Consider the following 144,179-nt stretch of genomic DNA (forward strand, 5'->3'; position numbering starts at 1 on the left):
GGAAAGCGGCCAATAACAACTTGTCATCCATTTCATCTACTGTCAAGGCTTCTCTATTAAAGCGGGTAATGAAGGACCGCAAACTATCATTCTCCCCTTGTTCAATAGTTAGTAAACTGGAAGAGGAACACTTGTGGCATTGTTCTCCAATGAAATTATTGACAAACAACTTACTCAACTCCTCAAATGATCCCACTGAGTTTGGGGGTATTTTGCTGAACCACACTCGCGCTGTTCCTTTAAGTGTGGTAGGGAATGCTCTACACATAATCTCATCCGGGACCCCCTAAAGATGCATGGTGGTCTTAAAGGTAGCAATGTGATCGCGCGGATCTCGGTTTCCATCATACGAATCCAAGGAAGGCATTTTGAATTTCGGGGGTAGGGGGTGACTATTGATGGAAGCCATGAAAGGGCAGTCCGTTTGGTGAACTAAATCATCCACGGGGTTCGCCCGCCTCATATTCTCCTTCATTTCATCCATGGCTTTTCTCATCTGGTCCATCTCCCTCTCCAAATGTGGCACTCTTCTTGAAGCAGTACCCCTTGTCTGATTTTCGGACTCAACATTTTCTCCCCCACCTTCCTGACTCTGGGCTTGTCCTTCCATGTGTCCATCATGGCGCTGCCTCCTTAGATTGATCTCCCTGTTCAACTCTTGATTCTGACGGGTCAATTTCGCCATAGCGGTAGCCATGGACTATATGTGTTGAACAGAAGGCGGTTGCATGACAGGCGCTGATTGACGATCGCGGAGGGGATTACTAGAAGCATCTCTACTCTCCTAGTGGCCTAGGCTGGTAGCCCTTGATCTTGTTCGAACCATTCAGCCTTTTTTCTAGGAAAGGCTAATTGTTGAAAACAATCAATCGAATGAAAAGAAACACCTTTTCCCATAGACGACGCCAACTGATGATGCGAAGAAAATCAGTAGGCTGGATGCTTCGGACTTGAAAGGACTACTTACTGCCTTGGTGGTCTGAAAAAAGAAAGAAAAGTGATCAAAGGTGACCGAGGTTGCCAGCTAAGAACCCTCCGATGGCAAAGTTAGTTTTTCTCTCTATAATTTTAGAGTTCCAACTTTTTAGGAGATGTTAAACGTACCTTTGTTTAGTCTGAATGGGCGTTTATATAGTGTCCTAAAGACAGTTATCAAACTTGTAACCTCCCTTGGATTCGAGGAGGTGTGAGCGTTCAAAGGTAACTTCCACAACTGCTTAGGAGTTACATACTTCTCACATAATGGTCACTGGAAGTTATGTGTGTAATAAGGAATTGTAACACATACTCAGGAATTTTTCTAAGTGTGAGGGCCTCGTCCGAGGATCCTCCTGTTGAGCGTACCTCGCTTAGAAACAAAGGTCGTTCCCCCTATGGACAGCCTTTGTTCAGGACAAGGTTTGTGGCTCCCCAGGACGAGACAACGTGGTTTTGTCCCTTGATCATACTAATCTCGTCCAAGCTTCTTCCGCCATGGACGAGATAGTCATTGACAAGGTTTCTACAATCCTTGCTTCGCTAGCCTTGTCCTAGACGACCTCTATGGACGATGTCGGAGTTGGTGTCCCTTGATCATACAAATCTCGTCCAAGCTTCTTCCGCCATGGACGAGATAGTCATTGACAAGGTTTCTACAATCCTTGCTTCGCTAGCCTTGTCCTGGACGACCTCTATGGACGATGTCGGAGTTGGTACTTTTTTCATACCCTATCATATACTACCTTTGTTGTCATATATCGATCAAAAATAATTATTGCAATGAATATACTAGTTTATATTTGCACTAAATAATTTCTCTTACATTAATACACACTGAAAGTTTTTTTTTTGATAACTAAATTGTCGTATTTTAGTTATTAAATATCTGTCATGAAACTTGTTTGTTTTATAAATAAACAATAAATATATATGTCTGTACCTAAAAAAACAATAAATTTTCTTTTATGTCTTAGGCTTATAGATAAATCTGTAAGCCTAAGACAAATTGTTGTTGGACTTCTTTGACAAATTGATTGACATATAACTTTTAATTATTGTTTTAATCTATTGTTTATTTATTATTTACAAAATGTTAATTATAACTTTATAATTTATAAGTGTTGATGAGCACATCGTCCTTACACATTAACTACCCGGACGTTATCAATGGAAAGGAACAAATAGACAACCGTTGATAATGTCTTGTATGACAATAAAATCAGCCGGGGCATTACAAAGGCCATAAAAGACATTTACAAACCACTTCTGAAAACCAGAAATGTATAGACACAAACACAAAACTTTTACTGAAAAAACACACCCATACTCCCTACATCATAATTCTAATTTACTCAACGGAGGTTCCCTGACAAGCACCACTCCGATGTTATCATCAAAGTAGTTTATCCTATTCCAAGGTCGCATTTGGTCTTTCAATTCATTTGGATGAAGGATTTAATTGATGTTTTCAGCATTATCAAGTATGAGATACCATATAAAAAAACTAAGGTTTTAAAAACGGGTTTCTCAACAAAAAAAAAAAAAAAGGTTTTAAAAACGGTTTATAAACAAACATATTAAATTAAAAGAAAAAATTGATAACAAACAGAAATCTTGGAACCACCAAATCATAATTACTTATAAGTGTGTTAGATTAAGTGAAAGTGTGCGTGAGGGTATAAAAGAAGTTTGAGAGGAAATAGAAGATGGGTTGATAATTGATACTTGATATATTTCTCATTGGCTAAAGTAAAAAGTGAAAAAAAGAAAGGAAAAAAAAAAAAAAAGATGAAGAGAGAGATGACATTCTTTATGAACCCCTCATTTTTTTTTTTTTTGAGAAACATGAACCCCTCAATTTTAATCGAGAAAGTTTAGAGACACAAAAATTTTAAATTAAAAAAAAAAAATTCATACCTGATTGATGTGTTAGATTATTAATGGTCAATAAAAAAAAGTAATATTAGAGATGAGTCCAGATAATAAGTTAAGAACTAATAAAAATTTGCCAACTTTAATTATTTTTTAAAAACTTTGTGTTTGTAGCATTGCTCTTCTTAATCTTCACATGAATTTATTTTATTATATAAGTGATTTCACAATCTTATTATTTGATATAATAAAGATAATTCAATCCAAGAATATAATAAAAAATTAATACAAGATATTTTGTTTTCTCAAGACTTTTTTATAGCGCGTACAAAGATTTATAACAAAAATTATTTATCTTTTTTTTTACTCAACCTCTTTATATTTTTCGTTCCTTTTACTTTTCTATCAACTTTACCAAACAAAATTGCATCTGGTCAAACAAGTTTTATTAGGGGCTAGAGAGTCCATGAAAGCTTGCGACTATTAGCTTTTACGCACGCTCTCTCTTAAAATCCTGATTAAGTGTTACATTATGAAGGATTAATGCCAACTTGCAATCCCATTGACAGCTTTGGTGGGCGGCTGAGGAGACTGGAGAGTTGCAAATCAATTTAAAAAGATGAATGGAGTGTATATAATTGAGGAAAAAAAATGCGATCGTAACTCATTTTAGATTTTCTTCATTTGTTGATTGACTATGGATAAATAGGTCATGATTTTCGATTCCTAGTGTTATCTGATTGAAAGGGTTTTCCGATTATATATCATCATGTGAGAGAATAGAGAAATGCAAAATAAAATTCCTTACCAATTGAAAGTACATTAGGTTGGATTTTATTTGAAATTTTCTCTATTTTATAGGCAGCTTATTTAATCATATAGTGCATTTTGATTATCATTGTTCATTTATTAAATTATTTGTTTATGTACCGTTTTTTGAAACATTATTTCTTTTTAGGTAAAACTTACTTTTGTCCATTTTTAGCCCCAAAATAAAATCTAAATGCACTGCGGCACGCCTCATTCCATATTTCTTTTCCCAACAAAAGAAGAATTTTTTACTTCAACTTAATCAATACACTTATCACCATCGAGTAAGCTTAATAAGATGTAAGGAGGTCCTAGTGTTGGACATAAGATGATTCATGTTGGCAAAAATATGATAGATACAACAATATCAAGTGCAATTTATGTGACCTCTACATACATGGAATAACATGAAAAGATCGAAAGGACTGTAATAGATCAAAGTGGATCACAATAAACTAAAGTGGATCAACTAGACCCAAGTAGAGGGACATGGACTGAAGTGGATGGAAATGGACTACAATAGACCAAAGTGGATCGGATGGACTGCAATTGACCGAAGTGAACTGAAATGGACCCAATGGACCAAAATAGACCACAATTAACCAAAGTGGATTGAAATGGATCCAATGGATCAAAATGGACTAAAATGAACCAAAGTGTATCACAATGGACCGAAGTGAATTGTAATACTACAATAATGTAACTCAACAGGAGCGTAACAACAATAAATGTAATGAATTTTTAGTTTCTTTTTTATACTTCTTCTATCAAAGAGTATGATAAACAATTAATTTTCTAAGTGTTTATTCATCAAAACACGGCTATTTACCAAATAGATATTCACACAAACTTATCAGAGAACATGTTTTTATTTGTAAGATTTAAAATAACCAAAGAGAAGAGAGAATTTTCCCATAAAAATAACCACAACTGCTCAAAGATAACTTTCACAAATTGAAGTCTTATTACTTATCCAATAAAAAAGTCATCTGCCACACGCATTCATCTATTTCTCTTTATCTACAAGGATTGAAAGCATGGGTGCGCCAATTAGGTTGATGCACCCGAGTCCAATACGCACAGACGCACTCTACGGTCGTCAGCACGGCTACATGCATGTCTGTGATGATTTTTTTTTTTTTTTTTTCGATTCGGGCCAATACAGTCCAAAATGGGCTAAAATAGGCCTGAATCGAACTGATATGGGCTGAAATAAGTGTTTAAAAAAATAAAAATAAAAACTTAAAATTTTTTATCAAAACACAACATTTTAACATCCTAATTTAAGGAAAAAACCATAAGCTCATCTCAAACTCTACTTTGTCATTCTCTCTGTCTCCTCTCTCTCTCACTGTAACCCACAACTCACCCTCAGACTCACTCCATCTACTATTGCTCTTAAATTGGTATATGTTTTCCATTATATAAAAAAATATATATGTTTAGCAATATAAATAAAAATATATTTAATAATTTATTAATAAACGTATCCTACCGCACCAGCACTCTATTTTTTCAAAAATTTCCGAGTCGCCACACTGCACCCGAACCTAAATCCGCACATGTACGCCACCTTACATTTCCAATTCAAGTTGGTATTTCACTTTTCTTTTCTTTTTTTTTTACATATATATAATTATTTTCAATTTTGTTTTAGACATCAGGTTTATTAGGTTCCTATTCAAGGGAGAAAGTGAAGCATTTGTATTTAAAGACAATGCGGTTTTAATGTCAACAATCCCTCTGATATGAAGTGGATGTTTATTTGATTTCTCTTACTGTGGCTTACTACAGTTCGCAACCCTCATCACATCTCTTTCTTTCTCTCTCTCACATTCTCTTTTGCTTTTCCATTCTTGTACAAGAGAAAATTCTCACTCTCAATATTTTTTGGGATAATATCTGTATTTTGTAGTTACAACTTAAAAAGAAGTAAAACCTTCTGCGTTTAATCATTGCTTTTGTTCATTGATGGCATTAAGAAAGGTAGGAAAAATTGACTAAACATTAATGAAAAAAAACTAACTTCAGTTGCTCTTGCCTCCTATTGGTCCATTGGGGCATTACATTTTCACTTGATTTTTGTAGTAAACTCTGAGTGTTCGAGAGATAAGGAGATTAGCCCAATTTTTTACATTTATTTTTTTAAATGTGCATTATGGCAGGATATTGGTAATATCATTCCAAAATTGATGTTTACAGTTAACAAGATTAACTTAGATTATTATTTCTAATTGATGCTTAAGTCCACTGCATTGGTTGGTGATGGTCGCATTTTAGGTGAAATGCAAGATGAGTTTTCATTTTACATCATTCTTGTGAAAAAATTTATGTGAAATTAATTTTGTATCAACTGTTGGTTAGTTTTGTCTACCCATTATTCTGTTTTAAATCTTGGGTGATTACAGTCTATCAACCTAAACAAAACTCTTGTTTACACTTACCATTATGAACTTTTAGAATGCACGATTACCACCCTAAATTATAACTCGTGCTTCACTTACATTGTACCATTAATTGGGCTATTAATTTGGACAGAAAAACATGCCACATATGCATATGTGAAAAAGACTGAATGAACTGAAATAGACCGAAGTGGACTGAATTAGAATGCAATGGATTGAACTGGACTACAATGGACCAAAATAAATCGAAATTGATCAAAATAGACCAAAATAGCCTGAAATGGACCGAATAGGACTGAATGGACTAAGACCTCGTTTGGGGGGAGGGAATAGAATGGAATGGAATGGAATGGAAAGAAATAAAAAGAATAAATTTAAAATATTCTTCTCTTCCCTTGTTTGAGAGTTTTAATAGAAGGAATGGAAAGTCCATTCCCTTGTTTGGAAGTTTAAGTGGGAGAGAATAGAATGAGTAGGAGGGAATACTCATTCCTCTCTATTCCTTTAAAACCCCAAAATTTCCCCTGAAATTGGGAGGAATGTGAGAGAATAAAATTAGATTTAATGAAATTTTTACTAAAACTCCTAAAATACCCTATATACCCAACCTTTTATTTTAAAATAAGGGTCTAATAGTAATATTGTCATAAAATAATTTCATTTCATTCCCTCTATGTTACTCCTAAACAAGATTATTTATACTTCATTCTTTTCCATTCATTTATTTTAAAACATCCAATTAAGGATACTTAATTTCATTCCATTCAATTCTTTTCCATTCATTTCCCTTGCTTAAATACATTATATTCATTTCCATTCCCTTATAATCATTTCATTCTATTCCCTTATGAACTCCCAAACAAAGCTTAAAAGGGATTAAAATGGACCTAATGGACTGAAGTGAACTTTTAGAATGCATGATTACCACCCTAAACTATAATTTGTGTTTCACTTTGCACTCTACCATTAATTGGGCTATTAACTTGAACAAAAAAAAAAAAAGTCAAGTGCTATTTATGAGACCTCTGCATACATGGCACAACATGAAAAGATCGAAAGGACTGAAATAGATCGAAGTGGACCACAATGGACTGAAGTGGATCAGCTAGACCCAAGTGGAGGGACATGGACTGAAATGGACTAAAATGGGCCAATGTGGACCAGATGGACTGCATTTGACCGAAGTAAACCAAAATTGACCTAATGGACCAAAATAGACCACAATTAACCTAAGTGGACTGAAATGGATCCAATGGATCAAAATGATCCACAATGGACCGTACTAGATTGAAATGGACCGAAGTGTATTGCAATTGACCAAAGTGGATAGTAATACTACAATAATGTGGCTCAACAAAAGCATAGCAATAATAAATGCAATGAATCTTTGGTTTTCTATGTATACTCCTTCCATCAAGGAATATGACGAACAATTAATTTTCAAGTGTTTATTCGTCAAAACACGTCTATCTACCAAATAAATATTCAGACAGACTTATGAGAGAACATGTCTTTATTTGTCGCTTTTCTTATTAAATAAATAATACAAATTTATATAAGTAAAAATTAAATAATTGAAATAAAAAGGTATGTACCCCTCCCTTGTGCCCTTTTGCCACTGTGATGGATAGGGTATAATATTCAGCCTTGGGCCTCTACATACATTGGGCCGGACCTGTTTAAATCCCCCAGAAAAATTGTAATCGAAAGAGGAAACCAAAAAAAATAAAGCATATACAGGAGGGAAGTAAATGTTTGTGGGGTGTGGGGGAAAGGATTGGGGTTCAAGTCTTCAGGAGGGAAGTTCATACACATATACACTTAAATTAGGGAAGAGTAGAATTTCTATCTTGTATTAAAAAAAAAACATCAAAGATTTTGTTGCATTTTGCTGTTGGAAAATCTAGTTTTGCATCTCATACAACGGAAACAACAAACACATATCTACTTCATTCATGAGAGATAACATGTAACCTTGAATTCTAGAACAAATAATAGAAAGCGTACCTTGATGCAGTGAATTTTAAAACCCAGAAGCAAGACTTGAGAATACCTTCAATCTTTATCCCAATTCCACATGGTGCCTAAGAAGAGTGATCTCTCAATCACTTCTTTTATACGTTAATTCTCAAAGAAAAGTTCTACTTCTTATTGTAGAGAAAAACTATTTCTTTTCATCATACATATGTCTAAGTACCCTTGGTAGTTACTTTAGATTTAGTAACTCTTATTAAATAAAAACTGATTATCTAATTAGGTTAGCCTTTTAGGCCTACCCAATTGAGCTTTAGTTTGTGGCTTGGGATGAAACCAAAGGGAACAAATAAGGCTCTAGCTCTAATGGGTCTTGGGCTTATCTGTCAACTCTTAACAAGTCCAAAGTTACCATTAATTATATTTAATACCACTATATAAATATAATTGCACTCTAGGCCTTATTAATAAATTATACCCCAAGGCTCTATTATACATGTAACCCCTTCATTAAAATATTCGCAGTAATACAAAGTCATAAATGTTGACTACCACTTTGAAGATTACTACATCTTAATCCTTGAGTACCCGGTTTAATCCTTTAAGTTATTTTCATCATATATTTAATCCTAAAGTGGTTGGGCCCAACACTCTAAATAACCAAACCCATTAAACTTATCTCAAGGGAATATTTTATATCTCCGTTAAGAGATTATGAATTCCATCTTGAGAATATATGTTCCATCAACATTAAATGCGGCTACTCAACATACTATGGCTTTGATCATGACTTTAGATCTCAATCCTGATATATCAAAGCAACCTGCACCTCATGATCATGTTCATTATTCTCTCAGGATTTAGAGTTGATGTAAATAGAAGTCGTGAAATTTATTATTCATTTGATAATCGTTAGGAGAATAATAAATTTCACAGCAGTCCAGTTCAATATATCTTAATTCTTAAAACATATCAACATATCAACTAGAAGTCTCCACTTCCATGATCAAGACAAATCATCTTAGTTGATATGTTATGATCTTCGCAGATGAAATGTCCAATTTCATTACTGACTACAAACTAAAATTCTGAGTTTACAAAGAACTTGTGATTTATATTTTTTGTGACTAAATCACATACTATGCATCTCATGGACTAAGATAATGTCCCATTAGTTTATTTATAAATAGTCTCATATAATTAAATAATTTAATTATTTATGACATGCCAATCAATTGGATTTTAGGGCATAAACTCCAACATTTGCTTCTTTATTTTTTTATTTATTCATTTTGGCTTGTAATACGCACATGCAAACAGAGGGAAAGAAAGTAGTTAGTAAGACTAGAGCTATAAACGAGCCGAACTTTGTCGAGTAGTGCATGTTCAAGCTTGACCGTCAGCAAAAGTCAAAAGCTCTGGCTTGGCTTAAGCTTGTGATAAGCCTAAAAATAATGTTTGAGCTTAAACTCTTGGAAAAGCCCAAAGGCTTGGACTTGGCTTGGCTTAGCTTGATTAGTTAATCAAGCCAAGCTTGAGCCTAATATCAAGCTCAAATTAAGCTTTCAAGTTTGAGATCTAAAAAAATTACATTATTAAAATGCTTAAATCTCCAAATCAAGTATAAAAAAAATATTTACTCATTTTATAGTGCTTCTAATCCACTTATGATTAGCCATTATCCAAATTCAAATTCACATAATTAAATCCGTTCATTCATCCTTCATTATCTACAATTTCAACAATTGTTCAAAATAGAATTTTTACATTCACGTTAGATGGTGAAAAACTAGAAAAATACTTATTTGTAATTATTATGAATAGGAAAAGACTAACATGTTTCTAAATTTTACATTAGACAATTGATGGGGAAGAATCATACTTGGCTCAATTAAATTTTTTTTTTTTTTTTAATGTAACTAAAGTCTAATGTAGTGTTTGGTTAGTTTAAAGGAAAGGGGAAAAAAATTAAGGTAACGGGTAATGATCTTATGTAGGTCATATCATTATTAAAATGTGTAATAAGTTTTGATGATGCAAAGAAAATCAGTTGGTTGGATGCTTCGGACTTGAAAGGACTACTTGCTGTCTTGATGGCCTGAAAAAGAAAGAAAAGCGATCAAAGGTGACTAGGGTCACCGGCCAAGAACCCTCCGATGGCGAAGTTAGTTTTCTCTTTATAATTTTGGAGTTCCAACTTTTTAGGAAATGTAAAACGTACCTTAGTCTGCTCTGAATGGGTGTTTATATAGTGTCCTAAGAGCAGTTATTAGACTTGTAACCTCCCCTGGATTTGAGGAGGTGTGAGGGTTCAGGGACAACTTCTACAACTGCTTAGGAGTTACATTTTTCTCACATAATGGTCACTGGAAGTTATACGTGTGATACGGAGTTGCTATACATACCCAGGATTTTTCCCAAGTGTCATGGGTTCGTCCGGAGGTCCTCGTGCAGAGGTCCTCCAGTCAAGCGTATCTCGCTTCCAAGGGAGGTCATTCCTTTATGGACGACCTTCTCATGGACGAGGTTGGTGGTTCCTTTGGACGACACGGTGCTGTGTAAAACTTGACCATGCAAAGCCTCGTCCAAGCACCTTCCTGCGTGGACGAGCTTTTTATGGACGAGGTTCCTACAACCCTTGCTTTCCTGGTCTTGTCCTGGACGACCTCCATGGATGATATTGAAGTTTGTACCCTATCAGTTGCCTCCTTGTCTATGGGTCATCTAGGAAGTACACAAAATGACATCATCTCTCTGGCGTGTGTCTTTATGTTTAGTTGTTATGTGTGCCACGCGTCGTGATTTCATTGGCAATGTGTCATGTTGATTTAATTTTTCGAGGGAAATGCCTCGTGGCGTGTTTTGGTTGGTCACGTAATTCGAGACACCATTTTTCAACGCCTATAAATAGTGGAATTCCTCTAGTACCCTCTGCATTTTCTCAAATTTTCTTCTTTGACATTCTCGTCTTATCGCCTCGTCTAGAAGTTTCCTGTGTCCATAGTCCCCCCTCGTCTAGACTCAGGTATTTTCTCCATCCTCGTCCTCAGGTTTTAAGCTTTCTTAAAGAATGTCTGACGTAGTCCTTTCTTCATCTAGCAATAGTGTTGACAAAGCCATAGACGAGTATCATGACCCTAGTAGTTTTAGTGGGTCTAGTGATAGCAATAGTGATTGTAATAGTAGTAGTGAGGGAAATACTATAGATGAGTATACGTCTGGTGTCCCTAGGGTTCCCATAGAAGTACTTCAGGAAAGCCTTAGGACGAGGGCCGAGTCTGGGTCTAAGGCCGGTACAAGTGCTCCCTCATCTTCTGCTCAAGACGAGGAAGAGGTGGTTTGTAGTTATGCCGTTGGGGTTGCCTCTAAGACAAACAAGAAAAAGTTAGGCATCCTTAAGACTTGGTACCAAATTCCTGAGGACTTGAATTCCAAGGTACCTGTGTGTGACGAGTGGTGTTGTCAACCCCGTTTTGGCATTGGCATTTATGAGGCTTACCTTTTGGAGGGTTTGAGGTTGCCCCTTAATGCCTTTGTCAGGGAGTTGATTTCTAGGTTAGGTTTAGGTATATGTCAGTTCAACCCCAATGCATGGAGGCTAATTGTCGCTATGCAAGTTTTATGGGGGGAGGTGTTTGAGGGGGATCGTCCTCTTACTGTGAACAAGTTCCTCTTCCACTATAAGCCCTCCGAGATTAACCAATCCCTTGGCTTTTATCAGTTCACAGCGAGAGGGAGAGATTATAGGCTAATTAAGTCCTTAGTCACCTCAGACAGGAAATGGAAGATGGAGTTCTTCTTCATCTCTGGCTTTTGGGCTGAACGCCCTATTGAGTTGACAGGGATCCATTCCCTCCCTACACATGAGAGTTAGGGAACCTTCATCCTGAAGGTATGTTGGTTGCTACGCACCGTTCCTTGTTGCATGTTGTTTTTTAATCGTTTAACTCTAACTTTTTCTTATAGGCGTTAGACGACCGTCCTTGAATAGGTTTTACCTTGGACGCATGCAAAAGGCTCGTCTTCACCCTGAGAGGGATTTCCACTCCTTGGTCACTCTTCAACGCCTCGCTACTTGGGGACTTGGTCCTGAGCCTTCTCCTGAAGCCACAACCCACGAGTGTACAGTCCGTAGACGTAAGTTTTTACTTCGAGTGATCCCTTTTGCCATTTCTAGAAGTGATTCTAACAAATTTCTCTGCAGGAATGGCTACCATGAAGGAGAATAAAGGGAAGGAGATAATGGACGAGGTTGTGGGGCCAGAGGTTCAGTCTCAACCTTGTCTTGCCCTCGGGGAGTCTCAGCCTCGTCCTGTCCTTGAGGAATCTCAGATTCATCCTTCCACTGGGGATAAAAGGAAGAGCTTGTCCCTTGGAGTTGATTTAGGGAATCTTCCAAGCAGACGTAAGGAAAAGAGGGTTAAGCATAGGTCGTCTAAGGCTAAGGACGCTCAAACCCAGGATGATCAACCCAATCCTTTCCTCGTCCCCTAGGGTCATTCCATCCAAATTCTGGATGTCGATTTTGAACCTAAGGATCCCCCGTCCGTACAAATCTCGTCCAAAGTTGCCCTTCCTTCCTCGTCTTAGCCTTCTCAGCAAGTACCTCAAAACCTTCTTTCCAATAAGGACTTGGCTTGGGAAAGGTTTGAGAAGGTCGCGACGGACGAGGACATAACGTCATGCTATGACATGTCTTTAAAGGATTTTGAACGTTCCGGCGTTCATGACCTTTTTAAGGTATGCCTTTTTCACATTATGTATGCCTCGTCTTGTCAGCTACATATATATGCGTATTATAATGAAATTTTAACTGGTGCAGGCAATGTTTAAGTTTATTGCCGCGTCCAGGCAGGCAATTGAATTAGACAAGATAAGGATTCCGCTGGAAAGGATGGTACAAAAGGGGAAGGACAAGTCTAAGAGGTGGGCTGAAGTGGCTGCCAAGGCTAAGGAGGATGCAAAGAAGCTGAAAAGCAACGTCGAGGAGTTAAAGATAGACGCCAAAGAGAAGGACGCTCGTCTTGAGCTCCTCCAAAAGAAGAAAGACGAGTTAAGTGCCCTTGTTGCAAAGGCTAAGGAAGACGCAGTGGCAGAGTTTAAGGCGTCCAAATAGTTCACTGATCTACTGGACACCAACTATGCAGTTGGGTTTGAAGATTTCAAGATGGAACCAGTGGAGAAGTTCCCTGAAATTAACTTCAGCCTTATTAAACTTAACCTTGGTGGAGCTGCTTCAAGTTCCCTCCTCCAGACGAGCTCAGAGGACGTTAATGTTGAGGACGATGCCTCTACAAAGCTAGCTCAAGACGACCCCAATACTGATGCCCCTCCTGTTTGAAGACGAGATTTTTAATTCATTCCCATGTTATTGTTTTTCTTTGGTTTGGTCCATTTTTTGGACCCTTATTAAGATGTATTTTAGTACAATTCTCTCATCCAAAGTGTTCTAAATGAATTTATTAACAATTTCTTTTTAAGGCTTACTTTGTAAGGGTTTTTGGACAATGGTCGTCTACCCTTGTTTTAAACTTTGATAAATGTATACTTTTATCCAGTATTGAATTTTATTATATGGACGAGTTTATCCTTTGTCTTCATCATTAGATGTTATTGGCTTTTAAACAATCTAAGCATTCTAAGTGTTGAATGGTCGTCCATGCATTTTTCTTATGGACGGCCCACCTATGCATGGACGTCTTTGTTAGCCATTTAAATTTTTCCAAGTGTGACTCATCTTAGAAGCGACAATGATGGTTTTGTCAGTCCTTTACCTCGTCCTTTGAGCCATTGGCACTCATCTTTTGTCAGACGTTTCTAGCATCTAACTCATCCTAGAACATTGGAACGTCTTAGCTTGATTCTCGTCCTTGGATCTTTATGCTTTAATTTCTGCCTCTTTTCTCGTCCGTCTACTTTTTAGACGAGTATGCCTTAGCTTATTTTTCTTTGTTTTATTCTCATTTCAAGGAAAGCTTATGAATGTTACATCCCTGCGTCCAAAGATTTTCATTCGTCTTAGGCTTTTGCCCCCCTTGTGGTTACTATTATGGAAATTAGATTTATGCATTAAATACATTAGAAATCCAAACCACACTATTATATAAACATTGTCCACAAATATGGCACATGCTTAGAAGCTAGTGCCTTAGGAAAATACTTACATACATAACCTCGTATCTCACAAACTTGTCTGTAGACGGTGCAAAAGTTTAAGAACTAGTGCACTTTTATTCTTAAAACACATCATAGTAGTAATAAGAACACAATAGTAAATATAAGTAAACACGTAGACCATAGCTGTAACTTCGTCCATAGCTGTAACCTCGTCCAAGCTCATTATTGATAGTACCTCCTCAAGTGCTCCACGTTCCAGGGATGCTCTAACTTTCGTCCATTCAAAGCTTCCAAGTAGTACAACCCTTGCCTTTTACAGTTGATTACCCTATAGGGTCCTTCCCAATTGGGTCCCAATTTTTTATGAGCTGGATTCCTGGTTGCCAAGGAAACTATTTTGAGAACGAGGTCCCCAATGTTGAAGTGCCTAGGTTTTACCATGGCATCATGCTGCCTAGCCATCAGATTCTTGTATCTTGCTATCCTTTGCTCTGCATCCATCCGTACTTCATCAATAAGATCGAGGTCAAGACGAAGTTGTTCCTCATTTTCTCTCTCTTGATACTTCATCACTCGATGGTTAGCCATATGAACTTCTGCAGGTATGACCGCTTCACTTCCATAAGCTAGCTTGAAGGGCGTTTCTCCTGTCGGGGTCCTCACAATCGTCCTGTAAGCCCAAAGAATGCCTGGCAGCTCATCTGGCCATATCCCCTTTGCCCCCTTCGAGCCAAGTCTTGATGATTTTCAGCAGGGATCGGTTTGTTACTTCTGCCTGTCCGTTCACTTGTGGGTGGGAGGGCGAGGAATAGTGATTCTTAATTCCAAATCGTTTACAAAAATCCCTGAAAGGTGTGTTGTCAAACTGTCGTCCGTTATCAGATACTAGTATCCTAGGTACTCCAAACCTACATAGGATATTTTTCCAGACAAAATTCTTAACATTTTGCTGAGTGATTTTTGCAAGAGGTTTGGCCTCTACCCACTTGGTAAAGTAGTCAATCCCTACTACCAAAAACTTTATCTGTCTGGTTCCTAGGCGGAAATGACTCAGGATATCCAGTCCCCACTGTGCAAAGGGCCATGGGGCCATCATTGGGGTCTAGTACTCCAATGGCTGTCTAGGGACGTTGCTATAGCACTGACACTGGTCACACACCTTGACATAAGCCTTTGCATCTACTTGAATTGTGGGTCAGTAATAGCCTGTACGGACGACTTTATGAACTAGCGATCCTACTCCCGAGTGATTCCCACATGCTTTTTCATGTACCTCCCTCAGCACATAGTTTGATTCGTCCGGAGCCAAGCACCTTAGGTAGGGCTGAGAAAAGCCTCGCTTATATAGCACTTCGTTTATAAGGACGTATTTGGCAGCCCTGACCCTCAGCTTCCTTGCCTCATCCTTGTCTTCTGGGAGCTTGCCATCCTTAAGATAGATTATTATTGGATTCATCCAATTTTCTCCTCCTCCTATTTGCTATATATCTGAGACGTCTATGCTCGACATGTATTGGATTCTGTTGTACCCGTCCATAACTCCTCCTCCTGAAGCTGTTTTTGCCAAGGCATCTACTTCCATATTTTCCTCCCGTAGGAGTTGAACAAAACTCACTTCTGTAAACTTTTGGACAAGCTACTTCACTTTGCTAAGGTATTTCTTCATCCAATTTTCCTTAGCATCACACATTCCATTCACTAGCTGAGAATCTCCTTTGACTATTATTGATTCTGCCCCTAGGGACTTGGCCAATTCCAGCCCTTTGAGTAGAGCTTCATACTTAGCTTCGTTGTTGGAGGTTTGATACTGTAAACGGGCTGCGTACTCTAGCTTGTCACCTTCTGCGGACTTGAGTATGACTCTGATCCCCCCTGCGTATAGTGTGGATGATTCGTCGACATTGATAACCCACCTTTCAACTCCTTCGTCTTTGTTCAGCTCGTCCTAGCTGGGAGTGAACTCCACAATGAAATCCGCCAACGCCTATGCCTTGATCGCACTCCCTGGAAGGTATCTGACATCAAACTCGCTAAGTTCCACCACCCACTGGATTAGTCGTCCTGCAGCTTCCAACTTGTTCATTGCCTTCTTTACGGGATGATTCGTTAGGACGTTGATAACATGAGCTTGAAAATAATGTCTTAACTTTCTAGAAGCCGTGATCAAAGCAAAGGCTAGCTTCTCCATCATTGGATATCGTCCTTCCGCTCCCCTTAGTGCTCGGCTTGTATAATAAACCGGTTTCTGAACCCGTCCTTCTTCTCTAACCAACGCCGAACTCACAGCATGCGGGGACACTACCAAATATAAATATAGTTCTTCACTAGGTATTGATGGGCTCAACAAAGGTGCTATCGTGAGGTAAGTTTTCAAGTCTTGAAAGGCCCTTTGACACTCGTCCGTCCACTTAAATGCCTTCTTGAGGACTTTAAAGAATAGCAAACACTTGTCAGTAGCTTTTGAAACAAACCTGTTAAGGGCGGTAACTCGTCCGGTAAGAGACTGGACTCCTTCGATGTTCTTCGGTAGTTCCATATTTAGTATCGCCTAGATTTTGTCCGGATTCGCTTCAATTTCTCTGTGCAAAACCATGAACCCCAAAAACTTTCCCGACGAAACTCCAAAAGCACACTTGCTTGGATTTAATTTTATGTTATACCGCCAAAGTGTATCAAAGGTCTCTTGAAGGTCGTCTAGATGCTTTCCCTCGTCCAGGCTCTTTACCAACATATCATCAACATAAACCTCCACATTTCGTCCGATTTAAGGACGGAACATATGGTTAACCAGTCTTTGGTAAGTCACCCCTGCGTTCTTCAAACCAAAGGGCATCACCTTGTAGCAAAATAACCCTTGGTTAGTAATGAATGAGGTCTTTCTTGATCTGCCTCGTCCATCTTTATTTGGTTGTAGCCTGAGAAGGCGTCCATAAAGCTCAGCAACCTTTGACCTGCCGTTGAGTCCACCAGCTGGTCAATGCATGACAATGGATAACTATCCTTGGGGTAAGCCTTGTTTAAGTCAGTAAAGTCCACGCACATTCGCCACTTGCCATTGGCCTTCTTTACCATGACTACATTTGCTAACTAGTCCGGATAATAGACTTCTCGGATGAACTCCGCGGTAATCAACTTCTGGACTTCTTCTTTGATGGCATTGTCTCGCTTAGGAGCAAAAACCCTCTTCTTCTAACGCACTGATTTGGAGTAGAGGCATACATTCAGACGATGAGTAATGACACTTGGATCAATACCCAACATGTCCTCATGAATCCATGCAAAGACATCAAGGCTTTTCTTCAAAAACTGGACCAGAGTATGCTTTGCCTTTTTTTCCATGCTCATCCCAATTCTAGTGAACTTCTCGGGTCGGCTCTCGTCCAAAGGGACATCTTCTAACACCTCAGTGGGTTTCACTGTAATCCTTCTCTCGTCTATGCTCATTGTCTGCACGTGTTCGTTCGTCGCCAAAATAGCTAAGTAGCATTCCCTAGCAACTAACTGATCTCCTTGTACTTGACCCACGCCATACTCGGTTGGGAATTTGATGGACAAATGGTAGGTAGAGGTTACCACCTTCCAACTATTTAGAGTTGGCCTTCCAATAATAGCATTATATGATGATGAATAATCAACAACAAAGAAATTTACCTCTTTGGCTATCTGTTGCGGATACACTCCAACCACCACTGGTAATGTGATGGTGCCCACAGGCTACACCTTCATTCCTCCAACTCCCACCAATGGTGAATTCACTGGTCAAAGTTGATCTCGTCCTAGTCTCATTTGTTGGAAGGCGGGATAATAAAAAATGCCTGCCGAACTGCTATTGTCTACCAACACCCTTCTGGTCATATAATCAGCAATGAGTAGGGTAATAACTATCGCATCGTCGTGCGGGTGGTGAACTCATCTAGCATCCTCATCTATGCACATGATAGCTTGCTCGTCTGCTCCCCTTGTCCTAGGAGATCATCCAGACAGCTGGACGTTTTGCACCACCTCCAGGTATGTCTTCCTCGACTTGGATGACTAAGCTGCCGAGATTCCTCCCATAATAACTCTTATTTCTCCAAGTGGGGGTCGTGATGACTCTTCCACCTTGGTCTTCAGTTTCTCATCTCTCTGGTCTCGTCCAAGGAAATTCATCAACTTCCCTTGTCTGATAAGATTCTCCATCTGCTGTTTCAAATCAAAACACTTGTCCGTGTCATGCCTTTGGTTTTTGTGAAAGTGGCAATACTTGTTCCTATTACGCTTATTAGGATCTCCTTTCATTTTCTCTAGCCACTTCAAGGACGGATCATCCTTGATTTGCATAAGCACTTGCTCTAGTGGCATATTCAGGGGTGTGTATTGCTGATTTCTCGCTTTGGAACTCACCTTCTTTCCATCTTTTTCTATTTTCTCTTCTGCCGGAGACTTCTTTGGACGAGGACCCTGATCTAGATAACTCTGGTGACCTGCTTCTGAGCGTTCTGACCTCTTTCTCTTCTTGGCTATATTAGCATCTTCAGCATTCATGAAGTTTTGGGCCGAATGGACGAGTTCGGCCATAGTCTATGGTTCTTGCTCATAGAGCTTATGAATGAACAAGTCAGAGTTGACACCATTATAGAAGGCGGCCAATAACAACTTGTTGTCCATCTCATCCATCATCAAGGCTTCTCTATTGAACCGGGTAATGAAGGATCGTAAACTCTTATTCTCCCCTTGCTCAATAGTTAGTAAACTGGAAGAGGAACACTTGTGGCGTTGTCCCCCAATGAAATTATTGACAAACAACTTACTCAACTCGTCGAACGATCCCAGAGAGTTTGGGGGTATTTTGCTGAACCACGCCCGCGCTGGTCCCTTAAGTATGGTAAGGAATGCTTTACACATAATCTCATCCGGAACCCCCTGAAGGTGCATGGTAGTCTTGAAAGTAGCGATGTGATCACAAGGATCTTGGTTCCATCATATGAATCCAAGGAAGGCATTTTGAATTTCGGGGGTAAGGGGTGACTGTTGATGGAAGCCGTGAAAGGGCAGCCCGTTCGGTGAACTTTATCATCCATGGGGTTCACCCGCCTCATATTCTCCTTCATTTTATCCATGGCTTTTCTCATCTAGTCCATCTCCCTCTCCAAGTGTGGCACTCTTCTTGAAGCAGTACCCCTCAACTAATTTTCGGACTCAACATTTTCTCCTCCACCTTCCTGACTCTAGGCTCGTCCTTCCACGAGCCTATCATGGCACTACCTCCTTAGATTAATCTCTCTGTTTAACTCTTGATTCTGACGGGTCAATTCCGCCATAGTGGCAGCCATAGAGTGTATATGTTAAACAGAAGGCGGTTGCATGGCAGGCGCTAACTGACGATCGCAGAGGGGATCACTAGAATCATCCCCACTCTCCTGGTGGCTTGGGCTGGTAGCCCTTGATCTTGTTCGAACCATTCAGCCTTTTGTCTAGGAAAGACTAATCGTTGAAAACAAGCAATCGAATGAAAAGAAAACTAATTCCCACAGACGGCGCCAACTGATGATGTGAAGAAAATCAGTAGGCTGGATGCTTCGGACTTGAAAGGACTACTTGATGTCTTGATGGCCTGAAAAAGAATGAAAAGCGATCGAAGGTGACGGGGGTCGCCGGCCAAGAACCCTCCGATGGCGAAGTTAGTTTTCTCTCTATCATTTTGGAGTTCCAACTTTTTAGGAAATGTAAAACGTACCTTAGTCTGGTTTGAATGAGCGTTTATACAGTGTCCTAAGAGCAGTTATTAGACTTGTAACCTCCCCTGGATTTAGGGAGGTGTGAGGGTTTAGGGACAACTTCTACAACTGCTTAGAAGTTACATTTTTCTCACATAGCGGTCACTGGAAGTTATGTGTGTGATACAGAGTTGCTGTACATACCCAAGATTTTTCCCAAGTGTCACAAGTTCGTCCGGAGGTCCTCGTCCAGAGGTCCTCTAGTCAAGCGTATCTCGCTTCCAAGGGAGATCGTTCCTTTATGGACAACCTTCTCATGGACAAGGTTGGTGGTTCCCTTGGACGACACAGTGTGGTGTAAAACTTGACCATGCAAAGCTTCATCCAAGCACCTTCCTGCGTGGACGAGGCTTTTATGGATGAGGTTCCTACAACCTTTGCTTTCCTGGTCTTGTCCTGGACGACTTCCATGGACGATATTGAAGTTTGTACCCCATCAAGTTTATTTAACAAACACATATAAACTTATAAATGAGTCTATATGCTTGAATTGTTTTGCATCAAGCCTTATGGCTTACAAGCTTGTTCATTAACAAATTTTTTTTGCTTGGACTCGGCTTGTTTATTAAACAAGCCTAAAATTAAGGCTTAAACTTGGCTTATTTATAAACAAACAAACACAAACGAGATTTTTATCGAGCCTAGCTTGAGTTGTTCATGAACAGCTTAGTTTATTTTAAGCTAGTATCTATATTTTGTTGGTAAAAAATGGCGTTTTGTGGCCTTTGATTGTTCTGGCATTCGCATACGCCATTCGTAGATTCCTTTTCATGCTCATTCCTCCCAATGTTCCGTCCATCAACTTTGACGCCTCTGACAATCTCTCTCTCTCTCTCTCTCTCTCTCTCTCTCTCTCTCTCTCTTTGTCTGCAATTTTTTCTTTATAAATATAACTTGGTGAAAAATTTGGTGTGATTTTGAAAATGGCAGTGTTGGAAGATGGGAATCAGACTCAGGAGAACAACTTCATATATGTGAGTCAGTTTCTTTTTTGTAATTTGGTTAATTTTTATTAAATTTGTGATTTCTTTGAGTATTTCTTTTTATGCTTCTTAGATTTGTGTGTGTGTGTGTGTAAATTTGTCATGTATTTGAATTGATAATGATAGATCTGTTCAATTTTACTGTCATATCGGTCTCTCACTTTCTGATTAGTTTCAAGTTGAGATCACAAATACTACAATGTGCATAAATTAATTTCGAAATATTAATCTAATCTGTGGTAAGAGTTATGTGCAAATTTTGTTACTAATTTGAAGTAGTTTATATTGTTTATGTGAAATTGGACAATGATGTGCAAATTTTTTTTACTTTAGTGTTGGTCCATTGTTTAAATGGAAATATTGAAGTAGCTTATATGGCTTGTAAGAGTTAAAATTGATGTGCAATTGAAGTACGAATTCACTGTAATGTACTTGTGTAAATGGAACGAGCTCACAAATTTGTACTCGAAACGTTAATGTAAAATTTGGACAACCACGCAAGAATGGTTTTACTGTAGTGTTGATCCATTGTTTAAATAGACATTTTGAAGTGTTTTAGTGTCCGTTTGGTTTGCGTTTTGGATTCACGCATCTGCGTCTGGCTTCTTTTTTTCTTTTTTGACCAGCGCCTCTTATACTGTTCATGGGACATGAACAGTGCATTAAGGCAAAGCTACAGTAACCCAGTAGTGAATAGTAACCCAAAAATTATTTTTTTATTGTTTTTAGTTTTCAGCAAAATATGTGGTATCCAAATGCACACTTATATTCCTTTGTTAGAGCTAAAATTAATGTGCAATTTTTGTTTTGTAAAGCAAAGATTGTAGAATGTAATTACTAATTTGTTGGACTGTACATTCTGATATTCAAGAGAGGAAATGAGCTTGCAAGAGAGTACATAAGTTGCTGCTTAACTTCTGTTGGTGATTCAGATGCAGATTCCTCCTAGGGGAAGGACACAACATGCTTATAGGAAAGTTCAGTGTTATGAGCCCGCAACGAGGAAATGCTTGGGGTATTACCCGGCATTGACACCTATAGAGGTTAGTGATGTTATGATTGTTGGGAATGTGATTTATTGGGCCTAGTTAGCTTTATGCTACATTTCCGAAAGTAGTAGTAAGGAAATGGGTCATTGCTAACGGGTGCCCTTAAGATATTGATTAACAATTCATTTTAGGAAAGTTTTGACATCACTTTTATGGGAAATGAAAAAACTGTCAAAATATTAATTGCATTGTTTTCTTTTTCTATAAAAACTTTCTTTAAATAGATTGTTAACTAATGCCCTAAGGGCATCCGTTAGCATTTCTCATAGGAAATATAAAGAGAAAAAGACAAGGACTATGGATCAAACTTAGAGAAGAGTGAGAAAGGAGGGAGATAGGAAGAATCTTTCTCCTTTTCCCCCTACTTTTAAGATCAATGGTATTTTGAAGAAGTGGAATAAATAATGATTGGCTATTCTCTCAAAATTTCTTATCGTCACATCTACGTGTGTGAGATGCACTAAGAGCATATGTTTGTGGTGTTTTCATAATTAATTTTGAAGTTAGGGAGTCAATTTTTTGTCTAATTTTTTTAAATAGATTGTTAACTAATACTCTAAAAGCATCCGTTAGCATTTCTCGTAAGAAATATAGAGAGAAAAAGACAAGAAGTATGGATCAAACTTAGAGAAGAGTGAGAGAGGAGGGAGATAGGGAGAATCTTTCTCCTTTTCTCCCTACTTTTATGATCAATGGTATTTTTGAAGAAGTGGAATAAATAATGATTGGCTATTCTCTCAAAATTTCTTATTGTTATATCTACGTGTGTGAGAGGCACAGAGAGCATATGTTTGTGGTGTTTTCATAATTAATTTTGAAGTTAGGGAGTCAATTTTTTGTCTAACATATGTACCAATGGACGCAATTAACTTTCAACTATTAGAGCATTCATAATGGAAAATATCATCCTATCCTATATTACCATTCCAAAAAGCTACTTTATTAATTATACCATACCATTTTATAACATACCCAAAATCCCAACTTTTATTTTCCCATACAATTTATAAAAATAATATATCTACAAATAAAATAATATATCCCAAATCCATCTCTATTTTCTCCCGTCTCTCTTCCCTTGCCACTGCAACCACCTACTCCCGCCACCCCCACCACGAACAAACCCAAAAAAAAAAGCTACCAAACTAAAACAAATCACCACTACATCATTGCCTAAAAACTAAACTTTCAAGCAGCTAAATTAAACATTTAAACAACCACAATAAATTAGCAAGCAATCAACAACCATGAAAACCACCACCACCACCATCAATCACAAACCCAACCACACCCACACTCATCAAACCCACCATCACCCGAAAAAGAAAAAGGAAAAAGAAGCAAACCAAACACCACCCACAACAAGCAAACCCAACCCATTAGCAAGCAAACCCAACACCACCCATACCCACGGCCAAAACCCATCACCCACGGCCAACACCACCATGCTGATCCACGCCAATCTCGCAACCACCAACGCATCAAACCCACGCCGATCCCCGTCAATCTTGCAACCACAAACGCATCAGACCCACGCCGATCCACGCCTATCTTGCAACCACCAACGCACCAAACACATGCCGATTTTGCAACCAAAACCATCAACCCATTAGACCCAATCTTGAAACCCATTAGACCCGAAACCCATCAAACCCAAAACCTAGCCAAACTCACGAACAACCCATAACCACCAATGAGTCGGCGAAGATGGGTAGGCGACGAGAGGAGAGAGTAGGATGGTGATGTTGGATTTGGGAGGAGGAGGGTGGTGTTTGGGTCTGAAGAGAGGAGAGAGCAGAAGAGAAAGAGAGAAGGAAGAGAGAGAAGAGAAGAGAAATAATAAGAGAGAGGAGAGAGAAATCTCGGAGAAATAAAAAGTACGAGAGAGTGTATTAAAAAAATTATTACCCGTACATATCATTCAGCTGCAATGCCATCATATATTTACGATGGTACTATAGCACTATAGCAAAAAAACTTACAAGTTTACATGTTTAGCATGTCGGCTATTGAGCTATTTAGGCCTCACGTGCTAAATTTTCCTTACATTTGGCGTATACCATACCTATTGTGAATGCTCTTAGTGAGCTATCTAGTTGTGAACTCTTATTTTATGGATGCTTAACAACTTATAGTTGTTTTGGTGAAAGCGTCGTTTACCTGTAGTTTTTTATAGCATTTTCTAGAGATAAATGTGATGTTAAATGATGTTTGTAAATTGGGGTGTCTATAAAAAGAAAAGTTTTTTTTTTTTAATAAAAAAAGCAAGCAAATATTGATGTAAAAAAAACTACAGTTAGGTCACAAAATCCATGAAAATTTCCCCTTATAAAATCATCAATTTTATTTAATTTGATAAGTAAACAACAATTTCATTTATTTTGATAAATAAACGTTTCACCATCTTAATTTTTTTTGCTCCAATCATACAACTTCACATTTTGACCAGAATCCTCATTATATAAGTAGAATCCATCATCTTGTGCCGTCCAAATGCAATGCTCCCCACCACATTTGTCTGTAAAAGAATCGTCTATATACACATCAAAAGCAGCTTGTAAGTTTCCATTAAAAAAATAGCAATAAAATTCTGTGGTCTTAAAAATAGGAACAGGGTCAAAAGAGAATTCCCACTCTCCATTGGGTTGAAGAGTTCTAAGGCCTAAATCATCATCCGCAGATTTACAATGATAGGTAAGGGGTTTGTTGTTGAGATGGTTGACAATTCGTACATAGAACGTAAAGATGCCGTTTGTTGACTTAGAAGTACTTTGGCCAAAGGCTAAGAAAAGGATAAACACAAAACAATAAAGTTGGGCTATGATCATTTGATTCATTTTTCTAACGCTCAAAAAATATATTTGTTTACACTTGAAATGCATTTGCCTTCTTTTTTATACTAGAAATTGTCAATTGTACATTTGCAAAGCATATTCAACTATTAAATGATTGGTAGACATAATTAATGCACCTCATTTGAAAAATTACACTGGCCTCTCCTAATATTTATTAAATGTCTTAACACATTAAATGTATGTATGTACAAATTTCTTAACACATTAAATGTATTTCTAAATTAAATTTTCAATATTTATATACTAAATTTATTGTCATATATCAATTAAAAAATTATTGCAATAAATATCCCACATTAAATACACTTGCTTATAAATGTCATAACACATTAAATGTATTTCTAAATTAAATCTTCAATATTTATAAACTAAATTTGTTGCCATATATGAATCAAAAATATTTATTGCAATAAATATCTTATACTTATTTGACAGGATATATTATTGAATTTTGCAATATTGATAGATTTTCATATTTTGGTTTTTTATTGAATATTGATTAAAAAAAATTCTTTTTGTTTTACAAAAATTGGATTCTCATTTGTAAAGGATGATTAATGCATAAATACAAAAAATTTCTAAACTATATTTAAAATTCCTTTGATTGATTTAACGGTTTTAAGTTGCAAGAAATGTGATCGTAGTTTATTTTAAAAATAGAGATCTTTTTACAATTAGAAATATAGGGGAGGTCAATGTAATTTTAGTAAACATCAATGGTAGATAGTGCAATTTTTTTTTTTTTTAGCATTCATTAAAAAATGTCTTAACAAATGTGTTTTGTAATATCCAATGTTAAATACACTTGCATATTAAATGTCTTAACACATTAAATGTATTTCTAAATTAAATTTTCAATATTTCTATACTAACTTTGTTGTCATATACCGATCAAAAATAATTATTGCAATAAATATACTAGTTTAATATTTGCACTAAATAATTTCTCTTACATTAATAAATACAGAAAGATTTTTTTTTTTGATAACTAAATTGTCGTATTTTAGTTATTAAATACCTGTCATGAAACTTGTTTGTTTTATAAATAAACAATAAATATATATGTCTGTACCTAAAAAAACAATAATTTTTTTTTATGTCTTAGGCTTATAGAAAAATCTGTAAGCCTAAGACAAATTGTTGTTGGACTTCTTTGACAAATTGATTGACATATAACTTTTATTTATTGTTTTAATCTATTGTTTATTTATTATTTACAAAATGTTAATTATAACTTTTTAATTTATAAGTGTTGATGAGCACATCGTCCTTACACATTAACTACCCGGACGTTTGGCATAAACCAGATGAGGGATGGTTTAAATTAAATTCAAATGGAGCCTCCTTAGGGAATTCGGGCAAATCTGGAGGAGGCAGTGTTATCCGCGACTGTAATGGCACCTAGATCAAAGGCTATAAAAGAATAATAGGGACTGCTACCAGCATTCTAGCTGAATTTTGGGCACTCCGTGATGGGCTAACATTGGCTGACCAACTGGGAATTACCCACCTAGCTGTGGAGCTTGATGCAAAAGATATTGTGTAGCTTGTGCTAGCTAAAAATAGTTCTAACAAAGCCTATTCTCCCCTTCTAAATGACTGCAGGTTTCTTCTTAGTCGTTTTCAACACTTCAAGATCAGTCACGTCTTCAGGGAAGCTAACAAAGCAGCAGACAAGCTTGCAAAGGAAGGATGCTCCTCCACTTTTGATTTTGTTATATTAGATTACCCGAACTCTGATGTCTTATGTCATATTTTGGATTCTGATGCTAAGGGACTGTACACTCTAAGGCAGCCTGCCAATACTCCTGTATTTTTATCTTGATAATATTATGCTGCCTCTTAACAAAAAAAAAAAAAAACAAAAACAAAAACAAAAAACAAAACTACCCGGACGTTATCAATGGAAAGGAACGAATAGACAACCGTTGATAATGTCTTGTATGACAATAAAATCAGCTGAGGCGTTACAAAGGCCATAAAAGACATTTACAAACCACTTCTGAAAACCAGAAAGGTATAGAGATTGGCTATCCTCTAATAATCCCGTGCTGTTGAATGATCATTGCAGGATTATGGTATATAACACTTGGATTGTTCCATATAATCCTTGGTTACTGTTGAAATATAATCGTCATATTAATGTTGAAATATGTTACAGTATCAAGAGTGTAAAATACTTATATAAATATGTGTATAAAGGTCCAGATCGTGTATTTATAGAAGTTAGACCAGACCCAAATTATGATGAGGTCCAGCAGTAAATATGTTCAAAGAACTAAGAGAGAGAATAGCAAAGTAAGTCACCGGACGGAAGGAAAAAACCACTTCGAAAGTAGGGAGAGAGGTCCTCATCAAATCCGTTGCGCAAGCCATACCGACATATGCGATGAGCCTATTCAAATTGCCAAAGAATCTTTGCAATGATATTAATTCTATTATTACGAAATATTGGTAGGGACAGATGAGCGATGAGGAGAAAGTACATTGGATAAACTGGAAAAGGTTATGCAATCTGAAGAAAAAAGGAGGGATGGGTTTTCGGGATATAAACGCTTTCAACTTAGCCATGCTGTCCAAGCAAGCGTGGAGGCTAATAAACCAACCAAACCCTGTTTTGTAGAGTATATAAAGCTAGATACTTCCCTGCATGCTCATTCTTGGAGGCAGAACTAGGATGCAACCCGTCGTACCTGTGGCGGAGCCTATTGCAGGCACGTGATGTAATACTGGAAGGGTCAAGATGGAAAGTGGGGAGTGGAACCTAGATAGACATTGTAAACCATCAGTGGTTGCCTCGAACACCAAGCTTTCGTCAAGATGGACCTCGACCAGTGAAGGTTAGAGAACTGATGGATGAAGCCACAAAGCAATAGGACAAGAATAATCTAGCCTACTGGTTTGAGGACCACACGATTGCGGATATTTTACGCATCCCAGTGACAAACTTGCATGCAAATGATGTACTAGAATGGAAGGAAAATAAATCTCGAACGTTCTCTGTAAAGGGTGCGTTGTTTGGGTGTAAAATATTTTCCGGTTGTAAAATAATTTCAAGTGAAAATATTTTCAGGAAAGGAAAATATTTTTAGGTGTTTGGTAGCATTTTAAAAAATATTTTGTAAAATATTTTCAAGTGTTTAGCTGTGTTCTTGAAAATATTATAGAAAACACGTTTTCTACTTGTTGCTCACATTTTCTTACATTTTCTCAGCTTCCAAATAAATATATAACATCATATTTCTCAGATAAACAAAAAAGAAACAAAACCCAAAAGAAAAATCATCGAATCCGGGAGAGAAGAAGGAAGAGAGAGAGGCTTCAATCGCGTGATTGGCGCGGCGGAGGCTTCGATCGTGCGATTAACGGCGAAGGCGAGACACACGGTGGAGGCCAGATCGTGCGATCGACGGCGAAGGCCAGATCGCGTGGCAGAGGCGAGATCGCGCGATCGAGCGGCGTTGGATCGATCTTTGCTTGATCGGCGGTGAGAGGCACGGCCCGGACGGCGAGATTGCACGGTGTTGGAGTTGATCTTGGTTCGGTTCTTTTTTCTGTTTTTTTTTTTTTTTTTTTGGAAATGGTTTGAAGGTAATGGTTTGGAGATGAGTTTTGGACCGTGGGAAATGGTTTGGAGATGAGTTTTTCTGGAAATGGTTTGGAGATGGGTTTTGGACCGGGGGGTGGCACGATCTGGGCTGGCCGGAGCTTGGCTGAGGTGAGCTTGGAGATGGGTTTTGGATTGTGTGAGGAGTGTGCTCGAGCTCTCTCTTCGGGTGTAATTTTCGGAAATGGTTTGAAGGTAAAATAAAACTGTAAATGATTTTCCGTTTGGAGGAGCTTATTTTTCGGTCAAACTGTAAATAATTTTCTGTTGACCGAATTTTTCGTGGTTATCAAACATACGTAAACACGCAAAATGATTTTTTGAAAATGTTTTCAGTCTAAACAAACGCAGCCAAAGTCGGCATATGGAGTAGCACTGAGGTTGCTTAACCCGTCAAAAGGAGAGTACTCTTTGGCTACTGCAGATGAACGCTTGTGGAAATCAGTGTGGTACCTAAATACCCCACCAAAGGTGAGAAATTTTCTGTGGAGAGCATGCTCAAATATCTTGCCAACCCGAGACAACCTGCGAAAGAAGAAAGTGCAGATAGACTCCCTTTGCGCGGTGTGCCAACAGCAGAGTGAAACAGTGAAGCATATATTATGGGAATGCCCTCTGGTAGGAACGTATGGGCACTGGTCAAGGGACGGATCCAAAAGAGCAATGCTCAGACTCCAGACTTCTTCACGCTGACGCGAAGTATGCTCGTGAGACTCACGCGTACGGAGATGGAACAATGGGCCACGATTTCATGGAACGTATGGAATTCACGTAACAAAATTTGTTTTGAAAACACCCACACTCGCCCAGATATTATTCTTCAAGGCGCCACATCTCTTCTGCATGAGTACCCGGCTCTAATAGCTACCCAACAAACACATTAGGCCACGGATGGATTGGCTTGCTGGGATAGTTTGACTGTCATATTTTTTTATTGTTTTTTTTTTCATCTTTTTCGGCTGTTTTGCTGTAAGGTAGTTCAGAGGTAGTATTGTTTAGTGTTTTTTATTATTTTTTGTCAGCTATGTCTGCTTGTCCTGCTGCAAGGCTAGTGTGTAGCCTTCTGTGGCTACGGGATCTATTATTATACCTCTAGTACCTTTTCTTTATTTAATAGACCGACCCTATCTTCTTAGTCAAAAAAAAAAAAAAAAGGATAAATAGGTCATGATTTTTAATTTCTAGTGTCATCTGATTGAAAGGGTTTTCCGATTATATATCATCATGTGAGAGAACAGGGAAATGCTAAATAAAATTCCTTACCAATTGAAAGTACATTAGGTTGGATTTTATTTGAAATCTTCTCTACTTTATAGGCAGCCTTATTTAATTATATAGTGCATTTTGATTATCATTTTTCATTTATTAAGCTATTAGTTTATGTACCATTTTTTAAAACCTTATTTCTTTTTAGGTAAATTTTACTTTTGTCCATTTTTAGCCCAAAAAAAAAAATCTAAATGCACGGCAGCACGCCTCATTCCATATTTCTTTTCCCAACAAAAGAAGAATTTTTTACTTCAACTTGATTGAGTACACTTATCACTATCAAGTAAGCTTAATAAGATATAAGGAGGTCCCAGTGTTGGAGATAATAAAGGGGTGATGATTCATGTTGGCAAAAATATGATAGATACAACAATGTCACATGCAATTTATGTGACCTCTACATACATGGAATAACACGAAAAGATCGAAAGGACGGTAATAGATCGAAGTGGATCACAATGAACTAAAGTGGATCAACTAGACCCAAGTAGAGGGACATGGACTGAAGTAGATGGAAATGGACTACAATAGACCAAAGTGGATCGGATGGATTGCAATTGACCGAAGTGGACTGAAATGGACCCAATGGACCAAAATAGACCACAATTAACCAAAGTGGATTGAAGTGGATCCAATAGATTAAAATGGACTGAAATGAACCGAAGTATATCACAATGGACCAAAGTGAATTGTAATACAATAATGTAACTTAACAGGAGCATAACAACAATAAATATAATAAATTTTTAGTTTCTTTTTTATACTTCTTCTATCAAGGAGTATGATAAACAATTAATTATCTAAGTTTTTATTCATCAAAACACATCTATTTATCAAATAGATATTCATACAAACGTATCAGAGAACATGTCTTTATTTTTCACTCTTCTTATTAAATAAATAATACAAATTTAAATAAGTAATAATAAATAATTGAAATAAAAAGGTATCTATCCCTCCCTCGTGCCTTTTCGCTTCTTAGATGGATAGGGTTTAATATTGGACCTTGGGCCTCTAAAAATATTGGGCCGGCCCTGTTTAAGTCCCCCCAGAAAAATTGTAATAAAAAAAATAAAAAGCATAGACGACACATTTAATTTAAAGTAGTAAAGTAAAGCGAGCTTTAAAAAGATCAAAGATTCCATTGCATTTAGGGTCCGTTTGGATACAGCTGAAAACTGAAAACTGAAAACACTGTAGCAAAATAATTTTTAAATGTGTGAATAGTACTGCGAGTCCCATTTAAAATTAAAAAAAAAACTGAAAAGTGTGTGTACTGTTCATGACTAGTGCATGAACAATGCCAGCACAGTGATGAATAGTGCTTCTTGTCGCTGGTTGAAACCTGTGCACAGAAGGAAAAAAAAAAAAAAAAGAAGCGGTGGAAACGCTGAACGCTAGACGCGTTCAGCTATCCAAACCAAGCCTTAGCTTCTTTTTTTTTTTTTTTTTGCTTTATTCATTTTGGCTTGTAATACGCACACGCATAGAGATACAGAGAGGGAAATTAGTATCTGTATCTTGTTGGTAAAAAAAAAAATGGCGTTTTTGTGGCCTTTGATTGTTCTGGCATTCGCATACGCCATTTGTAGATTCCTTTTCATGCTCATTCCTCCCAATGTTCCTTCCATCGACGTTGACGCCTCTGACGGTCTCTCTCTCTCTCTCTCTCTCTCTCTCTCTGCATTTATTTTCTTTTATTTTTATAAATATAACCTGGTGAAAATTTTGCTGTGATTTTGAAAATGGCATGTTGGATGATGGGAATCAGACTCAGGAGAACAGCTTCATATATGTGAGTTTTTTTTTCTTCTATGATTTGGTTAATTTTGATCAGATTTGTGATTTATTTAAGTTTTTCTTTCTGTACTTCTTAGATTTTTGTATTTGTAATTTGTCTTGTATTTGAATTGATAATTATATATTTGTTCGATTTTGTTGTCATATCGGTCTCTCACTTTTTGATTACTTTCAAGTTGAGACCACAGATACGACAATGCGTATAAATTAATTTTGAAATATTAATCTGATCTGTTGTAAGATTTATGCGCAATTTTTGTTTCAAAAAGCAAAGATTGTAGAATGAAAGTACTAATTTCAGATTTGAAGTAGTTTACATTGTTGATGTGAAATTGGATAATGATGTGCAAATTTTTTTTACTATTGTGGTGGTCCATTGTTTAAAATGAAAATTTTGAAGTAGTTTATATTGCTTTGTTAGAGCTAAAATTAATGTCCAACTGCTTTGCTTTGTAAAGCAAAGATTGTAGAATGTAAGCACTAATTTTTTGGAATGTACATTTCCGATATTCAAGAGAGGAAATAAGCTTGCAGGAGAGTAATTGAACTGTTGCTTACCTTTTGTTGGTGATTCGGATGCAGATTCCTCCAAGGGGAAGGACACAGCAGGCAGATAGGAAAGTTTAGTGTTACAAGCCCGCGACAATGAAATACTTGGGGTATTACCCGGCATTGACACCTGTAGAGGTTAGTGATGTTATGATTGTTGGGAATGTGATGTGTTGGGCCTAGGTAGCTTTATGCTTGTTTACTCTGCCTTTGTACACACACTTCGGAAAGTGGTAGTATAGGAAATATCGAGAGAAAAAGACAGGGACTATGGATCAAATTTAGAGAAGAGTGAGAAAGGAGGGAGATGGTGAGAATCTTTCTCCTTTTCCCCCTACTTTTAAGATCAATGGTATTTTTGAAGAAGTGTAATGAATAATGATTGGCTATCCTCTCAAAATTTATTATCGTTATATCTATGTGTGTGAAAGCATATGTTTATGGTGTTTTTATAATTAATTTTGCAAGTTAGGGAGTCAATTTTTTTTCTAATGTATGTACCCGTGGACGCAATTAACTTTCAACCATTAGTGAGCTAACTAGTTGTGAACTCTTATTTTATGGATGCTTATAGCTGTTCTGATGAAAGTGCCATTTACCTGTAGTTTTTAATAGCATTTTGTAGAGATAAATGTGATGTCTATCTGTCTGGCAATGTATTTGTCATTATATACTCGTCCGTCATTTCGTACATACATAAATATGAATGTATTTGTGTTTGTATGATCAATTTATCCATATTCTCTTGTGTATGTATACATAATTATTATTTTAATGCGCCACTTCCTTGAAGTTGTTAATACCCATTATGTCTATCTTTTCATCCATCCATGATCCATATATATATATATATATATATATATATATATATATATATATATATATATATATATATATATATATATATATCCCTAAATAAGCTAAATAGATAAACAAATCTACATACATACTATTCTATATGTGTGTTTCACAACTACCAGTTTCTTTCCTGATGAAAAATGCATTTATTGAATAAAGTCAACTATCAGCTAAAAAGAAAAAGAAGAGAGAGAAGAGAAGAGAAGAGAAATAATAAGAGAGAGGAGAGAGAAATCTCGGGGAAATAAAAAGTATGAGAGAGAGTGTATTAAAAAAATTATTACCCGTACATACCATTCAACTATAATACCATCATATATTTACGATGATACTGTAGCACCATGGCAAAAAAGCTTACAAGTTTACATGTTTAGCATTTCGGCTGCTAAGCTATTTAGGCCTCACGTGCTAAATTTTCGTTACATTTGGCGTATACCATACCTATTGTGAATGCTCTTAGTGAGCTATCTAGTTGTGAACTCTTATTTTATGGATGCTTAACAGCTTATAGCTGTTTTGGTGAAAGCGTCTGATGGGATTAACGAAGTAAAACACGGACGAGATCGTTTCCACAGACGAACCTGATCTATTATCCACGTCACTGACGAGAATGTTAAGATCATTCAATGCTGCCGATAATGTCTCGGACGGTTACAAGACCAGTTGGACGAACCGTTGAAAACATATTAAATCTCATTACTCATCTAGAAACGTTATCAAGGAAGATATTAACACCACAACGGCTAGAATCCATAGGGATATATATAAAGCCCTCACAACACCAATGCAAGGTACATACATAATCACAAGATATACTGAACTATTTTTTGGTATTTTTGATTGTTTTCATCTTCCACACTAACTTTGGCATCAGAGGCGTTGTGGCAGGCACCACACCGGTGACCACTTGAGTGAGTTCTCGCTTCCGTCGCGACGCCGGAGTGTGACCGGCCATATCTGGACGAACTCATAACAACTGACAAACTTTTGCTTCATCAGTTTGGCGCCGTCTGTGGGGACGAGATTCTCGTACTAAGATTCAAAAACGCAATTCCTACCAACTTCGATATCCAGATGGAATCCAACCAGGATTCAGCGGCCTTGGCTCAGCAAGTTCAAACTCTCGCGGCCACCGTTGAAGAACTCACCAGACAGAATCAGGAGATAAGACAAAGGCTACAACAGGAGGAGAACTGATCAAAAGCTATCCAAGAGAACGAAGGGGACAGCCACGGGAGAAGTAACTGACGAAGGACCATTACTCCAGAGGAACAGCATTCTGATCTCCTCCAGGAAATGAGAAAGGAGATGGACGAATTGAGAAATGCCATCAAGGAGAAGATGGATCGGAGCCTAGATAGAATAGTCAGGGCAACGGGTTCTCCCTTTACCATGGCAGTTTTAGAACGACTAGTACCAACAAAGTTTCGATTGCCTCAACTTGAGCCTTTTGATGGGCTCAACGATCCCCAAGATCACCTTAATACTTTCAAGACGACACTAGGCCTTCAACAGCCCCCTGATGAAATAATGTGTCGTTCCTTCCCTACTACGCTAAGGGGAGCAGGAAGAGAGTGGTTCACAAGACTACCCACTTCATCCATTGACAACTTCGAGCAGTTAAGTAGCACATTTCTGCACCATTTCGTCGGAGGGCAACGTCCCAAGAGACCAGCGGATCACCTACTCACTATTAAGCAAGGGGAGAGGGAGACCTTGCGGTCGTACATGAAGCGCTTCACTCGAGAGACCCTAGAAGTGGACGACGCGGATGACAAGGTACAACTGACAACATTTAAAGTAGGGTTTAAGTCTAGAGAATTCATCGTCTCACTGGCAAAGAATCCGTCTCGGACAATGGCAGAGATGCTCCTGAAAGTCCAAAAGCACATGAATGTCGAGGACGCACTGGCAGCCATCGTGGACGAGGAAAGGCCGAAAAAGGAAGGAAGGAAGGAAGACAAACGTAGTGGACAAAAGAGGGAGCGCCCAGGCCATCGAGGAAGTGACGTAGATAAACGAAGGGACGAGAAAGCTCCACGAACGGTAAAATTCACCCCTCTAATTATGCCTGTTAACAAAATTTTGACACAGATCCAGGATCAACATTACCTTCAGTGGCCGAGACCTTTGCATTCGTCCCCTAACATGCGTGATAAGAACAAATACTGCCAATTCCACAAGGATCATGGCCATTACACGGAGGATTGCCGAGACATGAAAGGACAAATAGAGGAGTTGATACAGAAAGGAAAACTACAGAAGTATGTGAAGAAGAGGGAGTCCAACAGGTTCAGAGACGGCAACAAGAGCCAGCGCGAATCCTCGTCCAAGAATGAGATCCGTCCATCCCAACCACCACAGGATGTGATCGGGGAGATAAGTACAATCGCAGGAGGGCCATTCACGGGGGGATCATACAAGTCCCTCAAGAAAACATGCCAGAGACAAGTAAATAGTGTCCACATGGAACCCCTATTGAAGCAGAGACGGACAAACCAAGATATGTTTTTCAACAAAGAGGATGCTCGGGGAGTAAGGCAGCCACATAATGACCCCCTGGTTATAACGCTTACGATCGAAAGGTTCAACACTAAGAGGATCCTTGTAGACAACGGCAGCTCCGCAGACATAATGTACTTACCAGCCTTCCAACAGTTAAAACTAGATCTTGTGAGATTGCGCCCGTTCGATTCCCCCCTCATCAGCTTCAGTGGGGACAGGGTATACCCCAAGGGCATAGTGATGCTGAAAGTCACAATAGGGACCTACCCAAAGCAGCTGACCTGTCAGTTGGACTTCCTGGTGGTAGATTACCCCTCCTCATATAATGTAATCACTAGGAGACCCACGCTTAACAGGTGGAAGGCGGCTACGTCCACCTACTGCCTAAAGGTGAAATTCCTAAGTGAGGACAGTGTTGGCGAGGTGAAAGGGGATCAAGTCTTGGCCAGGGACTGCTACCAAGCTGTACTGGCTGCGAAGGAGAACCACACATGGACAATTAAGGAGGAAAGAGACGAAAAAGTAGAAGCTTTGGAAGCAGTGGAACTCGTCGAGGGGGAGACTGCCAAGGTGACGAGGATAGGAGCTAACTTAAGCCCCGAGATGAGGACAAAACTCGTCCAATTTCTCAAAGAAAACTTGGATGTCTTTGCGTGGAGTCACGAGGATATGCTCGGTATATCACGCTAGATAATCCAGCACAAGTTGAACGTGGATCCCAGGAAAAAGCCCATCCAACAAAGACGACGAGTCTTTGCCTTTGAACAAAGCCAAGCGATCACCGACGAAGTTAACAAGTTGTTGCAGGCAGACTTCATTCGAGAGGTTTATTATCCCGAGTGGCTGGCCAATGTCGTACTGGTGAAAAAAGCGAATGGGAAATGGAGAATGTGCGTGGACTTTATGGACCTAAACAAGGCTTGCCCAAAGGACAGTTTCCCCCTGCCTAGGATAGACTAGCTGGTAGATTCTATGGCCGGGCATAAGCTACTAACGTTCATGGATGCATTTTCAGGATACAACCAGATAAAGATGGATGAGGAAGATTAGGAAAAAACTGCTTTCATCACAAGCCAATGACTCTACTGCTATAAGGTGATGGCCTTTGGGCTGAAGAACGCAGGAACAACATACCAAAGATTGGTAAACAAGATGTTCAGCAAGCAAATTGGCAGAAACATGGAGGTGTATGTGGACGATATGCTCGTCAAGAGCAAGAAGGAATTGACGCACCTGGACGATCTGAAAGAGACGTTTGATACCCTCAGAAAATATCAGATGAAGCTGAATCCTAATAAGTGTGTTTTCGGGGTAGCCTCAGGAAAATTCTTGGGGTTCATGGTGTCCTAAAGAGGGATAGAAGCAAATCCAAAAAAGGTACAAGCAATACTTGACATGACATCGCCGAAGACCGTCAAAGAAGTCCAAAAGCTCACAAGAAGGATTGCTGCACTCAATAGGTTCGTCTCTAAAACAACGGACAAATGCTTACCCTTTTTCAAGACATTGAAGCAAGCTTTTGCTTGGACTAACGAATGCGAAGCAACGTTTTAGGAGCTCAAACGTTACCTGAGCAATCCGCCCCTCCTGAGTCGGTCGAAGGAAGGGGAAAACCTATATCTATACCTAGCGGCATCAGCCACGGCTGTCAGCGTGGCCCTAATTCGAGAGGAAGATAAGAAGCAGCTTCCAGTTTACTACGTCAGTTAAGCCTTCCAGGGAGTTGAAGCCAAGTATCCCAGGATTGAGAAGATCGCATTCGCTTTGATAGTGGCTTCACGGAAGTTGCGACCATACTTTGAAGCACATCCCATCCTGGTAATGACGGATCAACCAATCAGGAAATCCATGAACAAACCTGAGGCAACAGGAAGAATAGTCCAGTGGGCAATCGAACTCAGCCAGTTCGACATTGAGTACCATCCTAAAACAGCCATCAAGGTGCAAGCCCTAGCATGGCGCAAGCCCTAGCAGATTTCATTGTCGAGTTCACCCTTCTAAAAGACGACGACCTCAGTGACCAGTCGGAACAATGGACAATCCAGACTGATGGCTCGTCAGCCCAAAAGAGGGGGGGAGTAGGGGTCATCATAAATACCCCCGATGGAGAAAAACTCAGATATGGAGTCTAACTAAAATTCCCGGCAACCAACAACGAGGCCGAGTACGAAGGGATACTAACGAGATTGAGACTCGGGAAAGCACTTAGCACTAGGAACCTGCTCATCCAGAGCGACTCAAAATTGGCAATAGGGCAAATCAAGGAAGAGTATAAGGCAAAAGAGGAGAGAATGCAGGAATACCTCAAGCTGACGAAACATCTAGCCCAGGAGTTCGATAAGTTGGACTCGTACGAATCCCAAAAAGCCAGAATATGGCGGTAGATGAGATAGCGAAGATGGCCTCGTAAGAAGAAAAACGACGAGCGGGGAATTACTCATGGAGATTCAGAAATGCCCCAGCATCGAAGAAGTCCCAATATTTTCCATCTAGAGCGTAAATAGCTGGATGGCACTGATCGTGACGTTTCTCCAAGATGGGCACCTCCCTCACGACGCCCTAGAGGCCAAGAGGATCAAAACGAGAGCGACTAGATTTATGATTTTGAATGACACCTTATACAAAAGGAGCTTCTCCATGCCCTACTTGAAGTGTGTCAACGAAGAATAAGCCAAGTACATCCTTCGAGAAGTCCACAAAGGAATTTGTGGAGACCATGCTGGGCTTAGATCTCTGGTAAGCAAAGTTATTCGAATAGGATATTTCTGGCCAACCATGCAGGTAGACGCAGCAGAGCTCGTCAAGAGGTGCGATAAGTGCTAAAGGTTCGGAAACATCCAGAGGCTACCGGCAGAGAAAATGAAGACAATAACCTCCCCGTGGCCATTTGCACAATGGCGGATTGATATCGTCGACCTATTGCCCCTGGGAAAAGGACAGGTAAGGTTCCTGCTCGTTACTATTGATTACTTCACAAAATGGGTCGAAGCAGAGGCAATAGGAACTATCACAGAGGCACGGATCCGTATCTTCGTATGGAAGAATATAATTTGCAGGTTCGGGATTCCAAGAACGATTATATCAGATAATGGGTGTCAGTTCGACAGCCAAGGATTCAAAGACTTTTGCTCGGGACTAGGCATCAGGAACCAATTCTCATCCCTAGGACACCCACAGGCGAACGGACAGATAGAAGTGACTAACCGGACACTGCTCAGAATTATCAAAGCCCGACTGGACGAGGCGAAGAGCGCCTGGCCCGAAGAATTGCCCAATGTCTTGTGGGCCTACAGAACAACGGCAAGAACCCCAACGGGGGAGATGCCTTTCAGGCTCACTTATGGCACTGAGGCGGTACTCCCAGTCGAGGTGGGAGTGGCCAGCATCAGGCGAGAAGTATTCCGCGAGAAAGACAACGACGACCATCTTCGAATCAATCTGGACTGCGTGGACGAAATAAGAAACAATGCCTCCAGCAAGTCGGTGAAGTACCAGCGGAAGATGACCGAGTACTACAACAAGAGGGTCAAACTTAGACGGCTTGAAATTGGCAACCTCGTCCTGCGCAAGGTCACCACGGCAACCAAAAATTCCACCCAAGGAAAGCTTGGTCTTACATGGGAAGGACCTTACAGAGTCGTCCACTACTCCTGGCAAGGCAGCTATCATTTGGAAACCCTAGACGGGCAGAGGCTCCCACGACCCTGGAACATTGAGAACTTGAAGAAATACCATCAACAGATGTAACACAGAAATGTACTCATTCCTGAAAATTAATGAAATAAAGATTCAAATAATGTCTTCATACAGGTCTCGTCAGTAGTAAATCCCGGAAACCCAATAAGGCAAAGCAATAAGATTCTGCCTAGGTGGATGTACATTGCCCACGAAGCTCAGAGATTGTCTCGGAAACCTCTAAGAAAAAGCCTAAGTAATAAGATTCCGCCTAGACAGATGTACATTACTGACGAAGGCGAAAAGACAAAATAAAAAAAATCTAAGTAATAAGATTCCACCTAGACAGATGTACATTACTGACGAAGGCGGAAAAAAAAGGCCTGAGTAATAAGATTCCGCCTAGGCGGATGTACATTACTAATGAAGGCGAAAAAGAAAAGAAAAAAGCCTAAGTAATAAGATTCCGCCTAGACAGATGTATATTACTGATGAAGGCGAAAAGATAAAAAAAAGCCTAAGTAATAAGATCCCGCCTATACGGATGTACGTTACTGACGAAGGCGAAAAAAAAAAAAAAAAAGGAGATCGCTAAATAATGAGACTTTGCCGAGATGAATGTGCATTGCTGATCGAGCCAAAAGATAAGATCCAACCCTGACGGATACAAAGAGGTTGACGGGTCTTGAAGCACACACACAGGTACAACATATGTAAGTAAATATGATATTATAAAAGCCCAAAAACCAAGGGCAATTACCATTGTTTTTACATCTAAAAGCCCATAAACGTTGGGCTAAAGATATTCTTATCAAAAAGCGAATTAAAAATGTTCTGGAATTTAAGCCTAAAACATGTCAGGCATCTAAAAAAAAAAAAAAGGAGGAAATTTTGAACAAGTAATAGGTTCAAACATCCGGGATGGCATCGTCGTCGGCAGGGGCACCAAGGGCAGGAGCTTCGACGACTGGGATATCAACAACAGGAATGTCTCCGGGAGCTTCAGCAGTCATTGCTTGGGCAGCCTCGTCACCAGAGATCTCCTTGTCCACTTCCTCCATGTCCAGTGTCTTCAAATCTATTTCAGAAGGGTGCTTAATGCAGTATCTCCTCAAAAGCTCAAACCCTTTGAAATACCAGCTGAAGAGCACGGAGTTGTACTCCTCAATCTGCTGAAAACCCTCAATCGCCCTGAAGGTGACGACCTTGATCTTCTCATTTGCGGCTGCAAGCTGCTCGTCCTTTTCCAAAACCAGCTGCTGCTCGACCTTAAGCTCGTCGCTCAATTTCTTGACCTCCTCCCTGGTATGATGGACATCCTCCATCGAAGCTATCAAATCCTTCCTCAGCTTCGAGTTCTCCATCCCTAGGACCTTGATCCGAGAGAGCGAGGACTCAACCTTAGCCCCTTGAGCAAGATACTCAGAAGAAAGATGAATGGTCTCCCCCAACACCTAAAAAAAAAAAGGGGGAAACACGCGAAGGAATTTAACTTTAGTACACCTATGTATATAAAAAAATATAACTCAACACGAGCAGGTTACCTGGACGAGTTTATGAAGATGACGACCCATCAACTCATTTGGAGGCAAACCCGAGAACACCTTCAAGTCCTCCGCGGTCACGAACCCATAAGCCTTGTCCGTCGCCAACCTCTCGTCATCCCAGATGGTGGATGAGCAAGCAGCCTCCTTCCCCCTATCAGACGTATGAGGCCTTTTTGAAGCAGGGGTCAGGATCTCTTCAATCAAGGTGGCAGAAGAAGCCGTCCTCATCGTCTCGGCACTGAAAATCACTGGAGTGGCCGAAGCAGTCGGAGTGACGGAGGAAATCTTCCCTTTGACACGGACCACCTTCTTCCCAATGTTAGACAGCGGTTTGTCCTTCTTAGACCGCATCTTTTCATACAGGCCCTTGTTAAATTTCGTCGTCATTTCTGCAAAGAAGGAAACACTTATAAAGGAGCAAAGGAACTAAATATAGATATGGGGACCAAGTTTGATGAACTCAATGCTTACTCTTCTTTCCTTCAATGTCGAGGCTCCGCAGGACGTAGGGGGACAGATCGGGGCCAAGGTTGTAAAAAGCAAGCGTCCGCGGATCTACTAAATCGTCCCAATTTTCGATGGTCTGGGAATACTCAATGGCCGTCTCAACACGTTCCTTAGACCTGCTTTTGAGCTTAGGCTTCCTTTTAACTGTACAGGAATCAAAGAGGTTAATAACGATAACAACGAATTCAATAAAGGTAAAAAAGACAAGAAAGGATACTGATGCACCTAAAGTCGGGGTTCCCCACTGACGAAGCAATCTAGGGATATCACCCCAATCCTAGCTAGAAGGGTTCTCAAAATCGTCCCCGGACACAAAGACAAATCTGGACTTCCAGTACCTGAAGGACGAAGGTAAGCCCTTGATGATCTTGGTTCTTCTCTCCCAAGGTACTAACTCATAATACCCATACTCTTTGGACTCTTTCAAACGATACAAATAGACAAGCTCACTCACCTTGATCATATCCCCGTTAGCGGCCAACCATATTTCCATACAATTGACTACTATTCTCCATGAATTAGGCATAAGTTGCCCAGGAGCAATACCCAAATAAGCTAAAAGCTCCATCACAAACAAATGGACGAAAAGCCTAAGTCCACAAGTGAAAGCAGCCTCATAGAAGCACACTTCACCTGGAAAAAACTGACAAGCCCTCTCCTCGTCAGTAGGCCGACGAACATGAACCCGTTCCGGAAATTGAAACCTATCCCCAAACCTACCCACAGCATCAATGTCCAACCCACACACCTCCACGAGGGCATGAAAAGCCCTAACCTCTCTAAGGGTCGACGCGGCTTTGTCCCCCTCCATAAGGTCACCGCTAGACGACAACCCAGTCTCGAGATCACTAGACCTAACCTCAGACATTGACCTTTGCTCTCTCACCAAATCCTCGAACCAGTCAACTAATTGGCGAAGCAACGGAAACAAGTCACCCAAGACTACGCCTAGGCTATTACCCTCGAAAATGAAATTCTCCAAGTTTGGAAAAACACCTAAGGACCCCCCTAAGCGAGCAAAAAGAAAGGAAATCGAAGGGCAAGCTACTCGAACCTCAAAATTACTGACCATGGACACACAAGAAAAATACAGAAAAATAGGAAAGTGCTAAAGTTCCCCAAAAAACCAAGAAACAAAGGCCAAAAAGAAAAGGAAAAGAAATCAGATGTTTGCGAAAGGAAAAGGAAAGAATAGGAAGAAGGAAAAAGGAGAAAAACATACCTCAGAGAAGAAAAGCAAGAAGCCCAACACCAAGCACGCACCGGCTCAAAGGAAAGTGACAGAGAAGAACTACGTGAAAAAAGACGCTCAGAGAAATAAACTGAAAACTTAGAGAAAGTGAAAAGTAAAGTAGGAGAAGAAAGGTTTAAAAATCCAAAAAAAAAAACCGAAAATCGGTGGGAAACCCAAGGGTCATACAATGAGGACATAAGCCCTCTCCAACCGTATCATGCCACGTGGCCACGACCAGCATAACGCCGCCACTACGCATTCAATGCAGCGCAAAATCCCAAAGGTCGCCTATAAAAATAAAAAAATTAAAAAAAAAAAACTTTTCATCTTCCATGGTCGTCAAGACACGTCTTAACAACCATGGAACCCGGGGGGCATCTGATGGGACTGACGAAGTAAAATACAAACGAGATCGTTTCCACAGACGAACTTGATCGATTATCCGCGTCACTGACGAGAATGTTAAGACCATTCAATGCTGCCAATAATGCCCCGGACGGTTACAAGACCAGTTGGACGAACCATTGGAAACGTATTAAATCCCATTACTCAGCTGGAGACGTTATCAAGGAAGACATTAACACCACAACGGCTAGAATCCAGAGGGATATATATAAAGCCTTCACAACACCAATGCAAGGTACATACATAATCACAGGATATACTGAACTATTTTTTGGTATTTCTGATTGTTTTCATCTTCCACACTAACTTTGGCATCGGAGGCGTTGTGGCAGGCACCACACCGGTGGCCACTTAAGTGAGTTCTTGCTTCCATCGCGACGCTGGAGTGTGACCGGCCATATCTGGATGAACTCATAACGACTGACGAACTTTTGCTTCATCAGCGCCATTTACCTATAACTACAGTTAGGTCACAAAATCCATGTAAATTTCCCCTTATAAAATCATCAATTTCATTTATTTTGATAAATAAAAGTTTCACCATCTTATTATTTTTTGCTCCAATCATGCAACTTCACATTTTGACCAAAACCCTTATTAAATAAGAAGAATCCATCATCTTGTGCTGTCCAAATGCAATGGTTCCCACCACATTTGTCTTCAAACCTAGTATCTTCTTTATACACATCAAAAGCAGCTTGTAATTTTTCATTAAAAAAATAGCAGTAAAAATCTGTGGTCTTAAAAATAGGCACAAGGTCAAAAGAGAATTCCCACTCTCCATTGGGTAGAAGAGTTCTAAGGCCTAAATCATCATCCGCAGATTTACAATGATAGGTAAGGGGTTTGTTATTGAGATGATTGACAATTCGTACATAGCGTGTAAATAAGTCGTTTGTTGACTTAAAAGTACTTTGGCCAAAGGCTAAAAGAAGGATAAACACAAAACAATAAAGTTGGGCTATGATCATTTGATTCATTTTTCTAATGCTCAAAAAATATATTGGTTACACTTGAAATGCATTTGCCTTCTTTTTTATAACTTGAAATTGTCAACTGTACATTTACAAAGCATATTCAAATATTAAATAATTGGTAGACATAATTAATGCACCTCATTTGAAAAAATACACTGACCTCTCCTAATATTTATTAAAATTATACTGACCTTCCCATTATTGATACATTGAATTTTGCAATATTGATACATTTTCATATTTTGGTTTGTTGTTGAATTTTGACTAAAAAAAATTCCTTATATTTTTAAGCCCATATGGATAAGATTATGGGATTTTCATTTGTAAATGAGGATAAATGCATAAATGCAAAAAATTTCTAAATTATATTTAAAATTCCTTTAAATTTCTTAACACATTAAATGTATTTTTCAATTAAGTTTTCAATATTTATATAATAAATTTATTGCCATATATCAATAAAAAAAAATCATTGCAATAAATATCTTAAATTTATTTGATGGGATATATTGAATCTTGCAATCTTGATACATTTTCATATTTTAGTTTCTTATTGAATTTAGATTTTTTTTTTTAATCTTTTATTTTTAAACCCATATGAATATGAAAATGGGATTTTCATTTGTTAAGGAGGATAAATGCAAAAACACAAAAAAATTCTAAATTATATTTTAAATTCCTTTAATTGATTAAATGGTTATAAATTTCAAGAAATGTGATTGTAGTTTATTTATTTATATATATATATATATATATATATATATATATATATATATAAAACATTGGTCTTTTTATTGTTAGAGATACAGGAGAGGTCAATGTAACTTTAGTAAACATTAATGGCAGACAAGAAAATTTTTTCATTTTTCATTTTCGACATTCATTAACAAATGTGCTTGGTAATATCCAATATTAAATACACTTGCATATTAAATGTATTAACACATTAAATGTATTTCTAAATTAAATTTTCAATATTTATATACTAAATTTATTGTCATATATCAATTTAAAAAATTATTGCAATAAATATCCCACATTAAATACACTTGCTTATAAATGTCATAACACATTAAATGTATTTCTAAATTAAATCTTCAATATTTATAAACTAAATTTGTTGCCATTTATGAATCAAAAATATTTATTGTAATAAATATCTTATTCTTATTTGACAGGATATATTATTGAATTTGGCAATATTGATAGATTTTCATGTTTTGGTTTTTTATTGAATATTGATTAAAAAAAATTTCTTTTTGTTTTACAAAAATTGCATTCTCATTTGTAAAGGATGATTAATGCATAAATACAAAAAATTTCTAAACTATATTTAAAATTCCTTTGATTGATTTAACGGTTTTAAGTTGCAAGAAATGTAATCGTAGTTTATTTTAAAAATAGAGATGTTTTTACAACTAGAAATAGAGGGGAGATCAATGTAATTTTAGTAAACATCAATGGCAGATAGTGCAATTTTTTTCTTTTTTTGGCATTCATTAAAAAATGTCTTAACAAATGTGTTTTTTAATATCCAACGTCAAATACACTTGCATATTAAATGTCTTAACACATTAAATGTATTTCTAAATTAAATTTTCAATATTTATATACTAACTTTGTTGTCATATATCGATCAAAAATAATTATTGCAATAAATATACTAGTTTAATATTTGCACTAAATAATTTCTCTTACATTAATAAATACAGAAAGTTTTTTTTTTCTTTTGATAACTAAATTTTCGTATTTTAGTTATTAAATATCTATCATGAAACTTGTTTGTTTTATAAATAATATATATATATATATATATATATATATATATATATATGTCTGTACCTAAAAAAACAATAAATTTTTTTTTTATGTCTTAGGCTTATAGAAAAATCTGTAAGCCTAGGACAAATTGTTGTTGGCCTTCTTTGACAAATTGATTGACATATAACTTTTATTTATTGTTTTAATCTATTGTTTATTTATTACTTACAAAATGTTAATTATAACTTTATAATTTATAAGTGTTGATGAGCACATCGTCCTTACACATTAACTACCCCGACGTTATCAATGGAAAGGAACGAATAGACAACCATTGATAATGTCTTGTATGACAATAAAATCAGCCGAGGCGTTACAAAGGCCATAAAAGACATTTACAAACCACTTCTGAAAACCAGAAAGGTATAGACACAAACACAAAACTTTTACTGAAAAAACACACCCATACTCCATGCATCATAATTCTAATTTGTTCATCGGAAGGTCCCTGACAAGCACCACTCCAATGTTATCATCAAAGTAGTTTATCCTATTCCAAGTGTCGCATTTGGTCTTTCAATTCATTTGGATGAAGGATTTAATTGACGATTTTAGCATCATCAAGTATGAGATACCATATAAAAAAACTAAGGTTTTAAAAATGTGTTTCTCAAAAAAAAAAGTTTTAAAAACGGTTTATAAACAAATATATTAAATTAAAAGAAAAAATTAATAACAAACAGAAATCTTGGGACCACCAAATCATAATTACTTACAAGTGTGTTAGATTAAGTGAAAGCGTGTGCGTGAGGGTATAAAAGAAGTTTGAGAGGAAATAGAAGATGGGTTGATAATTGATACTTGATATATTTCTCATTGGCTAAAGTAAGAAAGTGAAAAAAAGAAAGAAAAAAAAAAAAGATGAAGAGAGAGATGACATTCTTTATGAACCCCTCATTTTTAATCGAGAAAGTTTAGAGACACAAAAATTGTTTTTCTTTTTTTAAAAAAAAAAACTTTCATACCTGATTGATGTGTCAGATTATTAACGGTCAGTAAAAAAAGTAATATTAGGGATGAGTCCAGATAATAAGTTCAAAACTAATAAAAATTTGCCAACTTTAATTATTTTTTAAAAACTGTGTTTGTAGCATTGTTCTTCTTAATCTTCACATGAATTTTTTTTATTATATAAGTGATTTCACAATCTTATTTTTTGATATAATAGAGATAATTCAATTCAAGAATATAATAAAAAATTAATACAAGATATTTTGTTTTCTCAAGACTTTTTTATAGCTCATACAAAGATTTATAACAAAAAATATTTATCTTTTTTTTTCCTCAACCTCTTTATATTTTTCGTTCCTTTTACTTTTCTATCATCTTTACCAAACAAAATTGCATCTGGTCAAACAAGTTTTATTAGGGGCTAGAGAGTCCATGAAAGCATGCAACTATTAGCTTTTATGTACGCTCTCTCTTAAAATCCTGATTAAGTGTTACATTATGAAGGATTAATGCGAACTTGCAATCCCATTGACAACTTTGGTGGGTGGCTGAGGAGACTGGAGAGTTGCAAATCAATTTAAAAAGATGAATGGAGTGTATATAATTGAGAAAAAAAAATGCGATCGTAACTCATTTTAGATTTTCTCATTTGTTGATTGACTATGGATAAATAGGTCATGATTTTCAATTCCTAGTGTCATCTGATTGAAAGGGTTTTCCGATTATATATCATCATGTGAGAGAATAGAGAAATGCAAAATAAAATTCCTTACCAATTGAAAGTACATTAGGTTGGATTTTATTTGAAATCTTCTCTATTTTATAGGCAGCCTTATTTAATCATATAGTGCATTTTGATTATCATTGTTCATTTATTAAATTATTTGTTTATGTACCGTTTTTTGAAACCTTATTTCTTTTTAGGTAAAACTTACTTTTGTCCATTTTCAGCCCAAAAAAAAAAATCTAAATGCACTGCGGCACGCCTCATTCCATATTTCTTTTCCCAACAAAAGAAGAATTTTTTACTTCAACTTAATCAGTACACTTATCACCATCGAGTAAGCTTAATAAGATGTAAGGAGGTCCTAGTGTTGGACATAAGATGATTCATGTTGGCAAAAATATGATAGATACAACAATATCAAGTGCAATTTATTTGACCTCTACATACATGGAATAACATGAAAAGATCAAAAGGACTGTAATAGATCAAAGTGGATCACAATGAACTAAAGTGGATCAACTAGACCCAAGTAGAGGGACATGGACTGAAGTGGATGGAAATGGACTACAATAGACCAAAGTGGATCGGATGGACTACAAGTGACCGAAGTGGACTGAAATGGACCCAATGGACCAAAATAGACCACAATTAACCAAAGTGGATTGAAATGGATCCAATGGATCAAAATGGACTAAAATGAAACGAAGTGTATCACAGTGGACCGAAGTGAATTGTAATACTACAATAATGTAACTCAACAGGAGCGTAACAACAATAAATGTAATGAATTTTTAGTTTCTTTTTTATACTTCTTCTATCAAAGAGTATGATAAACAATTAACTTTCTAAGTGTTTATTCATCAAAACACGGCTATTTACCAAATAGATATTCACACAAACTTATCAGAGAACATGTTTTTATTTGTAAGATTTAAAATAACCAAAGAGAAGAGAGAATTTTCCCATAAAAATAACCACAACTGCTCAAAGATAACTTTCACAAATTGAAGTCTTATTACTTATCCCATAAAAAAGTCATCTGCCACACGCATTCATCTATTTCTCTTTATCTACAAGGATTGAAAGCATGGGTGCGCCAATTAGGTTGATGCACCCGAGTTCAATACGCACAGACGCGCTCTGCGGCCGTCAGCACGGCTGCATGCATGTCTGTGATGATTTTTTTTTTAGTTTTTCGATTCGGGCCGATACGGTCCAAAATGGGCTAAAATAGGCCTGAATCGAACTGATATGGGCTAAAATAAGTGTTTAAAAAAAATAAAAATAAAAACTTAAAAATTTTTATCAAAACACAACATTTTGACATCCTAATTTAAGGAAAAAACCATAAACTCATCTCAAACTCTACTTTGTCGTTCTCTCTGTCTCCTCTCTCTCTCACTGTAACCCACAGCTCACCCTCAGACTCACTCCATCTACTATTGCTCTTAAATTGGTATATGCTTTCCATTATATAAAAATATATATATGTTTAGCAATATAAATAAATATATATTTATTAATTTATTAATAAACATATCCTACCGCACCAGCACTCTATTTTTTCAAAAATTTTCGAGTCGCCACACTGCACCCGAACCCAAACCCGAACCTAAATCCGCACATGTACTCCACCTTACATTTCCAATTCAAGTTGGTATTTCACTTTTATTTTTTTTTTACATATATATAATTATTTTCAATTTTGTTTTAGACATCAGGTTTATTAGGTTCCTATTCAAGGGAGAAAGTGAAGCATTTGTATTTAAAGACAATGCGGTTTTAATGTCAACAATCCCTCTGATATAAAGTGGATGTTTATTTGATTCTCTTACTGTGGCTTACTACAGTTCGCAACCCTCATCACATCTCTTTCTTTCTCTCTCTCACATTCTCTTTTGCTTTTCCATTCTTGTACAAGAGAAAATTCTCACTCTCAATATTTTTTGGGATAATATCTGTATTTTGTGGTTAGAACTTAAAAAGAAGTAAAACCTTCTGCGTTTAATCATTGCTTTTGTTCATTGATGGCATTAAGAAAGGTAGGAAAAATTGACTAAACATTCATGAAAAAAAACTAACTTCAGTTGCTCTTGCCTCCTATTGGTCCATTGGGGCATTACATTTTCACTTGATTTTTGTAGTAAACTTTGAGTGTTCGAGAGATAAGGAGATTAGGCCAATTTCTTACATTTATTTTTTTAAATGTGCATTATGGCAGGATATTGGTAATATCATTCCAAAATTGATGTTTACAGTTAACAAGATTAACTTAGATTATTATTTCTAATTGATGCTTAAGTCCACTGCATTGGTTGGTGATGGTCGCATTTTAGGTGAAATGCAAGATGAGTTTTCATTTTACATCATTCTTGTGAAAAAATTTATGTGAAATTCATTTTGTATCAACTGTTGGTTAGTTTTGTCTACCCATTATTCTGTTTTAAATCTTGGGTGATTATAGTCTATCAACCTAAACTAAACTCCTGTTTACATTTACCATTTTGAACTTTTAGAATGCACGATTACCACCCTAAATTATAACTCGTGCTTCACTTACATTGTACCATTAATTGGGCTATTAATTTGGACAGAAAAGCATGCCACATATGCATATGTGAAAAAGACTGAATGAACTAAAATAGACCGAAGTGGACCAAATTAGAATGCAATGGATTGAACTGGACTACAATGGACCAAAATAAATCGAAATTGATCAAAATAGACCAAAATAGACTGAAATGGACCGAATAGGACTGAATGGACTAAGACCTCGTTTGGGGGGAGGGAATAGAATGGAATGGAATGGAATGGAAAGAAATAAAAAGAATAAATTTAAAATATTCTTCTCTTCCCTTGTTTCAGAGTTTTAATAGAAGGAATGGAAAGTCCATTCCCTTGTTTGAAAGTTTAAGTGAGAGAGAATAGAATGAGTAGGAGGGAATACTCATTCCTCTCTATTCCTTTAAAACCCCAAAATTTCCCCTGAAATTGGGAGGAATGTGAGAGAATGAAATTAGATTTAATGAAATTTTTACTAAAACTCCTAAAATACCCCTATATACCCAACTCTTTATTTTAAAATAGGGGTCTAATAGTAATATTGTCATAAAATAATTTCATTTCATTCCCTCTATGTTACTCCTAAACAAGATTATTTATATTTCATTCATTTTCATTCTTTTCCATTCATTTATTTTAAAACATCCAATTAAGGATACTTAATTTCATTCTATTCAATTCTTTTCCATTCATTTCCCTTGCTTAAATACATTATATTCCTTTCCATTCCCTTATAATCATTTCATTCTATTCCCTTATGAACTCCCAAACGAAGCCTAAAAGGGATTAAAATGGACCTAATGGACTGAAGTGAACTTTTAGAATGCATGATTACCACCCTAAACTATAATTTGTGTTTCACTTTGCACTCTACCATTAATTGGGCTATTAACTTGAACAAAACAAAAAAGAAAAAAGTCAAGTGCTATTTATGAGACCTCTGCATACATGGCACAACATGAAAAGATCGAAAGGACTGAAATAGATCGAAGTAGACCACAATGGACTGAAGTGGATCAACTAGACCCAAATGGAGGGACATGGACTGAAATGGACTAAAATGGGCCAATGTGGACCAGATGGACCGCATTTGACCGAAGTAAACTAAAATTGACCTAATGGACCAAAATAGACCACAATTAACCTAAGTGGACTGAAATGGATCCAATGGATCAAAATGATCCACAATGGACCGTACTAGATTGAAATGGACCGAAGTGTATTGCAATTGACCAAAGTGGATAGTAATACTACAATAATGTGGCTCAACAAAAGCATAGCAATAATAAATGCAATGAATCTTTGGTTTTCTATGTATACTCCTTCCATCAAGGAATATGACGAACAATTAATTTTCAAGTGTTTATTCGTCAAAACACGGCTATTTACCAAATAAATATTCACACGGACTTATGAGAGAACATGTCTTTATTTGTCGCTTTTCTTATTAAATAAATAATACAAATTTATATAAGTAAAAATTAAATAATTGAAATAAAAAGGTATGTACCCCTCCCTTGTGCCCTTTCGCCACTGAGATGGATAGGGTATAATATTCGGCCTTGGGCCTCTACATACATTGGGCCGAGCCTGTTTAAATCCCCCAGAAAATTTGTAATCGAAAGAGGAAACCAAAAAAAAATAAAGCATATACAACACATTTAATATTTTAATTTATAGAAGTAAATGTTTGTGAGGTTTGAGGGAAAGGATTGGGGTTCAAGTCTTCAGGAGGGAAGTTCATACACATATACACTTAAATTAGGGAAGAGTAGAATTTCTATCTTGTATTAAAAAAAAAATCAAAGATTTTGTTGCATTTTGCTGTTGGAAAATCTGGTTTTGCATCTCATACAACGGAAGCAACAAACACATATCTACTTCATTCATGAGAGATAACATGTAACCTTGAATGCTAGAACAAATAATAGAAAGCGTACCTTGAAGCAGTGAGTTTCAAAACCCAGAAGCAAGACTTGAGAATACCTTCAATCTTCATCCCAATTCCACATGGTGCCTAAGAAGAGTGATCTCTCAATCACTTCTTTTATACGTTAATTCTCAAAGAAAAGTTATACTTCTTATTGTAGAGAAAAACTATTTCTTTTCATCATACGAACGTCTAACTACCCTTGGTAGTTACTTTAGATTTAATAATTCTTATTAAATAAAAACTGATTATCTAATTAGGTTAGCCTTTTAGGCCTACCCAATTGAGCTTTAGTTTATGGCTTGGGATGGAACCAAAGGGAACAAATAAGGCTCTAGCTCTAATGGGTCTTGGGCTTATCTATCAACTCTTGACAAGTCCAAAGTTACCATTAATTATATTTAATACCACTATATAAATATAATTGCACTCTAGGCCTTTTTAATAAATTATACCTGAAGACTTTATTATACATGTCACCCCTTCATTAAAATATTCATAGTAATACAAAGTCATAAATGTTGACTACCACTTTGAAGATTACTACATCTTAATCCTTGAGTACCCGGTTTAATCCTTTAAGTTATTTTCATCATATATTTAATCCTAAAGTGGTTGGGCCCAACACTCTAAATAACCAAACCCATTAACCTTATCTCAAGGGAATATTTTATATCTCCGTTAAGAGATTATGAATTCCATCTTGAGAATATATGTTCCATCAATATTAAATGCGGCTACTCAACATACTATGGCTTTGATCGTGACTTTAGATCTCACTCCTGATATATCAAAGCAACCTACATCTCATGATCATGTTCATTATTCTCTCAGGATTTAGAGTTGATGTAAATAGAAGTCGTGAAATTTATTATTCATTTGATAATCGTTAGGAGAATAATAAATTTCACAGCGGTCCAGTTCAATATGTCTTAATTCTTAAAACATATCAACATATCAACTAGGAGTCTCCACTTCCATGATCAAGACAAATCATCTTAGTTGATATGTTATAGTCTTCGCAGATGAAATGTCCAATTTCATTTCTGACTACAAACTAAAATTCTGAGTTTACAAAGAACTTGTGATTTATATTTTTTGTGACTAAATCACATACTATGCATCTCATGGACTAAGATAATGTCCCATTAGTTTATTTATAAATAGTCTCATATAATCAAATAATTTAATTATTTATAACATGCCAATCAATTGGATTTTAGGGCATAAACTCCAACATTTGCTTCTTTATTTTTTTATTTATTCATTTTGGCTTGTAATACGCACATGCAAACAGAGGGAAAGAAAGTAGTTAGTAAGACTAGGGCTATAAACGAGCCGAACTTTGTCGAGTAGTGCATATTCAAGCTTGACCGTCAGCAAAAGTCAAAAGCTCTGGCTTGGCTTAAGCTTGTGATAAGCCTAAAAATAATGTTTGAGCTTGAACTCTTGGAAAAGCCCAAAGGCTTGGACTTGGCTTGGCTTAGCTTGATTAGTTAATCAAGCCAAGCTTTAGCCTAATATCAAGCTCAAATTAAGCTTTCAAGTTTGAGATCTAAAAAAATTATATTATTAAAATGCTTAAATCTCCAAATCAAGTATAAAAAAAATATTTACTCATTTTATAGTGCTTCTAATCCACTTATGATTAGCCATTATTCAAATTTAAATTCACATAATTAAATCCGTTCATTCATCCTTCATTATCTACAATTTCAACAATTGTTCAAATAGAATTTTTACATTCACGTTAGATGGTGAAAAACTAGAAAAATACTTATTTGTAATTATTATGAATAGGAAAAGACTAACATGTTTCAAAATTTTACATTAGACAATTGATGGGGAAGAATCATACTTGGCTCAATTAAATTTTTTTTTTTTTTTAATGTAACTAAAGTCTAATGTAGTGTTTGGTTAGTTTAAAGGAAAGGGAAAAAAAATTAAGGTAACGGGTAATGATCTTATGTAGGTCATATCATTATTAAAATGTGTAATAAGTTTTGATGATGCAAAGAAAATCAGTAGGTTGGATGCTTCGGACTTGAAATGACTACTTGCTGTCTTCATGGCCTGAAAAAGAAAGAAAAGCGATCAAAGGTGACTGGGGTCGCCGGCCCAAAACCCTCCGATGGCGAAATTAGTTTTCTCTCTATAATTTTAGAGTTCCAACTTTTTAGGAAATGCAAAACGTACCTTAGTCTGGTCTGAATGGGTGTTTATATAGTGTCCTAAGAGCAGTTATTAGACTTGTAACCTCCCCTGGATTTGAGGAGGTGTGAGGGTTCAGGGACAACTTCTACAACTGCTTAGGAGTTACATTTTTCTCACATAATGGTCACTGGAAGTTATGCGTGTGATACGGAGTTGCTATACATACCCAGGATTTTTCCCAAGTGTCACGGGTTCGTCCGGAGGTCCTCGTGCAGAGGTCCTCCAGTCAAGCGTATCTCGCTTCCAAGGGAGGTCGTTCCTTTGTGGACAACCTTCTCATGGACGAGGTTAGTGGTTCCTTTGGACGACACGGTGTGGTGTAAAACTTGACCATGCAAAGCCTCGTCCAAGCACCTTCCTGCGTGGACGAGCTTTTTATAGACGAGGTTCCTATAACCCTTGCTTTCCTGGTCTCGTCCTGGACGACCTCCATGGATGATATTGAAGTTTGTACTCCATCAGTTGCCTCATTGTCTATGGGTCGTCTAGGAAGTACACAAAATGACATCATCTCTCTGGCGTGTGTCTTTATGTTTAGTTGTTATGTGTGCCACGCGTCGTGATTTCATTGACAATTTGTCATGTTGATTTAATTTTTCGAGGGAAATGCCACGTGGCGTGTTCTGGTTGGTCACATAATTCAAGACACCATTTTTCAACGCCTATAAATAGTGGAATTCCTCTCGTACCCTCTGCATTTTCTCAAATTTTCTTCTTTGACATTCTCGTCTTATCGCCTCGTCTAGAAGTTTCTTGTGTCCATAGTCCCCCCTATGCTAGACTCAGGTATTTTCTCCATCCTCGTCCTCAGGTTTTAAGCTTTCTTAAAGAATGTCTGACGTAGTCCTTTCTTCGTCTAGCAATAGTGTTGACAAAGCCATAGACGAGTATCATGACCCTAGTAGTTTTAGTGGGTCTAGTGATAGCAGTAGTGATTGTAATAGTAGTAGTGAGGGAAATACTATAGACGAGTATACGTCTGGTGTCCTTGGGGTTCCCATAGAAGTACTTCAGGAAAGCCTTATGACGAGGGCCGAGTCTGGGTCTAGGGCTGGTACAAGTGCTCCCTCATCTTCTGCTCAAGATGAGGAAGAGGTGGTTTGTAGTGGTGCCGTTGGGGTTGCCTCTAAGACGGACAAGAAAAAGTTAGGCATCCTTAAGACTTGGTACCAAATTCCTGAGGACTTGAATTCCAGGGTACCTGTGTGTGACGAGTGATATTGTCAACCCCGTTTTGGCATTGGCATTTATGAGGCTTACCTTTTGGGGGGTTTGAGGTTGCCCCTTAATGCCTTTGCCAGGGAGTTGATTTCTAGGTTAGGCTTAGGTATATGTCAGTTCAACCCCAATGCATGGAGGCTAATTGTCACTATGCAAGTTTTATGGGGGGAGGTGTTTGAGGGGGATCGTCCTCTTACTGTGGACAAGTTCCTCTTCCGCTATAAGCCCTCCGAGATTAACCAATCCCTTGGCTTTTATCAGTTCACGGCGAGAGGGAGAGATTATAGGCTAATTAAGTCCTTAGTCACCTCAGACAGGAAATGGAAGATGGAGTTCTTCTTCGTCTCTGGCTTTTAGGCTAAACACCCTATTGAGTTGACAGGGATCCATTCCCTCCCTACACATGAGAGTTAGGGAACCTTCATCCTATAGGTATGTTGGTTGCTACGCACCATTCCTTGTTGCATGTTGTTTTTTAATCGTTTAACTCTAACTTTTTCTTGTAGGCATTAGACGACCGTCCTTAAACAGGTTTTACCTTGGACGCATGCAAAAGGCTCGTCTTCACCCTGAGAGGGATTTCCACTCCTTGGTCACTCTTCAACGCCTCGCTACTTGGGGACTTGGTCCTGAGCCTTCTCCTGAAGCCATAGCCAACGAGCGTACAGTCCGTAGTTGTAAGTTTTTACTTCGAGTGATCCCTTTTGCCATTTCTAGAAGTGATTCTAACAAATTTCTCTGCAGGAATGGCTACCATGAAGGAGAATAAAGGGAAGGAGATAATGGACGAGGTTGTGGGGCCAGAGGTTCAGTCTCAACCTCGTCTTGCCCTCGGGGAGTCTCAGCCTCGTCCTGTCCTTGAGGAATCTCAAACTCATCCTTCCACTGGGGATAAAACGAAAAGCTTGTCCCTTGGAGTTGATTTAGGGAATCTTCCAAGCAAACGTAAGGAAAATAGGGTTAAGCATAGGTCGTCCAAGGCTAAGGACGCTCAAACCCAGGATGATCAACCCAATCCTTTTCTCGTCCCCCAGGGTCATTCCATCCAAATTCTAGATGTTGATTTTAAACCTAAGGATCCCCCGTCCGTACAAATCTCGTCCAAAGTTTCCCCTCCTTCCTCGTCTTAGCCTTCTCAGCAAGTACCTCAAAACCTTCTTTCCAATGAGGACTTGGCTTGGGAAAGGTTTGAGAAGGTCGTGACAGACGAGGACGTAACGGCATGCTATGACATGTCTTTAAAGGATTTTGAACGTTCTGGCGTTCATGACCTTTTTAAGGTATGCCTTTTTCACATTATGTATGCCTCGTCTTGTCAACTACATATATATGCGTATTATAATGAAATTTTAACTAGTGCAGGCAATGTTTAAGTTTATTGCCGCGTCCAGGCAGGCAATTGAATTAGACAAGATAAGGATTCCGCTGGAAAGGATGGTACAAAAGGGGAAGGACAAGTCTAAGAGGTGGGCTGAAGTGGCTGCCAAGGCTAAGGAGGATGCAAAGAAGCTGAAAAGCAACGTCGAGGAGTTAAAGATAGACGCCAAAGAGAAGGACGCTCGTCTTGAGCTCCTCCAAAAGAAGAAAGACGAGTTAAGTGCCCTTGTTGCAAAGGCTAAGGAAGACGCAGTGGCAGAGTTTAAGGCGTCCAAATAGTTCACTGATCTACTGGACACCAACTATGCAGTTGGGTTTGAAGATTTCAAGATGGAACCAGTGGAGAAGTTCCCTGAAATTAACTTCAGCCTTATTAAACTTAACCTTGGTGGAGCTGCTTCAAGTTCCCTCCTCCAGACGAGCTCAGAGGACGTTAATGTTGAGGACGATGCCTCTACAAAACTAGCTCAAGACGACCCCAATACTGATTCCCCTCCTGTTTGAAGACGAGATTTTTAATTCATTCCCGTGTTATTGTTTTTCTTTGGTTTGGTCCATTTTTTGGACCCTTATTAAGATGCATTTGAGTACAATTCTCTCATCCAGAGTGTTCTGGAGGAGTTTATTAACAATTGCCTTTTAAGGCTTACTTTGTAAAGGTTTTTGGATGACGGTCGTCTACCCTTATTTTAAACTTTGATGAATGTATACTTTTATCCAGTATTAAATTTTATTATATGGACGAGTTTATCCTCTGTTTTCATCATTAGATGTTATTGGCTTTTAAACAATCTGAGCATTCTAAGTGTTGAATAGTCGTCCATGCATTTTTCTTATGGACGGCCCACCTATGCATGGACGTCTTTGTTAGCCATTTAAATTTTTCCAAGTGTGACTCGTCTTAGAAGCGACAATGATGGTTTTATCAGTCCTTTACCTCGTCCTTTGAGTCATTGGCACTCGTCTTTTGTCAGACGTTTCTAGCGTCTAACTCATCCTAGAACATTGGAACGTCTTAGCCTGATTCTCGTCCTTAGATCTTTATGCTTTAATTTCTGCCTCTTTTCTCGTCCGTCTACCTTGTAGATGAGTATGCCTTAGCTTATATTTCTTTGCTTTATCCTCATTTCAAGGAAAGCTTATGAATGTTACATCCCTGCGTCCAGAGATTTTCATTCGTCTTAGGCTTTTGCCCCCCTTCTGGATACTATTATGGAAATTAGATTGATGCATTAAATACATTAGAAATCCAAACCACACTATTATATAAACATTGTCCACAAATATGGCACATGCTTAGAAGCTAGTGCCTTAGGAAAATACTTACATACATAACCTCGTCTCTCACAAACTTGTCTGTAGACGGTGCAAAAGTTTAAGAACTAGTGCACTTTTATTCTTAAAACACACCATAGTAGTAATAAGAACACAACAGTAAATATAAGTAAACACGTAGACCATAGCTGTAACTTCGTCCATAGCTGTAACCTCGTCCAAGCTCATTATTGATAGTACCTCCTTAGGTGCTCCACGTTCCAGGGATGCTCTAACTTTCGTCCATTCAAAGCTTCCAAGTAGTACGACCCCTGCCTTTTACAGATGATTACCCTATAGGGTCCGTCCCAATTGGGTCCCAATTTTTCATGAGCTGGATTCCTGGTTGCCAAGGAAACTCTTTTGAGAACGAGGTCCCCAATGTTGAAGCGCCTAGGTTTTACCATGGCATCATGCTGCCTGGCCATCAGATTCTTGTATCTTGCTGTCCTTTGCTCTGCATCCATCCGTACTTCATCAATAAGATCGAGGTCAAGATGAAGTTGTTCCTCATTTTCTCTCTCTTGATACTTCATCACTCGATGGTTAGCCATATGAACTTCTGCAGGTATGACCGCTTCACTTCCATAAGCTAGCTTGAAGAGCGTTTCTCCTGTCAGGGTCCTCACAGTCGTCCTGTAAGCCCAAAGAATGCCTGGTAGCTCATCTGGCCATATCCCCTTTGCCCCCTTTGAGCCGAGTCTTGATGATTTTCAGCAGGGATCGGTTTGTTACTTCTGCCTGTCCGTTCGCTTGTGGGTGGGAGGGTGAGGAATAGTGATTCTTAATTCCAAATCGTTTACAAAAATCCCTGAAAGGTGTGTTGTCAAACTATCGTCCGTTATCAAATTCTAGTATCCTAGGTACTCCGAACCTACATAGGATATTTTTCTAGACGAAATTCTTAACATTTTGCTGAGTGATTTTTGCAAGAGGTTTGGCCTCTACCCACTTGGTAAAGTAGTCAATCCCTACTACCAAAAACTTTATCTGTCTGGTTCCTAGGGGGAAAGGACTCAGGATATCCAGTCCCCACTGTGCAAAGGGCCATGGGGCCATCATTGGGGTCTAGTACTCCAATGGCTGTCTAGGGACGTTGCTATAGTGCTGACACTGGTCACACACTTTGACATAAGCCTTTGCATCTACTTGAATTGTGGGTCAGTAATAGCATGCACGGATGACTTTATGAACTAGCGATCTTGCTCCCGAGTGATTCTCACATGCTTTTTCATGTACCTCCCTCAGCACATAGTTTGATTCGTCCGGAGCCAGGCACCTTAGGTAGGGCTAAGAAAAGCCTCGCTTATATAGCACTTCGTTTATAAGGACGTATTTGGCAGCCCTGACCCTCAGCTTCCTTGCCTCGTCCTTATCTTCTAGGAGCCTGCCATCCTTAAGATAGATTATTATTGGATTCATCCAATTTTCTCCTCCTCATATCTGCTGTATATCCGGGACATCTATGCTCGACATGTATTGGATTTTGTTGTACTCGTCCATAACTCCTCCTCCCGAAGCTATTTTCGCCAAGGCATCTACTTCCATATTTTCCTCCCGTAGGAGTTGAACAAAACTCACTTCTGTAAACTTTTGGACGAGCTGCTTCACTTTGCTGAGGTATTTCTTCATCCAATTTTCCTTAGCATCACACATTCCATTCACTAGCTGAGAATCTCCTTTGACTATTATTGATTCCGCCCCTAGGGACTTGGCCAATTCCAGCCCTTTGAGTAGAGCTTCATACTTAGCTTCGTTGTTGGAGGTTTGATACTGTAAACGGGCTGTGTACTCCAGCTTGTCACCTTTTGGGGACTTGAGTATGATTCTGATCCCCCCTGCGTATAGTGTGGATGATCCGTCGACATTGATAACCCACCTTTCAACTCCTTCATCTTTGTTCAGCTCGTCCTAGCTGGGAGTGAACTCCACAATGAAATCCGCCAACGCCTGTGCCTTGATCGCACTCCCTGGAAGGTATCTGACATCAAACTCGCTAAGTTCCACCGCCCACTGGATTAGTCGTCCTGCAGCTTCCAACTTGTTCATTGCCTTCTTTACGGGATGATTCGTTACGACGTTGATAACATAAGCTTGAAAATAATGTCTTAGCTTTCTAGAAGCCGTGATCAAAGCAAAGGCTAGCTTCTCCATCATTGGATATCGTCCTTCCGCTCCCCTTAGTGCTCAGCTTGTATAGTAAACCGATTTTTGAACCCGTCCTTCTTCTCTAACCAACGCCGAACTCACAGCGTGCGGGGACACTATTAAATATAAATATAGTTCTTCACCAGGTACTGATGGGCTCAGCAAAGGTGCTATCGTGAGGTAAGTCTTCAGGTCTTGAAAGGCCCTTTGACACTCGTCCGTCCACTTAAATGCCTTCTTGAGGACTTTAAAGAATGGCAAACACTTGTCAGTAGCTTTCGAAACAAACCTGTTAAGGGCGGTAACTCGTCCGGTAAGAGACTGGACTCCTTCGATGTTCTTCGGTAGTTCCATATTTAGTATCGCCTAGATTTTGTCCGAATTCGCTTCAATTCCTCTATGCGAAACCATGAACCCCAAAAACTTTCCCAACGAAACTCCAAAAGCACACTTGCTTGGATTTAATTTTATGTTATACCGCGAAGTGTATCAAAGGTCTCTTAAAGGTCGTCTAGATGCTTTCCCTCGTCCAGGCTCTTTACCAACATATCATCAACATAAACCTCCACATTTCGTCCAATTTAAGGACGGAACATATGGTTAACCAGTCTTTGGTAAGTCGCCCTTGTGTTCTTCAAACCAAAGGGCATTACCTTGTAGCAAAATAACCCTTGGTTAGTAATGAATGAGGTCTTTTCTTGATCTACCTCGTCCATCTTTATTTGGTTGTAGCCTGAAAAGGTGTCCATGAAGCTCAGCAACCTTTGACCTGCTGTTGAGTCCATCAGCTGGTCAATGCGTGATAATGGATAACTGTCCTTTGGGCAAGCCTTGTTTAAGTCAGTAAAGTCCATGCACATTCGCCACTTGCCATTGGCCTTCTTTACCATGACTACATTTGCTAACCAGTCTAGATAATAGACTTCTCGGATGAACTCCACGATAATCAACTTCTGGACTTCTTCTTTGATGGCATTGTCTCGCTTAGGAGCAAAAACCCTCTTCTTCTGACACACTGATTTGGAGTAGGAGCATACATTCAGACGATGAGTAATGACACCTGGATCAATACCCAACATGTCCTCATGACTCCATGTAAAGACATCAAGGCATTTCTTCAAAAACTGGACCAGAGTATGCTTTGCCTTTTTTTCCATGCTCGTCCCAATTCTAGTGAACTTCTCGGGTCGGCTCTCATCCAAAGGGACATCTTCTAACACCTCAGTGGGTTTCACTGTAATCCTTCTCTCGTCTATGCTCATTGTCTGCACGTGTTCGTTCGTCGCCAAAATAGCTAAGTAGCATTCCCTAGCAGCTAACTGATCTCCTTGTACTTGACCCACGCCATGCTCGGTTGGGAATTTGATGGACAAATGGTAGGTAGAGGTTACCGCCTTCCAACTATTTAGAGTTGGCCTTCCAATAATAGCATTATATAACGATGAATAATCAACAACAAAGAAATTTACCTCTTTGGCTATCTGTTACGGATACACTCCAACCACCACTAGTAATGTGATGGTGCCCACAGGCTACACCTTCATTCCTCCAAATCCCACCAATGGTGAATTCACTAGTCAAAGTTGATCTCGTCCTAGTCTCATTTGTTAGAAGGTGGGATAATACAAAATGTCTGCCGAACTACTATTGTCTACCAACACCCTCCTGGTCATATAATCAGCAATGAGTAGGGTAATAACTATCGCGTCGTCATGCGGGTGGTGAACTCGTCTAGCATCCTCGTCTGTGCACATGATAGCTTGCTCGTCTGCTCCCCTCGTCCTAGGAGATTGTCCAGACAGCTAAACGTTTTGCACCACCTCCAAGTATGTCTTCCTCGACTTGGACGACTGAGCTGCCGAGGTTCCTCCCATAATAACTCTTATTTCTCCAAGTGGGGGTCGTGATGACTCTTCCACCTTGGCCTTCAGTTTCTCATCTCTCTGGTCTCGTCCAAGGAAATTCATCAACTTCCCTTGTCTGATAAAATTCTCCATTTGCTGCTTCAAATCAAAACACTTGTCCGTGTCATGCCTATGGTTTTTGTGAAAGCGGCAATACTTGTTCCTATTATGCTTATTAGGATCTCCTTTCATTTTCTCTAGCCACTTCAAGGACGGATCATCCTTGATTTGCATAAGCACTTGCTCTAATGGCATATTCAGAGGTGTGTATTGCTGATTTCTCACTATGGAACTCACCTCCTTTCCATCTTTTTTCTTTTTTCTCTTCTGCTGGAGACTTCTTTGGATGAGGACCCTGATCTAGATAACTCTGGTGACCTGCTTCTGAGCGTTCTAACCTCTTTCTCTTCTTGGCTATAATAGCATCTTCAGCATTCATGAAGTTTTGGGCCGAATGGACAAGTTCGGCCATAGTCTATGGTTCTTGCTCATAGAGCTTATGAATGAACAAGTCAGAGTTGACACCATTATAGAAGACGGCCAATAACAACTTGTCGTCCATCTCATCCATCGTCAAGGCTTCTCTATTGAACCGGGTAATGAAGGACTATAAACTCTTATTCTCCCCTTGCTCAATAGTTAGTAAACTGGAAGAGGAACACTTATGGCGTTGTCCCCCAATGAAATTATTGACAAACAACTTACTCAACTCCTCGAATGATCCCACAGAGTTTGGGGGTATTTTGCTGAACCACACCCGCGCTGGTCCCTTAAGTATGGTAGGGAATGCTCTACACATAATCTCATCTGGAACCCCCTGAAGGTGCATGGTAGTCTTGAAAGTAGCTATGTGATCACAAGGATCTCGGTTTCCATCATATGAATCCAAGGAAGGCATTTTGAATTTCGGGGGTAGGGGGTGACTGTTGATGGAAGCCGTGAAAGGGGAGCCCGTTCGGTGAACTTTATCATCCACAGGGTTCGCCCGCCTCATATTCTCCTTCATTTTATCCATGGCTTTTCTCATCTAGTCCATCTCCCTCTCCAAGTGTGGCACTCTTCTTGAAGCAGTACCCCTTAACTGATTTTCGGACTCAACATTTTCTCCTCCACCTTCCTGACTCTAGGTTCGTCCTTCCACGTGCCTATCATGGCGCTACCTCCTTAGATTAATCTCTCTGTTCAACTCTTGATTCTGACGGGTCAATTCTGCCATAGCGGCAACCATAGACTGTATTGAAGGAAAAATTCTGGTTTTGCATCTCATGCAAAACCCACAGCGGAAGCGACGAACAATGATCTATTTCATTCATGATTGATAACGTGTACAATATAAATTTCAGAATTTAAGAACAAAATAGCGTACCTTGGTGTGGAGAAATTCAAAACAAAGATTAGAAGCACTTGGGAACACTTTTAATCTTCACTCCAATTCCACTTTACGCCCAAGATGTGTAGTCTCTCAATCAATTTTTCAAAGGGAGAATGAAAGTGTGTCTCACACACCATTTCTTTTTCTTTTCTAGTCTCTTCTAATAAAAATTCTGTATGTTTCTCCCTTTATAACTAACTAATTATCTAATTAGGCTGGCCTATTGGGCCTTTCCAATTGGGCTTTAATGTGTGGCTTGGAGTGGGACCAAAAGGGACCAATAAGACACTAGCTCCAATGGGCCTTGGGCCTTTCCGTCAACTCTTGACAAGTCCAAAGTTACCATTAATTATATTTAATACCACTATATAAATATAATTGCACTCTAGGCCTTATTAATAAATTATATCCCAAGACTTTATTATACACGTAACCCCTTCATAAAATATTCGTAGTAACACAAAGTCATAAATGTAGACTGCCACTTTGTAAATTACTACATCTTATCCTTGAGTACTCGGTTTAATTCTTTAAAGTTATTCATTATATATTTATGAAATCCAATTTCATAAATATATACTTTAGTAATTTCTTACTAAAGTGGTTAGGCCTAACTCTCTGAATAACTGAGACCATTAAACTTATCTCAAGTGAATATTTTATATCTCTATCAAGAGACTATGAATTCCATCTTGAGAATATATGTTCCATCAACACTAAAAGTGGCTGCCCAACATACTGAGGTTTTGACCGTCACTTCAGATCTCACTCCTGATATATCAAAGCAACCTACACTTCATGATCAGGTCCATTATTCTCTCAGGATTAAGAGTTCATGCAAATAAAAGTCGTGAGATTTATTATTCATTTGACAGTCGTTAGAAGAATAATAAATCTCACAGCGGTCCTGTTCAATATGTTTTAACTCTTAAAACATATCAACATATCAACTAGAAGTTTCCACTTCCATGATCAAGACAAATCATCGTAGTTGACACGTTATAGTCTTCGCAGATGAAATGCCCAATTTTATCACCGACTATGAACTATAAATTCTGAGTTTACAAAGAACTTGTGATTTACATCTTCTGTGACTTTTCACATAAATCACATACAATCCATCTCATGGACTATATGACAATGTCCTATATTCATGTTACCATTATTTTAGATAATAATAAAATAACTTTATCAATCACAATATTAAGTCATACATCATGTTTTACATAATGTCATACATAATATCATACATAGCATCATACAATAGGATTTAAGGGCACTAATCCTAACATATATATGTTACATAGAAGGCGGTTGCATGGCAGGCGCTAACTGACGATCGCAAAGGGGATTACTAGAAGCATCCCTACTCTCCTGGTGGCTTGGGCTGGTAGCCCTTGATCTTGTTCGAACCATTCAGCCTTTTGTCTAGGAATGACTAATCGTTGAAAACAAGCAATCGAATGAAAAGAAAACTAATTCCCACAGACGGCGCCAACTAATGATGCGAAGAAACTCAGTAGGCTGGATGCTTCGGACTTGAAAGGACTACTTGCTGTCTTGATGGCCTGAAAAAGAATGAAAAACGATCAAAGATGACGGGGGTCGCCAGCCAAGAACCCTCCGATGGCGAAGTTAGTTTTCTCTCTATAATTTTGGAGTTCCAACTTTTTAGGAAATGTAAAACGTACCTTAGTCTGGTTTGAATGAGCGTTTATATAGTGTCCTAAGAGCAGTTATTAGACTTGTAACCTCCCCTGGATTTGGGGAGGTGTGAGGGTTTAGGGACAACTTCTACAACGGCTTAGAAGTTACATTTTTCTCATATAACGGGCACTGGAAGTTATGCGTGTGATACAGAGTTGCTGTACATACCCAAGATTTTTCCCAAGTGTCACGGGTTCGCCCAGAGGTCCTCTAGTCAAGCGTATCTCACTTCCAAGGGAGGTCGTTCCTTTATGGACAACCTTCTCATGGACGAGGTTGGTAGTTCCCTTGGACGACACAGTGTGGTGTAAAACTTGACCATGCAAAGCTTCGTCCAAGCACCTTCCTGCGTGGACAAGGCTTTTATGGATGAGGTTCCTACAACCTTTGCTTTCCTGGGCTTGTCCGGGACGACCTCCATGGACGATATTGTAGTTTGTACCCCATCAAGTTTATTTAACAAACACATATAAACTTATAAATGAGTCTATATGCTTGAATTGTTTTGCATCAAGCCTTGTGGCTTACAAGCTTGTTCATTAACAAATTTTTTTTGCTTGGACTCGGCTTGTTTATTAACCAAGCCTAAAATTAAGGCTTAAACTTGGCTTATTTATAAACAAACAAACACAAACGAGATTTTTATCGAGCCTAGCTTGAGTTGTTCATGAATAACTTAGTTTATTTTAAGCTAGTATCTGTATTTTGTTGGTAAAAAATGGCGTTTTGTGGCCTTTGATTGTTCTGCCATTCACATACGCCATTCGTAGATTCCTTTTCATGCTCATTCTTCCCAATGTTCCGTCCATCAACTTTGACGCCTCTGACAATCTCTCTCTCTCTCTCTCTCTCTGCAATTTTTTCTTTATAAATATAACTTGGTGAAAATTTTGGTGTGATTTTGAAAATGGCAGTGTTGGACGATGGGAATCAGACTCAGGAGAACAACTTCATATATGTGAGTCAGTTTCTTTTTTCTAATTTGGTTAATTTTTATTAAATTTGTGATTTCTTTGAGTATTTCTTTTTATACTTCTTAGATTTGTGTGTGTGTGTGTAAATTTGTCTTGTATTTGAATTGATAATGATAGATCTGTTCAATTTTACTGTCATATCGGTCTCTCACTTTCTGATTAGTTTCAAGTTGAGATCACAAATACTACAATGCGCATAAATTAATTTTGAAATATTAATCTGATCTGTGGTAAGAGTTATGTGCAAGTTTTGTTACTAATTTGAAGTAGTTTATATTGTTTATGTGAAATTGGACAATGATGTGCAAATTTTTTTTACTTTAGTGTTGGTCCATTGTTTAAATGGAAATATTGAAGTAGTTTATATTGCTTGTAAGAGTTAAAATTGATGTGCAATTGAAGTACGAATTCACTGTAATGTACTTGTGTAAATGGAACGAGCTCACAAATTTGTACTCGAAACGTTAATGTAAAATTTGGACAACCACGCAAGAATTGTTTTACTGTAGTGTTGATCCATTGTTTAAATAGACATTTTGAAGTGTTTTAGTGTCCGTTTGGTTTGCGTTTTGGATTCACGCATCTGCGTCTGGCTTCTTTTTTTCTTTTTTGACCAGCGCCTCTTATACTGTTCATGGGACATGAACAGTGCATTAAGGCAAAGATACAGTAACCCAGTAGTGAACAGTAACCCAGAAATTATTTTTTTTATTGTTTTTAGTTTTCAGCAAAATATGTGGTATCCAAATGCACACTTATATTCCTTTGTTAGAGTTAAAATTAATGTGCAATTTTTGTTTTGTAAAGCAAAGATTGTAGAATGTAATTACTAATTTGTTGGACTGTACATTCTGATATTCAAGAGAGGAAATGAGCTTGCAAGAGAGTACATAAGTTGCTGCTTAACTTCTATTGGTGATTCAAATGCAGATTCCTCCTAGGGGAAGGACACAGCAGGCTTATAGGAAAGTTCAGTGTTATGAGCCCGCAACGAGGAAAAGCTTGGGGTATTACCCAACATTGACACCTGTAGAGGTTAGTGATGTTATGATTGTTGGGAATGTGATTTGTTGGGCCTAGTTAGCTTTATGCTACATTTCCGAAAGTAGTAGTAAGGAAATGGGTCATTGCTAACGGGTGCCCTTAAGATATTGATGAACAATTCATTTTAGGAAAGTTTTGACATCACTTTTATGGGAAATGAAAAAGCTGTCAAAATATTAATTGCATTGTTTTCTTTTTCTATAAAAACTTTCTTTAAATAGATTGTTAACTAATGCCCTAAGGGCATCCGTTAGCATTTCTCATAGGAAATATAAAGAGAAAAAGACAAGGACTATGGATCAAACTTAGAGAAGAGTGAGAAAGGAGGGAGATAGGAAGAATCTTTCTCCTTTTCCCCCTACTTTTAAGATCAATGGTATTTTTGAAGAAGTGGAATAAATAATGATTGGCTATTCTCTCAAAATTTCTTATCGTCACATTTACGTGTGGGAGATGCACAAAGAGCATATGTTTGTGGTTTTTTCATAATTAATTTTGAAGTTAGGGAGTCAATTTTTTGTCTAATTTTTTTAAATAGATTGTTAACTAATACTCTAAAAGCATCCGTTAGCATTTCTCGTAAGAAATATAGAGAGAAAAAGACAAGGACTATGGATCAAACTTAGAGAAGAGTGAGAGAGGAGGGAGATAGGGAGAATCTTTCTCCTTTTCCCCCTACTATTATGATCAATGGTATTTTTGAAGAAGTGGAATAAATAATGATTGGCTATTCTCTCAAAATTTCTTATTGTTACATCTACGTGTGTGAGAGGCACTGAGAGCATATGTTTGTGGTGTTTTCATAATTAATTTTGAAGTTAGGGAGTCAATTTGTTGTCTAACATATGTACCAATGGACGCAATTAACTTTCACCCATTAGAGCATTCATAATGGAAAATGTCATCCTATCCTATTTTACCATTCCAAAAAGCTACTTTATCAATTATACCATACCATTTTATAACATACCCAAAATCCCAACTTTTATTTTCCCATACAATATATAAAAATAATATATCTACAAATAAAATAATATATCCCAAATCCATCTCTATTTTCTCCCATCTCTCTTCCCTTGCCACTGCAACCACCTACTCCCGCCACCCCCACCACAAACAAACCCAAAAAAAAAAGCTACCAAACTGGAACAAATCACCACTACATCATTGCCTAAAAACTAAACTTTCAAGCAGCTAAATTAAACATTTAAACAACCACAATAAATTAGCATGCAATCAACAACCATGAAAACCACCACCACCATCAATCACAAACCCAACCACACCCACACTCATCAAACCCACCATCACCCGAAAAAGAAAAAAGAAAAAGAAGCAAACCCAACACCACCCACAACAAGCAAACCCAACCCATTAGCAAGCAAACCCAACACCACCCATACCCACGGCCAAAACCCATCACCCACGGCCAACACCACCATGCCGATCCATGCCAATCTCGCAACCACCAACGCACCTGACCCACGCCGATCCACACCTATCTTGCAACCACCAACGCACCAAACACACGCCGATTTTGCAACCAAAACCATCAACCCATTAGACCCAATCTTGAAACCCATTAGACCCGAAACCCATCAAACCCAAAACCTAGCCAAACTCACGAACAACCCATAACCACCAACGAGTCGGCGAAGATGGGTAGGCGATGAGAGGAGAGAGTGAAGGAAAAATTCTGGTTTTGCATCTCATGCAAAACCCATAGCGGAAGCAACGAACTAGGGTCTATTTCATTCATGATTGATAACGTGCACAATGTAAATTTCAGAATTTAAGAACAAGATGGCGTACCTTGGTGTGGAGAAATTCAAAACAAAGATTAGAAGCACTTGGGAACACTTTTAATCTTCACTCCAATTCTACTTTACGCCCAAGATGTGTGGTCTCTCAATCAGTTTTCAAGGGAGAATGAAAGTGTGTCTCACACTCTCTCACACACCGTTTCTTTTTTCTTTTCTAATCTCATCTTATAAAAATTCTGTATGTTTCTCCCTTTATAACTAACTGATTATCTAATTGGGTTGGCCTATTGGGTCTTTCCAATTGGGCTTTAGTGTGTGGCTTGGAGTGGGACCAAAAGGGACCAATAAGACACTAGCTCCAATGGGCCTTGGGCTTTTCCGTCAACTCTTGACAAGTCCAAAGTTACCATTAATTATATTTAATACCACTATATAAATATAATTGCACTCTAGGCCTTATTAATAAATTATATCCCAAAACTTTATTATACACGTAACCCCTTCATAAAATATTCGTAGTAACACAAAGGCATAAACGTAGACTGCCACTTTGTAAATTACTACATCTTATCCTTGAGTACCCGGTTTAATTCTTTAAAGTTATTCATTATATATTTATGAAATCCAATTTCATAAATATATACTTTAGTAATTTCTTACTAAAGTGGTTAGGCCTAACTCTCTGAATAACTAAAACCATTAAACTTATCTCAAGGAAATATTTTATATCTCCATCAAGAGACTATGAATTCCATATTGAGAATATATGTTCCATCAACACTAAATGTGGTTGCCCAACATACTGAAGTTTTGACCATCACTTCAGATCTCACTCTTGATATATCAAAGCAACCTACACTTCATGATCAGGTCCATTATTCTCTCAGGATTAAGAGTTCATGCAAATAGAAGTCGTGAGATTTATTATTCATTTGACAGTCGTTAGTAGAATAATAAATCTCACAGCGGTCCTGTTCAATATGTTTTAACTCTTAAAACATATCAACATATTAACTAGAAGTTTCCACTTCCATGATCAAGACAAATCATCTTAGTTGACACGTTATAGTCTTCGCAGATGAAATGCCCAATTTCATCACCGACTACGAACTATAAATTCTGAGTTTACAAAGAACTTGTAATTTACATCTTCTGTGACTTTTCACATAAATCACATACAATGCATCTCATGGACTATATGATAATGTCCCATATTCATGTTATCATTATTTTAGATAATAATAAAATAACTTTATCAATCACAATATTAAGTCATACATTATGTCTTACATAATGTCATACATAATATCATACATAGCATCATACAATAGGATTTAAGGGCACTAATCCTAACAGAGAGTAGGATGGTGATGTTGGATTTGGGAGGAGGGTGGTGTTTGGGTCTGAAGAGAGGAGAAAGCAGAAGAGAAAGAGAGAAGGAAGAGAGAGAAGAGAAGATAAATAATAAGAGAGAGGAGAGAGAAATCTCAGAGAAATAAAAAGTATGAGAGAGTGTATTAAAAAAATTATTACCCGTACATATCATTCAGCTGCAATGCCATCATATATTTACGATGGTACCGTAGCACTATAGCAAAAAAACTTACAAGTTTACATGTTTAGCATGTCGGCTGTTGAGCTATTTAGGCCTCACGTGCTAAATTTTCCTTACATTTGACGTATACCATACCTATTGTGAATGCTCTTAGTAAGCTATCTAGTTGTGAACTCTTATTTTATGGATGCTTAACAACTTATAGCTGTTTTGGTGAAAGCGCCATTTACCTGTAGTTTTTTATAGCATTTTTCTAGAGATAAATGTGATGTTAAATGATGTTTGTAAATTGGGGTGTCTATAAAAAGAAAAGTTTTTATTTTTTTATTTAATAAAAAAAGCAAGCAAATATTGATGTAAAAAAAACTACAGTTAGGTCACAAAATCCATGAAAATTTCCCCTTATAAAATCATCAATTTCATTTAATTTGATAAGTAAACAACAATTTCATTTATTTTGATAAATAAACATTTCACCATCTTAATATTTTTTGCTCCACTCATGCATCTTCACATTTTGACCAGAATCCTCATTATATAAGTAGAATCCATCATCTTGTGCCGTCCAAATGCAATGCTTCGCACCACATTTGCGTAAAAAAATAGAATATTCTATATACACATCAAAAGCAGCTTGTAAGTTTCCATTAAAAAAATAGCAGTAAAATTCTGTGGTCTTAAAAATAGGAACAGGGTCAAAAGAGAATTCCCACTCTCCATTGGGTTGAAGAGTTCTAAGGCCTAAATCATCATCCGCAGATTTACAATGATAGGTAAGGGGTTTGTTGTTGAGATGGTTGACAATTCGTACATGGAACGTAAAGAAGCCGTTTGTTGACTTAGAAGTACTTTGGCCAAAGGCTAAGAAAAGGATAAACACAAAACAATAAAGTTGGGCTATGATCATTTGATTCATTTTTCTAACGCTCAAAAAATATATTTGGTTACACTTGAAATGCATTTGCCTTCTTTTTTATACTAGAAATTGTCAATTGTACATTTGCAAAGCATATTCAACTATTAAATGATTGGTAGACATAATTAATGCACCTCATTTGAAAAATTACACTGACCTCTCCTAATATTTATTAAATGTCTTAACACATTAAATGTATGTATGTATAAATGTCTTAACACATTAAATGTATTTCTAAATTAAATTTTCAATATTTATATACTAAATTTATTGTCATATATCAATTAAAAAATTATTGCAATAAATATCCCACATTAAATACACTTGCTTATAAATGTCATAACACATTAAATGTATTTCTAAATTAAATCTTCAATATTTATAAACTAAATTTGTTGCCATATATGAATCAAAAATATTTATTGCAATAAATATCTTATACTTATTTGACAGGATATATTATTGAATTTTGCAATATTGATAGATTTTCATATTTTGGTTTTTTATTGAATATTGATTAAAAAAAATCTTTTTGTTTTACAAAAATTGGATTCTCATTTGTAAAGGATGATTAATGCATAAATACAAAAAATTTCTAAACTATATTTAAAATTCCTTTGATTGATTTAATGGTTTTAAGTTGCAAGAAATGTGATCGTAGTTTATTTAAAAATAGAGATCTTTTTACAATTAGAAATATGGGGGAGGTCAATGTAATTTTAGTAAACATCAATGGCAGATAGTGCAATTTTTTTTTTAGCATTCATTAAAAAATGTCTTAACAAATGTGTTTTGTAATATCCAATGTTAAATACACTTGCATATTAAATGTCTTAACACATTAAATGTATTTCTAAATTAAATTTTCAATATTTATATACTAACTTTGTTGTCATATACCGATCAAAAATAATTATTGCAATAAATATACTAGTTTAATATTTGCACTAAATAATTTTTCTTACATTAATAAATACAGAAAATTTTTTTTTTTTTTTTTGATAACTAAATTGTCGTATTTTAGTTATTAAATATCTGTCATGAAACTTGTTTGTTTTATAAATAAAAAATAAATATATATGTTTGTACCTAAAAAAACAATAATTTTTTTTTTATGTCTTAGGCTTATTGAAAAATCTGTAAGCCTAAGACAAATTGTTGTTGGACTTCTTTGACAAATTGATTGACATATAACTTTTATTTATTGTTTTAATCTATTGTTTATTTATTATTTACAAAATGTTAATTATAACTTTATAATTTGTAAGTGTTGATGAGCACATCGTCCTTACACATTAACTACCCGGACGTTTGGCATAAACCAGATGAGGGATGGTTTAAAATAAATTCAGATGGAGCCTCCTTAGGGAATTCGGGCAAATCTGGAGGAGGCGGTGTTATCCGCGACAGTAATGGCACCTAGATCAAAGGCTATAAAAGAATAATAGGGACTGCTACCAGCATTCTAGCTGAATTTTGGGCACTCCGTGATGGGCTAACATTGGCTGACCAACTGGGAATTACCCACCTAGCTGTGGAGCTTGATGCAAATAGCTAAAAATAGTTCTAACAAAGCCTATTCTCCCCTTCTAAATGACTGCAGGTTTCTTCTTAGTCGTTTTCAACACTTCAAGATCAGTCACGTCTTCAGGGAAGCTAACAAAGCAGCAGACAAGCTTGCAAAGGAAGGATCTCCTCCACTTTTGATTTTGTTATATTAGATTACCCGAACTCTGATGTCTTATGTCATATTTTGGATTCTGATGCTAAGGGACTGTACACTCTAAGGCAACCTGCCAATACTCTTGTATTTTTATCTTGATAATATTATGCTGCCTCTTAACAAAAAACAAAAAACAAAAAACAAAACTACCCGGACGTTATCAATGGAAAGGAACGAATAGACAACCGTTGATAATGTCTTGTATGACAATAAAATCAGCCGAGGCGTTACAAAGGCCATAAAAGACATTTACAAACCACTTCTGAAAACCAGAAAGGTATAGAGATTGGCTATCCTCTAATAATCCCGTGCTGTTGAATGATCATTGTAGGATTATGGTAGATAACACTTGGATTGTTCCATATAATCCTTGGTTACTGTTGAAATATAATCGTCATATTAATGTTGAAATATGTTACAGTATCAAGAATGTAAAATACTTATATAAATATGTGTATAAAGGTCCAGATCGTGTCTTTATAGAAGTTAAACCAGACCCAAATTATGATGAGGTCCAGCAGTAAATACGTTCAAAGAACTAAGAGAGAGAATAGCAAAGTGAGTCACCGGACGGAAGGAAAAAACCACTTCGAAAGCAGGGAGAGAGGTCCTCATCAAATCCGTTGCACAAGCCATACCGACATATGCGATGAGCCTCTTCAAATTGCCAAAGAATCTTTGCAATGATATTAATTCTATTATTACGAAATATTGGTAGGGACAGATGAGCGATGAGAAGAAAGTACATTGGATAAACTGCAAAAGGTTATGCGATCTGAAGAAAAAAGGAGGGATGGGTTTTCGGGATATAATCGCTTTCAACTTAGCCATGCTGTCCAAGCAAGCGTGGAGGCTAAAAACCAACCAAACTCTGTTTTGTAGAGTATATAAAGCTAGATACTTCCCTGCATGCTCATTCTTGGAGGCGGAACTACGGTGCAACCCGTCATACGTGTGGCGGAGCCTATTGCAGGCACGTGATGTAATACTGGAAGGGTCAAGATGGAAAGTGGGGAGTGGAACCTAGATAGACATTGTAAACCATCAGTGGTTGCCTCGAACACCAAGCTTTCGTCAAGATGGACCTCGACCAGTGAAGGTTAGAGAACTGGTGGATGAAGCCACAAAGCAATGGGACAGGAATAATCTAGCCTATTGGTTTGCGGACCACACGATTGCGGATATTTTACGCATCCCAGTGACAAACTTGCATGCAAATGATGTACTGGAATGGAAGGAAAATAAATCTCAAACGTTCTCGGTAATGGGTGCGTTTGTTTGGGTGTAAAATAATTTCAAGTGAAAATATTTTCGGGAAAGGAAAATATTTTTAGGTGTTTGGTAGCATTTTAAAAAATATTTTGTAAAATATTTTCAAGTGTTTGGTTGTGTTCTTGAAAATATTATAGAAAACACGTTTTCTACTTTTTGCTCACATTTTCTTACATTTTCTCAGCTTCCAAACAAATATATAACATCATATTTCTCAGATAAACAAAAAAGAAACAAAACCCAAAAGAAAAATCATCAAATCCGGGAGAGAAGAAGGAAGAGAGAGAGGCTTCGATCGCGCGATTGGCATGGCGGAGGCTTCGATCGTGCGAATAACGGCGAAGGCGAGACATGCGGCGGAGGCCAGATCGCGCGATCGACGACGTAGGCCAGATCGCATGGCGGAGGCGAGATCGCGCGATCGGGGGCGACTGGGTTCGAGATTGCACGGCGTTGGATCGATCTTTGCTTGATCGGCGGTGAGAGGCATGGCCCGGACGGCGAGATTGCGCGGTGTTGGAGTTGATATTGGTTCGGTTCTTTTTTTCTTTTTTCTTTTTTATTTTTGGAAATGGTTTGAAGGTAATGGTTTGGAGATGAGTTTTGGACCGTGAGAAATGGTTTGGAGATGGGTTTTTCTAGAAATGGTTTGGAGATGGGTTTTGGACCGGGGGGCGGCACGATCTGGGCTGGCCGGAGCTCGGCTGAAGTGAGCTTGGAGATGGGTTTTGGAGTGTGTGAAGAGTGTGCTCAAGCTCTCTCTTCGGGTGTGATTTTCGGAAATGATTTGAAAGTAAAATTAAACTGTTAATAATTTTCCGTTCGGAAGAGCTTATTTTCCGGTCAAACTGTAAATGATTTTTTATTGACCGAATTTTCCGTGGTTGCTAAACATACGTAAACGCGCAAAATGATTTTTTAAAAATGTTTTCAGTCTAAACAGATGCAGCCAAAGTCGGCATATGGAGTAGCACTGAGGTTGCTTAACCCGTCAAAAGGAGAGTACTCTTTGGCTACTGCAGATGAACGCTTGTGGAAGTCAGTGTGGTACCTAAATACCCCACCAAAGGTGAGAAATTTTCTGTGGAGAGCATGCTCAAATATCTTGCCAACCCGAGACAACCTGCGAAAGAAGAAAGTGCAGATAGACTCCCTTTGCGCGGTGTGCCAACAGCAGAGTGAAACAGTGAAGCATATATTATGGGAATGCCCTCTGGTAGGAACGTATGGGCACTGGTCAAGGAAACGGATCCTCTCCATTTCAAAGGAAATGGAGAGGCTTCAGTACACGGTGAGGATTCTCCCAAAATCATCCACGCTCAAAAATCATCCACGTCATTTAAAATGTTAACACCACACACTTAACTGTAGTTTGGCCTTTTAACTAGGGTTTAACTCAACCGGACAAAAAAAACCTTTTTGGAGGGAAATGGAGAAACAGAGGTGATGTACCAGTGCACTGGAAAACAAAAAAAAAACATTTTGGAGGGAGAAGTGAAACAGAGTTAGCCCATAGCTGCTTCACAGATTTTAACCCAAAAAAAAAGAGCTTCACCGGATCCTTGTAGAAGTACATACGTGCACTGGAAATGGAGAAACAGAGGTAGATACATCAGTGCACTGGAAAACAAAAAAAAAATCCTTTTAGAGGGAAAAGTGAAACAGAGTTAGCCCAGCCCACGTTCAAAGCTTCACAAATTTTAACCAAAAAAAAAAAAGCTTCACCTGATTCTCACAGAAACATATCCGTGCACTGGAAAACAAAAAAAAAAAAACTTTTAGAGGGAAAAGTGAAACAGAGGTAGCCCACATTCAAAGCTTCACAGATTTTAACCAAAAAAAAAAAAGCTTCACAGAAGGTTTAGAGAAGACATCTCTGTTTCTATCTTACCAAACAGAGGTATATCAGTAAAATATATTTATGCTTATCTTATTTGATGTTTGATAATTTTTCTGCATTTATATTGTTGTCTAGGTAAGTTTATATGGTTGTTTTGGTGGTTAATGATTGAATCTTTATAATGGCCGGATGATTCTAGGAGTATTTTTAATTTTTTGAGATAAAGATTGAATCTTTATTAGTACACACAGAGAAAAAAGCTTACGTGGGCCTAACATAAGAAAATGAACATTGAAAATTTCTTGAACATATTGTTGTTTTGATGGCCACCAATAAGATTGAACGTTGAAATTTCTGTTTAGACCCCAATGTGAATTAATGAGAAAAATTATCAAATTATATTGGTGAAGTGTGGGTTGCTGGCTTGCTGCTGAATGATTTAAATTGAAATTGAAATTGATGGAGAAGCATCTTTAATGGGGTTTACTTGGAAAGTCTTTTGCCTAAGTCGGCAAGAAAAGAGGTAGTATTTGATTTAACAATAGGAAAAAAGAAGTGTATATGCAAACAAAAGCCAAGTTAAAAAAAAAAAAAATATATATATATATATATATAAGGACAACTAAGCTCTTTAGGCTTTGGACTTGGGACAATCCCATAACCATAAGCATGGTACGTAACTTTTGCAAGGAGTATCCCTTACTCCAGGTTCTATGTATTTTTATCCACAAGGTAGTAGACTTGTAGTAGAGTCAATAGAAGGACTTAACTGATATGATCTAACGTGGTAATATCCTACTATTTTCATTTTAAATGAAACAAAATTAACCATGGTACCTAAATATTATAAAATTCACAAAATTATTCTTTAAATATACATATATATATAAGAACGTTATTTTCAGTAGAAATTGTTATTTTAAGATTCCACTCAGACGATTAATTTTTCACTATAGTTAAGCAATTAACAAATCAATAAGTAATATAAAAAGCACAATTAAGCATGACATAACATTTGGTGACAAAGTGGAAAATCAAAGAAGAATATCTTTAATGGAGAAACCACTTTGGAAAGTAGATTAGGAAAGTATAAACTAAAAAACTAACTAGATTTTCAAACGGATAAAATTACATCAATAAATTTGAATTTATTACCATAAAATGTTATGGAATGGATCGACACTATAATCCTTGCACACATGATCCTAATTCATAGTGTAAACGATAAGTTTAGGGGCACAATTTAAAAAAAAAAAAATATATATATATATATATATATATTTCCATAGCTGTTAATATAGTCTATTATAATTGGTTCATAAGAAAATAGTATCAATGATGAGTTTATGTGAAATTAAAAAATGATTACTTGTACGCTTAATGTGGATTATGGACATATATAGAGAGGTGATCAAAAGGATACTGTTGTGGTGTTGATCACAAGGTTTAGATATTTCAATTAATAAATTTCTCTTTTGAAAAAAAAAATCTCATAATAAATAAGTTCTTTAATCATAATAAGAAGATTCCTTTATAATGATTCTTGATGGCATATTATGGATGCAAGATTTTAAAGAACATGTTTATTACTGTCATGTTTAAATTGACTAGCCTTTGAGTGAGTTGAGTTGAAATCATGCTTGGCCATCTTGAATTTTTATGTTTAGTAACAAAGATATATACCATTTCTCTCATATGAGGTACATCCTCATTAGTATGTTGATCATTCATTACATCCTCATTTTTTTTTTACATCATCCCTATTTTGAAAACAAATGATAGGTGAAAGAAGATAATAAATTTATGTTCAATTTTTTGTAGGGATAATGATGGGAATACATGTTCCTTCTAATGTGCCCATGGAATCTACCCCATTTAAAGGGATGGAGTTTGAAGCGGATGAGATTGCATATGGTTTTTATAATGAATATGGCAGAAAGGCTGGTTTTAGTATTAGAAAAGAGTATGTAAATAAATGTAAAAAGACTGGAGTGGTTACTTCAAGGAGATTTGTGTGCGCGAAGGAGGGAGTTCGAGGCAAAGACAAGAGAGATCAGAATGTAAAGAATCCCCGAGCGGAAACAAGATGTGGTTGTGAAGCACGTTTGGTTATTGTACTTAATCGAGATAGTAAAATATATGTGGTGAGTGAATTTATTGCTGAGCATAACCACTATCTCCACCTTCCATCAACTGTGCACATGATGCCATCACAACGGAAAGTGGCTGCAACTCATGCTATTGAAATTGATTTGGCACATGAATCGGGATTAAGATTAAAGCAATCTTATGAGCTTCTTAGTAAGCAAGTTGGTGGATATGATAATCTTGGTTTTACCAAGAAAGATCATAAAAACTACTTACGTACTAAGCGACAGAGAGACATGGAGCATGGGACAGCCGCTAGCTTGGGAAGATATTTCAGTCGTCAACTTAAGGAAAATCCTTCATATTATTTCGCTACTCAATTGGACTGTGAAGAGTTGATTACTAATATCTTTTGGGCCGATGCAAGAATGATCATTGACTATAGCCACTTCGGTGATGTAATAACATTTGATACAACGTATAGCACTAATAGAGATGCAAGGCCACTTGGAGTATTTTTGGGTCTCAATCACCATAGGGAAACTGTTGTATTTGGAGGTGCACTTTTATACGATGAAACGATTGAATCTTTTGTATAGTTATTTGAGACCTTCTTAGAAGCAATTTCTGAAAAGAAGCCAGTCACTATTTTCACAGATCAAGATGCAGCAATGTCAGCTGCAATAAAAGTAGTCATGCCTACGACATATCATGCATTGTGTAGTTGGCATATGTGGCAGAATGCTGAGAAACACTTGGGTCATTTACTAAAAACTGAGCCTCAATTTAACGCTGATTTCTTAGCGTGTATCTATGAGTATGACGGTGAAGATGAGTTTCTTAGAGCTTGGAATGAAATGCTAGATAAGTACGATATTCGTGAAAATAAATGGCTAATTGATCTATTTAAATTGAAGGAAAAATGGGCCCAAGCATAAGTTAAGAGAACTTTTACTGCAGGAATGAAGACAACTCAGCTTAGTGAGAGTTTCAATGCTGACTTGAAGGATTGCTTGCGTACTGATCTCAATATAGTAGAGTTTTTCACTCATTTTGAAACAGTTGTCAATCAAAAGCGGGATAAGGAGTTAGAAGCAGAATACAACTCTAGACAGAAATTTCCAAGATTAAAGCTCAAAAGCTCTCCTATGCTTAACCAAGTAGCAACAGTGTATACACCTAAGTTGTTTCATTTCTTTCAGACAGAAGTTGAAGAGGTAATGGCACTTTCCATCCTAGAACGCAATGTGAGTCAAACACATAGTTATGTGGTTGGAGTTTTCAATTAAAATGGAAAATATGAGGTCATGTGGAATCCATTAGATGAGACTCTATCTTGTAGTTGCAGAAAGTTTGAGTCATTTGGTATTTTATGTAGGCATGGCTTGAAAGTTCTTGATGTATTGGATATCAAGTTGATTCCTAATAGATATATCATGAAGAGGTGGAGAAGAGATGCAAAAGATGGAAGCGGAAAAAATTGCACAACACATAACATTAAGCCGGATACTCGATTGGAATATGTAGATCGGTATCGAGATTTATGTCCAAAATATATTCAATTGGTGAATGAGGCATGTGAAACTAAAGAAGGCCATAATATTCTAAGCTTAGCAATTGCAGATTTGAAAAAAAAACTTTGTGACCTTAGGAATTGCAAAGCTAATGTGGAAGAAGACATCATTAGGCCTTCCACTGATTTTGCAGACAAAGAAGATCAATTATGTGCTTCGATTACGATTGTACCAAAAGGAATAAAGAAAAGAGAGGTTTATCGTAATAAAAAGCGTAGGACGAAATCATGGATAGAAAAGATGAGGAAACCAAAGGAAGGCACATCAAAGAAGCAAACAAAGAAAAGAAAAGTGCAGGAGGTAATCTTCAATTATCCTTATTTTCACCATTCTATTGTATTTTTACACATTAATATAGTATGCTATTATAGTTGCTAAACTAGTACAATTTTTACAGGAAATATATGCACATGACGTCGTGGCACAAAAGAAAACTGAGGATAAATCTTCTGAAAATATTACTAGTTTTACACAACTTTTAATGGTAAAGATATTTACAATTATATATTTTATTTTGATATTAATAATAGTTTAGATGCATGCTTTGATAATTTTAATGCTAAGCTTGTGATATGTGTAATGTGTAATTGGGTTTTTTGTAGTCGGCTTCTACAAGTTCTGCAGCACATCAGGGAGGCTCATCAGCAAGTGTTGCATTAGCATCACATTTAAAGAGTACATCAAGTGTTGTAGGCTCCAACGACAAAATTAATGGTGCAGGAGGTCTCTTGACTCAAGGAAGTGTTGCAAGTGGAGGTCCCTTGACTCAAGAAAGTATTACAAATGGATGGAATCCGATGGTTCATAATCTATAATACATGTTGAGATTAAGTACTCTTGTTTTGTAATTTTCCTAGTTTAGGACTGGAGTTTTGATGGTCCAAAACTTAGTCACATTCAAATGTTTAGATTTTTTATTATTTAGAAAGAATACTTAATTTGCATGTCTGATGTTTCTTTGCAAGGTGTTAAATTCTGCATAATTATTTGTTGCTGCAGAAATTGTTACTGTTTCTGCATAATTTCTGCATAAATACTGTTACTGTTTCTGCATAATTACTGTTACTATTACTGCATAATTAATGTTAATGTTACTGCATAATTACTGTTACTGTTACTGCATAATTAATGTTAATGTTACTGCATAATTACTGTTACTGTTACTGCATAATTAATGTTAATGTTACTGCATAATTAATGTTAATGTTACTGCATAATTACTGTTAATGTTACTGCATAATTAATGTTAATGTTACTGCATAATTACTGTTGCTGTTACTGCATAATTAATGTTAATGTTACTGCATAATTAATGTTAATGTTACTGCTTAATGTTACTGCATAATTACTGTTACTGTTACTGCATAATTAATGTTACTGCATAATTAATGTTACTGTTACTGCATAATTACTGTTACTGCTATTGCATAATTATTGTTACTGCATAGGTCTGGTATTGCACATTCTGCATAATTATGTTTTTCTGCATAATTATTATGCTAGGCAAGAGTTGTTTTTATATATAAGTGTTTCTGTTTGGGGAAAAAATTTATATAAATAAGCCAAGTTTTGAACTATATGCATGTTAATTGGTGTGGCCATTTTTCTTTTGCATGCGTTTTACATTCCTTATCTACATGAGTTTTATAATCTTTTTCCTTTCCATATAAGCATTCCATGTAACCAACTAACTACACACCTTGGCCCAACCAACAATTTATCTAGACTGTACACTTCCATGCACCCACATGCAGGCACACACGCACACCCCAGCAGCTATAGCCGCACCATCTGTGCACACCCACACGCAGAGTCCCCTACACACCCTTACACACAACAGCTTTACTTGCACCTGTGCACACCCTTACACACACAGATGTCACACCTACACACACCCCAGCAGCTTTACCCACACCACCTGTGCAGCACACCCTTACACATACTTATAAATATTTACAAATATTAATAGCCCACAACTGTCACAATCTTTATTTACAAAAATCTGTAAATATCCACATTCCACCTGTCACAAACCTTACAATCAAAATTCAATCCTTACAATTACAACTGTCACAATCCTTACAATCAAAATTCAATCATTACAATCCTCACAATCAAAATTCAATCCTTACAATCCTTACAATAACAACTGCCACAATCCTTACAATCAAAATTCAATCCAAGAGTAGACAATAAGAGAATTTAATAAAAAAAAATGAACAAATTTTATTAAAATGTACACTTTGAACTTGAATACTACTTTTGAAGACTCTAGGCCATTATGTGCAGGGCATGGTGCAGCTGATGCACTGTGAAGCTGTGCATAGCATTCTTCATTCAGTTGACATCTTTCCTTCTTCATCGAGTTTCCCTACCCCTCTTGTCTTTAAGTGTCCATTTTCTGGCTTGCAATCAATTGTTACTTGAAGCCCTGCACCATGATACACAAAATTTATTGTTACTTGTTTTTCAATATTGTTTGTATATGGCATCATTAATCATATGCAAGAAAAAAGAATAATGCACCCATCACTTTGTCCATATTGTCCATAATTTTTACCCTAAACAGAATATGGGACCAAGATTAGCAAATAGTAGCATTTCAAGTCAAAGCATGCCAACATTATTTCAAGTCAAAGCATGACAAATAGTAGCTCATCATACTGTCATACACATGAAAAAAAATAGATCAAGAAATACTCCAATTTGGACAAAAAAAAATTCCTAACTTTTGAGGAATTCATTTCCCCACACCTTTTACACATACAAAACCAATCCAATACAATAGTACCTCTCTTTTGGAGATTGTCAGTAGATAAAATCATCCTAGAGCAACAGCCCAAGAAAAGAAGACAACCTTAGGCAGGAACTTAGATTGCCACTCCAATTTCAAATGAAATGACATGCTATCAGGTGCGGATAGGGGTTGATAATAACTCATGATCTCTACAATGACAGATCTTATAGTCACATGGTTTTCAAATAGTAAACAGATTCATACCCAAAAAAAAATGCAAAAAATACATTATAGTTTCCATAAAAACAAATATAACAGTAAAAATAACTACTAAAAAGCCTCACAATTTATCAATGAAGCTCAGTTAACAAAATTAAATCAGTTAAACACAAATATTCACAAAATATTTATTTTCTCGGAAATTCCAAATCTGAGATTCAATCACATAATTCGTTAATCTCTTTTTCTTTTTTCTTTTCTTTTTTCCCCAAACCTTTCTTAGCAAGCAAACGATGAACAAATAAATAGTATAAATAGAAATTCTGGTAACCTAGAAATGACAGCCAATGAAACAGAATTATTTTCATTTTAAGGACAAAAAATCAAAACGCAAAACATTTCCCGAACAAGGAAAAAGCATATGAACGACAGAGAAAACGTTGGACCAACAAAGAAGTAGATCTTATAAATAAAAAAGAAAAAGAAAGAAAAAAGACATATCGGAGAGAGGAGAGAGAATCTGACCGTCGCCATCCTTGTCGAACAAACTGAAGGCCTCCTTGAACTCAGAGATCTGGTCGTCGGTGAGTTGGTCTGCCATTGCTGTTTTCTCCTTCGACCAAAATCTCTTTCTCTGTCTCTCAATCTCATTTCCCTCCATAGATCACCTTCTCTCTTTCCCGATTTTCTCCAAACCCAAACCCTAACCTTCTCTCTACACCCGATTCTCTCCAAACCCCAACCTTCTCTCTACACCCGATTCTCTCCAAACCCCAACCCTTACTCTCTCTCTGATCTGGGTCTAAAAAGGATGCTTGTATGGGTATCGGGATCTCTGGTGAGCTAAGGTTTTTTCTTTGTTTTTGCTGATGGGTTTGAGAGGTTGAGAGAGTTTGAACTTGGAAATTTGAGATTTGAGAGAGAGAGAGAGAGAGAGAGTTTGAACGCTAGTGAGAGTTTGAGTTTAACTTGAGTTTATTTTGTCTGGTTGAGTTGAACTCCAGTTAAGTGTGTGGGGTTAACATTTTAAATGACGTGGATGATTTTTGAGCGTGGATGATTTTGGGAGAAATCCTCACCGTGTACTGGAGCCTCTCCATTTCAAAGGGAAATGGAGAGGATCCGTTTCCACTGGTCAAGGGACGGATCCAAAAGAGCAATGCTCAGACTCCAGACTTCTTCACGCTGACGCGAAGTATGCTCGTGAGACTCACGCGTACGGAGATGGAACAATGGGCCACGATTTCATGGAACGTATGGAATTCACGTAACAAAATTTGTTTTGAAAACACCCACACTCGCCCAGATATTATTCTTCAAGGCGCCACATCTCTTCTGCATGAGTACCCGGCTCTAATAGCTACCCAACAAACACATTAGGCCACGGATGGATTGGCTTGCTGGGATAGTTTGACTGTCATGTTTTTTTATTGTTTTTTTTTTTTTCATCTTTTTCAGCTGTTTTGCTGTAATGTAGTTCAGAGGTAGTATTGTTTAGTGTTTTTTATTATTTTTTGTCAGCTATGTCTGCTTGTCCTGCTGCAAGGCTAGTGTGTAGCCTTCTGTGGCTACAGGATCCATTATTATACCTCTTGTACCTTTTCTTTATTTAATATACCGACCCTATCTTCTTAGTCAAAAAAAAAAAGGATAAATAGGTCATGATTTTTAATTTCTAGTGTCATCTGATTGAAAGGGTTTTCCGATTATATATATCATGTGAGAGAACAGGGAAATGCTAAATAAAATTCCTTACCAATTGAAAGTACATTAGGTTGGATTTTATTTGAAATCTTCTCTACTTTATAGGCAGCCTTATTTAATTATATAGTGCATTTTGATTATCATTTTTCATTTATTAAGCTATTTGTTTATGTACCATTTTTTAAAACCTTATTTCTTTTTAGGTAAATTTTACTTTTGTCCATTTATAGCCAAAAAAAATCTAAATGCACGGCGGCACGCCTCATTCCATATTTCTTTTCCCAACAAAAGAAGAATTTTTTACTTCAACTTGATTGAGTACACTTATCACTATCAAGTAAGCTTAATAAGATATAAGGAGGTCCCAGTGTTGGAGATAATAAAGGGGTGATGATTCATGTTGGCAAAAATATGATAGATACAACAATGTCACATGCAATTTATGTGACCACTACATACATGGAATAACAAAAAAAGATCGAAAGGACGGTAATAGATCGAAGTGGATCACAATGAACAAAAGTGGATCAACTAGACCCAAGGAGAGGGACATGAACTGAAGTAGATGGAAATGGACTACAATAGACCAAAGTGGATCGGATGGATTGCAATTGACCGAAGTGGACTGAAATGGACCCAATGGACCAAAATAGACCACAATTAACCAAAGTGGATTGAAGTGGATCCAATGGATTAAAATGGACTGAAATGAACCGAAGTATATCACAATGGACCGAAGTGAATTGTAATACAATAATGTAACTTAATAGGAGCATAACAACAATAAATATAATGAATCTTTAGTTTCTTTTTTATACTTCTTCTATCAAGGAGTATGATAAACAATTAATTATCTAAGTTTTTATTCATCAAAACACATCTATTTATCAAATAGATATTCATACAAACGTATCAGAGAACATGTCTTTATTTTTCACTCTTCTTATTAAATAAATAATACAAATTTAAATAAGTAATAATTAAATAATTGAAATAAAAAGGTATCTATCCCTCCCTCGTGCCTTTTCGCCTCTTAGATGGATAGGGTTTAATATTGGACCTTGGGCCTCTAAAAATATTGGGCCGGCCCTGTTTAAGTCCCCCCAGAAAAATTGTAATAAAAAAAATAAAAAGCATAGACGACGCATTTAATTTAAAGAAGTAGTAAAGTAAAGCGAGCTTTAAAAAGATTAAAGATTCCATTGCATTTAGGGTCCGTTTGGATACAGCTGAAAACTGAAAACACTGTAGCAAAATAATTTTTAAATGTGTGAATAGTACCGCGGGTCCCATTAAAAATATTAAAAAAAAACTGAAAAGTGTGTGTACTGTTCATGACTAGTGCAAGAACAGTGTCAGCACAGTGATGAATAGTGCTTCTTGTTGCTGGTTGAAACCTGTGCACGGACAAAAAAAAAAAAAAAAAGAGGTGGAAACGCTGAACGCTAGACGCGTTCAGCTATCCAAACCAAGCCTTAGCTTCTTTCATTTTTTTTTTTTGCTTTATTCATTTTGGCTTGTAATACGCACACGCAGAGAGATACAAAGAGAGAAATTAGTATCTGTATCTTGTTGGAAAAAAAAAATGGTGTTTTTGTGGCCTTTGATTGTTTTGGCATTCGCATACGCCATTTGTAGATTCCTTTTCATGCTCATTCCTCCCAATGTTCCATCCATCGACGTTGATGCCTCTGACGCTCTCTCTCTCTCTCTCTCTCTCTCTCTCTCTCTCTCTCTCTCTCTGCATTTATTTTATTTTATTTTATTTTTATAAATATAACCTAGTGAAAATTTTCGTGTGATTTTGAAAATGGCAGTGTTGGACGATGGGAATCAGACTCAGGAGAACAGCTTCATATATGTGAGTTTTTTTTTTCTTCTGTGATTTGGTTAATTTTGATCAGATTTGTGATTTATTTGAGTTTTGCTTTCTGTACTTCTTAGATTTTTGTATTTGTAATTTGTCTTGTATTTGAATTGATAATTATATATCTGTTCGATTTTGTTGTCATATCGGTCTCTCACTTTTTGATTACTTTCAAGTTGAGATCACAAATACGACAATGCGTATAAATTAATTTTGAAATATTAATCTGATCTGTTGTAAGATTTATGCGCAATTTTTGTTTCAAAAAGCAAAGATTGTAGAATGAAAGTACTAATTTCATATTTGAAGTAGTTTACATTGTTGATGTGAAATTGGATAATGATGTGCAAATTGTTTTTACTGTTGTGGTGGTCCATTGTTTAAAATGAAATTTTGAAGTAGTTTATATTGCTTTGTTAGAGCTAAAATTAATGTCCAACTACTTTGCTTTGTAAAGCAAAGATTGTAGAATGTAAGTACTAATTTTTTGGAATGTACATTTCCGATATTCAAGAGAGGAAATAAGCTTGCAGGAGAGTAATTGAACTGTTGCTTACCTTTTGTTGGTGATTCGGATGTAGATTCCTCCAAGGGGAAGGACACAGCAGGCAGATAGGAAAGTTTAGTGTTACGAGCCCGCAACAAAGAAATACTTGGGGTATTACCCGGCATTGACACCTGTAGAGGTTAGTGATGTTATGATTGTTGGGAATGTGATGTGTTGGGCCTAGGTAGCTTTATGCTTGTTTACTCTGCCTTTGTACCCACACTTCGGAAAGTGGTAGTATAGGAAATATCGAGAGAAAAAGACAGGGACTATGGATCAAATTTAGAGAACAGTGAGAAAGGAGGGAGATGGTGAGAATCTTTCTCCTTTTCCCCCTACTTTTAAGATCAATGATATTTTTGAAGAAGTGTAATGAATAATGTTTGGCTATCCTCTCAAAATTTATTATCCTTATATCTGTGTGTGAAAGCATATGTTTATGGTGTTTTTATAATTAATTTTACAAGTTAGGGAGTCAATTTTTTGTCTAATGTATGTACCCATGGACGCAATTAACTTTCAACCATTAGTGAGCTAACTAGTTGTGAACTCTTATTTTATGGATGCTTATAGCTGTTCTGATGAAAGTGCCATTTACCTGTAGTTTTTAATAGCATTTTGTAGAGATAAATGTGATGTCTATCTGTCTGGCAATGTATTTGTCATTATATACTCGTCCGTCATTTCGTACATACATAAATATGAATGTATTTGTGTTTGTATGATCAATTTATCCATATTCTCTTGTGTATGTATACATAATTATTATTTTCAAGTGCCACTTCCTTGAAGTTGTTAATACCCATTATGTCTACCTTTCCATCAATCCATGATCCATATAAATATATATATATATCCCTAAATAAGCTAAATAGATAAACAAATCTACATACATACTATTCTGTATGTGTGTTTCACAACTACCAGTTTCTTTCCTGATGAAAAATGCATTTATTGAATAAAGTCAACTATCAGCTAAAAAGGAAAAGAAGAGAGAGAAGAGAAGAGAAGAGAAATAATAAGAGAGAGGATAGAGAAATCTCGGGGAAATAAAAAGTATGAGAGAGGGTGTATTGAAAAAATTATTACCCGTACATACCATTCAACTATAATACCATCATATATTTACGATGGTACTGTAGCACTATGGCAAAAACGCTTACAAGTTTACATGTTTAGCATTTCGGCTGCTGAGCTATTTAGGCCTCACGTGCTAGATTTTCCTTACATTTGGCCTATACCATACCTATTGTGAATGATCTTAGTGAGCTATCTAGTTGTGAACTCTTATTTTATGGATGCTTAACAGCTTATAGCTGTTTTGGTGAAAGCGTCTGATGGGACTGACGAAGTAAAACACGGACGAGATCGTTTCCACAGACGAACCTGATCGATTATCCGCGTCACTGACGAGAATGTTAAGATCATTCAATGCTGCCGATAATGTCCCGGACGGTTACAAGACCAGCTGGACGAACCGTTGGAAACATATTAAATCTCATTACTCAGCTAGAGACGTTATCAAGAAAGATATTAACACCACAACGGCTAGAATCCATAGGGATATATATAAAGCCCTCATAACACCAATGCAAGGTACATACATAATCACAAGATATACTGAACTATTTTTTGGTATTTTTGATTGTTTTCATCTTCCACACTAACTTTGGCATCGGAGGCGTTGTGGCAGGCACCACACCGGTGACCACTTGAGTGAGTTCTCGCTTCCGTCGCGACGCCGGAGTGTGACCGGCCATATCTGGACGAACTCATAACGACTGACAAACTTTTGCTTCATCAGTTTGGCGCCGTCTGTGGGGATGAGATTCTCATACTACGGTTCGAAAACGCAGTTCCTACCAACTTCAATATCTAGATGGAATCCAACCAGGATTCAGCAGCCTTGGCTCAGCAAGTTCAAACTCTCGCAGCCACCATCGAAGAACTCACCAGACAGAATCAGGAAATGAGACAAAGGCTACAACAGGAGGAGAACTGATCAAGAGCTGTCCAAGAGAATGAAGGGGACAGCCACGGGAGAAATGACCGACGAAGGACCATTACTCCAGAGGAACAACATTCTGATCTCCTCCAGGAAATGAGAAAGAAGATGGACAAATTGAGAAATTCCATCAAGGAGAAGATGGATCAGAGCCTAGGTAGAATGGTCAGGGCAACGGATTCTCCCTTTACCATGGCAGTCTTAGAACGACCAGTACCAACAAAGTTTCGGTTGCCTCAACTTGAGCCTTTTGATGGGCTCAAGGATCCCCAAGATCACCTTAATACCTTCAAGACGACATTAGGCCTTCAATAGCCCCCTGATGAAATAATGTGTCGTTCCTTCCCTACTACGCTAAGGGGAGCGGGAAGAGAGTGGTTCACAAGACTACCCACTTCATCCATTGACAACTTCGAGCAGTTAAGTAGCGCCTTTCTGCGCCATTTTGTTGGAAGGCAACATCCCAAGAGACCAGTGGATCACCTACTCACTATTAAGCAAGGGGAGAGGGAGACCTTGCGGTCGTACGTGAAGTGCTTCACTCAAGAGACCCTAGACGCGGACGACGCGGACGACAAGGTACAGCTGACAACATTTAAAGCAGGGCTTAAGTCTAGAGAATTCGTCGTCTCGCTGGCAAAGAATCCGCCTCGGACAATGGCAGAGATGCTCCTGAAAGCCCAAAAGTACATGAATGCCGAGGACGCACTGGCCACCATCGTGGATGAGGAAAGGCCGAAAAAGGAAGGAAGGAAGGAAGGAAGACAAACGTAGGGGACAAAAGAAGGAGCACCCAGGCCGTCGAGGAAGTGACGTAGATAAACGAAGGGATGAGAAAGCTTCACGAACGGTAAAATTCACCCCTCTAATTATGCCTGTTGACAAAATTTTGACACAGATCCAGGATCAACATTACCTTCAGTGGCCGAGACCTTCGCATTCGTCCCCTAACGTGCGTGATAAGAACAAATACTGCCAATTCCACAAGGATCATGGCCATTACACGAAGGATTGCTGAGACCTGAAAGGACAGATAGAGGAGTTGATAAAGAAAGGAAAACTGTAGAAGTATGTGAAGAAGGGGGAGTCCAACAGGTTCAGAGACGGCAACAAGAGCCAGCGCGAATCCTCGTCCAAGAATGAGATCCGTCCATCCCAACCACCACAGGATGTGATCGGGGAGATAAGTACAATCGCAGGAGGGCCATTCACGGGGGGATCATACAAGTCCCTCAAGAAAACATGCCAGAGACAGGTAAATAGTGTCCACATGGAACCCCTATTGAAGCAGAGACAGACAAACCAGGATATGTTTTTCAACGAAGAGGATGCTCGGGGAGTAAGGCAGCCACATAATGACCCCTGGTTATAACACTTACGATCGAAGGGTTCAACACTAAGAGGATCTTTGTAGACAACGGCAGCTCCGCAGACATCATGTACTTACCAGCCTTCCAACAGTTAAAACTAGATCTTGTGAGATTGCGCCCGTTCGATTCCCCCCTCATCAGCTTCAGTGGGGACAGGGTATACCCCAAGGGCATAGTGATGCTGAAAGTCACAATAGGGACCTACCCAAAGCAGCTGACCTGTCAGTTGGACTTCCTGGTGGTAGATTACCCCTCCTCATATAATGTAATCACTGGGAGACCCACGCTTAACAGGTGGAAGGCGGTTACATCCACCTACTACCTAAAGGTGAAATTCCCAAGTGAGGATGGTGTCGGCGAGGTAAAAGGGGATCAGGTCTTGGCCAGGGACTGCTACCAAGCTGTACTGGCTGCGAAGGAGAACCACACATGGACAATTAAGGAGGAAAGAGACGAAAAAGTAGAAGCTTTGGAAGCAGTGGAACTCGTCGAGGGGGAGACTGCCAAGGTGACGAGGATAGGAGCTAACTTAAGCCCCGAGATGAGGACAAAACTCGTCCAATTTCTCAAAGAAAACTTGGATGTCTTTGCGTGGAGTCACGAGGATATGCTCGGTATATCACGCTAGATAATCCAGCATAAGTTGAACGTGGATCCCGGGAAAAAGCCCATCCAACAAAGACGACGAGTCTTTGCCCCTGAACGAAGCCAAGCAGTCACTGACGAAGTTAACAAGTTGTTGCAGGCAGATTTCATTTGAGAGGTTTATTATCCCGAGTGGCTGGCCAACGTCGTGCTGGTGAAAAAAGCGAATGGAAAATGGAGAATGTGCACGGACTTTACAGACCTAAACAAGACTTGCCCAAAGGACAGTTTCCCCCTACCTAGGATAAACCAGTTGGTAGATTCTACGGCCGGGCATAAGCTACTGACGTTCATGGATGCATTTTCAGGATACAACCAAATAAAGATGGCTGAGGAAGATCAGGAAAAAACTGATTTCATCACAAGCCAAGGACTCTACTGCTATAAGGTGATGCCCTTTGGACTGAAGAATGCAGGGGTAACATACCAAAGATTGGTAAACAAGATGTTCAGCAAGCAAATTGGCAGAAACATGGAGGTGTATGTGGACGATATGCTCGTCAAGAGCAAGAAGGAATTGACGCACCTGGACGATCTGAAAGAGACGTTTGATACCCTCAGAAAATATCAGATGAAGCTGAATCCTAATAAGTGTGTTTTCGGGGTAGCCTCAGGAAAATTCTTGGGGTTCATGGTGTCCTAAAGAGGGATAGAAGCAAATCCAAAAAAGGTACAAGCAATACTTGACATGACATCGCCGAAGACCGTCAAAGAAGTCCAAAAGCTCACAAGAAGGATTGCTGCACTCAATAGGTTCGTCTCTAAAACAACGGACAAATGCTTACCCTTTTTCAAGACATTGAAGCAAGCTTTTGCTTGGACTAACGAATGCGAAGCAACGTTTTAGGAGCTCAAACGTTACCTGAGCAATCCGCCCCTCCTGAGTCGGTCGAAGGAAGGGGAAAACCTATATCTATACCTAGCGGCATCAGCCACGGCTGTCAACGCGACCCTAATTCGAGAGGAAGATAAGAAGCAGCTTCTAGTTTACTACGTCAGTCAAGCCCTCCAGGGAGCTGAAGCCAAGTATCCCAGGATTGAGAAGATCGCATTCGCTTTGATAGTGGCTTCACGGAAGTTGCGATCGTACTTCGAAGCACATCCCATCCTGGTAATGACGGACCAACCAATCAGGAAATCCATGAACAAACCTGAGGCAACAGGAAGAATGGTCCAATGGGCAATCGAACTCAGCCAGTTCGACATTGAGTACCATCCCAGAACAGCCATCAAGGTACAAGCCCTAGCATGGCGCAAGCCCAAGCAGATTTCATTGTCGAGTTCACCCTTCCAGAAGACGACGACCGCAGTGACCAGTCGAAACAATGGACAATCCAGACTGATGGCTCGTCAGCCCAAAAGAGGGGGGGAGTAGGGGTCATCATAAATACCCCTGATGGAGAAAAACTCAGATATGGAGTCTAACTAAAATTCCCGGCAACCAACAACGAGGCCGAGTACGAAGGGATACTAACGAGATTGAGACTCAGGAAAGCACTTAGCACTAGGAACCTGCTCATCCAGAGCGACTCAAAATTGGCAATAGGGCAAATCAAGGAAGAGTATAAGGCAAAAGAGGAGAGAATGCAGGAATACCTCAAGCTGACGAAACATCTAGCCCAGGAGTTCGATAAGTTGGACTTCGTACGAATCCCAAAAAGCCAGAATATGGCGGTAGATGAGATAGCGAAGATGGCCTCGTAAGAAGAAAAAACGACGAGCGGGGAATTACTCATGGAGATTCAGAAACGCCCCAACATCGAAGAAGTCCCAATATTTTCCATCCAAAGCGTAAATAGCTGGATGGCACTGATCGTGATGTTTCTCCAAGATGGGCACCTCCTTCACGACGCCCTAGAGGCCAGAAGGATCAAAATGAGAGCGGCTAGATTTACAATTTTGAATGACACCTTATACAAAAGGGGCTTCTCCATGCCCTACTTGAAGTGTGTCAACGAAGAAAAAGCCAAGTACATCCTTCGAGAAGTCCACGAAGGAATTTGTGGGGACCATGTTGGGCCTAGATCTCTGGTAAGCAAAGTTATTCGAACGGGATATTTCTAGCCAACCATGCAGGTAGATGCAGCGGAGCTCGTCAAGAGGTGCGATAAGTGCCAGAGGTTCGAAAACATCCAGAGGCTGCCGGTAGAGAAAATGACGACAATAACCTCCCTATGGCCGTTTGCGCAATGAGCGATTGATATCGTCGGCCCATTGCCCCTGGGAAAAGGACAGGTAAGGTTCCTGCTCGTTACTATTGATTACTTCACAAAATGGGTCGAAGCAGAGGCAATAGGAACTATCATAGAGGCACGGATCCATATCTTCGTATGGAAGAATATAATTTGTAGGTTCGGGATTCCAAGAATGATTATATCAGATAATAGGTGTCAGTTCGACAGCCAAGGATTCAAAGACTTTTGCTCAGGACTAGGTATCAGGAACCAATTCCCGTCCTTAGGACACCCATAGGCAAACAAACAGACAAAAGTGACTAACCAGACACTGCTCAAAATTATCAAAGCTCAACTGGACGAGGCAAAGAGCGCCTAGCCAGAAGAATTGCCCAATGTCTTGTAGGCCTACAGAACAACGACAAGAACCTCAATGGGAGAGACGCCTTTCAGGCTCACTTATGGTACTGAGGCGGTAATCCAAGTCGAGGTGGGAGTGACCAGCGTCAGGCGAGAAGTATTCCGCGAGAAAGACAACAACGACCATCTTCGAATCAATCTAGACTGCCTGAACGAAATAAGAGACAATGCCTCCAGCAAGTCGGTGAAGTACCAGTGGAAGATGACCGAGTACTACAACAAGAGGGTCAAACTCAGACGGCTTGAAATTGGCGACCTCGTCCTGCGCAAGGTCACCACGGCAACCAAAAATTCCACCCAAGGAAAGCTTGGTCCTACATGGGAAGGACCTTACAGAGTCATCCACTACTCCCAGCAAGGCAGCTATCATTTGGAAACCTTAGACGGGCAGAGGCTCTTATGACCCTAGAACATTGAGAACTTGAAGAAATACCATCAACAAATGTAGCACAGAAATGTACTCATTCCTGAAAATTAATGAAATAAAGGTTCAAATAATGTCTTCATACAGGTCTCGTCAGTAGTAAATCCCGGAAACCCAATAAGGCAAAGCAATAAGATTCTGCCTAGGCGGATGTACATTGCCCACGAAGCTCAGAGATTGTCTCGGAAACCTTTAAGAAAAAGCCTAAGTAATAAGATTCCGCCTAGACGGATGTAAATTACTGACGAAGGCGAAGAAAAAAAGGCCTAAGTAATAAGATTCCGCCTAGACGGATGTACATTACTGACGAAGGCGAAAAAGAAAAAAAAACCCTCAGTAATAAGATTCCGCCTAGACGGATGTACATTACTGACGAAGGCGAAAAGATAAAAAAAGCCTAAGTAATAAGATCCTGCCTAGACGGATGTACGTTACTGACGAAGGCGAAAAAAAAAAAGAGATCGCTAAATAATGAGACTTCGCCTAGACGAATGTGCATTGCTGATTGAGCCAAAAGATAAGATCCAACGCTGACGGATACAAAAAGGTTGATAGGTCTTGAAGCACACACACAGGCACAACATATGTAAGTAAATATGATATTATAAAAACCCAAAAACCAAGGGCAATTACCATTTTTTTTGCATCTAAAAGCCCATAAACGCTGGGCTAAAGATATTCTTATCAAAAAGCGAATTAAAAATGTTCTGGAATTTGAGCCTTAAACATGTCAGGCATCTAAAAAAAAAAAAAGAGGAAGTTTTGAACAAGTAACAGGTTCAAACATCCGGGATGACATCGTTGTCGGCAGAGGCACCAAGGGCAGGAGCTTCGACGACTAGGATATCAACGGCAGGAATGTCTCTAGGAGCGTAAGTAGTCATTGCTTGGGCAGCCTCATCAGTAGAGATCTCTTGGTCCACTTCCGCCGTGTCCAGCGTCTCCAAATCTATTTTAGATTGGTGCTTAATACAGTATCTCCTCAAAAACTCGAACCCTTTGAAATACTAACTGAAGAGCACGAAGTTGTACTCCTCAGTTTGCTGGAAACCCTCAATAGCCCTGAAGGTGACGACTTTGATCTTCTCATTTGTGGCTGCAAGCTGCTCGTCCTTTTCCAAAACCAGCTGCTGCTCGACCTTAAGCTCGTCGCTCAATTTCTTGTCCTCCTCCCTGGCATGATGAACATCCTCCATCGAAGCTATCAAATCCTTCTTCAGCTTCGAGTTCTCCATCTCTAGGACCTTGATCCGAGAGAGCGAGGACTCAACCTTAGCCCTTTGAGCAAGGTACTCAGAGGAAAGATGAATGGTCTCCCCCAACACCTAAAAAAAAAGAGAGGAAACACTCGAAGGAATTTAAACTTAGTACACCTATGTATAATAAAAAAATAATAATATAACTTAACACGAGCAAGTTACCTGGACGAGCTTATGGAGATGACAACCCATCAACTCATTTGGAGGCAAACTAGAGAACACCTTCAAGTCCTCCACGGTCACTACCCCATGAGCCTTATCCGTCGCCAACCTCTCGTCATCCCAGATGGTGGATGAGCAAGCAGCCTCCTTCCCCCTATCAGACGTACGAGGCCTTTTTGAAGCAGGGGTCAGGATCTCTTCAACCGAGGTGGCAGGAGAAGCCGTCCTCGTCGTCTCGGCGCCAAAAATCATTGGAGTGGCCAAAGCAGTCAGAGTGACGGAGGAAATCTTCCCTTTGACACGGACCACCTTCTTCCCAATGTTAGACAGCGGTTTGTCCTTCTTAGATCGCATCTTTTCATACAGGCCCTTGTTAAATTTTATCGTCATCTCTGCAAAGAAGGAAACTCTTATAAAGGAGCAAAGGAACTAAATACAGATGTAAGGACCGAGTCTAACGAACTTAATACTTACTCTTTTTTCCTTCAATGTCAAGGCTTCGCAAGACGTAGGGGGATGGATTAAGGCCAAGGTTGTAAAAAGCAAGTATCCGCGAATCTACTAAATCGTCCCAGTTTTCGATGGTCTGTGAATACTCAATGGCCGCCTCAACACGTTCCTTAGACCTACTTTTAAGCTTAGGCCTTCTTTTAACTGCACAGGAATCAAAGAGGTTAATAACGATAACAACGGATTCAACAAAGGTAAAAAAGACAAGGAAGGATACTGACGCACCTAAAGTCGGGGTTCCCCACCGAAGAAGCAATCTAGGGATATCACCCTAATCCTAACTAGAGGGGGTCTCAAAATCGTCCCTGGACACAAAGACAAATCTGGACTTCCAGTACCTGAAGGACGAAGGTAAGCCCTTGACGATCCTGGTTCTTCTCTCCCAAGGTACTAACTCATAATACCCATACTCTTTGGACTCTTTCAAACGATACAAATAAACAAGCTCACTCACCTTGATCATCTCCCCGTTAGCGGCCAACCATATTTCCATACAATTAACTACTATTCTCCATGAATCAGGCATAAGTTGCCCATGAGCGATACCCAAATAAGCTAAAAGCTCCATCACAAACGGATGGACGGGAAACCTAAGTCCACAAGTGAAAGCGGCCTCATAGAAGCACACTTCACCTGAAAAAAATTGACAAGCCCTCTCCTCGTCAATAGGCCGACGAACACGAACCCGTTCTGGAAATTAAAACCTATCCCTAAACCTACCCACGTCATCAATGTCCAACCCACATGCCTCCACGAGGGCATGAAAAGCCCTAACCTCTCTAAAGGTCGACGCGGCTGTGTTCCCCTCCATAAGGCCGCCGCTAGACGACAACCCAGTCTCGAGATCACTAGACCTAACCTCAGACATTGACCTTTGCTCCCTCACCAAACCCTTAAACCAGTCAACTGATTGGCGAAGCCACGGAAACAAGTCACCCAAGACAACGCCTAAGCTGTTACCCTCGAAAATGAAATTGTCCAAGTTTGGAAAAACACCTAAGGACCCCCCTAAGCGAGCAAAAAGAAAGGAAATCGAAGGGCAAGCTACTCTAACCTAAAAATTACTGACCATGGACACCCAAGAAAAATACTGAAAAACAGGAAAGTGCTAAAGTTCCCCAAAAAACCAAGAAACAAAGGCCAAAAAGAAAAGGAAAAGAAATCAGATGTTTGTAAAAAGAAAAGGAAAGAATAGGAAGAAGGAAAAAGGAGAAAAACATACCTCAGAGAAGAAAAGCAAGAAGCCCAACACCAAGCACACACCGGCTCAAAAGAAAGTGACAGAGAAGAACTACGTGAAAAAAGACACTCAGAGAAATAAACTGAAAACTTAGAGAAAGTGAAAAGTAAAGTAGGAGAAGAAAGGTTTAAAAATCCAAAAAAAAAAAAAGAAAAACCGAAAATCGGCGGGAAACCCAAGGGTCATACAATGAGGACATAAGCCCTCTCCAACCGTATCATGCCATGTGGCCACGACCAGCACAACGCTACCACTACGCATTCAATGAAGCGCGAAATCCCAAAGGTCGCCTAAAAAAATAATAAAATTAAAAAAAAAAACTTTTCATCTTCCATAGTCGTCAGGACACGTCTTGACAACCATGGAACCCAGGGGGCATCTAATGGGACTGACGAAGTAAAATACGGACGAGATCGTTTCCACAGACGAACTTGACCGATTATCTGCGTCACTGACGAGAATGTTAAGACCATTCAATGCTGCCAATAATGCCCCGGACGGTTACAAGACCAGCTGGACGAACCATTGAAAACGTATTAAATCCCATTACTCATCTGGAAACGTTATCAAGGAAGACATTAACACCACAACGGCTAGAATCCAAAGGGATATATATAAAGCCCTCACAACACCAAGGCAAGGTATATACATAATCACAAGATATACTGAACTATTTTTTGGTATTTTTGATTGTTTTCATCTTCCACACTAACTTTGGCATCGGAGGCGTTGTGGCAAGCACCACACCGGTGACCACTTGAGTGAGTTCTCGCTTCCATCGCGACGCTGGAGTGTGACCGACCATATCTGGACGAACTCATAACAACTGACGAACTTTTGCTTCATCAGCGCCATTTACCTATAGTTTTTTATAGCATTTTCTAGAGATAAATGTGAAGTTAAATGATGGTTGTAAATTGGGGTGCCTATAAAAAGAAAAGGTTTTATTTTTTTATTTAATAAAAAAAGCAAGCCAATATTGATGTAAAAAAAACTACAGTTAGGTCACAAAATCCATGTAAATTTCCCCTTATAAAATCATCAATTTCATTTATTTTGATAAATAAAAGTTTCACCATCTTATTATTTTTTGCTCCAATCATGCAACTTCACATTTTGACCAGAACCCTTATTAAATAAGAAGAATCCATCATCTTGTGCTGTCCAAATGCAATGGTTCCCACCACATTTGTCTTCAAACCTAGTATCTTCTTTATACACATCAAAAGCAGCTTGTAATTTTCCATTAAAAAAATAGCAGTAAAAATCTGTGGTCTTAAAAATAGGCACAGGGTCAAAAGAGAATTCCCACTCTCCATTGGGTAGAAGAGTTCTAAGGCCTAAATCATCATCCGCAGATTTACAATGATAGGTAAGGGGTTTGTTATTGAGATGGTTGACAATTCGTACATAGCGCGTAAATAAGCCGTTTGTTGACTTAAAAGTACTTTGGCCAAAGGCTAAAAGAAGGATAAACACAAAACAATAAAGTTGGGCTATGATCATTTGATTCATTTTTCTAATGCTCAAAAAATATATTGGTTACACTTGAAATGCATTTGCCTTCTTTTTTATAACTTGAAGTTGTCAATTGTACATTTGCAAAGCATATTCAAATATTAAATGATTGGTAGACATAATTAATGCACCTCATTTGAAAAAATACACTGACCTCTCCTAATATTTATTAAAATTATACTGACCTTCCCATTATTGATACATTGAATTTTGCAATATTGATACATTTTCATATTTTGGTTTGTTGTTGAATTTTGATTAAAAAAAATTCCTTATATTTTTAAGCCCATATGGATAAGATTATGGGATTTTCATTTGTAAATGAGGATAAATGCATAAATGCAAAAAATTTCTAAATTATATTTAAAATTACTTTAATTGATTTAACTGCTTTAACTTTTAAGTTGCAAGAAATGTGATAGTAGTTTATTTTTAAAAACAGGGGACTTTTTTTAGTTAGAAATACAGGGGGGGTCCATGTAATTTTAGTAAACATCAATGGTGGACACTGTCATTTTTTATTTTTGGCGTTCATTAAAAAATGTCTTAAAAAATGTGCTTTGTAATATCCAACATTAAATACACTTGCATATTAAATGTCTAACACATTAAATGTATTTCTCAATTAAATTTTCAATATTTACATTCAAAATTTATCACCATATGTAAATAAAAATAAATTAATGTGATAAATATCCAACATGAAATGCACTAGATTATTAAATGTCTTAACACATTAAATGTATTTTTCAATTAAGTTTTCAATATTTATATAATAAATTTATTGCCATATATCAATAAAAAAAAATCATTGCAATAAATATCTTAAATTTATTTGATGGGATATATTGAATCTTGCAATCTTGATACATTTTCATATTTTAGTTTCTTATTGAATTTAGATTTTTTTTTAATCTTTTATTTTTAAACCCATATGAATATGAAAATGGGATTTTCATTTGTTAAGGAGGATAAATGCAAAAACACAAAAATTTTCTAAATTATATTTTAAATTCCTTTAATTGATTAAATGGTTATAAATTGCAAGAAATGTGATTGTAGTTTATTTATATATATATATATATATATATATATATAAATAAAAATAAAAAACATTGGTCTTTTTATTGTTAGAGATACAGGAGAGGTCAATGTAATTTTAGTAGACATTAATGGCAGACAAGCAAAATTTTTCATTTTTCATTTTCGACATTCATTAACAAATGTGCTTGGTAATATCCAATATTAAATACACTTGCATATTAAATGTATTAACACATTAAATGTATTTCTAAATTAAATTTTCAATATTTATATACTAAATTTATTGTCATATATCAATTAAAAAAATTATTGCAATAAATATCCCACATTAAATACACTTGCTTATAAATGTCATAACACATTAAATGTATTTCTAAATTAAATCTTCAATATTTATAAACTAAATTTGTTGCCATATATGAATCAAAAATATTTATTGCAATAAATATCTTATTCTTATTTGACAGGATATATTATTGAATTTTGCAATATTGATAGATTTTCATGTTTTGGTTTTTTATTGAATATTGATTAAAAAAAATTTCTTTTTGTTTTACAAAAATTGGATTCTCATTTGTAAAGGATGATTAATGCATAAATACAAAAAATTTCTAAACTATATTTAAAATTCCTTTGATTGATTTAACGGTTTTAAGTTGCAAGAAATGTAATCGTAGTTTATTTTAAAAATAGAGATGTTTTTACAACTAGAAATAGAGGGGAGATCAATGTAATTTTAGTAAACATCAATGGCAGATAGTGCAATTTTTTTCTTTTTTTGGCATTCATTAAAAAATGTCTTAACAAATGTGTTTTTTAATATCCAACGTCAAATACACTTGCATATTAAATGTCTTAACACATTAAATGTATTTCTAAATTAAATTTTCAATATTTATGTGGGGAGTAAAAGGACCCAAGCAGGCATTTGGGCCTTTGGGCTCTAGCAAGGAGGTCCGACCTGTCTTCAAATTAAGAACTTGTCAGTACTGCCAATCAGCCCATACGCCGAGTGTCCGAGCACACGTCCGAGGGTGAATTCCTCCTCGGATAGACCCAAGAGAATTCGGAGATTCACTATGAAGGTCAAGGCAGAAAGCCGGAAAGACTGTTGGTTAAGAGGGGGAACCCCTGAACCTTTTAGATACACTAGTGTTAGAAAAATATCATAAGCAAAGGCTGCCACCTCCATATTAAAGATTCTGCACCTACCTCCCTGGCCGCATTAATGGGGAAGTGACCCCTGAACAGTAAGACCGAAACTTCTGGTTGCTATTCAAAGTACTAAGAGAAGAAATATCTATAGGGGAGGAGATGGGAGCAACACGTGGATAAAGCACTAATGCAAGGAGTATTTAAAGGGGGTGAAGGCCAAAGAATGGAGGGGACCAGGCAGTAACCAAGAAAGAAATTAAGAATTGTAAACCTTTAAGAAAAAATATATATATATAATATAGAAGTGGTCCTCGACTTACGTCTGAGGAGGCCAATTTGCCATTATCATCTTCTATTTACAAGTATCTTTACACCGTAGCCTGTTATCAAGTTCTCAGTACCTCTAATTTAGATTTCAAACCCACGTTCTACAAATTTCATTGTTTAAGGCTCGTTGGGCCTGAGCCCATAATTGTCTTTGGGTCTAGGTGCAATTGTGCACTTACAATTTATATACTAACTTTGTTGTCATATATCGATCAAAAATAATTATTGCAATAAATATACTAGTTTAATATTTGCACTAAATAATTTCTCTTACATTAATAAATACAGAAAGTTTTTTTTTTCTTTTGATAACTAAATTTTCGTATTTTAGTTATTAAATATCTATCATGACACTTGTTTGTTTTATAAATAAACAATAAATATATATATGTCTGTACCTAAAAAAACAATAAATTTTTTTTTTATGTCTTAGGCTTATAGAAAAATCTGTAAGCCTAGGACAAATTGTTGTTGGCCTTCTTTGACAAATTGATTGACATATAACTTTTATTTATTGTTTTAATCTATTGTTTATTTATTACTTACAAAATGTTAATTATAACTTTATAATTTATAAGTGTTGATGAGCACATCGTCCTTACACATTAACTACCCCGACGTTATCAATGGAAAGGAACGAATAGACAACCGTTGATAATGTCTTGTATGACAATAAAATCAGCCGAGGCGTTACAAAGGCCATAAAAGACATTTACAAACCACTTCTGAAAACCAGAAAGGTATAGACACAAACACAAAACTTTTACTGAAAAAACACACCCTTACTCCATACATCATAATTCTAATTTGTTCATCGGAAGGTCCCTGACAAGCACCGCTCCAATGTTATCATCAAAGTAGTTTATCCTATTCCAAGGTCGCATTTGGTCTTTCAATTCATTTGGATGAAGGATTTAATTGACGATTTTAGCATCATCAAGTATGAGATACCATATAAAAAAACTAAGGTTTTAAAAATGTGTTTCTCAAAAAAAAAAAGTTTTAAAAACGGTTTATAAACAAATATATTAAATTAAAAGAAAAAATTAATAACAAACAGAAATCTTGGGACCACCAAATCATAATTACTTACAAGTGTGTTAGATTAAGTGAAAGCGTGTGCGTGAGGGTATAAAAGAAGTTTGAGAGGAAATAGAAGATGGGTTGATAATTGATACTTGATATATTTCTCATTGGCTAAAGTAAGAAAGTGAAAAAAAGAAAGAAAAAAAAAAAAAAAAGATGAAGAGAGAGATGACATTCTTTATGAACCCCTCATTTTTAATCGAGAAAGTTTAGAGACACAAAAATTGTTTTTTTTTTTTTAAAAAAAAACTTTCATACCTGATTGATGTGTCAGATTATTAATGGTCAGTAAAAAAAAGTAATATTAGGGATGAGTCCAGATAATAAGTTCAGAACTAATAAAAATTTGCCAACTTTAATTATTTTTTAAAAACTGTGTTTGTAGCATTGTTCTTCTTAATCTTCACATGAATTTTTTTTATTATATAAGTGATTTCACAATCTTATTTTTTGATATAATAGAGATAATTCAATTCAAGAATATAATAAAAAATTAATACAAGATATTTTGTTTTCTCAAGACTTTTTTATAGCTCATACAAAGATTTATAACAAAAAATATTTATCTTTTTTTTTCCTCAACCTCTTTATATTTTTCGTTCCTTTTACTTTTCTATCATCTTTACCAAACAAAATTGCATCTGGTCAAACAAGTTTTATTAGGGGCTAGAGAGTCCATGAAAGCATGCAACTATTAGCTTTTATGTACGCTCTCTCTTAAAATCCTGATTAAGTGTTACATTATGAAGGATTAATGCGAACTTGCAATCCCATTGACAACTTTGGTGGGTGGCTGAGGAGACTGGAGAGTTGCAAATCAATTTAAAAAGATGAATGGAGTGTATATAATTGAGAAAAAAAATGCGATCATAACTTATTTTAGATTTTCTCATTTGTTGATTGACTATGGATAAATAGGTCATGATTTTCAATTCCTAGTGTCATCTGATTGAAAGGGTTTTCCGATTATATATCATCATGTGAGAGAATAGAGAAATGCAAAATAAAATTCCTTACCAATTGAAAGTACATTAGGTTGGATTTTATTTGAAATCTTCTCTATTTTATAGGCAGCCTTATTTAATCATATAGTGCATTTTGATTATCATTTTTCATTTATTAAGTTATTTGTTTATGTACCATTTTTTAAAACCTTATTTCTTTTTAGGTAAAACTTACTTTTGTCCATTTTCAGCCCAAAAAAAAATTTTTATGCACGGCGGCACGCCTCATTTCATATTTCTTTTCCCAACAAAAGAAGAATTTTTTACTTCAACTTGATTGAGTACACTTATCACCATCAAGTAAGCTTAATAAGATGTAAGGAGGTCCCAGTGTTGGAGATAATAAAGGGGTGATGATTCATGTTGGCAAAAATATGATAGACACAATAATGTCACGTGCAATTTATGTGACCTCTACATACATGGAATAACATGAAAAGATCAAAAGGACTGTAATAGATCGAAGTGGATCACAATGAACTAAAGTGGATCAACTAGACCCAAGTAGAGGGACATGGACTGAAGTAGATGGAAATGGACTACAATAGACCAAAGTGGATTGGATGGATTGCAATTGACCGAAGTGGACTGAAATGGACCCAATGGACCAAAATAGACCACAATTAACCAAAGTGGATTGAAATGGATCCAATGGATTAAAATGGACTGAAATGAACCGAAGTATATCACAATGGACCGAAGTGAATTGTAATACAATAATGTAACTCAACAGGAACATAACAACAATAAATGTAATGAATTTTTAATTTCTTTTTTATACTTCTTCTATCAAGGAGTATGATAAACAATTAATTTTCTAAGTTTTTATTCATCAAAACACGTCTATTTACCAAATAGATATTCACACAGACTTATCAGAGAACACGTCTTTATTTGTCACTCTTCTTATTAAATAAATAATACAAATTTAAATAAGTAATAATTAAATAATTGAAATAAAAAGGTGTCGATCCCTCCCTCGTGCCTTTTCGCCTCTTGGATGGATTGGGTATAATATTGGGCCTTGGGCCTCTAAATATATTGGGCCGGCCCTGTTTAAATCCCCCCAGAAAAATTGTAAAAAAAAAAAAAAAAAGCATAGACGACGCATTTAATTTAAAGAAGTAGTAAAGTAAAGCGAGCCTTAAAAAGATCAAAGATTCCATTGCATTTAGCTTCTTTCTTTTTTTTTTGCTTTATTCATTTTGGCTTGTAATACGCACACGCAGAGAGATACAAAGAGAGAAATTAGTATCTGTATCTTGTTGGTAAAAAAAAAAAAAATGGCGTTTTTGTGGCCTTTGATTGTTCTGGCATTCGCATACGCCATTTGTAGATTCCTTTTCATGCTCATTCCTCCCAATGTTCCTTCCATCGACGTTGACGCCTCTGACGGTCTCTCTCTCTCTCTCTCTGCATTTATTTTATTTTATTTTTATAAATATAACCTGGTGAAAATTTTGGTGTGATTTTGAAAATGGCAGTGTTGGACGATGGGAATCAGACTCAGGAGAACAGCTTCATATATGTGAGTTTTTATTTTCCTGTAATTTGGTTAATTTTGATCAGATTTGTGATTTATTTGAGTTTTTCTTTCTGTACTTCTTAGATTTTTGTATGTGTAATTTGTCTTGTATTTGAATTGATAATTATATATCTGTTCAATTTTATTGTCCTATCGGTCTCTCACTTGCTGATTAGTTTCAAGTTGAGACCACAAATACGACAATGCGCATAAATTAAATTTTGAAATATTAATCTGATCTGTTGTAAGATTTATGTGCAATTTTTGTTTCAAAAAGCAAAGATTGTAGAATGAAAGTACTAATTTCAGATTTGAAGTAGTTTACATTGTTGATGTGAAGTTGGATAATGATGTGCAAATTGTTTTTACTGTTGTGGTGGTCCATTGTTTAAAATGAAAATTTTGAAGTAGTTTATATTGCTTTGTTAGAGCTAAAATTAATGTCCAATTGCTTTGCTTTGTAAAGCAAAGATTGTAGAATGTAAGTACTAATTTTTTGGAATGTACATTTCCGATATTCAAGAGAGGAAATAAGCTTGCAGGAGAGTAATTGAACTGTTGCTTACCTTTTGTTGGTGATTCGGATGCAGATTCCTCCAAGGGGAAGGACACAGCAGGCAGATAGGAAAGTTCAGTGTTACGAGCCCGCAACTATGAAATACTTGGGGTATTACCCGGCATTGACACCTGTAGAGGTTAGTGATGTTATGATTGTTGGGAATGTGATTTGTTGGGCCAAGGTAGCTTTATGCTTGTTTACTCTGCCTTTGTACGCACACTTCGGAAAGTGGTAGTATAGGAAATATCGAGAGAAAAAGACAGGGACTATGGATCAAATTTAGAGAAGAGAGAGAGAGGAGGTAGATGGTGAGAATCTTTCTCCTTTTCCCCCTACTTTTAAGATCAACGGTATTTTTGAAGAAGTGTAATGAATAATGATTGGCTATCCTCTCAAAAATTATTGTCGTTATATCTACATGTGTGAGAGCATATGTTTGTGGTGTTTTTATAATTAATTTTGAAAGTTAGGGAGTCAATTTTTTGTCCAATGTATGTACCCGTGGACACAATTAAATTTCAACCATTAGTGAGCTAACTAGTAGTGAACTCTTATTTTATGGATGCTTATAGCTGTTTTGATGAAAGTGCCATTTACCTGTAGTTTTTGATAGCATTTTGTAGAGATAAATGTGATGTCTATCTGTCCGGCAATGTATTTGTCATTATATACTCGTCCGTCATTTCATACATACATAAATATGAACGGAATAGATTAGGGGCTGCTTAAGTCTTTTTGTTTCCTTTTTCCTCTGTTCACTACCGTGAACTCTTTGTATTGTTCTCCCTTTTCTCTTATTAATAATATTCTCATCTTACTTATCAAAAAATATGAATGTATTGGTGTTTGTATGATCAATTTATCCTTATTCCCTTGTGTATGTATACATAATTATTATTTTAAAGTGCCACTTCCTTGAAGTTGTTAATGCCCATTATGTCTATCTTTCCATCCATCCATGATCCATATATATATATATATATATATATATATATATATATATCCCTAAATAAGCTAAATAGATAAACAAATCTACATACATACTATTCTGTATGTGTGTTTCACAACTACCAGTTTCTTTCCCAGTGAAAAATACATTTATTGAATAAAGTCAACTATCAGCTAAAATAACTGCCTTAATTAACGTGCTCAGGTTAATGAGCGTGTGGCTCAAGCAAGGAAGGCACAGAAAATCTGGGCAAAGAGCAGCTTCAAGCAAAGGCGCCAGTTTTTGCGAATACTTCTGAACTACATAGTTAAGCACCAACAGCTTATTTGCGAGTAAGGACTCTGTTCCTGCATGGAGTAGGAGGATCACTTTGACCATTGTTGTATCGTATCATGCACGACTGTTGGATAATGATTGGCATGCATCCCTAACTCATTTGTCATTTTGATTAGGACATCTTCACGTGATACTGGAAAGACAATGGTAGATGCCTCTTTAGGAGAAATAATGACAACGTGTGAGAAGATTACTTGGCTTCTTTCGGAGGGTGAGCGGTGGCTAAAGCCTGAATACCGGTATCTCTTTCCATCTTTTAATTAATATTTTAATTTATGTGATCTTAAAGACACAACTGGAATTCTGAGTACATCTTGCTATAGCCTAAAGTGTAGGTTCTTTGATTTATCTGAGTCTTTGGACTTAATTTGATTGTGACCGATACGTGAATGATTTTCTCACCATAAATCTGCCTGTTCAAATATTCTTTCTTTGACAGTGTATGACGTCACAGTTATTCATGATGCAACTTATTACTACTGCAATTTTACCATTTTATACTCTTAAAATTTTGAATACCTTTCAAGTAAGCTGCAAGCTATCTGGATTCACTTTCTTAATTATTGTATGTAATATATTATTCTTTAATTATATAAATTCATCACTGTACTTGTAGATCTTCTGGAAGATCAATGTTTTACAAGAAATCCAAAGTGGAATTTCACCCCCTTGGTGTTATTGGTGCCATTGTTTCATGGAACTATCCTTTTCATAATATTTTTAATCCAATGCTAGCAGCAGTATTTTCAGGAAACAGCATTGTGATTAAGGTATATAATGTTCAACTACTTACATTTCTTTTCTGTCACTTGCATGCATTTTAGCTTTACAAATGACACCACTTCACCAGTTTCTGTACCTACTACTATCTGTTGCATTTAAGTTCAAGCATCTCTAACATCCTATTTCCATGCTATTTATTGTTATATTACCTGTGCAATGCTCTTATGATATTATGGGGTACAGGGTACTAGATATATTTTGTGGCAAACAAATTTAAAAACTGAGGTTACTTCAAACATAGCATTTCTCTTTTGGATGAGGTGTTTTTACTTAAGTTTAATTTTCAATGACAGAAAATCATATGATTGTAATTATAGGTCTCAGAACATGCAAGTTGGTCTGGATGTTTCTATTTTCAAATTATTCAATCAGCCCTTGCTGCAGTTGGAGCTCCTGAAAATCTGGTTGAAGTTATTACAGGGTATGCATCTTTTGTTTAGGTGTTTTGCTCTCTTTATGATCTTTTATTATTTTTTTATTATCATTAATCAGACTTACTCACCAGGTTTGCTGAAACGGGAGAAGCATTGGTGTCTTCTGTTGACAAAATGATTTTTGTTGGATCACCCGGTGTGGGTAAGATGGTATGATATCTTTTTGGACAGTTGTGTGGACTTGGTTTTGTTTTCCAATTTCTAAAGAGGATTGTCACTTTATTTCATTTGCAATAACTCTTGATGTCTTAAGTATGTATAGATGTTCTTCAAAACAAATACCAATTAGTATTGGTTATATTTTGTTGTTACCATTAAAAAAAGGGAAAAAAAAATAGGTGGCATTAATTTGAATTCAGTGATTTCATACTTCATTTTCTCAACCTGAAGAAGATGTTAAAATTTTCTGGAGGTAGTCCTCTTACCAACAAGAGGTGTCTCATATTTAGATGACTTTCTAGAGATGAACTTAAATTTCTTCCACACTTTTGTAAGTTCTTTCTTTCTTTCTAGTATATTATAATCTTGAAAAGAAAGCGTACTTGTGTTCTTGTTTCTGTCAATATAATAAAGAAGTCACTACACTCAATTTAGTTGTTGAATTGCTTATAGGTTGGCATGGTTGTTGTTTCTGCAGATTATGAGAAATGCTTCTGAGACACTTACACCAGTTACACTTGAGCTTGGTGGAAAAGATGCATTTATCGTGTGTGAAGATGTAGATGTGGATCATGTATGATACCTCCTTACATTTGATATCTTGTTGACTCTCCAGTCTCCAATTGGTGTATTATAATATTTTAAAATACGAATTGACTTAGATGGAGCTGGACTTTAACTTACATTTGTTCTGACATGAGATGATCAATTCAATAAAGGTTGCACATATTGCTGTGAGGGCTGCTCTCCAATCAAGTGGACAAAACTGCGCTGGGGCTGAGAGATTTTATGTACACAGGGATATTTATTCTTCATTTGTCAGTAAAGTGGCCAAAATTGTAAAATCTGTTTCAGCTGTAAGTATATTCCTTCTTACACATAATATATGTAAAATGATTCTTTTGGTTGTCTGGAAATTGTGTTGTTGTAATGTAATGTGTGGACTTGGATTTTAATTAGTTATCAGTTGCATGCACTTAATGGTCATTTGATTGCTATTCAGCATCTAAAGAATTGTCTGACAGCCTTACTGTAATTTAAAAGTAAAATTACTGAGATATCTATATTTGGACCCTGGCACATGTCATGAATCCTTTTATTTGTCTGCTTCTTGTGTTTCCTATGCAAGTCTGCATGAGGTCTTGGATATGAAATCCATGGATATTACACACTAGTGAAATCTGCATCAAATTGCATATTGGCATTATGAAATTGTTTGACCAGTCAATGGACAGACTGCATTAAATGACCAGTCATTGGTTTTAAAATTTATTTGGCTTAATGAAGCATTGTTGGGATGAAATCCAGTATTTATAGCTCAAACCCTAGCATTGTTAAACTGGAATAGCCAGCTGTTTACAGCCTTACTGAGGCATTGAGGTAAATCATTGAAATTGCAGGGCCTGCAATCTTTTTGTTACCTTACCTCTGTTGTGAAATGCTACTTTTCCCAGTATGTTTCTTTGGTACATGACTATGCTCTTTGATTATAAAGAATGTTAAGCCAAAATATTCTCATTATCATTTGATGATTTCTGCAGGGCCCACCCCTTGCTGGAAAGTATGATATGGGAGCCATATGTTTACAAGAGCACTCTGAAAAGCTTGAGATCCTTGTAAATGATGCCTTAGACAAAGGAGCAAAAATTGTTGTCCGTGGAAGTTTCGGCTATATAAGTGAAGGTGCAGTGGATCAGTTTTTCCCCCCCACCGTGATTGAAAATGTGGACCACACAATGAAGTTGATGCAAGAGGAGGTAGCAAACTCATTATGTTCTGTTATGGTCTCTTTAGCTCATAGCATTTAAAATGTGCATTGTGTCATGGATGTTGAGTATCCCTTTTAAAATAATCATTAAATAGGTCGTGGGTTCAAAACCCATTGAGTGCTTGCGTAACTTACTCTTTTTTTTTTTAGAAAAAATTAAACATCAAGAAATAAGGGTTTAAATTAATGTACTTTCTATGATGATGGTTTTATTCTCTACATTGATGCCATTACCAAGGTTGCATTTGTGATTTTCATATATGGTTGGGAAAACAATGTAAAATTTAATACAAATGTATTTAAAGTATGCTTTATATTCTATTAGTTACTTGAACGGCAGCTTGCTACTGTTATGTAGGCATTTGGACCAATCTTGCCAATAATGAAATTTAGCACAGATGAAGAGGCCGTGAAGCTTGCAAATGACTCAAGATATGGGCTTGGCTGTGCTGTTTTTTCTGGCAGTCAACGCCGTGCCAGAAAGATAGCTTCACAGATACACTGTGGAGTTGTTGCAATTAATGATTTCGCATCAAATTACCTGTGTCAGGTAAATGTTATTTCAGTGCTAGGTGTTTGATATTGTATTCTGAGTTTATTAAATTCAAGTTGACTACAGTTTGTTTCCTGATTAAGACAATAGATCAAAAACTTATCTTACGATCTTTCAAATTTAAAGGTATGACTGAGTAGATTGTTTACTTCAATGATCAAAACTTATGTACATAACACTGGTTTTAAAGGGTCTGTTATTATCAAGAAGGAAGCTTATAGGAACATTAAAAGAATCTTGTTTCCATATAAAATAATTAACTATATCACTCGAATTGTATATATGATATGAGCATCCTTCATTAGAGGATTGTTTTTACATATATTTATTTAATTTTTTTGAGAATCCATTAGGGGCAGAACTAAACATTGATTTTAATGATGTAATTGTTTTAATTGGGAAGAGTTGGTCATACCTAATCCTACCCTTTTAAAACCATTTTGTTTCGAATTTTGTCACCTTTCCCTATGTCAAACCATCTAAGGTTAGTCAACCTTAGTTATTATTTTGGCCTGACTCAACCTTGAGTTATGGTAGTTCATACTGAACAGAATATGCCTTGTTGATTTTTCCAGTCCCTGCCATTTGGAGGTGTAAAAGACAGCGGATTTGGACGATTTGCTGGTGTTGAAGGATTAAGAGCTTGCTGTCTTGTAAAATCAGTTGTTGAGGACAGATGGTGGCCTTTCATTAAAACGAAGATACCTAAGCCTATCCAGGTCATCTTTGAAAACTTTGATAATGACCTCTCTTTCTCTCTCTCTCTCCACCTCCCCCCCCCCCCCAACACACACACACACACACACACACATACACATGAATATATAGTATGGCAAAGGAAAAACACTGACTATTTTCTCTCTGCCAACCATAGTATCCTGTCGCAGAGAATAGTTTTGAGTTTCAGGAATCACTTGTGGAATGTCTCTATGGCCTGGACATTTGGGACCGTTTGCGAGCACTGGTCAATGTTATAAAGTTCTTTACAGGGCAACACTCTCCTGCTACGGGTAAGAAAAATGACTGAGCATGTTGTGTGAGAATTGGAAACACTTTCATGGGTTAACTGAGTTATGACCTAGGATGTTTGGAATTTTGACTTCCCATTGCTGCCTATCGCTGTTAATTTGGGGTGTAATCTTAATTGCCCTTCTTTTCGTGCTTTTCTTTCTTAATTTGTGTGAGACATTTCCCTATTAAATGGTGCAGTACGTTCTTAAGCTGCTCATACTGTGGTTAAATCCTTGAAAGAAAGAGAAAGAAAGGTGGTTATAAGTTTGGAATGAAACATCCCTGTCCATCTGTTTGCATGCTCTGACATTGCAAGGTGTAAGACTGCTAATCAGAAAAGATTAAGGCTTTTTTACCACATTAAATTTCAATTTTGTAAATTAACCTGTTGTTTGTGGCATCTTTACATGTTCCTTCCCCCTTCCCCCAAATAAAATGGCTAGTTCCTATGTTCATGCGATAACTTGGAAGTTGAGTCTGGATGCAATAATCAATTTTACTTTGACAAGTAATTATTAGTATTCTAGATGCAATGTTCTCTCCTCTCCAGTAATAAAAAATTCCACTAATAATTTTGGATACCCCATTCGCATGAGTCTCACACATTGTTCCAAGAGTATGAAATCATTTTTACCTTGTTGAGAGACTTTCTTGTGGCATACATGATTTAGTAATTATTCAAAATTTATTGTTCAAAGTCTTGTAGCTTAATTGTAAAGGGTTCAAAGTTTCAAATCTCATCTCTCATGGTAATTATCGAATTATCAAAATTGAATAAAATTACTGTCAAAATGGCCATTTTGATACTAGGCAAAAAAGCTTAGGATAGTTAAGGCGATGTACCCAAAAAAAATAAGTAAAATTTTCTATTGATGTCTGAATTTTATAAAGATGTCCCCACAATATATAATGATGTCTGAATTTTATTTATTTATTTTCTATTGAAACTGGAATATGAAATAGCCACAATATATAATGTCTGAATTTTCATATGAAAATATAGCATCTTGCACCGCATTTTTCGATGAAAATAGGTACCATTTATTTAATAAAGTAAAATTGACTTCCATTATCTATTTCACCTCTAGAATAGAGTACTCAACTACGGATTTAGGTTTTAGGCCAACGAGTATTTGAGGCTTCAAATTAAGTTTGCATAATCATTAACCTTGTTACATATATTACCTTGCTACAAATTTACGTTGCATCCCAACATGACACTTAAATGAGGCCATCGTCAAAAACAAGGTGATTAGTCAAAAACAACCAAAATTTCGCATACATAACATTATTCAAACTTCAATGCACGAGTTATCTCCCATGACACATCATCATTTTCTTGGATAAGACCACCACTGACTCCATAACCCTGCTTCTTGCAATTAACTAATGCAACCATAAACCTCTCATTCTCTAGCGAAGAAGGATACATCACCTGTTCTTCCTGTTAAAAGAACTATATTTAAAATTTAAAAAAAGAAAAGAAAAAAAAAAAGGCAGTGCCTATTCTAGAAAATCAATTTCTTAAGATCAGAAAAAATTTCATCCAGCTTAAGAGGGTTCCTCATGATCAGACCGTGGCAAGGCTACAAGATTTAAGCTTTGTATTTCACATCCATATTAAATATTAACAGTAGATACTTTTGCTAATGCAAAATAAATTGAAAAGTCTATTCATACTTGGAATACCATAATCTAATAGAGACATAATTATTTATGAAGGTGCAATTCTTTCGAAGAAATTATATATAGAACTCCAAATAGTCTCTTTCCTATCCAAAAAAATTTCAGACATAAGTATGTCTGTCTCTCCCTGTCGGCATGACTCAAATTAACAAATTGGAATCTGCTACAAGAATCCGAAATTGACTTTGCTCCTTGTTTGTTATAAATCAGTTATGAAACATGTATGCTTTTCAAAACCATCCTCTTAGATAATGTATGTCTTCGGAAACTTAAGTATAAAAAGCAAAAAGAAAATGTACGTGATTTTATTTTTACTGCTTGTCATCGTTGATTTATCGAGATTTGATTATTACATTCTTTTTGAAACAACTTGTCACTCTTCTAAAAGAAATAATAGTTACCAATTTGAGTCCTTAAGGATCATGATTTCAGTTATTACCTCAGGTAGTTCATAGAATTCATCAGGTGATATTTGCAGCAACTCTGCAGCTGTTTGACCAGTACACCATGCAAAAACTTTCGCACTCTCATCTGCAAGTGTGATTTTCAGGTGGAAAGTGCGCGTAACTTCAGCATCACAATTGTAATGACAGAAGCTGCATACCATAACCCCACTTGGTGCCTTGTTAACAAATTGACCGCAGAGAGTATGTGAATATTTCGTATTAACATGACAATTTGCAACTTGATCAAGCCAAACTCGACATATCTGTTCACATGTTTGGAACAAAATAAACAAAAAATTAAACCTTATAAAAGACATTGTTTTGAGGATAAATGATTGAAAATGAAACTATATACAGTAACGTAGATGTACAGAATGCTATATACCTATAAATGAAAGAGCCGAATCAAAATCATTGTTTTAATAACAAGTAACAAAAAAGGAGAGTGTAGTGGGAAGATTGAGTGCTTATGTGGCATAAACCTACACTTGTTTAACAAATTATTTTCTACGGAGTGTATGGGCGAGTGATGTAGCTTTAGTAAGGATCCACAAACAATGGGCTCAAAAGCCCAAACTGCGTACATGATCTGCATTTTCAACAAGGTTGGCTCAAATCCAGAAGCCATTGGCTCAAAATAGAAGGCCTTAGGGAATAAATAGGAGGGAAACAAAAGAATATATCAAAATTTGAAATTTCATTATCCAACAATAATTAAAGCTTCTTGATACAGTGCACGCACATACCACATACATGGATACATACATATACAGACTTCTGAAAGACTTAATCTTCAAATTACTAGAGATTCAATTTGAGGAAACTTAATCCTTTAGCCACTTGGACCCACTTTACCCCTATGTAATTTGATTTATAAAAACACCACATATAAAAACAAACCATGAAGTTTGATCTCCACCATTACTATCAAATTACTGCTGTAATTTCTATACTTTATTTTCAAAATCAAGCATGTAGATGAAACTCTATGCTCTTAGGATCACCAACCCACTAAAAAGACTGATCCACATCTATTTCTACAGTAATCAGTAATCAGCCTTAGTTTGCAGAGTGCATGTTGGTGGCTGGATGTGTGTTAATAGACTCAGTGAGCTAATATAACTAAAATTTTTAGTACAGGGCACACTCAGGCCTCTATCTCTTCTAAAGTTCTAATTAATATTATGAAGCACAAGGTCACGTCATAACAGCTAACCGCTGTTCATGATTGACCAGGAGAGGTGAAAAACATAATATATTAACAGCATAACAATATCACTGCACACAATACGATAGACATGGAAAGTTGGAAACCTTATTCAAATGTTAATTCATGAATTACTAGCCAAACCAAAATTCACGAGAAGCCCATACCTGTGTACTGCTAGTCTGGTTGGATAGATCACAAAGGCTTGACGATTTATGAAGACAAGAAGAGTTTAGCAATGCGGGCAAGCAACTGAGATTGAAGAAAGAAGATCCAACATTATTCTCCAACCATAATGCTTCCAGGCTGTCAAGCAAATAAATAGACCACGTGATTAGATGCTTTAATGAAACTCGTCAGAAATACAATGAATGCCAAATCAAGCTAGAAAACCACAAGAATCTAGAAAATAACTACATATTGTGTTAACGGTATCTACAAATGATGATTGCCAAGGTTGGGCTCACCAATTTCGCTTGGACATGGAGCATGTCAAACCAGAAATATACACTGTGTGACCAAGGTTTACTCTTCCCAGTGACCTGAAAGACATGATTTGAGGGAAATAAACATATGGAACATGTAAGATTTACAATCTGGGATGTATGACTGTTTGACAAAATAGGATTACCAAGATTTTGCAAAATGTAGCTTTGCCCATATTACTCCAGTGGTATCTTCAATTCTCAGTGAGAAAATAGCTTCTTCGGCATTTTTTTCTTTAATAATATCTGTAACAACACCATATAGGCTGATTCCAGTCATCTTGTCACGAAGGTCTATTACAAACGACTGCAAAACTTTACACAAGTATAAAATGTTAATTATAAATTACAGAAAGATGGAAAGGAAAATACTAGCAGTCTAGCACAAGATTCAACCTTAAACTATACCACCAAGATGAAAGATAAAGGTAGCCGATTTAATATACACTTATATGATTGCTTAGAAAATAGATACAACTAGGATAAGATTCAGATGATTGCATAAGGGGCTTCCTTTTTATTTATCCCAATAGAATGCAACTTTGATGGACCGAAGATGCTCCATTACTTAGATTGGCATGCTAAAGGCTTGCTGGAAAATAAGAAATGGAAGTAAATTCAAACAGATATTGACAACTATGAAGTCTACAGAAGAAGGAATGGGAAGACATTGTGCAGCCAAAAACATCTACGCTATATATAATAATGGAAGCATTGCATCATCCTCTTTTTTTCTATCAATTTTTGTTTTTTCTTAACTAATATAAAATATTACTTTACAAATCCAATCACTTACCTTTAGAAACTATTTGGTTACTAACTTTACAAATCCAACAATAAGCAACTTTAGCAATTCATTCATTTAATTTTACATAACTATTCCCGTTCCTTTTTTTTTACTCTTCTTCTCCCCATTATTTCTTATCTAACTATTACCCTTCCTCCAACTCTTCCCCTACCTTTTGGGTTTGTAGAGTAAGACTGGAAAATCATAGAAGAGCTAGAGCATGAGTCAATGTCCCAGTTCCATTAAAAGTTTAAAAATGCAACCATATTAAAATTTTTGAAGATAAATAAGAGAAAACAGATGCACATTTAAAAAGCATCTAACAGAGTAAGTTAGAAGTGTAATGGAAGGTGAACTCACTTGAAAAGGATAATCCCTGAAGTCAATGGAACCCAGTGAATCACATGGCAAGGAAACTTGAGAAACTTTAGGTTCCTGACTAGAATCTAATGTATTCAGCAGCCGAGGTCCTTGGTTCCGATTTTGTGTCAATGCTACACACACCTGAGTGACAGGAAAGTTAACTGAATATCCTAAATAATAACACCTTGTCACATTATTGCGATGACTTACTTGTTCCTCATGTTGAATGAAAGGCACCAAATATAATTGTGTTGCACTGCCGTATTCAAGGCAAAACTCATCACTTGTTTCAATGGAACTCTCTATGGAACTAGCAATATATGGTCTATCCAATGCAAGCATGCTTCCAACACTGAGAAAAAATATCGGTTATAAACATATTTTGGGAAAGGGCAATACCAACAAAATCCTGTGCAAGAGCTAACCTGCAAAGATTAGCAAGAATAACCTGCTCACCCCAGAGTAGAAACTTTAACTTGACACCATCATTATCAACAAGAGTAATTTGTTTCCCCTGTAAGGTATTTAACCTTCCCTGAATTTCCAGTGACCCAATAGATTCAATCCTACAGATGAAAAATCCAAAGAAAGTAAGCAATTTCTAAACAGATAACTTACCTCCATTATCAGAGAAGGATGTAAACACACAAAAGCATCATATTAGACTTATCCTTGGTTTTGAACTTTTTCAATCATTGCAAAAGAAGACCCACTAAGAAGAAGAAAAAAATGCATGGAACAATTATATCTTACCTAGCATACAATGAAAAGGAAACCCCTTTGTTGACTGCATCAAGTGAAATGGAAGAGAAAGAATCTGAACAAAACTGAGCTCCTAGCAGCATTGCATCGTCATCTTCATCCTATATTAAAGATAATGAAAATGTAACAACCAGAAAGATCCCTGGACCATTTTCTAATTTTCCTTATATGAAACAAAGACCAAAAGCTAGTACTTGTCTTCGCAAGCTGGGCCTCCTTCAAAATTTATGGACGTACTTTAATTTAGGAAAATTCAATGGAGCCAAAAGAGGAAATGATGTGTGAAAGGAATTTGAAAGCAACCTCATCTAACAATATCACCAGATATTCTGTTGGCAAAAGTCGAGGACAACCAGATCCTTCAGTAGCAGTCCGAAGATAGCATCCTGTGAGGAAAATCTCCCTTCCTTTCTTCAGAATCCCATTCTGAGGATCCACTAAATCATAGTATCTGCTACAGGGAAAAAAATCATGCTTTTAGTTGCATGGGAGCTTTTAATATTAACGACATAAATGGATGCAAACAAACATGAATGAAAGCGAAGGAAATGTAACAGTTGATAGTGCTAGAAAAAACTAGATCCATACATATCATGACCTGCAAATTAATGGTGAGAAATATGTTTCATCCAATTCATGAATATGTTAGGAATGCATGAGAAGGCTCTAAACACAAACAAACAAACAAAACCTAATTTTAGAAGAGGCCAAACAGCACTCCCTTGCTTAATTGATCTGACATTTGGGTAGCAGTTTCCACACTTCCATGCACATGATTCAACCTTGAGGGGGTAGCTTGGAGTTCGATTGGAAAAAATTTCAAGGGTTGCACAAGATTGGGAAATTTAGTTACTAGATAGATAGACTACAGTTAGTTAGGGTTCAAGAAAATTAATCACGTGTTAATTCTTGTAACACATGCTGAATTAGTAAGAGCAGATGGAGAATTAGAGAGCCAATAATATTGAGCTATATAGGCCAAATAGATTAGTTCTACTGTTGTATAAATAAGGGCTTGTAACTCCCATTTCTCTCATTGAATAAGGAATACTCTTTTGTGTTCTTAGACTTGAGAATAGTCTTACTTGGAGGTAGATTCTCTGTTTGGGAGAGAAACACCATGGAGAGACTCCAATTGAGTAGTTAATATAACATATAGAGACACACTTAACCCAAAAAGGCCTAAGCCCAATGGGTATGAGCTCAATTATGCTATATTAATCACTCACTCTTCTCATTAGTATCCAATGTGGAACTTCACTACTTAACCAAACACACTACTCACACGTGAATATTCTAACAAGCTTCCTAGAAGAAATCTTAATTGGAGAAGGTGACTCTCTTGAAGAAGTCACAACCTTTTCCATCACTCAAATCATTCATGCCTTGAATCCATTAAATCCATCATCCATCAATCTCACACTTCCAATTCCAAAACTGTAATTGCATTTCCTTCCACTCTAGTGCAGTTTCCTTCAAGAACCATCACCAAACACTTCATCCACCCCTTGCCCAAAGCCATACCCGAATTCCCCTAGTCTTAAACATCTGAACATAGCACTCAAACCATCACGTACTCTCATCCATACTTCCACATTCACCCATACCCAAACCAAGGTCCAAGAAACCCTAAGTTCTCAACTTTCCTATTCAAGATTCTACTTGAATTTCCATACCAATCCACAATGGTACAACTGTGTTCTTATCAGAATATTCCATGAGTACAACCCCCAACTAATTTCAGCTATAACTCATCAACTTTAAACTTCCATCACCAGAAGACTTCTCCCCTAGTCAATGCAAAATATAATGTGGATTATCCCAGCAATAAATCCGAAATTCTTAGATTGAACCCAAGAGAAGATTCACTTGTTTTCCTATTAGAGAAAGAAGTGGAACATAATGATGAAAATCTTTGAGCCATCATAAAGTACTTGTATCTTGTTAAAAATGTTGACCTAACCTTTCAGGAGAAAAGTTCCCTTCCAAATCCAACCAATTATGACTAGGAAATGCTTGATGATTCCAAATGGGGAATTGTAATAATTTTACACAGTGACTCCCTTCTTTCCCCTTCCTTCTTTTCCCTCCTTATCACTGCACCAAACAACTCTAACATACAGGGTGAATCCCGTGCGTCTAGAGACTACCTAACATCAACTCCCCACTTAAAGGCTTGACATGCCAACAATTCAGCTGCATTACCAATTCCATGTGGAATCAGTAAGAAGAGAAAACCCAAATGAAAACGAATAGAAGAACATTGTTAGAGCAAAAGCTATCAACTATGTGACCCAAAGTTCAGAGAGGACACCAGAGTAAAGACAATCTCTGAACAACAGGAACTCAAAGTACTCCCATTATTACATTTCTGATAGAAAAGCAAATGGCCAAGAGATCACACATCCTCTTTTATTAGCAACAAAATAAGTGCATTAATAAAGGTAGATGCAATGCAATTCAGTAGTTTTACCTTCGGTGGAGATAAAGATCAATGGTATTGGAGCTCCAAAAATCCCCCAAAGTAAGCATGTAGATATTTGTACCTGAAATAAATCATACAACAACAAAAATAATAGCTAATTAGGAAAAAAATATCAGAAATCAAGTTTCATGACAACATTCCCAAGAAGAATAATTGATTAGCTGCTTTAAGGAAAAGAAAAAAGACAATAATATACGATCATATAAAATTCTAAATATAAAGTACCTGGGAGAGAGAAGGCATTGACAATCACAACTTCCAATACACCACCTAAGGACAGAAAATTTCTCTCATATATAGAGTCAATTGTAACGGTGTTTGGAAGCTTTGTTCTCCTATGTTTCTTTTTCAATTGATTTATACATTCTGGCCTTTTCCTCGGAGCCCTCGCCCTGTGTTGCTCATTCCATGCCTTCAAAAAGACATAAGTTTAAAATTAAAAAAACACCAAAAATGGCGTTGGACATTTTTACAGTGAAGATCTAGATGTATAACTTGTTACATAATTCAAAATCAATTATAATTTCCTATTTAGTAAAACGAGATTTTAAATGACAGTTTCTTTTCCTGCATTTTCTTAGCAACCAAACAGCGGATAAAATTAATTAATATTTCAACTTAGGAGGTACCTACAAAGATCAAAGTGAATATTCTTTTATTCAATGGAAATAGCTCCATTTTCCATCTAAAGGTGTATCGCGTCATTTAAAATCAATTAAAACTATTAATTTACTGAAATGAGATCTGAAAACTTAAATGAAAGTTTCTTTTCCTAAGTTTTCTTAGCAACCAAACGGAGTGCATAAAAAAGAAATTAAAATTAGTAACACTTTTTTGTTTAGTGTGAGCTTGGCTCAGTTCAATTTTTAGGTTTATTTTGCTCGGTACAGTACAATCAAAATGAACACACCAAAAGTCCAAACACACTCTTAGTGAAAAGAGATCTTAAATGACAGTTTATTTTCCCGCACATTTTCTCAGCAACCAAACGGGGCTCAAAAAGAAGACTAACCTGAGAGAGATCAGAGAGTAGAATCGCGGTGGTGACGCCACTGGAATAGGCAACGCAAGTCTTGAGGATCCGAATAGCGATCCAGCTCCACCCAGGCCCGGAGGTCTGGGATCCGTTTCCATTCGGATCTTGATCTCTATCTTCTTCTTCGGCTTCAAGCGAGAGCACAGACCTCGCGTAATCGACGAACGCAAGGAAACGATCTTCCTCTTCTTGTGGTTGATCTAATTCCATAGCTGAGGCTGACCCATTCATTTTCTCTCTCTTCCGATCGAAATTCAAAAACCCTAGCAGACTCGGTGTATTTAGAATTAGAAGCGGGTTTTTGTATTTATAATGGGAGGGAAATATACAAATTGAGGTTTTGGCGCGCTTTTTAAACAGGGAATCCCTGTTGTATCAAGTATTCATGTGTATGTTACTTTTTTTTTTTTTTTTTTTTGGGTCAACTTATTTTATTATTTAATTTATTTTTGTTATTATTAATGAGATTCATTGTATTTTTTTATACTATTTTTTTTATTATTAATGAGATTCATTGTATTTTTTTATACTATTTTTTTTATTATTAATGAGATTCATTGTATTTTTTTATACTATTCATAAATCTCTTTATACTATTTCAACTAAGATTTATTTTTATCTACAGTAGTATTAACAAAAAGTTTTTAGTTTCAACAAAATAATTGTGCGTTTGGATTGATGAAAGTTATCAACTTATTCTACTATTCAACTTATTTTTTCTACTATTTATGAGCACCGTTGCACTTTTTGGTACTATTCATGGGATCCACTGTACTGTTTCAACTAACTTATACATTTATCTACGGTACTTTCAGCAAAAAGCTTTCAGTTTCAATAAAATAAGTGAATCTCAAATAAACCCGTTTGGCTCTAACTTAAAAATTAGTTTATTTTACTATTTAGCTTATTTTTGCTACTATTCATGGGCCTCATTATACTTTTTGGTACTATTTATGGGTTCCACTTTACTATTTCAACTAACTTTTACCTTTATTTATAGTACTTTCAGCAATAAATTTTTAGTTTCAGTAAAATAAGCGGATTCCAACAGGCCTTAGCAGATCCCAAACAGACTTTATATCTAAACCTTGGTTTTGTTTCTTCAACTATCCTCTCAAACACAAATCAAAATCCAAGTTGGGCCAAGGTTTTTTTTTAATTTTTAAATCCAACTTAATTTTGGTATATATATAACATTTTATGGTTCCAAAGCTATCTTTAATTTTTTTTTAGAACACTCACACCAGTCTATATATAATAGAAAAATGTATAGAATTTACATAATTTTGTCAAAAAATAACCCACATTAGTCTGTATATAATTGTGTAAATTTACAAGTTTATTATAATAACTGTATACTTGTAAATTTACATTGACATTATTCATTTTACATTTAGTTATTTATTTTTTATTTACGTATTTATAAGATAAAGGAAGAGAGTAAATGATGGTTGTCATGTCACATGTGTAAAGAGAAAAACAATTAAAAATCAAGAAAAAATGATATTTTAATGAAATGTTGTGTAAAATAGATAATCAAATGTGAAGTATTTTGAAAAATGAGTATGTAAAATAAAAAAATAAAAAGTAAGTTTTTATACTAAAATAAACAAGAAATTTTGCATGAATCAATGATTAGTTATGTCAATTTCAAACTTCAGTTTTTTACTATGTCAATTTCATCCTTTACCTCACGTAATTAGGGTTGTACATGGTGCGGTGCGGGTGGTTTTTGTGGTTGTTTCCGCACCACACCGAAACCTTTGGTTTTCTAAAAACATAAGGCGTTGTCACGCCCCGATGAACGGTTCTCTGGCAACATTGGTGGCAGTTCCAATTGGTGCAATGGTTAGTGTCCACCTGTCTATCACGCACACAGAGGGGAAAAGAGATCTAAAACCAAAATCAAACCCCAAAAACTCAAGGATTCAAACCACAAATCAAAACTTAGATCAAATCTAAATATCAAAAAATTGAAAACCCACTACAAACCCAAATATTAGAACCCAAACAAGCTTAGGATTCTTGGGAATAACCACCGATTGACTCACCTACGAAGTCTAATCAACTACCAAGCGATGGAGGTGGAGACAACAACTTGAAGATCTGACCTGGGTGGCAGCAAAAGTAGAGGTGGCTTGAAGATAAAAAGTTGAAATGGTGGTCGAAATCTTAGATCTGACTTGAATAGGGTAGAAATCTCAAGTTTTGTATATATATAAGTAAATCGGTTTGGTTCAATGTTCATTGGAATCCAAAAACCTTCGCCGACAGCCGTGCTGGCCGACCTCGATGCTTGGAAATCGCTACCGACCACCGTGCCTAACACCTGCGGTGGAGGTTTGAGGCGGGTGGATCGATTTGGCTTTGCCCGATTTTGTCGATGGCGGGCGGTGCCTGTACTGCCCTACACGTAATTGGTTGTATCAATTCCATCGCTTCTAACTTTCAAATTTTAGTTGATTTCATCTTTTAACTTTTAAAATAAGTCAATTCTACTAATTTGGTCCTATAAATTTGTCACAGATTAAATTTTATTTGTGTCAATTCATCCTTTAAGTTTCAAATCAAAGATTCTTGTATCAATTTCATATCTTAACTTTTTAAATAAAGTCCGTGAGGATAAAGAGGTCGAGTAAGTGTGTTAGGCCGTGGGCCGTGCCCGAGGATATATAGAAGCCCAAGGATGGTCAAAAGGTTTGTTAGGTTTCGGGGCCAAAGGGCCGAGGACAAGAGAAAATAATAATGGATTGACGATAGTTCTTGAAGAGCTAAGCCTCCTCGGGAAAGCATTATAGAAGGTTGGGACCCAACCATCTCGGGAATGCTGTACAAAAGGTGATCATTTTTCTCAGGATAGGCATCAGGGAAAGTAGCCAACAACAAATGAAGAAATATCTGGGAATAAAGCTGTCACCATTACATTAAATGCTCTACACCAAACCAACTGGTTGCATTTATGAAGAAAGTTGAACAGTGTTATCTTAGCTTACAGCTATTCACAAAACTTCCAGGAGGTTTTGATAGGACAAGCATTTAAGAGATTACCTACAAGATCAACAAGTGGAAGGCTAGGATAAATGGTGGAAGGACTATATAAAGGAAAGACCCCCATAAAAAATGGGGCATGTAATTGGAGAAGAAAAAAGAAAAAGGAAGAACACATTGTGTGGGAGGGTTTCTTGTCTCAGCCCCCACTTAGCAAGTATTGTCTTCTTTGGCCTGGGCCTCAAGGTTTTGTTCAATCCCACATCGAGGAGAAACACCTCCCACATGTGGCTTATAAGCCTAAGCTGAAGAACACATGTATACCACTACTACACAATACCTGCTAATTGGGGACTAAGACAAGAAACCCTTCCCACACATTGTATTCAAATAAACTTGAGTGGTTATTAGAATACCTCATCTTCAGGTTTGATCGAGGAGCGCTATTTCTCTCAATTTGCGTTTTTAGTCTTCTTAGCATGAATCCAGTTAGTCATGGCCCATATTTAATTTGCTGAGATGTTTTCCTATAAAATCCATACTTAAAACAAATTTATTGTTTTTAGCTTGTTGGGACATCACCCCTTGTTCTTGGTTCCAATTCTAGTCTTTACAAAGTCAATTTTGTCCATAACATTCAAAAATTATAACAATTCTATCTTTAGAAATTGTCATGATTAAGGATAAAATTAACTGGATTTAAAAGTATAATAATGAAATTGGAACAAAACTAATCCAATTTTTTTTTTTTGAGAATAAAAAAAAACTAATGTATGGGAACTTGATTTTAGAAATTGAATAATGAAATTGGAACAAAATTAACATGGGCGAAATTCAAACTTATTACTAATGGAAACTTCATTCATGCTTTTGATTTTCATAATAAGTACTGATAATAAATCAACACAGTGGCTGAAATTATGGCCTCTTCTCGATGGCCTTTTAATAACTAGTTATGAATCTGGTAATTAAGAATTTAGAAGTTGAGGTGATTGTAAAAAAATTGTGGTCTGCATAATTAGAATTGCCAATTCGACTAACAATTTGATGAGTAATATGGTTTGTGATTGACTGTGTGTGTTGTTTTAGTCTAAAAATAGAATGCGGTTTCATGGCACTTAAATGACATAAAACGACATACAATTTTCTACTGTTTCAAACACATTAAAAGGCAAAGAATTTTCTACCAAGCATATGAAATTTAACCAAATACTGTTACTTCACGAACTCCTATCAACCTTTATGTTACATATACCCCAATAAAAAAAAATTTGCCGCTGCCTCCAAAGAGAGAAAAAAACAATGCTCAATATACAAAAAAAGCATAAAGAACCTAGCAGCATGGGGATTATGAAAAAATTGAACGAAAAATTATGCAAAATAGCAAACTTTGCGACAAGTATCAGCAAGCAAATTAGTCAAGAGAGAACCACGCCATTTAGAAGTACTTAAAATTAGATCGAGTTAGCACTCAAATTTCACGTTTCAGAGCAACATTGATAATTCCTACAGAAGATTTAGGCCGGTAGTGTTCATCAGTATCCACCTCTTCAATTTCCTGAATGACATTGCAGCACAGAAGTCCAAAATTATAAAATAAAATAAAAATTGTTCAAGTCCAGGCAATCAGACATCAGCTTACTCATGAACCACAAATATGGTTACCTGCACCACATCTTCTCCCTTGATGACCCGTCCAAACACTGTAAGTTTATCATTCATATCCGGTATTGGTGCAGTTGTAATGAAAAGATCAAACCCTTTGCTATCTAGCCTAGTTTTTGAAGTTCCCAGCATAAATGCCTCATGTTTTGGACTGTGTGCAAAAAAAGTAGGAATCACATTTTTAGTAAAAGAAAGACCAGTTACCACCACTATTAGACAAGATTGAAAGAGAACCTTGTGCCGAGTTGAAGATGGAGCTTTGCATGTGATATCAACTCTTCAGCAGCACCGAGCCCCTGGTATTCACCTCCTTGAATCACATAGTTCTTGATCACATGATTAAAAGGCATCCCTTTGAAGTACCCTTTTTGGCTGCAAAATCAGTTAGGTGTTCAAGAGTAAAGTTAAAGATAACAGATATTATAAGATGAACCGCATTCAAAGAGGGTCATTTGTCCTGTAAATGCAAACGCAAAGACAATACCATGCAACTATCAAACAATATTATTTTATCAACAGATAAATAACACCTAGGGGAATGACAATGAGAGATAAAAGAAAATCAATCAGAAAATGAGAAAACAGCTAAATAAGTAACTCATAACTCATAAAACTAACTCTTCCTAGAATGATCAAGGCAATGAAGAACTGGTGCGGATTTAGCCCCCACCACCACCCCACCCCAACCAAAATAAAATCACCCAACACACCTGCCCCTTCTCATTCTATGGGGAGAAACAAACAAAAAAAAATGAGGGAAGAGCTCTATTCAACTAAAATATAGGAATTTATGATTGTCAATCATTAATTAGAGCATTCAATAGAGGTTGGGTCTTGGGGCTTGATGCAATGGCAAGTGTCTTCCACCAAAAGCAATAGGTCCCGAGTTCGAGTTTAGGAATCAGGCCCTCCAAAAAATATTAGGGGTAAGGCTACCTACCAACCACTTCTCCCAAATCTTGTGAAAGTGGGAGTTTTGTGCACTGGGTACACCCTTTTTAATTAGAGCATCCAATCACACAAGCCTTTTTTATTAGAGCATTCAATCACACAAGGATCTTAACAAAGCTTTCATCTTCCTTTTGAAAATTTTAGATCTTTTAAATCTCATACTGTAATTACTTAGAAGTGGTTCAATGCACATATTTTTATTTGAACTATCTCCCCCTTTGAATTAAATTATTTTTCCTTGATAAAAAAATCATATATTAGAGTTTTCTTTCAATGGAATAGATTTCTTTTTTGGTACCCAGGAAAAAAAATAATAAAAAAGTATTCAACCATGTTTTATGTGGAAGCACAATCACTAAGACACTAACCTATTTTCTCTATTCTTGCTAATTAACAATATTAGCTTCATCAACCACCAATCATCAGCATCAAACAATGCAGCAGGCAGAATATAGATAGTCAATGCTCACCATAAGTCAAGGAATCTGTCAACAATCTCAGGGGAGCTTTCCTTGTAAAGTTCTATCGTAATATAACCTTTTGATGTATTCAAAATCTACACAAAAAAGAAAAAGAAAAAAGTAAGCAGCTTAAAATAAGATTAAGAACTAACAATCAGCATGAGTGACATAACTATATTACCAGACATAATAATTAAAAGAAGAAGAAGAAGAGAAACGAAGTAAATTACTCTATTGAAAATCATTCATTACTAACTTTTTGCATCACCAAAGCCAACCTTACAAATAAGAACTCAGCATGCAAAAAGCAATCATCAAACCCTTGCTTAAATTCACTGCTAGAACTGTTCCTTATCAAAGATAAACATCTAAAAGATTCATTTCTTATTATATCAGGTAGCTTATTTGCTTTGTGTTTATAAAAGGAAAAGATAAAATCCATCATACACAATGTAAAATTCTCACCTCACTCACTCACTCTGTTTTATTTTTTATTTATTTATAATTCAATAGTTACAATAGGGGGAGGGGCAATTTGAACCCTGAATGTCTCCATTAGAAACACCAAGAGGTGTCAACCAATTGAGTTACAAGGCTCTTGGCACCTCACTCATTCTAGTCATTATAATTGAATAATCAAAACCATTTCTTTAACTGAACTGCCAATAGGCTCACAGCCAACTTACATCAACTAACATTCCCCCTTCCCCCTTAGAGGTGTGCATCCAACCCACCAACCTAACGAAACCTACCCAGCCTAATGCCTCGAGTTAGTTTTTGTGGGCTGGTGAGTTGGGTTGCAAAAGAGTTTGGGATTCCAAAAGAGTTTCATGAGGTGGAATACAAGATTTATCCATTTTCAATGCTCCCAAAGACAATTCCTCAAGTGTTATGTGCCAAAGTTTTTATCCTTCAAAGCTTTAAAACTCAAAATCAAGTTTTCTCCAACAAGGGGAGTATGATGCAGGAGCAAAACCAAATTTATTTGAGATTTTATATTTTCAGATTTTATATTTATCTCATAGGAAGTTAGATAATTGTAGACTTTTATTCAGATAGGGATTAGATTTGAGATTAGATAGGGATTAGTATTTGAGTTCAGTTTAGATTAGTTTTCATTAGTTGTTATCTTTTATCTTTATTTCCTGAAGCTCTAGTTGTATATAAGAGCATGGTTTATTTGTATTTTTGAACATAGACAATTGATTGATTGATGATATTCAGATTGGAGATTTTCCAATAATTGGATGCTGATTCCTGATACCTTAGGTGTTGATGCCTAAGTTTTTCTTTGTGCTAATTCCAAGCGACCCTAAGTGCTAATTCTTAAGTTTATCTTTACTTTCCTTGTTACTTTTATTTCGTCCTGCATCAAATAGTTTATTTTAAAAATTAATTAAATAATGAATGAAGTCAATTTTTTTTACAAGGCATGAAACATGCAAGCACAACCCACCAACCCAACCAAACCCTTTGGTTGAGTTGGTTTTTAAACATGTAATGGGTTTTTCAACCCAACAAGCTTGGATTGGGTTGGAAAAAGAAAAACACTCCAATCAAAGCCATGCACCCCCCCCCCCCCCCAAATTCTTTTGGTAGATAATACCACAATACTTGAAATCTATCAATGGTGACAAGCAAATTCACTAAAGACTATTAAACATGGAAGGAGGTTATAATGGTTATTGCAACTAATGATCCAAGCAACTTACAGCATAACCAGGAAGATCAAACTTCTTCAAATCTGCAAACATACGAACGTCAGTGCCCTAGACCACAGAAATTAATAAGTTAGCAACTTATCCATTTACTAAGAACCGAAAGAGAGGAATTCCTGACTTTCACATGATAGAAGAGAGAGAGAGTGACCATGTTTCCATTTCTAATAAATACCTCAAAAGTTGACTTCCCATCCTCTGTTTGGTCCATTGACCTCACCGAATTAGCACCAACTCTTTAAATGATAGAATAAGTCATTGGCATAATTGAAAGACAGACAAATCCATATGAAACTAGAGGTGACATATCATCAAAAAACCAAATGTATAAATAACCAAGGAAGAAAGACAAACCTTTTATACCAGTGCCGATAAGTTGCCATTAAGGACAATACAATCAAAGCAACAACTAAGTTGCATAATACTATTGTGCTGACACCGATACGAGTAGGCCCCTTCTTCTTTTTGCTTTGGAGTAGCAGAGCCTGAGGTTTTATCCTAGCCATTAGGTGTGACTTCAACTATAGTTTTTGCAGACACTCTTTTCAAAAACAACTGCCTGCAAATTATGAAATCATGCTCAACACTCATGCCAAGCTTATTTATTGAGATAAAAATAAACACTAAAACTTAATTTAGATCAAAAGTATCCAAAAAAAAAAAAAACCCCCACCTGGATTCCACTGATTATAAAGATTCAATTATTGCATAGCCTTGTTTCATCACCTGAACAGGCGAAGAGGTTAACAGCTGAAAAAGGATACCAAAAAAGAAATGAGTTATAGGATGACAGCAAAAATGAATAGCACATCGGGAATTCTATAATCTTTACATAAATACTTCAAATTTGGACCGTCAAAAGTCTAGTTCAATGTTAAGTGAAACTTAAAAACCAAACGTGAACTTGAAGTACCATATTTTCTAAAAAATTATACACAGCAACAACAAAACATTAGCCCCAAAACTATAGGATTGGCTCTGATCCTTGATAGACTAAAACCTTGAAATCTATCAAAAAAACAAAGAAAACTTCATGATTCATTTTAAAATAAAGATTTTCACAAGCTCCATCAGCAAGTTTTCATAATCAAATTTTCGTACTTTCTTGAGTAGGTACTTAACATAAATTCAAAGGCATAATTTTCTACATTTTCACATGGTCCCCTACGCGAAGTGCACCAAGCAATAAATGAAAGCAATTATAAAAAGAAAAATAAGCGAATCTAATACAAACCAATTTCACTAAAATCGAATACAAACCAACCCATCAAATTCAGGCTTCTAAAAAAACAAGAAACAAACAGTTAATTCATAGAAAACTCCCTGGATCTGTGACCAATTCAAACACAAGCAAGTATTTACCTTAAATCTTTTCTTTGACTCAATCGGTGAAGATAATAATAATAATAATGTTTCTATGTTGGGAAGGATAATTTTAAAACTCAAACAACTGTCTGAATGAGATCAGGTGCTGATTTTGAACTTTCTCGTTTGGTAGTTTGGGACTTCTTGGACTCGTCGTTTCAAAAGGGTAGGTCCCACATAAGACTTTTTTTGGCGTATGGACGGTTGTGATCTTGCCTGAGATTAGAATCGTACGATGGGGAGTGTTCAAAACCAAAAAAGGTAATGTTTCAAAACTGTATAGTGTATACACACCCGCCTTGTCGATGGTCGACTTTACAACTCAACCGTCCATCTCAACAAAAGCATTAGTATCGTAACTATGGTTGCGCCCGTTTTGTGGGTAATTGGTATAAATTATTTTTGTAAACTTATTTTGCTATTTAATTTATTTTTACTATTATTTATGGGTTTCACTGCATTACTATTCATAGGTCCTACTATACTAGTTTAGCTAACTTTTACCTTCATCTACAATACTTTTAACAAGAAAATTTCAGTTTCAACAAAATAAGCGGATCCCAAATGGACACAATTACAATATTTATTTATTAGGTCAATACTTTTGACTTTACAACAAATTCAATCGTATCAACAAAACATCTTGCGATACATTAAGGACTCTAATCCACTCATTTTGAAATGAGTGGATAGAATTTTAAGAACTTTATAGTAGAATTAAGAGTTTCAGAGAATCTTAATTTATTATAAACAAATTACTATTTATATTTAAGAACTATAATCCACTCATTTCAAAATGAATAGATCAATTTTTTTTTTTGAATAAGAATAGATCAAATTTTAAAAACTTCATAATAGAGTTATCTTAAAAACTTTAAAGAATCTTAATCTATTATAAACAAATTATTGATACCAACTTGAAATTTTAAGATGATATTTTGAATTAGGCAAAACTTCTCGACATAACAAATTTTAATAGTAATAATTATGACAGGAAAATTGAAATGTTAAATTTGTCCATTTAAAGCTTTTTTTTTAATTTCACATAATTTTTTTTAGATCCATTGAGGTTTCCATTGTAGTCACCTTATGGGCTATTTGGAACGCCAGAAACCAACCTCTTTTTGGAAAAATTCAAAGGGGAAAATGCTATTATACACTCTCTATTATGCGCACGTTTACACATGTGGAAAAGCAATTGAAATCAAGTTGAAGTCATGATTTCAGTTGCTTTTTATGTGTGTATAAATGTGTGTAACAGAATTTATATAATAAATACAGCTCAAGTTTATGGGGGTGGTTACACATAGTAGTTAAGGCGGTCATATGACCACCCTGACTTACTTAAAAAAAGAAATTATACTTGAAAAAAATTATATATATAATTATATATATAACATGTTATGCTTATGTCCACCCTAAAAAAATGTGAACACTCTGTCTTGATAATCTTAAAAATTTGGGTTAAAATAAGAGTAATGCTAGGAACACAATAAACTGTCTCAACATTTCACAATTAGCATGCCAACTCACACATGGAATTTTTTCAACCTATAATTTAAATTTTTTTGTATGCTAATATTGGAATTGTTGTGATATTTTGTTGTATCTCTAGCATTACTTACAAAAATATTCTTGGACCCCCGGATAAAATAAATAGAAGTTCAAAACTTCAAATAACATAAAAAAATAGCCCTAAATTTTTTTAAGAAAATATTCAACAAAAACTCATTCAAAACAAATCCTAATCATTCAGATTCGTAACTCATTCAACCTATTCCATAAAAATAATTAAATAATCTCTAATTTTATTTTCCTAAAAAAGGCATCAAAGGTGAGATTGTGGACGTGAGTTCTCCTTGGTGAAGCTGAAGCTTTGCTCCTCAGTAGCTTGGCTTGCAATCACAGCATGTATCAATCGTTGCTCTTTTTCACTTTCTTCATTTTTATCTTTTCTATCTTCATTTTATACTCTTTATCACTTTATAACTCTCATTTCATTATTCTCAATTCTCGCATAATTTCTAATCAGTCCCTTTTTAACTTTTAATCTTTTGTTTGTAAAAGAATCAGTAAAACTTTCATGTATTTACATTTTTTATTTTGTGATGTCGATGTATTCAAGATTTCTTTTTATTAAATTCTAAATAATTTAAGTTTGTTAATGATTGCTCTAGAAGAAAAAAAAAAAGAACCGCGGCTGCAAGTTCCAAAACTATAGATACATGACTAACTTTTGGGAGTGTTAATGTTTGACCCAACCGGCAAACACGACTTGAACATGATACAGGTTTTTGTTGTTAGGGTTGGACCTTAGCAGGTTTGGGTCATAAACAGGTCGACCCAAAAACAACACGATAAGAAATATGTCATAAACAGGTCAACATGCTTGACTTGCAATAGACATGTTTGATACGCCAAATTATTTGTATCAACCCAAAATAACCCATTTAACACAACCCATTTAACTCGTATAACAAATAAATATTTATATTTATTTTAGATTTTTCAAATACTTTTTATATCTAACCTATATTTTAAACTTAAAAAGAAAAAAGAGTAATTACAAAAACTTACAAGTAATATAATGGAAATTGATATTTTATAAACCCTAGTCATGATTAGTCTACTGTTTTCACTAACTCTTACGATATCGATGACTAGCCTTTAGTGAGTTATGTGGATGTTATATTTTTGTTGAATTATGTTATTTTGAATTTGGATTGAAGTGTATGCACTTCTTTTTGGAGTGTAAAGAACTTTTTTTTTTGCTAAACGGAGTGTAAAGAACTTATTTCTAGATGAATGTTATATTTTTGTTTAACTATGTTATTTTGAATGTGGGCTAAAGACTTGAAGCGTATACATTACTTTTGGGATGTAAAAAACTTATTTTTATATGAATGATAGATTTAGGGTCTATTTGGATACCGCTTATTTTGCTGAAAACTTAAAACTTATTGTTGAAAACACTGTAGCAAAATATTTTTTCATCCGCATAACACATTGTTCACGCATTTTTGGTGTTGGCTGGTCCATGGTCAGTGTTATAGGACCAGCAAAAAAAAAAAAAAAATGCAAACGCAGAAACCGCAACAGGCAAACGCACACTTAATATTAAGTAGGTTGAAATGGGTTATCTCACATTTATATCAACTCAACATGGTCCGTTTATTAAGCGTGTCAAGTGGGTGCAGTTGTGCCAACCCACTTCATTAACATGTCAAGTTAGGGCTGAAAAATCATGATACGATTATTAAATAAGTCAGGTTAGGGTTGAGGTATTTAGTCAAGTACCCCTACCTCGACACGACATGAATCCAACATGCTAACTCAAATTGATACCCCTAACTAACTTGTCATAATTTGGCTAACAGGTATTACAGAGCTTTTACCATTGAATCAAGCAAAAGGCAAAACGCAACACCACATGCTGCCATCACGCATGTGTTTTTAGGATTTAGCTTAAGTGGCCACCACATGTGATGCTCCTTCCCTTCTTCTTCCATTCTTTAAATCAGTTTCTACACCCAAAACCCACCACAAAACGCCAGCCAAAACCCACCCCAGCCACAAAAATAACCACCACCTCAGTGGCCTAGCCTCTTCAATCTCAACCCCAGCCAAAAACGCCAACCACGTCAACTCAAGGATGCCAACCACTAACCCAAAGAGGGAGAAGAGAGGCACTAGTGAGAAGGAAAAAAAAAAAAGAGGGAGAAGGAAGAAAGATGAGACCTGATAGAGAGAAAAAATGAGAGGAAGAGAGAGAAATTGTATTTTATTGAGAAAGTGAGAGAAACCTAATAAAAAAGTTTTTTTTAGTTTGTTGCTACAGTGAGCTGCTATAGATGGTAACTCATTGTAACTCATGATTGCTATAGCATTTGACTTCTTCGATGTAGTGTGTTTTTTGTGAGTTGGTTGTTATTAATAGCATTTTAAGCATTCTTGACGTGAATGCTCTTAGTGGTTATTGTAGGGGCATTGGGTCCAGTAATTTATCAAGGATGGCCCAACGAAGTCTTTTGGGCTAGAAACCCAAATCCGAAGACATCAGAACGATCTTGGAGTATCTAAATGTCCAATTATGTCCGAGGAGTATATTTGTCCTCGGATTGTTAAGCCGAGGACATAGGAAGAGAAGTTTTGTGTCCCCGGGTTATGTTATAAAGAATCCTACGACTACGGGAATACACAATACACGTGGAGGACAATAGAAAGAGCGGTGGAATATCTAAAGTAAAGCTGCTACCACCGCTCATACATTAAAAGCTCTGTAATTGATACGCTGACTGCATAGATGGAAGGATGAGACCTGAGCATAGAGTTTGGAACTTGGTCCCTAACCCCAGCGGGCTTTAGGGAAGAATTGATGGGACAAGTATCCAAAATCAGGATTGCAACCATGAGGTGGAAGATGATGAAGAGAAGAAAAGAAGTATAAATAAGAGGGAAGAGATACGAAGAAAGGGAGAGGCTTTTTCAGGAAGAAAAATGGCCAATAATATATGATAATCAAGGATTGTATCCAAATTTGAGGAGATATTATTATAAACTATCCTCGGGTTTTGGCCGAGGAGGAATTTTCAGTCTTACTCTTGCAAACAACTCTTTATTTTGTGCCATTGGGCCCAAAGCCCGTTCTTTTCCTCATTATCTAAACCATCCTTGAAATCTAGATTACAAACTCATCCTCTACAAATTTAATTGTATAAAAAGGTCTTTCAAAGCCCATTCCCTTCCAGTCATAGTTTGGGAATTTGAATTGTGTCCTTACAGTTATCATATGCTAACTAATAGCAGTACATGTAAATTAATAAATAACAATGGGCCTTTTCCTCACAAAATAAATAAATAAATAATAATGGGCGTCCTTAGGGCATTTATTAATAGACAGTTTTAGAACATTTTAATACCACTTTTATAGAGAATATAAAAAAACTTAATTAATACAACTCTCAATTGATAATTGTATATTCAATGTACAATCATTAGCAATATACTACTTTTATAGTGAATATAACCACGTTAATTTTGGGATGAGGCTATTAATATAATTTGCATTTGTTAATGATTATATATTGAAATGCAGTCTCTTTCTTCATTCTTAGTATACATAAAAAAGAATAAAAAACTACATGCAAAATTAATAAGAGCCAATGTAAATTTACACGGTTACTATAGCAATAATATATTTTTACCATGGTTTTAAAAACCGAACTAGGTTTCGAATCGTTTTAAAAAAAAATTCCGGTTCAACCTCGGTTTTGGGGGGTTTTACCAGACCGAACTAGCTCCCGGTTGGACCGGCTGGTCCAGTCCGATTTTTAAAACAATGATTTTTACACAATTTTGCATGATTTGATGTGGGTGAATGTTGGACTTAATTGGCTAAAATATGATTTTTTTTAAAAATTATATAAGTATTAATGCTTGTGCTCCATGACTTCATTTCTAAATTAACAACACCACTTACAAATGAATATTTCAGGACAAAGCAATATATTTCTTAAAAGATTAACACATTAATCAGAGATATAAAGATAAGAAAATAGATGCCGTGAGATTTATGGAATCACAATCAACAAGAATTTGCAAGTACATTGAGCTTGAAGTATTGAACGTCATAACTACCAGTCCAGCTCAATCAAAGACAAAAACAAGCTTAGGGGTAAGGTCGTCCCGGTGGGGGGTCACTCCAATGGTTAACTTAGAAATTAGGAATGACAACGATTCGGGTTGGGTTTTTTAATACCTGGACTCGACCCACAGGCCAAATCCGCGACCCAGACCCGGCTCGATTATTAAATGGATTTTTTTCCCAGATCCCAGACCCGCCTCGTTGGGCCATGCCACTTCAGGGCCCATTCCGTTGCCCAATCAAAAAAAAAAAAATGTTTCCCTGATACTGATTTTCTCAACAACCAAATAGTAGGGGACACTCAAGAAAATCCAGATTTGAACAAATCGGAAACCCTTTTTTTCATTACAAAATTTTCCCACATCAAAAGTAAAAAAAATAATTTACATATAGACCCTACAAAATCAAATCAAACAAGCCGATCCTATTCAACAAAAATAGCACTTAAACTAGAAAATACAAATTTGATTCTTTGAACAAAATGAACGATTTTCAGTGCAAAAGCTTGAGTTTACAATGAGGTGAGAAAGATGAGAGAGTTGTTGCCTTGCGAGGTGGAGGAGGGTCTGGCAAGGTGAGGTCCGTGAGGAGAGGTGCTTGATCTCTTGAGGTGCCTGTTAGCGAGGCCGCTTGAGGGAGCGCTTGTCGATGAGGTTGCTTGAGGGAGAGCGGTGGCACTGACAAAGCTTGGGACGGTGGCGAAAGCTTGGGACGGTGGCGAAAGCTTGGGACAGCAACGAGAGTTAGATCGGCAGTGAGAGGTTGGGTAGTTGGCCGAAGGTGAGATTGAGGGTGAGTGAGATTGTGACTTGTGAGTGAGTGAGTGAGATTGTGATTTGTGAGTGAATGAGTGAGAGTGAGTGAGTGAGATTGTGTGAGCTATAGAGTGGAGATGAGAGGCGGACTGCTGTGAGCTGAAATGAAGTGAGGAGTAGAAATTTAGGGTTTATAATAATATATATAAGGGTATTTTAGTAATTATATATAACCGGGTCGAGTCGGGTCTGAGTTCGGGCCTGGTTTTTGTAAAAATCCGGACTAGACCTAGACCTAGTTCGTTTTTTTTAAACCCAAACCTGACCCTATTCTTTATTGGGCCGGGTTTTAGAATTGGGTAGGGCCGGGTACTTGTGGGTTGGGCAGAAATTGCCATCCTTATTAGAAATGCTTTAATTGGGTTGTGAACCGACTGTCAATCTTCATGGACCATGGATTTTATAATGGGATTTCGCATTTCCTTTTCTAGGATTATGACTCAAATTCTGGCTTTTCAATGCTGACACGTATGGTTCCTTGGTCGGCTGATGGGATTTCTTTAAGAGATGCACCTCGAACCTTTAAAAACTGATAGGTTTGTATAGGATCTTAGTGTCGGCATATTTCGTGCCAAATTTTAATGTATTTTTCTTATTAGTCTAATGTATACATTTGTGGGTTTCATCGTACTGGTTTGAGAGGTTCAGAGCTAAAGTTAAAGTTTTCGTGCCAAATTTTAATGTATTTTTCTTATTAGTCTAATGTATACATTTGTGGGTTTCATTGTACTGGTTTGAGAGGTTCAGAGCTAACGTTAAAGTTTTCGTGCCAATTTTTAATATATATTTCTTATTAGTCTAATGTATACATTTGTGGGTTTCATTGTACTGGTTTGAGAGGTTCAGAGCTAAAGTTAAAGTTTTCGTGCCAAATTTTAATGTATTTTTCTTATTAGTCTAATGTATACATTTGTGGGTTTCATTGTACTTGTTTGAGAGGTTCAGAGCTAAAGTTAAAGTTGCTGTTGTGATTATCTTAGTCAAATGAGATTTACATGTCACCTACAATCTTGCTTGACACTAGCGAGATTGCGAACCTAAGAAAAATTTGTTACACTCACTCTCGGTTGTACCCATCCATTGAGTCTTCTCTTATAACCCCATAACCTCAAGAGATTCAACACCAAAAGTTCTCATATTGAAGAGTTAGAGAGCAGCCCTTTTCTCTAGAGTAAAAACCCATTTTTTCTTTATACATTCATCCTATTCAATTTCCAAATCTATTGAGAGGAGATTAAAACCTTATACACATAGAAACTTTGAGCGTTCTTTGTTGTTGTTTAGTGCTAGGATCCATTGTAGAAATCCCAAAATCTTGAAGAGGCCTTAGAGTAGTCAAAGAAACTTGGTCTTGCGATTAGCAACTCAATTCTCAAAACCTGTGACTAGCAAGGATAAAAGATTTGTGCAATTAGTTGCGAACAGGGACAAGAAGCTCAAATATTTTGTCATTTACATAGCTTGGAGGGTTTGTAAGTGAGATGTATTGCAATCATCCTTGTTAGTGAAATTGATTGGTGGCTTAATTCGATAAGCCGTATAGAGTTTTTTGCCCGGTTTTGGGATTTTCTATTTTGATTATTTATACATGCACGTATAATTTGGCTAATCACATTAACAATTGGGCTTAATTTTGTAATTTGCTTAAAATTGACATAAGCTATAACATCAGGGTCTAAATGTGGTATCTCTCAAGGTTAAATCGCAATAAATGTGATTGACGATAGGTGTGGAGCAATTTATGTTAATGGAAGGTCTAATGCAGTAGAGGCTCATACAAGCTCTTGTTTTCATGAACTTGCATTGGCTTATTTAGGAAGTGAACCAAAATCTCACTTCAGCTTCATGGGAATGGCAAGTTCGCCATTAGTTGAGAAGAGGATGACTATGACCAATTAGACTATCCTATTCGAAGCTAAAAGCGTTGTTTGATTGACCCTTCCACAAGGCGACCAACCAAAACCACGGCTCGAGATCCTCACTTGGCCTAAATCTATATTTTTCATCGATCCCTCCAAATTATAGTTCATAATATTTTGTATTTATCTTTTTAAACCAAAGCTTGTTAGAAGTTTGAACTTGTAGGACAATTAATTTGACTTTACTAATGTTAGAGATATCAAGCCCAAATAGTCATGGCTCAAACCCTATCCTATTTGGTGTGCAAGTAGAGAATTATACTTATACTGTGTGTGTTTGGCACTCGCTTAAAAAGCAGACTTATTTTACTCACTGTTTTAAAAACTAGACTAGACTGGTCGATCCGACCGGTTTAACCGGGAACCGGGAGTTAGTCCAGTTCGATAAAACCCCCCAAAACTGGGTAAAAATTGAAAAATTGGTCAAAAAAGGGGTTGAACTGAAAATTAAAAAAAACGGTTCGATACCCGGTTCGGTTTTTAAAACCATGATTTTACTATTCAGCTTATTTTTGCTACTATTCATAGGCCCCACTGCACTTTTTGGTATTATTTATGGGTCTCACTATACTATTTCAGCTAACTTTTATATTTATTTACAGTACTCTCATCAAAGAGTTTTCAGTTTTAGCAAAATAAGCAGATTTCAAATAGACCCTTACCCAATAGACCCTATGAGTAAGATAAGGCTTGGTAGGAGATAGAGAGCATAAGCGTAAAGAGGAACACAATAGAGAACAAACAAAGGGATTTGTACTTCGGCTTAACGATCTATGTTCATGGAGGGATATTCCTAAGGACTACATGTATATTGTATGCTTAAATCATGCATTACAATGAACCCAATATGAATAATTTATAGGAGGCTAAACCCCCCCCACCCTTAGTCTAATCATCCATTAATTATAGTTAATATACCTATAGTACACATAATTATTTGCTTGGACACCAAGTAAGATTGGGCTGGCCTTGACTATTTGGGCTTGATATCTCTAGCAACTTACAAATTAGAAGACAACTTAATCCTACTACAATAGTGTTAGTCTACAGTTACTTTATTTATTTATTTATTTATTTTTTATACAAGTTAAAATTTTTAGTTTAACTTAATATAAGTGTATATGTGTGGGAAATTCCCTCCTGAAGACTTGAACCTTAGCCCTTACTCCCCACACCTCACAAGCACTTATACTTGTAGAGTAATCATTGCACCAATGCAATTTGCAGTGGTAGTCTACAGGTACTTTGCCCATAAATATTCTGTATTATACAGCTTCACATACACACCTCAATTCAATTTGCTTTCTTTTCACATGTTGGCTTTTCATTTCAAACTCTACAGTGTATTGATATACTTGGATGTTCGAGAATAACTGCATAGGATTGCCACAATCAGTCGTGGGAACGCATTTGATTCCATATGGTGCGAGGCAGAGAATCTACTGTCATAAAGTCACTGCGCTAATCCTTCTTGTATTTTTCCCACCACGCCACCACTCTGAAGTTGACATGACCGGATGACCCCCATTCATTACCATGTTGAAAGTTTATGAAATAATTCTGGTAATTCCAGGTTCACAATCCTTTGTAAACAGTTTTAAAAAGAATCCAGTGAAGTTTCTAGTTCTACACATGTACTTGTACGATCACCAGAGCATGATGGTGAATGAAATTTCCTCAACTGTCTAACACGGTATCAAGAATAGTTAGAAGTAATGATAGGGATACAAAAATTTTATTTGTCACATGTCACCTCAATAATTAAGAAAAAGTATATTAAAATGTTTGAGTTTATATCCTGTTTCATATTAAGTCTTTAGATTTTTAATTTTGTCATTTAAATTCTCAAACTTATGAAATTATATCAATTTGAAACACTCGTTCATCTTTGTTATTCATTCATGTTATTCTGAATAATAATGAAGAATAGAAAAAAAAAAAAATTCTTGATAAAACTTTGAGTTTCACTTGGTAATCAACATTGATTTCATGGTGATCACATTTTCAGTATAAACAAAACTTTTGTTCTTTAAGCAGAGCTTCCTCTCTCTAATCTTTCTATTCAATGACTAACAAATTAATTTATAAATGAATCCTAGGTAAAATTTAGGGTTTAATTAATGATTTTTACTACCAAGAATAATAAAATAAATAATGGAGATGGAGTGATGGACATAGACTTTTTTTGAGAAGAAGATAGACACAGACTTTAAATCAAAATCAATGATTTCATAAATTTAGAAATTTAATTAAAAAATAAAAAATTTAAGACCAATAAAAACTCTATTTTCCTTCTTATGTAAAATGAAAATTTTTGACAATATTCATTGAATAATTAGACCTCCTTTTATATTCGAATTGACATTCGTGTGTCCCAGCCACCATGTTCCACCATGAAAGCTTTGGTCATAGATTCTAACATGTGGAAAGATGTTGGACAATGTGGATTGGTTGCTGGAGCTATATCGGTTCAAGGACAACATGAGTCATGACACAATTATAAACTCATAGACTACTTTGGAAGAAAAGCCAAGATGTGACTTGACGAAACTGGCAAATCAACAACGTTTAACAGAAAGACTATTTCGTTCTTCTGTCCTGCCTTTCCACATGGTCTCTTTAGCTCAGATTCACAACTCACAAGCATCAAATTAAGAAGTCGGTGTGGATCAGAGAATATAGCAGCAAAAGCAACAAATTGAATAAAAACACTTTAGCATTCAGCAAAAAATAAAAACACTTGAGGGCAATAAAAAATATGGCACCATACCAACCTCTAGGGATGGAACTAGAATTTCATTTTAGTAAGGACCAAGATATAATAATAATAATAATAATAATAATAAAATCACCATTTAAGAATGAGATTTATACAAAGAATCAAGACTAAATTAATGTGCTTTCTCAACAAAAAAAAATGAAAAATAAATATAGTGTCTATTCAATGTTAAAAAAAATATAAATAAAATAAAATAAAAGATAGTAATTATTTCTTAACACATCTCAACTTAATTATCTATAAAAACATAACTCGACATTCTTTTAAATTATAAAATTTATCTTTGATTGATTATCTACTAAATTCTAGCAATTTTCATTAACTTAAAAGCTAGGTGATACCTAAATCAATATAAATGAAATTCATGTTATTTGAAAGTTTTGCGTTTAGACCTTAATATGAATTGCTATTGATTTTTAGACCAATTTTTTCTTAACCAAATGATTAATTAATCAGATTTTAATTTGCACGTATCATGGAAAAATCATAATAACGAAAACTCAACACACACACATACAAAGACAATAAATGTTTACAAAGAGAAGTTCAAAAGGGACAAAAACTCTCAAGCTTAGCCTAGTTAATGGAATCTACTATGAAGATAATTGCAATACATAAGGACTTACAAAACTTCCAATTATACAATGTACATGTACTCTAGCCCCCAGTTCTTGCTAGCAACAGACATCACCAATCGTTTCTCTTTACAGACTCCAAACACAAGTTGAGACATGGACTGCCAATCCGCTATCTTGGCCACTTCAAGGTCGTGTGAAGATTTGATTTAAGGTCTCTATGGTTTCCAACAACTCATGAACACTCAAGATTGCACAAGGTGTTGGGATGATAATCTAATCTCAAAGATATTCAATGGGAAGAGGGTAGGAAGAGGTTAGGAATTCTCATATCTAGTTTTTCTTTGCTTTGTGACCGTTTTCCTCTTCTTCTGATTTGGGTTACAAACCATATTAATATATGTGTCGAGTTTTATGGTTAAGTGTCGACAAAAAACCCATGGAAAGTCCAGGTCGGTGGCTTTCCACAATAGTTTTGCTCGATCAAGATGATCAGTGAGAGATGAACAAGCTGATTTATCTGAAACTCACTCGACCGAATAGAAACTTGCTCAACCGAAAATCTCCAAAGAAATTTATGTCATCTCCTAATTATACACCATACACAATTCCAACTGAAATAAACTGAATCCAGAGAAATTTTGCAAATACAATTGAAACTTTTGACACGAAATGTGCCCTCACAAAAATGACCCTAACGTTATCAATCATCTAGCACTTAATCCAAACACAAAAAGTTATAAAAATAAAATAAGCTTTAAAAAAAAAAAATGATGAATTGATAACTATGACGATTCAAGAAAAATACAATTTTGAAAAGGGGGAAAAAAAAAAAGCAAAAGCAGAACAATTTAACATGAAAAAAAAATTGAGCTTTCAATTCGACTCTATCATAATACTCAATATTATGTTTATTTCACCAAAACTACAAAGAAAAAAAAAAGATTTCTAGAGTATAATTTGTTTCTCCTTCTCTAAAAAAAAAAAAAAAATTATATCAATACCCAAACGTGTAGATATAGTTTGCCTCAACTTTGTTAATGTTTATAATTTTGATTCTTGTAATTGAAAATACTAATATAACTAGGAAGAAATGAAGGAAAGGAAAAAAAAAGGATATATTTTGTGAACACAAGGTTTAAACATTTTGTAGTTAAGAAAATAAAATCTATATTATAAGGCTATTCCATTTTTTTTTTCATACTTAATTCCAAAATGAGATTTTGGACTTTGGAGGGATGGGAGCATCTTAAGATACACTTCTTGAGATGGTTGTCACATCTTCAATTAAGTATCACAACTTAAGTTTAGGTATTTCTTAACTAAAAAAAAAGAAGATAAAGTTTAGTTACAAAATTGTTTATAATCTAAAGCTACAACCTTATTCAATAAAATAAATATTACTATATATTTTAAAAATCTAACAGTTGAATTTCATGTTTTTTACGCTCTTAAATCTTAATATACATGTAAAATTTTGTATCAACTAGATATTATTTACTATATGATCTACAAAAATTTGCAATCTAAAAAAATTTATTGATGATATAACTATTGATCTTTAATTTTCTATAAATTTTGCAAGCATGAAGAATATAAGAAGAAGATATCATCCAATGGTGGATTTATCAAAATTATCTTCTAATAAAAAGATATTGAGTAAGGTTGTAACCTAAAGTTACAAACAATTTTGTAACTAAACTTTATCTAAAAATAATTTAGGAGGGGGCCGTATGTGTGTATTAGTTGGTTAGATTTTGGATCTCTTTGGGCTAAATTAATTCATGAAAGGAAACAATGAATATTTGGAAGTCTAAACTTTTAATTTTAATTTTATTTATTATTACAACACACACACACACACACATATCTCATATCGTATCATATACTATATAATAAAAGTTGGCTTTAGAAGTCTTGGTTGCGCCAAATTCCTACTCTCACTTATTAGTAAATTAATTGTATTAAAAAAAGCCACATTTTGATTAAGAGATAAGATTTAACAATAATTTATAACAAATTTAAATTATATTCAAACTAAAAGTCTATTACTAACAATTTCTAAACTTAGATTTGACACAACCACATTTTTATTTTTGTTTTTTGTTTTTTTTCCTGAAGTATAATAAAATTTGGGTTAGAAGCCTTGGTTGGGCCAAGTGGCTATTCTCACTAATTGATAAATTAATTATATAAAAAAAACAACCCATATTTTGACTACGGGATAAGATTTAACAATAACTTAAAACAAATTTAAATTCTATTTAAATTAAAGTCTATTATTAAAATTTTCTAAACTTAAATCCTACACAACCAACGTTTTTGTTTTTTTCCTTTAAGTATAATAAAAGTAGTACTTAAAAACAGCTGTGGTTGCGCCAAGTGGCTATTCTTACTAATTAGTAAATTAATTTTATATTATTTGTTAGGATATATTTCCTCAAATTAAGGGATAATATTTAACAACTATTTAATTTAGGTAAAAAATTATAATTTAAATTTCAACAAATTTAAATTCTATTCAAATTAAATGTCTATTATAAAAAATTCTAAACTTAAATCCCAAACAACAACCCACATTTTCTTTCTCAAAAAAAAAAAAAAAAACTCACGTTTTGACTTCTACTTTGACTAAAAGTTTTTTAACAACATTTTAAGAACAAATAATTAGTAAATTAATTTTATATTATTTTTTATGATATATTTCCTCAAATTAGGGGATAATATTTAACAATTGTTTAATTTATATAAAAATTTATCATTTAAACTTTAACAAATTTAAATTATATTCAAACTAAAAGTCTATTATAAAAATTTAT

At 36.5% G+C, this 144,179-nt stretch overlaps 4 protein-coding genes and 1 long non-coding RNA gene across 7 annotated transcripts; 3 read left to right on the forward strand and 2 right to left on the reverse strand.

Annotated features, from left to right (window-relative positions):
* The first annotated feature begins 31,113 nt into the window (after positions 1 to 31,113).
* On the forward strand, positions 31,114 to 87,025 carry LOC142623577 (uncharacterized). The gene is made up of 3 exons (XR_012842169.1): positions 31,114 to 31,326; positions 86,207 to 86,250; positions 86,838 to 87,025. It is a non-coding gene; the product is annotated as an uncharacterized LOC142623577 (long non-coding RNA).
* Positions 87,026 to 89,138: 2,113 nt separating this feature from the next.
* On the forward strand, positions 89,139 to 89,582 carry LOC142624898 (uncharacterized). Its single transcript, XM_075798628.1, has one exon. It carries the CDS (start codon positions 89,139 to 89,141, stop codon positions 89,580 to 89,582), a length of 444 nt encoding a protein of 147 aa, XP_075654743.1.
* Positions 89,583 to 104,295: 14,713 nt separating this feature from the next.
* Positions 104,296 to 111,686, forward strand: LOC142625578 (aldehyde dehydrogenase 22A1). Of its 2 annotated transcripts, XM_075799218.1 has the most exons (15): positions 104,296 to 104,541; positions 104,631 to 104,674; positions 105,262 to 105,366; positions 106,384 to 106,511; positions 106,632 to 106,754; positions 107,132 to 107,285; positions 107,616 to 107,719; positions 107,804 to 107,882; positions 108,370 to 108,465; positions 108,611 to 108,748; positions 109,433 to 109,648; positions 110,018 to 110,209; positions 110,788 to 110,931; positions 111,087 to 111,222; positions 111,422 to 111,686. In XM_075799218.1, the coding sequence occupies exons 1-15, from the start codon at positions 104,430 to 104,432 to the stop codon at positions 111,430 to 111,432; spliced, it is 1,782 nt and encodes a 593-aa protein (XP_075655333.1). In that variant the 5' UTR covers positions 104,296 to 104,429; the 3' UTR covers positions 111,433 to 111,686. The 2 variants fall into 2 exon arrangements, with proteins under 2 accessions (XP_075655333.1, XP_075655332.1); XM_075799217.1 differs by having other exon boundaries at positions 111,087 to 111,575.
* A 683-nt stretch (positions 111,687 to 112,369) lies between these two features.
* On the reverse strand, positions 112,370 to 120,780 carry LOC142625577 (uncharacterized). Its single transcript, XM_075799216.1, has 13 exons — positions 120,457 to 120,780; positions 119,670 to 119,856; positions 119,433 to 119,505; positions 117,263 to 117,410; positions 116,951 to 117,060; positions 116,623 to 116,763; positions 116,408 to 116,549; positions 116,195 to 116,338; positions 115,194 to 115,354; positions 115,030 to 115,104; positions 114,730 to 114,868; positions 113,349 to 113,618; positions 112,370 to 112,667 (listed from the first exon to the last, which is right to left on the reverse strand). Exons 1-13 carry the CDS (start codon positions 120,709 to 120,711, stop codon positions 112,512 to 112,514), a joined length of 2,001 nt encoding a protein of 666 aa, XP_075655331.1. The 5' UTR covers positions 120,712 to 120,780; the 3' UTR covers positions 112,370 to 112,511.
* A 3,888-nt stretch (positions 120,781 to 124,668) lies between these two features.
* Positions 124,669 to 129,769, reverse strand: LOC142623498 (peptidyl-prolyl cis-trans isomerase CYP21-4). Of its 2 annotated transcripts, none has more exons than XM_075796932.1 (9): positions 129,626 to 129,769; positions 128,937 to 129,013; positions 128,618 to 128,822; positions 128,439 to 128,499; positions 128,258 to 128,314; positions 126,555 to 126,640; positions 125,368 to 125,505; positions 125,134 to 125,284; positions 124,669 to 125,026 (listed from the first exon to the last, which is right to left on the reverse strand). In XM_075796932.1, exons 3-9 carry the CDS (start codon positions 128,767 to 128,769, stop codon positions 124,940 to 124,942), a joined length of 732 nt encoding a protein of 243 aa, XP_075653047.1. In that variant the 5' UTR covers positions 128,770 to 128,822; positions 128,937 to 129,013; positions 129,626 to 129,769; the 3' UTR covers positions 124,669 to 124,939. The 2 variants fall into 2 exon arrangements, with proteins under 2 accessions (XP_075653047.1, XP_075653048.1); XM_075796933.1 differs by having other exon boundaries at positions 128,937 to 128,989; positions 129,626 to 129,715.
* Positions 129,770 to 144,179: the final 14,410 nt, after the last annotated feature.

Source organism: Castanea sativa, chromosome 2 (assembly GCF_040712315.1).
Source record: "Castanea sativa cultivar Marrone di Chiusa Pesio chromosome 2, ASM4071231v1".
Taxonomy (NCBI): Eukaryota; Viridiplantae; Streptophyta; class Magnoliopsida; order Fagales; family Fagaceae; genus Castanea; species Castanea sativa.

What these genes read in the sequence shown, in the direction of transcription:
- LOC142624898 (XM_075798628.1), top strand. Translation starts at nt 89,139, where the DNA reads ATGTGTCGTTCCTTCCCTACTACGCTAAGGGGAGCGGGAAGAGAGTGG.
- LOC142625578 (XM_075799217.1), top strand. Translation starts at nt 104,430, where the DNA reads ATGGCGTTTTTGTGGCCTTTGATTGTTCTGGCATTCGCATACGCCATT. An exon ending in CACCCGGTGTGGGTAAGATG is followed by an intron (nt 107,883 to 108,369) that starts GTATGATATCTT and finishes TTGTTTCTGCAG; the next exon opens with ATTATGAGAAATGCTTCTGA. An exon ending in AGATACCTAAGCCTATCCAG is followed by an intron (nt 110,932 to 111,086) that starts GTCATCTTTGAA and finishes TGCCAACCATAG; the next exon opens with TATCCTGTCGCAGAGAATAG.
- LOC142625577 (XM_075799216.1), bottom strand. Translation starts at nt 120,711, where the DNA reads ATGAATGGGTCAGCCTCAGCTATGGAATTAGATCAACCACAAGAAGAG. An exon ending in TCATTCAACATGAGGAACAA is followed by an intron (nt 116,339 to 116,407) that starts GTAAGTCATCGC and finishes CCTGTCACTCAG; the next exon opens with GTGTGTGTAGCATTGACACA. An exon ending in TCAGGGATTATCCTTTTCAA is followed by an intron (nt 115,355 to 116,194) that starts GTGAGTTCACCT and finishes AAAGTTTTGCAG; the next exon opens with TCGTTTGTAATAGACCTTCG.
- LOC142623498 (XM_075796932.1), bottom strand. Translation starts at nt 128,769, where the DNA reads ATGGCTAGGATAAAACCTCAGGCTCTGCTACTCCAAAGCAAAAAGAAG. An exon ending in TATCGGCACTGGTATAAAAG is followed by an intron (nt 128,500 to 128,617) that starts GTTTGTCTTTCT and finishes TATCATTTAAAG; the next exon opens with AGTTGGTGCTAATTCGGTGA. An exon ending in AGGGAGAAGATGTGGTGCAG is followed by an intron (nt 125,027 to 125,133) that starts GTAACCATATTT and finishes AATGTCATTCAG; the next exon opens with GAAATTGAAGAGGTGGATAC.